Genomic DNA, 102,490 nt, shown 5'->3' on the forward strand with positions numbered 1-102,490 from the left:
TGACACATCATCAATTTCATGTATAAAAGAATATCATGTGACGTGTTCTCATCGATTGAATGTGTCACTAATCTTTCGTTAGATTTTAAATGAAAACTATAAATAAATAATAATTTATATATCAAAATGAGATAAAAATTATACGTAAGAAATTTAATTCAGAATCTAATTTATGACATGAGATAATAAAATAGTAGAAAAATAATAACAATGTCGAGGCAAATATTAACCTAAAGCTAAACCCAATCAGGTCATGCAATCCAATATGATATATTGTAGGTTGTAAATTCAAATATGAAAAGTTCACAAAATTGACATGCAATATAAATCCTTTTATGTAAATTACAATTCATGTTTAAGGTTTATGGCTATTACTTTAATAATGTTATTTTAAAAATTAAATTTATATTATTTTATTGAGAGTGTAATTTACGTTACCATTACACTTAATCACTTATTAATAAATAAGTGGATATTATTAATAAAAATATAGGATTATGTATTTTTTTCTTAACCAAAGTTATTAGAAATAAGCATCAAAATCCATATACGTAGAAAATAGGCAATCTGTTTTTGTATAAAACACCAACTTCATCTTTTCTCCAATAGCAAAAACCGGATGAAAAGAATACATATAAACAGACTTCTACTTTGAAATAATAATAAATTTGTTTTTTCATTTTTTTCAAGTATTGGGGTAGTACTAGGGTTTAGCTGTTTTGCCAAATGGGCTTTCGAACTGAACTTAACTTCGAACAAAAAATAAAGAAAAGAGAACTGAACTGAACTCACATTTTATACACGACAACGTTTTAGAATGGCTATTAGCTGCGACGTCGTTTTAGTGTGTATTAGAGTTACTTCTATCCCTTCCTCTACTTCGCATTGTATTGGCAACTTTCTTCTTTTTCTCTATTTACAGTGCAATGGCGACCGCCGTCATAGCTCCGGACCCGAAAAAGCTCCCGCGCCCCGGTCGGGGCGGGTTTCAAGCTCATGGATTAACGGAAGAAGAGGCCCGAGTTCGAGCTATCGCCGAAATTGTGAACTCCATGGTGGAACTGTCACGGAAGAACCAAACGGTGGACCTCAACGCGATCAAATCCGCCGCATGTCGAAAATATGGGCTCGCACGTGCCCCGAAGCTTGTGGAGATGATCGCGGCACTTCCTGAGTCAGACCGTGAGTCCCTGCTTCCAAAACTCCGAGCCAAACCAGTCCGAACCGCTTCCGGAATCGCAGTCGTGGCGGTTATGTCGAAGCCGCATCGGTGCCCGCATATTGCCACTACGGGTAACATTTGTGTATATTGCCCCGGTGGACCGGATTCGGATTTTGAGTATAGTACTCAGTCGTATACTGGATATGAGCCAACTAGCATGCGAGCAATTCGAGCCAGGTAACCTTTTTCCCTTGCTTTTTCCTTTTTGGATTAATTAATTAGCTTATTTTGATGTTTTGAACTCGTTGCATCTGTTTTGATACAGGAACTTTTCAAATATGACTTTTTAGTTAAATTTTGAATCTTGTGAACTCATTTTTGTTCATTGAAATCAATAGGAGCTGTCTGTTAGCCTTAGGTTGTGTTGGAATGCTGGGGGTGAATGCGGGTGTAATCGAACCGAGTTGAGATCAAGCTGTGAGAAGCTTGAAGCTTGCCTCAAGCTTGTTCAAGTTTTAGTTTTAAAGCTTGAGCTTGTTTGATTAAGCTGTTTACCTAGTAAAATGAACTCAATTCTATACTTGAATTTAAGTTTGATTGTTTGTGTTTGAGCTCTAATTGAAAATTTTCAATGCTAATTAGAAATAAGAAGCTTGATTAGGCTTGTAAATTACTTCAATCAAGCACTAAGATACTCAATTCAGCTCACTTGATAGATCGAGCTGCTTGAGCTCAACTTGATGAGGGTTGAGCCCAAGTTTGAGTTATTTTAGATCAAACCCGAATAACTTGCAATTATAAGTGTCTTGTTTACACCACTAGGGGTGAAAAAGCACTCGTTTATTTTACCTCAAATTATACTGGCATTTTGGTTGTTGCTCGAACCGGCTTTTGAGAATCCAAATGTCATGCCAAATATTGCAGTAGTTATGCTTCATGATCGTTGACAATGAGAGAGAGAGAAGAGAGTCTTGCATTTGTTCAGTTCTGCTGGATTAAGTTCTGAGGAAAACGTGATCTATAATGATTCCAGGTATAATCCATATGTCCAGGCGAGAAGCCGTATAGATCAGCTGAAGCGATTGGGTCACAGTGTCGACAAGGTTTTTATCTTCTCTATATAAAGTATTTGCTTTTGTTTTAAGGCATTGAGTTCTATCAAATAATTAGAACTTAGAAGTTGACCTTTGGTGCTCTTAACAGTAAGGTTATTCGAGTTGCAGGTTGAATTCATCTTGATGGGTGGTACTTTCATGTCACTGCCTGCAGATTACCGAGATTATTTTATTAGGAATCTTCATGATGCTTTATCCGGACACACTTCTGCCAATGTTGAAGAGGCAGTTGCCTACTCTGAACATAGTGCAGTGAAGTGCATTGGAATGACAATTGAAACGTAAGTTATCATGCAGTTGCCTACGCATGTGTTTTTCCCATGCTATTACTGGAATTAATATTTAAAGAATTGTCAGTTTTAATTTATTTTCTAGTGATTGGGACTCAAAAATGAATATAGACATTTATCAGTATCCATGCATTTATTTTCTTAAAAAAAAAAAAGAAATTAATTTCAAGAAATGGGGTTGCTGGCATCACTTGCTATGCTGTTGCATAAAACCAGGCAGGGATGAAAAAAGTCGTGTAATAATAGCATGGCTAGTTGAAAATATGCTTTTACTGCAGTTTTCTATTTCAGAAATATGTAATATAAATTTGTTTGATTTTGACTTATCTCCTTTGTCATAATACACATTTCATGATTAATTTAAGGTTGACTTCTTCAATAAAAAGAAAAAGGTTCACTTCTTCTGATTCTAATCTGCAGTAGGCCAGACTATTGTCTCGGCCCTCATTTGCGCCAAATGCTTTCTTATGGTTGTACACGATTGGAGATTGGAGTTCAAAGCACATATGAGGATGTCGCTCGTGACACTAATAGAGGACACACTGTTGCTGCAGTAGCTGATTGTTTTTGCTTGGCGAAAGATGCTGGTTTTAAGGTATCTTAAACACCAAACCCTACATACTATTCTCTTAGTTTAAGAAGACAAATACCTTTCCTCTAGTTATCTCTATATAGTACAAATGAATCCCCTTTTCTCCACTTGGTCTTCATTGTCCTCTCTCCTGTCTTTTGCCTTTCAACATGTAGTTCAGCCATTACCAAAAGATTTGTTGAATGCTGAACAGTGTTGTCTAGCACTAACCGTATGCCAAATTGACTGAAATCATTTTTCATGCAATGGATTATGCGGCTTAATTATCAGTTTTTGCATTTTATATATTTAGGTTCTTTTAATTTTATCCACTTCTTGATGAACTTTTCCATTGCTTTTCTGGAGGTTGTTGCTCATATGATGCCTGATCTTCCTAATGTTGGTGTTGAGAGAGACTTGGAAAGTTTTAAGGAGTTCTTTGAGAGCCCTTTATTTCGAGCCGATGGGCTTAAAATTTATCCCACCCTTGTAATTCGTGGAACTGGCCTCTATGAGCTCTGGAAAACTGGCAGGTATAGCTATCTGTAATTTATTGTTAGAGAATTCTATTGGCCATTATTTTTCTTTGGATATCAGGTTCCTTTTCTGGTTTAGCAGGAAGCTGTAACTGTAGTAATTTACTTTTTCAGGTATAGAAACTACCCACCTGAGCAGCTTGTTGACATTGTGGCGAGGATCTTGGCCATGGTACCTCCTTGGACACGTGTTTATAGGGTTCAGCGTGATATTCCTATGCCTCTGGTTACTTCAGGGGTTGAGAAAGGAAATCTTCGTGAACTAGCCTTAGCGCGTATGGATGACTTGGGCTTGAAGTGTCGAGATGTTCGAACACGTGAAGCTGGTATCCAGGTGAGAAGACACAATGTTGCGCCTCAGGAAACTGTTAATGCTGAAAAGCACATTAACCTTTTGAAAAATGTAATGTTTGTGTTTATATGGATACAGGACATTCACCATAAAATTAGACCTGAAAAAGTTGAGCTTGTTCGACGTGATTATACTGCAAATGAAGGTTGGGAAACATTTTTGTCGTATGAAGATACGCGCCAGGTACTGCAAGGACCCTTTCTTTGTATTGGGGTGTGGGCGGTCACTCTGTCTACAGCTGTCTGTCACATGTGAATAACCATTTCATATCCTCTTGTCACTGGCCAAATTGCAGGGTCTTTCCCTTGTTATTGTAGAAAATTTATATCATATATCTAACTTTAAACTGTCTCCATTGATCTCAATAATGCTTATGCATCTTGATACAATGTCTTGTACCATAGCTGGTTCTGTGCTAAAACCTAATATGCCTTCTTGATTTGAACACAGGATATTCTTGTTGGGTTGTTGCGGCTGCGAAAATGTGGCCGGAACACTACTTGCCCTGAACTAATGGGGAAATGTTCTATTGTCCGTGAACTTCACGTGTATGGAACTGCTGTTCCGGTTCATGGCAGGGATGCTGACAAACTCCAACACCAGGTAATGATAAAATCTTTAGTATTCAGGTCATCTTTATCCAGAAAAATGTCCAGGCTCGTCTTTATCCAGGTCATCAAGCAACCATTGGCTAACTCTGCACCCACCCCCTGCACACGTGCGTTTTTCTGTCTTTGCAGGGTTATGGTACACTCTTGATGGAAGAAGCAGAGCGGATTGCGAGCAGAGAGCATAGATCAACAAAAATAGCTGTTATATCTGGGGTAGGAACCCGGCATTACTATAGGAAGTTAGGCTATGAGCTTGAAGGGCCTTACATGGTGAAATATCTTGTTTAACGAGGCTAGTTTTGTGATTAAAGAACTAGTGTAAAATTCTTGGGACATATATAAATCATCAATTTGTTTGCCTGCAGGAAGCCATATTTGTATGCTCTATTTCAATTTTTTTTTTAAGATGTTGGAGATTTCTACAGATTTTCAAAGAATATGATATGTGGAGGGTCGTAGTATTTTCTATTGATCGGTCATGTCATATAAATTCGGTCCGAGTCGTATATCCAATTGCTTTGAAAGGAGTGTTTTTATTTTATTTTTTAAAACTTTTATTCGTGTTTATTAAATATGTTTGTGTAGTATATATTTTATATTATACAGTACATCTTGGGGAGACATACACAAATTAAGCAAACAAATCACATGGTTTGTGTGGATGGAGAGGCAAATAAACTCTCCTTCCACTTACTGCTTTATTGAGAAATTGGCAGTTAAATCCATAGCACACAACATCACAAGCAAAGCTTTCGCGGATTTAATTTATTGCCAAAATGCGGAGAATTCAAATATAAAGACATAAAAGAAAGAATTTTATAAACTTTGGCATAAAAAATGCGTGGCTTTAACTGTATCTGTCTTCAACTCACTATTGGTCTACTCTACCTTTTTTACTCAAAAGTCTATATACAAGGGTAAATTACATTCAAAGTCATTAAATTATAAGAAAGTTTACGTTTTAGTCACTCAGCTTTCAAATAGTCACTGGATTATTTGAAAATTTTCATTTAAGTCGCTGTCACTGGACTGTTAAAATTGCTGCTTTATGGCCGTATTTGTTCGCATTGCCTACACAAACCGAAAACTCTTCTTCCGCTTCTCTACAGTTTAGTTTTTTTCATGAAACAAGTTTGAATGTTATGAATCTGAGTTTTTTTTCTTCAATCTTTGACATTAATCGTCAGATCAACTTGGATCGAAGGTATGTTCTGTTAGTTGTTGACATGTATTAATCCACCATACCGATCATTGAATCTTCGTTTGGAGCTCGCTAACTGATTTTTTATTTTAAAAAATAATGAACTAGTGACTTAAATAAAAATATTTGAATAATTTAATAACTATTTTGTAACTTTTTGAAATTGAGTAACTAAAATGTAAACTTACTAGTAGTTTAGTGACATTGGATATAGTTTACCCCATATATAATTTTTTTTTTAAATTTATGGATATAAATGTACTCTCTCTATATATAGATATAGATATAGATATAGATTCATATTATAAGTTAAGGGTTGATATCGGTCTTTCCAATAGGAAGTAAATGGAGAAAGAGGTGATGAGTAGTTTGAAAATGGCAGGAAATATATTATGCAGTGCCAGCAGTTTTATCAGAAAATGCATCTTTGGTGTTCTTAGAGTTGGTCCAATCCCCAATCACATTGCTTTCATCATGGACGGAAATCGACGATATGCTAAAAAGCAGAAGCTCTCACACGATGGAGCCGCCGGGGGCGGCGGCCGTTATGATGCTGGCTTTTGGGCTCTCATGGTTATGTTATTGTACTGCCAAGAGCTTGGGGTGAAATATATCACTGCCTATGCCTTCAGCATCGACAATTTCAAGCGGAAACCAGAAGAAGTTGAATCACTTATGGCTTCCATGTTGGAGAAATTCCATCTCTTGGATATCCTCGTCAAACGTTTGGCCGTTAGGGTCCATTTCGCTGGGAATTTGGAGCTCTTGAGCAATGAGCTTAGGGCTTCCGCCATGGAACTTACGGAAGCTACGGCTGCGTATTCGAAATCGGTGCTTACGATTTGTATTGCCTACACTTCTAGAGACGAAATCTTGCATGCCGTTCGAGAATCTTGTGAGCAAAAACGCATTGATCTGGAATTCGATAACGACGACGACAATGAGATAAAGTTGATGAAGGTTGAGAAGAACATGTATATGGCGGTTGCACCGGATCCCGACATTATAATACGGACCGGAGGGGAGAACCGGCTAAGCAATTTCTTGTTGTGGCAGAGTAGTCGGAGTCATTTACATTCCATGTGGGTACTTTGGCCGGAGATTGGTGTATGGAATTTGGTGTTTGCAATCTTGAATTTTCAGAGGAATAAAACCTACCACTTGGAGATGAAGAAGAAAGAAAAAGAACTGTAATTTGGAAACAATGCGAATTAATTGTTACTATATTTCATGGTTAAACAAGTTTAATTAAAATACCATTATAATCCACCTACACCGGTGTAAAATTACTTTTTCGTATATTCTTATATGATTAATATTTTAATGATTTAATTGTTGAATTTCACATTCTATCATTCATGTTCAATTTGATGTAAAACTAAAATTTCTAACTATTTGTTTTACACAAAATTTTTAACCATTCTATAAATGTTAGTATGTAGTATTTTAGATTGATAAGATAGAGATATTGGCTCGGTTTGAAATTTTATATGCATGACAAGTACAATTATATCGTAAATCCAACAATTGAATCATTAAAATATTAATCATGTAAAATATACAAAATGTTGCAAAACTACTTTAATTTTACACCAATGTAAGTGAATCACTCCCGATATATATTTTATTTTCTTGATTTCTTATTACTTCTATATATATATATATAACCGAACACGGGTTTGAAAAACTTTTGCATCGATGTAAATACCCTTTATTTTTCATCATATTTCTAAAATGACATTTAAAAATAATTATAATATTTAATTTAGAATTATTAAATAAATTTTGTTTATGTAAAATAAAATTTGTGATCATTATTGTACATTTAAAAATGATTATATTAATTATAATTTAATTTATAATTATTAGTTAAAAATTAGTTAAAATAATTATAATCGGAGTATGAGTTGAGGTAAAAAGTTAGTAGAAGTTGAGGTAAAATATTTTTACAATTGTAACCATTGAAAAAAAGTTTTTAAGATATATATTTTTTATTTTTACTTTATATATTTTATTGCATATTAATTACATATTATTAAAATTATTATGGTCAATTTATCGACTATTAAGAAAATAAAATAAAAATTGAACAATTTTGCATGTATCAATTTTTATGATTCGTACAAATGCTTTAATAATAGTAATTTTATTAGTATTAAATAATGATTGCATGGAATAAAATTATATAGTATGTTAAAAATACAATTGTAATTTGAATTTTTTAATATTATTAAAATTTATTTATTTACAAAATATCAATATTTAAAAATTAAACACGTGTGCTAAAATGTGATGTACTCTGACATTTTATCCAATACATTAACCTAAAATTTGGCGTGTTGGAGTGTAACGTACTGACATTTTATAATCATAGAGTTAAAATATTAAATATTTCTTCCAATACATTAATCTAAATTTGGAGGCGCAGGCGATGGTTGATAATGGCAATAGCGGATGGCCTATGAAAAAGTAAATAGGGGCCAAATTGGAATAGAATGGTCTCTCCTACAAATTTATTCTCCTTTTAATTAATAATCCATGTTCCTCTGGGCAGGCTTAAGAGACGAGGGAGATGGACCTAAACATACCAACTCTCCTAGTAATTAATTCAGTCAATCCAGAACAATCTAGCACGTGTGTAATTTAGATCGGGATCGGACTATAAAAATAAATCTAAAATTGGTCAGGTCAGATCAGAATTGGATTTAGTTTATGACCAAATCAGGTCAGGTTCAAGACAGAAATAAACCAAACCCGAACTCGACGATACCTATGTAAGAAATCAACCAGACCCGAGGTGCAATATTCGAGGGGAAGAAGTACAACAACATCCCAAATTTTACTAGTATTAGTTCCTAAAATGACTTGAAACTGAGATAATTTACATATCCTGATTTCAATTTGAGCTTTGTAGCAACTGCCAAGACAACCCATATCATATATGTGATATGTATATATAATACCATCCCCTAAAAACTCTTGTGGCAATGGAACAAGTGAAGAAAAGTTGACTAGTCTTCAAGTTTAAAGAAGGAAATTTTAGAATCCTTACTGATGTGAGAGATCTAAGAGCTAGGGTGGCCTTTTTTCCTGAAAAATAATTTTACACATGCTGCTGAACTGCAGTATCGGTACCATTACTTCCGGCAATTCCGGTTTGCTCTAATGGTGCAGAATGGCTGAATGGTGGAGGCTGCTCTAGTTCAGATACAGTTGTTGAAGGAGCTGCCTGCATTGAATGGTCAAATTTACAGGCTGGCCCGAACTTGCAAATGCCGTAGCGACTGTAGTGTGAGCAGATGCTTTGATCCTGGATTTCGAAAACAAATGTCTATCATGATGATGACACAACTCCAAGAATTTAATATATTATCATCGAAAAAGAAAACCATTAACTAGAACTACATGATTAAAGAGTGAACTGTATTGTCAGGTTTAATCCAAGTCTGACGAAGAGAACAGAAACTCTGGTCTTAATCATTTGCCTAACAGAACCTAACCCAGATGCTATATTTCTATAGAAATCATTTGCCTAATAGAACCACCAGTTTTAATCGCTTCCAGTTGAATAATCAAGTACCAATCTCTAAGACATGCAATTTTCTATTGATTTTCTATAAACAAGTTTCAAGATATACGAGAAGATAAGAAGGGAGTCATTTCACTATCTAAGGTGGAAAAAAGAAATGAAGAGCAAGAACAATTGTGGACCATTTTCTTTTGCATGAATTACTTTTGTTCTCATTTTTTGTGTGCATAAGAGAACTTTAATCATCTACCAGGTTCATATATATTTGATAAAAACCATAGCCTAAAGGAGCAAAAAACTTACAGGTCTCAGTGGCAAGCCCTTGTCGCTGAGAGCACATGGGGCCGGCTTTGCAAGTCGATTTTTTGGATGATGATATTTGCAATTTGATTTAAACTTACAGTCCCCAGTTTTCAGGAAGTAACTGCACTCGGGTTGGCCAGGCCGTACTGGGAATTCATCAACTACCATCTGTGGCTGATTTTGAGTATAGACAGTGGTTTCAGTTGAGGGACTGCTCATGACATATGCTGGGGTTGGATGCAAAATCCTTTCTGGTGGGGGATAAATAGTGGCCTTGATAAGGCAAACAAGATTAAGTCATTGTGCAGAAACATATTGGTTATAATTTATCAATACACAAGCTAATTTCTGGGAGAAAATCATATGCAGAACTGGTTTTTATACCTATCAGGCATTTTAAACATGAGCTTCTTTATGATTTAATGCGGTGAAATAAATATAGGGTAAAATAGTGACCCAAGCAATAAACATGTATTGGACGGAGCATAAAAAGAAAGTATTATGTGGAAACATCTGGTTCTCCATTTTCAGGCATCTATTAACACTATAGATTGTCAGAGCAATTAGTATATCTTATCCATCTACTACCTTCCAACGCTTCTCCATGCAAAAGCAACATTAGATAAAGCCACACAAAGCAATCTATCGTCCAACATCACAATTCTACTTAGTTTTCTTTGGTGCAAGTCTCAACATTCTCGACTCAGCCAAAGAATGAACATAACAGTGTCTTTAAGGTGAATTAGCATGAGATTGGAATCTTTTTCAACTTGTGCCCATGTCATTTCTTATACATAGCTTGTATGTGACTCTGCCTACACGTTCAAGTGTTTCGGATCTAGAGACACAAATTAACCTGGCTTCATCTAGAGAAAGGTGGAAAGGCGGCATAAGTTTCAACAAAAACTTCTGAAGCCGGCCATATATAATGAGTTTAGCTAACGAGTGCTGAATGGCCACTTCTTAAAGTTAGTTAAAATACTATTTATAGTATTACTTTTGTATTTAATGCAGTACCTGACGGTTAATGTTGTGAATTCCAATGCAGTCGAAAATAAATTATTTCAAATAATAACCTTCCTAATTAGGATGCTTGTTAATAAAACCCGTAGCTTTCAAAAAAAAGTTAGTATACCAAGGAAACTAGTTTTAACCATCTGATCTTAAGAATTGAAAATATTCCATTAATGATCTGAATATGGTTGTCTTCAGTGGTATCCAGTAAGAATTGCAGATTACTATTATTGTTTCTCAACGCGATCATGACATCATAAACCAAATATCCATTTTGTTACATGCAATTAAATGTTCAAGATCCACAAGTATCTTTACATCTTAAAGAATATGTAAGTGGATATACACCCTGGAAACATCAAGGTAAGGAAAGATGAAAATTCTAGGAAAAAATTTAAAATGTAAAGTGGAGGATTGAGGAACGAGGAAGGTGAGGACCATGTAATCCTAAGATAAACTAGATAGATGCTATGCACTATAGTATCCTAAGATAAACTTAATAGATGCTATAGATTATATTAACATAAATCACATTCAAGCAATTATAGTACCTGATACCCATTCCATTCTGGATTTGGAGGTGGAACACCCGGAGTTGGTGAAAACATAATTGGCATAAAGGTAGCAGTAGCAGTCTCATTTAACGCCCTTGGCGATGACCAGGATGCGATATTCACTTGTGATGCAGCTTGTGATGAAACAGATCCACCATTACCATATGCAGCAGGTGGGTCACAAGCTCCAGTAGTTGTAGGATCAGGATGATTAAACCTGCAGTTGGCTCCATACTTGCAGGACCCATTACGCATGTAATAGGGGCACTCTTTCTCTCCCTGTAGAATTAAAACTTTGAAACTTTCCAGAATGACTACTCCAAATAATCACTGAAAAGAACTCGTAGGGTTTGGTTGAGCGTAGTACAAATGCAAATGAGCATCAGCACTCGAATTAAGGAGTCTTGCTAAACTCAATTAATACAGTTAACGAAGTGGTACCTGTCGGATGGGCAGCCCCAGAAAGTTAAGTTCTAAAATTGGATCCGTTGAAGATTTTGCCCTTGAGTGGTTGTATCTACAGGCCTTACCAAACTTACATCCACCAGTTCTTAGGTAGTACTGCAAAAATCTCGACAAAAATTGTAACACCAAAGAAACGTTACTATCAGCCCATGCACATTTCCTATAGACATAAATAGATGAAAATAGATATAGATGATTTTCAGAAGCAACTGAAAATACACTAATTGATATGTAATGGGCCATAGAAAAGTAAACCAGTCTTAAAAACAAGACGTACTAGAAGCAGCGATAAAAGATGTCAAAATATAGAACTTGAAATGCTAGAAGAATACTAAGCTTCATTGAAAGAATTATAAAATTACACAAATTCAGTCATTGAAAGAATACTGACCTTGCATTCTGTCTGGCCTGGTTTCTCTGTTGATTCATCATTTTCCTTTAAATTTTCCTGATCGCCCTTCAAACATCATAAATCCCAAATACCCAGAATTAAAGAAGTCAGCACAAAATCAATACGTACACGTCTGTAGCAAACAAGCCAATCTTAAAAAGAGTAGAAGAAATATAAATAAATAAATATATATATATATATAACAAATATCATAGTAATATAGCAACAAATATAAAAAGAAATCAACAGGAAGCCAAAAAAGCTCCTATCCAGCCAAAGGAAGAACGTTCTTAGAACATGTAAAAATAAAATGAAAAAAAATAAAATAAAATGAAAGTTATAATAAGGTAAGAAAAAAGACCTGGTTCTTCCTTCGAACAGGGTGATTGAACTTGCAATTAGATCCAAATTTGCAAAGTCCAGTTTTCATATAATAGGCGCAATTCTCAGCGTCCGGTCTCACCGGAAAATGTGACCTCACTCCTTCAAACCTCTTCCCGTTTTCACCATCATTTTCGTTCTCGTTTTTCTCCTCCTCATCTTCTTTTTCCTCGGCAGCGCCAGCATCAGCTTCATTGTAATCATTGTCGCCTTTTCTCTCCCCATCATCTTTCGTCTCAGCAGCCGCCACCGCCGCCGCAACCTCCTCCTTCAAATCGAGGTCCTGCAACTGCTGCTCGAGATTGCTTTCGTCGTGCCCGGTTCCCTCAGCCGCGCGATTAAGATCAGACGGTGTCGGTGAGGCGTCGGGATTCGGAGTCGGATCCGAATCGGGAGAGAGATGCCCTAAAGTGTTAAGGGCGGAATCGGCGAGAGCAGTCGTATCGGAGATCGGAGCTTCTTCAGATTGTGACATTGTAAATCCACATTTCAAAACCCTAATTTCAGCAGAAGAAAATGAGAAACGAAGAAAGAGAGAAAGAACGAAAAAGATCAAAGCTTTGTTATCGGGAAATGGAAGTAGAAAGAGAGTGTGAACAAAAAGGCAAAGAAGAGAAGAAAGAAAAATAAAGATATTAAAAATTAAAAATAATATTTTATTTACTCTCGTATTCGTACGTTTTTATAACATACGTAAATGACCGTCGTATGTAACGTATACTTTTTTGGCCTTTCTGTAAAAGTACTTTTAACTGTTATTCTGTCTGAAACTCGACACACTTTTTATGTTCTAGGGACTCATTTAACTTCTTCTTTTTCAATTTCTTTTAAGAAACCGTTAATATGATATGGTTTAATAAATATGCAATAAATACAATAAAACACATTTAAATATGAGTAAAAATACAAAAAGAGAGTCTATTTGTTGAACACTAAAAAACTTTTAATGGAGGTTGGTGTTATAAAAGTGAAAAGAATTTCAAATCAAAAGTAAAAACTATTAAAATTATAATAGTAGCAAAAATAATTTTAAATACTAGAAATCCTACCGTGCATGTATTTGTGTAAAATTACGGATTTAAAATATAAATATGTGTTTAAAAATAAAATATAATAAATATTAAAATATATGGTTTAAAATTAATTAATCATAATAACACATGAAGTATGTACGGTATTAAAATAAAAAATTAGATTAAATTGTGAGTAAAATGAAATTTAAACACATAAATACATCATATTAACAATACTAAATGCTTTACAATTGTTTATCATGGTGTTGTCATTAATTACGAGTTAGTGTCGAATTAATTTGTGACAAGTTTAATTAACAACATTATTAATATGTACAACTAATTGAGATGATAAAGTGTGCATATTAAAATAAAAATATATAAAAAATATTGAAATAAAACTGTAACACCCCTTACCCGTAATCGACGCCGGAATAGGGTACGAGGCATTACTAAAACACATACACTTATATATGTATTAAACCGAGTTACAAAATTTCATCCAAATTAAAACTTTTTTAAATTATTAACGTGCTTTTATAATTCTTTACAACCTATCATTGAAAAATTATATTCATAATAAATAGAGCCTATAAGACTCGATACAAACTCATTCATATACTCAATTTATCCATAAAATTATTTCAACCTTGAATAATCAATGATTAATTCACAAGCAATAATAATTCAATGTTTTGTTTCAATTCCATTCAATTCATAACTCTTCGTGTTCACAATTCAAATTAATTTCGCAATCCAATTTGCATTTCAATACCACAATAATTCTTTTAATTCAAATCATATCAATAATAATTCCCATTCAACTCACAAACAATTCAATATCGATATTTACCTTATTTTTATTACTAAGCATATTATTCAAAATTTCAGCAATTGCTATTAATAAATTCAATACCGATACGAATTTACTATTCAATTCGGCGTCCATCGATTATAAACGAGCATATGAAAAATTATACACGAATCATTCGTATATATTTTTTTCCTCCTCCTCCTCTCCATTCCACACACTTAGTGTACATAACACTCTTAGAAATAGCATTCTCTATAATTTCACTATTCATTCAACTTCAAGCAAGCTGTCTAGTCAAGTTACAGTCACTAAATTATTTTTATCCGAAGCTACAGAGCTCCAAATTAAGTTTCGTTAATTTTCCCCGGAACTAGACTCACATATCTTCTTACCATAAAATTTTCATAATTTTTGGCTTGGCCAATTAGTACAGTTTATTCATTAAAATCACCCTTGTTTCACTACTTAACATCTCTGACATCTCTTCACTAAAAATGAATTGTCTTATTGTACAAAATTCGGATGATATTTTCGTTTGTCGCATTTGAAAATAGACTCATTAAGGATTCTAAGCATATAAATTATAACTTATAATTATTTTTGTACAATTTTTAATTATTTTCTAAAGTCAGACCAGAGGATTCCGAAATCAATCAGACCCTGCCTCACTAAAATTCAAATATCTCAAAATGTATAACTATTTTGCTTGCTCTGTTTCTATTATGTAAAAATAAGCTCATTCAGCTTTCATTTCATACGTTATTCACTCTCTAATTCAATTTCCATCGTTTTTGGTAATTTTTCAAAGTTACACAACTGCTGCTGTCTAAACTGTTTTGTTGTAAAATGTATTCTTTCATAATTTCACTTTTTCACTTTCTCAATTCCATTGAATTTATCACATCTCATTCCAATAGTTCATTTCAATTCATATACAATCCATTCAATTTATCACTATATGCAAAGCAATCCAATTTCTCATTTCTAATTTCAAGTCAACCTTCAATTCAATTCCACATATACATATTCATCGTTCAATTACACCTAGTCAATTTCCCGATGAATTTATCGGAATAAAAGTAGATTTCTCGGTGGCCTACATACAGTCTGTACCACCTTTATGTAAAAACAGAATATTGGTGGCCTGCACACAGTCCGTGCCACCCTTGTATCTTATTAGAATATCGGTACGCATAGTAGCCTGTACTTAATTCGTGCCACATATGCGACCTATCAGCCTGGTACACGTAGTGGACTGCACTTAGTCCGTACCACACGTGACCCAATTACGATCATTCATATCTTTTCTATTCCGAAGTTCAATCGGGAAATTCTTACTTTTCAATATTTTACCAGTTCTTCTCTAACCAAGCTTAATTCATAATTTGTATCAAATATTTGTTCCACGTATACTACATATTTTAAATAAAATAACAAAACGCTTAAGCATTAATAAAACAATATATTATCTACATACAAACTTACTATCATATTTTCAAGATCAATTTCTAGCCTTTCACCACTTTTAACAACACATTTAACCTATTTAGCACTCATATTAATCAATTTGATCCAAAATTATACTTTAAAAATTACATTTTGCCCTTAAACTTTTGTAAAATTACAATTTTACCCTAGGCTCAGTAAAATAATTTTTATTCAATTTCCTTACCTTTTAAGCCTAGCTGAATCATTTTCATAACTACAGCAGTCCATGATTTTCATTAATTCATACACTTACATACAATTTACAACTTGTTACAAATTAATCTTGTTAAGCAATTTCACCGAAAATCACTTAATAAAAGTTGTTTCTCTAATAAAAAAACATGTATAATCTACCATTAACCATCAAAATACACAAACTTCTAACATGGGTCAAAACCTAGACCTTCATCATATCTCAAATAAATGGTAGAAATTGGTAGATCATGTTACAAGAATCTCAAAAACATGAAAATCATTAAAAACGGGGCAAGAACGACTTACAAAAAAGCTTGAAAGCTTGAACCAAACCTTAGCCATGGCTTCCATGACATATTCAGCCAGCCCATGGAGAAGATGAACCAATTTTTGGCTATTTTGGCCTTTTTTAATTCTTTTAATTACTAAATGACCAAAATGCCCTTAACTTAAAAAATTATATTTCACCTATTTCATGTCCATTTTTGTCCATAAGTTAACCAATGGTCTAATTACCATTTAAGGACCTCCAATTTAAAATTTCATAACAATTGGATACTTCTAACATGTAGAACTCAACTTTTACACTTATCACAATTTAGTTCTTTTGGCTAAATTGAGTGCCCAAACGTCGAAAATTTTGAACGAAATTTTTACAAAATTATTCCGTGAAATTGTGGACCATAAAAATATAATAAAAAATAAAATTTTTCTCGTCAGATTTGTGGTCCCGAAACCACTGCTCCGACTAGGCCCAAAATTGGGCTGTTACAAAAACTCTGTTGAGTGGTAAATTAAATATTTTACCAATCCAATTGGTGTGGGTTTAAATCTCATCATATGTATATTTTTATTGATTATTGTTAAATTAAAAAGACTAAAATATCCTAAAATAATAAAACTTATTTTAATTGTGCAAAAATATTTTCATAATTTTCTAACCGAGTTGGTGAAACTAATTCAGTTAGGAAGTTAAATAGTAGTATAGATATAAAATTATTTATTTTTGTTTTACCCGCTAAAACTAATTACATTTTGATTGAAATGATACCAAGATTACTTACTCCAAAAGTTAAACTTCCACAATCAATTCTTACCTCCAGATAAAATTTTATCACTTTTTATGCTTAAATTTTTTATTAATAACTATATCCTTAAAATAAAAAATAACTTAAAAATGTAAGCAAGTGTTAAGTGTAATGATAAAATACACTGTATCAAATAAAGAATATATGTTCAAACCTTAAATATAACATTATTGAGAAGAGCAACCATGAATTATTTTTAAATTAATAATATCAATATATATTACACTTTTATGCTCCGATGCCATAGGTTGAATTTGGTATTCAATTCAGTTAATATTTTTAGTTTTTTAAGCGGATTATAATAACTAGATTTGAGTTTCAATTTTTCAATGTTACTTTAGATTATAAATATTTTATAAATAATTAAATTTCCAATTAAATACAAAATTCATAACTAATATATACTATTTTTACAAAAAAAATTATATACAAGTTTCAAATTATCATGAAAACGACATGTAAGAATGCGGCCAAGAAACATAGAGATAAATATCTACACACGTATAGGATGATTAATGACTATCATGGGGCACATAAAAGAAAACGAGGGAAAAAAGAGTTTGTTCCTTGCTTTGTCATTAGTTCTAATTACGTTGACTGTTTTGGGTATACAATCCAATAATTGGATTAAGATTTGATTAAACCTACTGACACTGAGACACATAAATAAGACAAGCAATATAAAATTTAAATACACTTTCAAGGTATGTTGGAAGGAAATGAGTACCGGATTGTATAAAATAGAATCGTCACGTTATTATGTATTTTTATTAATTATTTAATGTTATTTCAATATTTTTTTTCATGTCATCGACACATTTTTTTAGTTTTTTTTTTAACCTGAACTTTAAACTCTAGACGCTTGTGATCTTAGATTTATGACCTAAAGTTTAAGGTTTAAGATCTAGAGTCCATATCTGGAGTTCAAGATTTAAAGTCTAAAATTTAGGGTCTAAGATTTAGAGTTAGAGTCTACAATTTAAGGTTGAGGATACAGGGTTCAAGGTTAAGCTAAAAGAACATTGAATAATCATTAAGGGATACAAGATGATGTGGTAGTTCTTTTTCATACAATTCTTTTCCACGTTACATATTAGGAAAAAGAAAACTTGAATGGAGACACAAACTTGGAATATATTCATTATTTTGGCAAAGTAAATGTTACAAATGTATGGCAGTAGCCAAAAGCACACATCAAACCAGCAATCTAAGCCTTCAACAACAAATACCAATCATAAAGTAAGTAAAATTAACCCAAAAGTAATTGTTTATTCTGATTTTCTAAGCAATTTTAATCCAACGGCTTTCATTCATCACAGCAGCGGTACATGAAATACATCTCCATGGTACGTCCACACTCAGCACACACCACTGTCTCCGCAATTCCCCCACTGATTCCCGGAAGGATAAGCCGAGTGCAGTGATGCTCGTCGGCGATCCCTTCCAAGTGCCCACGGATTGCCGAGATGAAACCCGATACTCGTGCCATGTCTTCCCATTGCTCGAAGCTTTGAATGGCGTTTAAAACTTTGTCTCCTTTGGCTCTCACCATATTGGTCCCTGAAAAAAACACTGCCCACCCTTGTTCGCTGCCGTCGTATCCAAGTAAGGTCATCACTTCTTGCTTTATAACATCGATTTCGTTGGTCTTGCCTTGTTGTGTTTTCGAGAACAACATGCTTTCCAATCGTTTCCAGAAGAACCAAACATTGGCATCTTGCCAAGCGTGACTAAGCTGCCTTTCGTTGATTAAACCCGTGATCTTTTTCACCCGTTCCTTGGCGTTGTTCTTTCCGACATAAACCATCTCTAACCCAATGCCGAGAAACTGTGCAACGTTTTTTGTTGCAGAAGTGAAGCTTTCGATCCATTCCATTTCTTCTCCACCATACAAACAAATCACTTTCTCTTGTCGTACCTGAAAAGTCAAACGAGTTCAGATTAGTCATTTATAAATATAAACTCATTTACATAATAATTATAGGTAAGGATGTGTACCCAGTTAGATAAGTTTGGTTCAAGCCCATCGACAAGCAATTCAACAGTCCAAGCCTCAGCTTTCCAGAGACTTGCTTCTCTGTCGGTGGTGAAAGGAAAGGCGGTATTTCCCCATATCCACAACATGTTGAGTGCATTGGGGCATGTCATTTTCCCTAGTGGATCCAACGTTACCACGATCGGCTTCTTCACGAAATTCCATACTTCTCTGGTGTACTTAACAACAGCCGGTTCGATAATGGAAGGATGGTTCACAGTATACCACGGCATCATCGATTGCAGACTCAAAAACTTTTGCTGATAGCTATCATTCCAAGCCGATCTGTCTACAATCGGGAGCCATACGATCTCATAGTTAACCTCAGAAGCAACTCGGTCGTATTTATAAAGGGATTCGAGAACCTGAATCTCTTCGTGGGTGATATCGAGATCAGAAATCAGCAGCAAAACATGCTTTCTTCTCAGTACCTCGATATGAACCTGTTTGATTGATACTGTTAATATAAATATCCGATTTGATGGGTGGAAAATAATGAAATGGGGGTGTCTGAAAACGAACCTTGGTCTTATCCGGACCCAAGAGAGAGTGAGGATCTTCCTTGCTGAGTGAGAAAATTTTGAGGAGAATCTTGGAGTTGTCGAGTTGAGGAGTTCCGAAACTGTGCTTTAGGCCTTCATATGCTTCTGTTTGCTTCTTCTCATCTGCAATATTAAATGATCTTTGTAAACCATTTCTCACAGTAAGTTCAGTAAGTAAAGGACTGACCAATATGCTGATGACAAAGATGCAAAATCTTTTGAAGGTGTTCATGGATGCTGCAGACTTTATGGGCCAAGCTTGATAGTTCCCATGCCTCCGACGTCGATGTAACGAACCTTAAAGTGACCGGAAAAAAATCAATTACAGGTAAGGTCATCACTTTGGGCTGATATATACATGGAGAAAACACAAGCAGATGGAGTGTAACTCACTCATATCTCATGCCAACAAGGCTCGTAATCTGCGCAGCACAAGCCACAACGCTTCGGATAGTCCAGTAAGCAGCTGTGGGGATATGAGCCACTGCGATCGACAGCGGCGGCACGTCGCTGGATATGTACTGAGAAGGTAACTCGGTGAACTCGACGATGCACTTGGTTACTTCCATCATTGCCTTGATGAGTTTGTGAAGTGCATCGAAATGGGGTTTCAGTGTGTGGGAATACTCTAAGATATCCGGTAGTTGTTTAAGTAGCGCCACGGATTTGGCGAGTGAGTTCGTAGTGCAGAGTTGAAGAACCAGCCAACATTCCCCGAAGTTCACGGCGAAAGCGGCTAACGTTAGCACCACTTTCGCGTCCCATGAATAGCTTGAAAGCGTGTTGAGAAGCACCATTGTTGTCGCATGAGCGTCGCCTCCGCCCGAGCACTTGCATGATATCTGCAAAACACATTTACAATACAATTATATAATATTATCCCTCGGTAAACATTCGACGGCATCGGGAATTTAGATGTAAAGAAAAAAGAAAGTTTTATCACCCTTGGAAAAGAAAAGAAAGTGCCATAAAAGGATACATGTCACAATCAGCGAAGGTATATGTTTATTACTGCATAAAAGGGCACTGTAATGAACATATAATAAAGGTTGATACTTTTAGAATTTAGAGTTGGCGTAATATTTTTTAAAGTTTTTTTCATATATTTAAAGTATCTTTAATGCCAAATTACCTCGCAGGAGATCTTGTGAACAAGAAAAGCCAATGCTTCAAGCATGCCATTGCTATCCATAGTTGCGGAGCTATCATCAATGGCATCCATGTGCCCTTGTCCACCCTATATATATATATATATATATATATATATATGTTAGAGATTGAAATACCAATTAAAAACTATACGTTTAATGACTTCGAATAAAAGTGGGAAAACTTGAGACTATACATTTAGGGCATGATGATCAATGGTAGGAGTGAGATGGCGCAAAACGTTGTCAATGACTTGGAGAATGGGTTTGACATCGAGAAAACGACCATCGGGCGAATGAGTGGACTGAATTTGCTTCATCATTGCACTGTCATCCGATGCTGAGAACATCCGTCGCTCACTTCTCATCAGTTGCTGTGAGTGTGAGCTTTGGGTTGCCATCTTTGGAGGGATGGTTTTTTATTTATTTTAAAAATGTGATTTTGTGGTTTGTTTAAGGAGCATTTGCTGGGGTTATATAGTGATGGGGGTAATGGAATAAAGTCCCCATTGAATTGGGGTATCTTGCTTTGCTTGCTAGACGAGTTCTAGATAAAGCTAAAGGGCTTCTGTTTTTAAAATGAAAATGTTAGCCAGTAGTAGCCATGATTGGCCCCTAACACTGCCTAAAGATTAAAGAGGCCGGCGGCAGTGGCATGGGGATCTACCCTGCTCTTTCCAGTCAGAAGGCATCAACGTTTGTGAATAATAGGGGAGTGTAATCAAATCCAGATGGGTTTGAGCTAAAACTGAAATTAGAGATTTGGAATTTATTTGAGTTCCATATGTTTATTCTATTAACAGATAGCTGGATTCAATGCTGAATTTTAAATTTAATTATTTGTTCTCAAGTATAATAAGTTGAAAGTTTTGAATATTAATTTAAAAGAAATTTTGACTACAATTAAGAGTTATTTAAATGTGGTTGGAGTGGTCGATTTAGTCTTAGCTTGATTGACATGAGGATTATTGTCAATACAAGAGGATATGTGTTCAAGTGCGTATTATCCTCCTATTTATGGGTTGAAGACTATAGATAATTTTAGACATCCTCTTAAAAAGAACATATATAATGAGAGGATAAAATAACGTTAATTCAAACTTTAGAAATCAATATTCATGAACCCTAAATATAACTAGTAAAACGAATAACATTTAATTTCCTCTCGAGTTAGATTACTTAACGATTTAATAGACTCAATTCTTATAAGTCTGTTCAAATTAAAATCAAATAATAAAAATATTTTCATTTAAATTTAATTATATAATATTTATTTTAATTTTAAACTTACATAAAGCCGAGCTACTCGTGAGCCTATGAACACCTCCACATCTATATCTTAATCCTCAAGGCTCAAACAGTTTCTTATTTCGGATTAAAGCTAAAGATAAACTTTTGTAATTTAATATAATCCCTGCAGCAAAAAGTTCATGGAGACTGGTTGATGATTTCATTAATTAATTGCATGGTGTCGTGTATTAACGACAATTCTAACACCATTTTTTTAAAGAAACTATTTGACAACTTTATTTCTTATTTTAAGTGAAAGTATTATTTATGGGAATAAATTATATTAGGTAATCCTAAAAGGATTATTTTTATACATTAATAAAATAATGTTACGTCATCAAATTTTAAAGATAACAAAGTAATGATTAATTTTTAAATTATAAACAAACACCTTTTTTTCTTTTACGAACTTTAATCATTTTGTTTTTCTTTCCATAAGTTAATATTTTTTTTATTTTTTTGCAACCAATTTTTTAAAAAATTAGTATTTTTTGTGCAATTTTTCCACACCATTGACACATAATTTTGGTAATTATTTTACCATGAACCCAGAACCCCGAGGTTCAGGGTTTGGGTTTGAGAATTAAGGTTCAATATTCAGGTTCGAGTTTGAGATTCGGGATTCACGATTCAGGTTTAGGGTTCAAGGTTACGAGTTTGGGCTTAAGGGTTTAGGGTTACAAGTTAAGGTTCATGTCTTGGTTTAGAGTTCAAGGGTTTGAGGTTACGGGTTTGGTGTTCAAGCTTAGGATTTTGGGTTTAAGGCTTTGAGTTAAGAGTTCGAGATTCTAGATTTAGAGTTCATGGTTTTGAATTTGGGGTTTAGGGTAAAAAAATTTACCAAAACTATGTGTTAATCACATGTAAAAAATCGTGAAAATGTTATTAAATAATTCGAAATGAACATGAATTATGTGTATAGGAAGGGTCCATATAAAATAAAATTTCTATGGATGAGTGTATAATAAATTTATATCTTTAAAATTTGATGATGTGATAAAATGTTATTGATTCATAAAATTTTAATTTTAATATCATCCTAAGTTATTTGATTATATATATAACAACATTAAAGCGTTTGGCATCATTAATTAATGCCATGTGATCTAAAACGGTGTTATATTGTTCAAAAGAATACCAGTAAAAAACATATATTGTCAATAGTAGTGTCCCACTATGGCATCTAATTCTGGTTTCTCTTTTAACTTTTTTTTTAAATTTTAAATTTGTGCATTCCAATTTCCGATACCATTAATAATATAAAATTTCCATATAAAATTTCAAAAATAAACTCAATCTTAAGAAGAAGAAGAAGAAAAGGTTACTAAAGAGGGGGAACAAAAGAAAACAGAGAAAAGAATCATACATCTAAGATTTGTTTGGTATTATATGTTATTACAAAATAATGTATCTTTAAATTAAATCTTGTTTGTCACGAAGGAAGTATATATAAGACTGCTAGTAGGGATCGGTTCCCAAAATCCATTTAAGTCTTTTTATAATTTATAAAATTTTAAATTAGTAATAGTAAAAGTACACTTTGATTCCTTAAAAAATAAAATTTTGATTTAATCATTTAAAATTATAAAGATATAGACTATTAAAATAATAAAATTATATTTTTACTAACGTAAAAATATATAATTTAATTCCGTCTTTAAAAAAAATTCTAATTTCGCCATTGTATATTTGTGAGATGGGGAAGAGATAATATGTTATTACAAGAAATTTAAATTATTTTGTGTTAATAAATATTGTGGAGGGGGTTTTTAGGGTTGTTAGTTTTTTGGCTTGCTATATAGTTCCAATTTTTTCTTTTGTTAATTACAAATTCAAATAACTAAAATTTTGTTTTAGGATTTTTGAATAACTTCAGTCCTGTATAGATATATTCAGGAAGGGGAAATGCTTGATGTTATTGGAAAAAGAAAAAAGGAAAGGCTCAACGCTAATGCTAGTGGCAGTAAAACTTTGGGTATTAAACGGTTGTAGCATAATAACCCAAGTTATAAACTTCGTAGGAATCGTAATCACTAATTATAGCAACCAACACAGGCGGCATGAAAATATCATGACACGAGTACTAAAGTCATAACATTGTTAAGGTTTTTATCTATCCGACAATCAATCGATTTTTTAAAAATTGGATGTATTGTAGTTCGGTAAGGTAGTTGACGATAGGCTTGGTCCACAAAGGAGCATTTAAGTTGGTGAAGATTATAAGACTTGAAAAGAAAGATATGTTAATATGGGGTGTTATAGAGCTCACGGGATTTGAAATATCAACTTGACACCTATATGCCATTTTTATCTGCAATTATGGTACCACTTGAGCTATGTGAATCAAGTTCATCGTGCAACTCACTCATAACATACAATCTCTTAACAGAGTATGGGAGACAATTCCCAAATAATACATTTGATTATTGTAAAACCAATACGAATGGCACACTTCAAAAACTTTTCTTAAAAGAGTTGAACTTCCATGATTTGAAAGAATCGAAAAATAACAAAGGATACTATAAATAAATAGGGACATTATACGAATTTGCCCAAGAACTTTTGATTGAAGGTACTCACAAATTTGGGTTATATGGACCACTCTGAAATTTGGACGTCCATCACTATTCTTGCTTAAAAAATAAAAACATGATTGTCTCAGTTCATACAACTTAAAATGTAACTGCAAGAAATTAAGGTAAAAGTATTAAAGAAGCCCCTGTATTTAAGGGTGGATTGTATTTCGATTGTCTACTGAAAATTTAGCTTTTATACATTTCAAATCGTGTAAATTAATTCCTCCATTAAATTTTATCTATTAAATGATGACATGGAATATTAATTTAAATATTTAACTACTAATTTGACCCCTATACTATAACTAAAATATCATTTTGATTTTTTTAATTCTTAACAATAATTCTAAAACACTATAAAAAATATACAAAACTATGTTAAAATATTTTATCAAACTTCTAGGTTGAAACCCAAAAACCATCATCTTTTTACAAGACATTCTTCCTATTTTGCAAAACCCAGAAAAATCAAAAGGATTTCTCGATGGAAGCCATAAATAAATAAATACTTGATTGAAGCTAAAAAATTTCAACTAAAAGTTTTAATTACTCATTTTCAAATTTCTCATACTTTTGTTAATATTTAGTTTTATTTTCGTCGTCTATGCTTTCAACTAAAAAGTACATAAAAATTTATTTAATTTTTACTTTCTTCTACTTTAGTTAGAGTTATCCATGGGTCGAGTCAGGCCAAGTAAAAAGTTTAGGTCACGGGCTGACCCAGCCCAAAAAATAGGCTTAAAATTTCGCTCAAGCTCAGCCCAACCCACCCGTAATAAAAAATTTTATATAAATTTAAAAATATATATATAATACATTAAATACTTCTCAACAAATAGAAAAAAAAATTAAAAAAATACTTAACATCCTCAAAATCCCTTTTATAGTAAATAATATGAGATAAAATATTAGCGAGAAAAAACCGAAAATTGCAACATATCAAAATAAAGTAAAACCAAGGGACTAGCTCTCTCTTGCTTCTACAATTGGGGCATAATCCCACATTGCTGGTTTCATCGGCTGACATGGTTAAAGAAATCGTCAAAAGCCATGACTTTGTTTTCTCCAACAGACCAAAGAAAACGTACGGCAGCAGATATCTTGCTTTACGGATGCAAGGATCTCGGCTTTGCACCCCACGTTGTGTACTGGAAACAAATTAAGAAAATCAGTGTTGTCGAGCTTTTGAACCATCAAAGAGTGCAATCATTCCAGTTCGTTAGAGAGGAAGAAGTTGAAGTTGTTATTGACAAAATCCGCAATGTTTGTCTTAAAGGAGAGTCCATTAATCTTACGGAGACGCTTGCGTTGGTTTCAAATAACATAATTTCTCGCTGTGTTCTTAGTCAGAAAAGTGAAGAAGACGACGACGGCCAGTGCAACAAGTTCTGGTCGTTGTCGAAAAGGTTGATGGTTATTTTCGAGGGTTTCTGCTTCGGCGAGGGTGGCTCGATATGATTACCGGATTGATTCCAAGTTTGAAAGCATTATCTAGAGAAATAGATACATTTCTTGCTAAGATAATTGAAGAGCATTGAGCTTTGAAAAGCAATAAAAAGGACATCATTTCCATTATTTTCCAACTCCAAAAGGATGGCATGCTTGACATAGACCTCACTCAAGACAACATCAAAGCCATTTTACTGGTTATGATCATCACTATTAATTTTATATTTCGATAATTTTTTTGTGCCATTAATTATAGATCTCAAGCGTTTAATTTTGAAAACCTCAGGATATGTTTCTAGCTGGAATTGATTCCTCAGCATCGACAGTAGAATGGACAATGGCTGAACTTTTAAAGCATCCAACAGCCATGAAAAAGCTTCAAGAAGAGGTGAGAAATGTGGTGGGGAATAAACCAAAGGTGGAAATGGAGGATATCAACAAAATGAGTTGCTTAAAATGTGTATTTAAAGAAACTTTAAGATTACATATCCAGTTGCTCCCCTTCTTCTTCCTCGGCACACATCTGCAACTGTTAAAGTGGGAGGCTACGATATTCCTTCCAATACTACAGTGTTGATCAATGCATGGGCAATTCAGAGACAACCCAAATGGTGGGAAAAACCAGAAGAATTCATCCCAGAGAGATTCGAGAACAACCCCATTAATTTCATTGGCGAAGATTTTCAGTTCATCCCATTCGGTGTGGGAAGAAGAAGCTGTCCTGGCTTGCAGTTCGGAGTTGCTTCAGTTGAGTATATGATTGCCAACCTTGTTTATTGCTTTGATTGGAAGTTGGCTGATGGTGCTACTGCCGACAACTTGGATATGACTGAACCGTACGTTATAGCAGTTTATAGGAAGTCCCCTCTGCATATTCGTCCTCTAGCTCGTTTCCGTACGCTCTAAATACCATTGGAAAGTATTTTGCGGATTAATCTGTTATATTATACAAAGACACTACGGTTTATAATAATACTCGTAGATTAGCACGTGACATGTATATACTATATTAATATTAAAATATGGGAAAATATTTGGAATAATTGAGCTTAAATTTCTCAATGCTATTTTTAAATTAAGTATACCATGTGTTCTTTTTCTTATAAGATCTAGCGTTAACGGAGGAGACTTTCAATTTTTCTAACAACTTATTATGTTAAATAATTAACATTAAATTAATTTTTATTAGTCTAAGTAATTATTTACTTCATCTTTAAGTTGGAATAATATTATACTTTTAATTAAAAATTAAATTTATTATCTATTATTTATATTAAATCAATTTATAAGTAAATTTTAAAATAATTAAAAGATTTCTTCACCAATGGGCTGAATTTTAAGATTAAATGAAACTCTAAATAAACCTATAAAAGAACTATTTTATTTATGTTAAATTGTAAATAAAATATGTATAGATTAATAATATGGCTATTGATTTGTCATATTTTGTTAATTGTTAAAATTAAATTTATGATAATTTAGAAAAAATTATAAAAATTGTAAAATAATTAAAATAATGCTTGTAAAATAATTATTTCTGATACATTATGTTTTACACATTGGAAAAAAAACTTAGGTACTAAATTAGGAATAAAAGTGTTGAACTTAGGTACCAAATGATATATTAAGCCATTATAAAAATATAATTTTAATTAATTACGCAAACATAAAAGTTAATGCTTGATACATTGAGAGTGTGCTTTTTTCTTATTCCATAATTGATTTTAAGAATTACGATTTTAAATATTTATATTTTTAATATTTTAGTATACTTTTGCCTTGTAGTCTAGTAAATATTTAATTATTATTTTATTATACTCCAAAAACAAATGCCATCAATCGAGACTTGTATTGGTTTTTTACCCATTGACAATGTATGTTACTATCTCTTTTTATACTATGCTTAAAATTACTTATAATTCTTCCTCGGCCTTTAAAAAATAAGATAAACGCACTTTAACGCGCTAACACCTCTTGATTCTTTGAATTACTAAAATTATTAGGTAATATATTTGTCTTTAAATTTTAATTACTAAGATAAATTATTTTAAATAATTCATTAACAGCCATAACAAATAGGTAAGGAGACAAAGGATACCCTTGCCTAACACCTCTTGCTCCTTTGAAGTAGCCTTCCAATACAGTAAGCAAAAAACCACAATGCAGCGAGTCCAAAGCCTTTTGAAGATCCACTTTTATGGCACACCTTAGTGACAAAAATTCCCTACCATAACCACAAACCACTTCTTGAGCTAAAAGAATATCGTCTGAAATGTTTCTCATTTGGACAAAAGCTGATTGATTCTTAGAAATTATAAGCGGAAGGTAACTAGTCAGCCAGTTCATTATGATCCTAGTCACGCACTTATACGCAGCAAGATATCGGCCTGTAATGCTTAACCTGATTACCATTGGAAGAAGAGCAATTGAATGCCGGCAGAAGTTTCCTTGTCTGAAAGAAATAAAGAATGGCCTTTGTCACATCTGCACCAACAATACCCCAAGCAACTTTAAAAAATGTTGAAGTGAAACCATCTGGCCCTGGAGCCTTATCCCCATTCTAAGCAAACATTGCAATTTAACCTCATTTGCTGTAATCTGCCTAGAATTAGCACTCCAAGGCAATGAGATCTGAAGCAGCTCCCTTAAAAACTCAACTGAAGGAGTCTGCACATTCTAATCCTCCCTGCATCATTAGCCAAAACCTTCATAGAATTTCGATTATTCTTCATCCTTACCACTCTATGAAAAACTTAGTGTTTGAATCCCCTTCTTTTAACCAAAGAACTCTAGATTTCTGTCTGAAATGACATTCTTCAGCTTCAAGCAAACTTCTATACTCCTTGTACAATATCCTTCTTTTTCCAAGTAATCAATATCATTAGGAGCCTTAAGAGTTTCTAGCTGAACTCTTTCAAGTTCCTCTTTTTTTACTTGGACCTTTTCGCGAGATAGCACTATAAATTCATCTTTCCAAGTACCTTCTTAACTCTTTTCAATTTCTGAAACAGAATAATCATAGGATCAACCACTACATCTTCATTCCATGAGTCCTCCACAATAGTCAAGAAGTTAGGATGTTTTGTCCAACAAATGAAAAACTTTAAAGGCTTTGGAGGTGAAAATTCAAGCCTATCTAAGTTAATCAGTATTGGACAGTGATCTGAAACATGTGGAGAGACAAACTCAACCATAGAACGTTGAAAAAACAAATGCCAAGTGCTACATACCAATGCTGGATCAAGCCTCCTTGCCAATGGATTATCCTCTTGATGATTAGACCATGTGAAAAATGAACCATTATAAGGGTGATCATGCACATCCAACTCCCCAACACAGTCTCTGAAGTCTTTAATATCATTGGATAAATTCTTATCTCCAGTAAAATCTGAACTTTCTGAAGGGTCAAACAAAACATTGAAGTCTCCTGCAAAAAGTCATGGCCCCCCAATAACAATTTTCTGAATTTCCACCAAATGCTTCCATAAATTCTTCCTTTCAGCACCATCATTTCTACCATAAACAGCAGTAAAAAAACCAGATATTCTATTAAAAACAAATTTTCAAGTAAGGCTTTGTTCTGTGTTGACAAGAGGCTCCAAAGAAACATTTTTCTTCCACAAAACCCATATCCTACCATTCACTGCATCATTGTAATTACAAGAACTATTCCATTCTTTGTAGAAATACAATCGACAGATCAATCAAGAAATCAGCAAGTAACGAGCTCGAAACAACAAATATCAAAAGAAGATGTCCAAGAAACAACAAAATACAAGAAAAATGTTGCACAAATTCCTCACAATATTATTCCATCAACATGAACAAAGCATGTTATCTCGCCTGTGCACTCCAGGCTTAAGTCAGATTCTACCACACTGCATAAAGAATTCATTAAAAGAAAAAGACAATTTGTGATTTTAAATGTTGCACAATTTCCTCTGCTGCATATCAATGTTGTTTGAATCGGATAAGATTGGTCGGTCAGACCGGCTAGGTTAGAAATTGATCGAAGTATTGGTTCGAAGAGTAATTTTGAACCAGTTAAATTGAAAATCGATATAAACCACTGGAATCAACTTATTAAAACGACTAATTTCGAAAAAAAAATAACTTTGTTAATTATCAATTATATTTAATAATATATTTTACATTAAATTAAATTTTAGATATAAAACATGAAAATATAATTAAATAAACCTATTCAACCGGTTTAAATAATTCAATCAACTGATTCCAATTCCATTCCATTCTTTTAACATTTGTCTTATGGGTAGATAAATTGCTCATATCTTTGCCTTTATTTAGGCCCAATGTTACCACTTGGTTGCATATAAATGATGGAAAAAATTGAAAAATAAATCAAATATCCAAATATTTTTGGAAATACTTTTAATTTTATAAATGAAAATATATGTTTACAAAATATAAACACAGTGGGAAGCCGGAGGTGGCAGGTGCCTCGGCCTTTTAAAATGGAAAGTGAGATTATAATTTATAAAATTTTAAATTTATAATGATAAAATTATATTTTGATTCTTAAAATGGTAAATTTTGATTTAATCATATAAAAATCATAAAGATGTAGGCTATTAAAATGGTGAAATTATATTTTTACTATCATAAAAATATATAATTTAATTTTGCCCAAAAAATTTTTCTGACTTCACCCCTATTAATATAACATTAAAAGGAAATGGACTTGACAGGTTATACGAAAAAAATGAAGTTAAACCCAATTTGCCCATGTTGAACTATCTTATTTGAGGTTTCAATAATAGAATCGGACCTGTGTTGGAATCTTACTGTACGTAACTATAATGTGTGGATCATTAGGTTATAGATAGATTCTTTCCGGTTCTTTATTCATTATACTTTATATTAGTTAAATAATGAATTTTGTTCTTTATTCATTATACTTTATATTAATTAAATAATGAATTTTTCTTTATAATTGTTTCAACTTGTGTTTATAATTATATATCTTTAAAAAATTGAAACATGTGAATTATTTTATAATTTCTCTTAGAATTTACCTCAACAAATTTAGGCACCTGGTCCAAAGGCTATTTAATAATTCAAAAATAATTTTATTTAAATTTAATTACAATATATATTAATATAAAGTATTTTTATTTCTAAAATTAAATGAGCAATAATTTGGGGTCAAGTAATTAAATAAAAAAATGAGTCTGAAAAGAAAACAAAAACAAAATAAATTACAACCCATTTCGATAATTATAATTACCAAATAAGAGTAGTATATCTAAAACAAAGATTATCTGACCCTCAAATTCTAACATTATCTCCCAAAATCCACTACTATAAATTCAAAATTTTCACTTCCATTTTAGCCTTCCCACTAGAACCCTCCTTCACCCATAGTTTCTGAAACAACCCCCACAATTGCTAAATTAACAATGGCGTCCCCTTTCATCAATATTTTCTTTTTCTCTTTCCTCATCACCCACTTTTACACTGTAATTTGTGATAATGGCTGGATTGTAGCAAAGCATGACTGTCAAACCTAGGGGTGTGCAAAATTCGGGTAAAACCGAAAAAATTCGATTAATCGATCAGTTAATCGAATTTTTTCAGTCGAGGGTCGGTTAATTTTTTTTATGATTTTTCGGTTAACGGTTAATTCGGTTCGAAACCGATCGGTTAATCGAATTTTTTCGGTTAACTGAAAAAATTAATAAATAAAATTATCCAACCCAACCCAATAAAACTAAAACTAAAGTCTATCCAATTACCCAACACAATAAAATTAAAACTAAAGTCACCCAATTACCAACCCAATAAAAATAAAACTAAAGTCTAACTCTTAAGTATCTACCCAATTACACATGTTTTTTTTTTGTAGGTTTAATACAAATGGAGATTTTTTGGAGAGAAGAAATGAATATAAATGGAGAATATTAAAGACTTACATTTCAACTATGTGTTAATTTTAAGAATTATGTAATGTTTTTAATTATGTAGTGATTCAAAGACTTATGTGATTATTTTTAATTATGTGGTGATTCAATTCGGTTAATTCGGTTAATTTTTAACCAAAAATAATAACTATACAATTTTTGGTTAATTCGGTTAACCGACCTAATTAACCGAAAAGTTTTCGGTTCGGTTAATTTTTTTTAAAAAAAATTCGATTCGGTTAACGGTTAAAAATTTTAGAATGTCGGTTAATTTGGTTATAGCTATTTTTGGTCGGTTAACCGAATGCACACCCCTAACCTCCAACAACTGGGCATCCACCAACATGTGCTTCGTTAATGACACTCTCCGTAAGTTGATCATCCATGTAGTTGTACTTTGTTTGCTTCGATTCTTCATTGTTTTCCACCAATACATATTCATATACAAGTACCGGGATATAACATGTACTTACCTGATATTCACACGATTCTCGAACTTGTGTTCATATTTTAGTTACAAGAAAGACTCGGTATTGGTGGAGTACGACAAATGCCAGACCTCACATCCTCAATTCTTCTCCAACAATGGCGACACAGTTTTTAAGTTGGATATACCCGGTTCGATTTATTTCATAAGTTGGGCAACCGGGTACTATCAGAGAGGGCAGGAAATGGTGGAGAAGATTGTCCAGGCAATAGACGAATTCGTCGTTAATTGTGATCCAGAGACAATGTATAAGTTTGCGATACTGTTGATGTTTCTAGAGATGCTTCGATTAATACTAGAGTAGCCTATGATGCTAGTACTATTGCTGTTGACTCTTCTCTTACTTCTATTGTTAATACTAGAAAATGTATACATTGTATTCAAGCGTCTACTCAAGAGTGGGCATCATAGATTAGGCCATGCTTCTGTCATTGTTTTGTCTTAAACTCGTACATGATTGTAAGCTGCCATTAAAAATAGATAAAATTACATGCCTTTATGCAAAGCCTTTCAGTTAGGAAAAAATCACAAACTTCCTTATACAAAATCTGTGTATGAATCACCTTTACTCATTGAATGTGATTTGTAGGGTTCATCCCCTTGTTGACTCAAATATGATTGATATTCCTCAAGCTGATTCAATACCTTTACAAGAACCAGCCACCACCGAGTCTTGCTCATCTTCAGCTGATTATATCCCTGACCCATCAACATATGTGCATCCCATGCTTACAAGTGGCAAAGCAGGTATTGTTATACTGATGTACTATAAACAATGTGATGAACAATGGTGCAGTTTATGAGGTTCGTTGGCTTGCTGCTGTGATTTTTTCAACTCTTACGTTGTTCTTCGTCTTAGCTTTTGGTTAGCTTTTTTTCTTTCAACATAATTCGATCTGATTATATACGTGATTTTTCTAGGATTTGTGATTTATCAGAACCTTCCTAGTTGTTGCTAGGATTTTCATTCTTCATACCAAATACACATTATGTTCAATCATATCGGGATATGAGGGTGGGATTTACGTACTTAGCCTAAAAAACATGAAAACATCATGAGAAATAAAATATACATATTCAAATAAACTATAATCATTTTTCACATAGGTAATTAATTAAATTCAAAAATTTTCACATCCTTTTAAGCCTACTCCAAGAACCCTAGTTTCTGAAACAACCCCCACATTTGCTGAATTAACAATGGCGTCCCCTTTCAGCAATGTTTTCTTTTTCTCTTTCCTCATCATCCACTTTTACACTGTAATTTGTGCTGAATATGAAGTTAATGGTGATAATGGCTGGATTGTACCAAAGCATGACAATCGAACCTACAACAACTGGGCATCCACCAACAGGTTCATCGTTAATGACACCATCCGTAAGTAATTTGATCATCAATATAGTTGCTTACTTTCTTCGATTCTTCATTGTTTTCTATCCATACATATTCGGATATAGATATTGAGATTTAACACGATAGAGTAGATGAAAAATTTTCGAAAAATTAAGCATACATATACTCGTCAAATATATATATATATATTGTATCTGATACTCACACATTTTTGAACTTATGGTTCAGAGTTTACGTACAAAAAAGAGTCGGTGTTGGTGGTGATACAGTAGGAGTATGACAAATGCCAGACCTCACATCCTCAATTCTTCTCCAACAATGGCGACACAGATTATAAGTTGGATCAACCCGGTTTGTTTTATTTCATAAGTGGGGCAACCGGGCATTGTCAGAGAGGGCAGAAAATGGTCGTCAAGGTGTTGGGGCTACAGCCGGAAATTCCAGCACAACAAGCAAGCCACGGAGAATGCGATAAACAATGGTGCAGTTTATGAGTTTCGCTGGCTTGCTGCTGTGATGTCTTCAATTCTTATGCTGTTCTTCATATCAGCTTTTGGTTAGCATTTTTTTCTAAAACATAATTCGATCTGATTATATATATGTGTGTGTGATTTTTCTAGGATTTGTGATTTGTCAGAAACCTTCCTAGTTCATCCCTTGTAGTGAACATTTTTTTCCTCCCTAAGTAGGCAGCCATGAAAATGCCATTGAGACATTATTTGTCGTGCTTTATATTCCCCCATAAATATGGATATATTTTCATATCGTCTCATCAGAATCAATTTTACCATCCCTCCAAATGAAGCTTTATTCTAAAAAAAAGGGAAAAATGATATTCTCACCAAAAAGTGAACCATTTAAACTTCAAATGAATTACAATTGTCTATATCTGTATGAACCATGAGCAAAATCCTACCGGAAAAAAACAAGCTCAACATTTTTAAATTCAATCTCGGTACTCAGAAAATGACACAACGCCTTTGTCACTAGGCTTGCTACTACTCCACCAACACTATCCAATTTCCAGTCATTTGACAAAGAGCCTTTTACCGTCACTCGGTTTGCTTGTTTTTTCTCTTCACTAAAATTGATAAATTAATTATCCAGAGTGTTTTTTCTCTTCTCTCCCTTAATTTAGTCAATCATTGTTTCCTGTATATAACATCACTCATGAGTCATGTCTCAAACCCATAAAAAAGACACTCGACCCTATATAAGTTATAGAAAACTAGCCATTTATATATATATATATATAGCTCAAATAATGGAGGAAGCTAGAAATGGAGTTGGTTATAATCTATAAAAAAACCATTAGTCCCACAGAATATGTGCGGTGGGAGGGCTCTACCTTTCAAGCTAGAAAAAAAGAAAAAAGACTGCATTAAGGGAGTATATAAATATAAATATATGTAATAATGATGTAAAAATTAACAAAGCAAAGTGGGCTAACTATTGAAGTGCAGCAGGCTGAACTTTTGAAGAATGATGAGTAGATCATCAAACAAACAAAAAACAGATCACACATCGATTTTTGTGAATATTAATTCTATGCTTTTAGGATATAAATTTGAATTTTATTTACGATTTTATATTATATTTTAAATTGTATATTATAAGGGAGTGCATCCCACTGAAACAAAGCCTCTATACGGTCCCTCGTATTTTTATCTTTTTCTTCTTTTTCTTTGCCATGAAAGGATATGAAAGCCATAAAACTAGGAAAAGGGTGACCATGGTACAGTGGGACAACGTAACCCTTTTTATAAACCACCACCACCATAACTCTAACACACATTATATATATGTATAAAGAGCTAAAAGATTCGTTTCAGTAAAGTAAAATTAATAGGCAAACATGAAAGATATGTCTTACTATATATGTTATCAATACAATAAAATTATATAAAATAACTTGAACATGCCTTGATTTTACAAAACATACATAAGTTTTCAATTTGAACAAAAAACAGGCAGGAAATCAAAAGTGAAAAGCAGTCAACACATTGTGGAAAAGGTCATTCTTCTGTCAGGAATTGGTAACTTTTTTTTTTTTATTAATTGTAAAATATTTTGCTTTTTATGACTTCTATGATTAAGGTTTTAATAAAATTCTAGGGATCAATCCCCACACAAAATTGTGCACCCAAAAGCAATGATTGGGGAATTTGGGACATCTTCCACCTTTACCATACCCCTAATTTTTTTCAATTAATAAATTTACCTTTGGCTTTAAATGTATTCATTTATAAATTATAAGCTTATGCAAATTGTCGAAGAACCCTAATTAAAGAAAGAAATGTTTTTTTTTTTCCATGTGAGAGAGCACTAATAAAAGAAAGAAAAGAAAAAGGCTTCAGCAAAACACTGAAATCTCCCATCGCCTGAAATGATTAAAGAAAGAAATGGGTTTTTATTTTATTTTAAATATACTCAAGAAAATAAATTCAATGGAGACAAGAGATAATTGGGGTTGTAGCTTGGAGGATTAGAGCATGTTCCACCACAACAAAAATTTGTGTACCAATCATTTGATCAAAGTTTTCATTAGCTACTCCACAAATTAAGCACCTAAGGAAATTTAATCAAACAACCTATATTCAACCTTTTTATCACTTAATCATATGAATTAACTTAATTATGATTTTAGCACTTTCCATTTGGAATTCTTTTCTAAAATTATGATAAATCAAAACTAAACCGATACTGAAAATTGAACGATTCTATTGCAACAAGTCCCACAAATTTCACTCTGAATAATATTTCTCATTAAGAAATTGCTTTTCTTGTTTTCGTTGTCCATTTTTCTAAAATTTGAAGGTACGGAAATATGATTAAAGGAATACTATTGTGAGTTTACTAATTATAAAAGCTAAGATCCATTCTCTTAAACCTAAAAAGTAAAAGTTTCATTCTAATATAACATTCGGATTCCAAATCTATCACTCAGTTCTTTTTATAAATATAATAAAAGTAATTAATATGATCAACTCATTACTTCAGCAAGGAAATGGATTGGATAAAAAAACAAAAGAAATTCTTGAATTAATAAATAAATAAATAAAGAATTGAATTGAATAAAAGAAATGGGGCGGTGAGTAGGGGTATTCAAACTTTGGTTAAGAATCGATCTAATTTGATTAATTGGTCGGTTAACCGATCTAGTTCAATCGGATGCCGGTTAAAGGTTTTTTAGAATTTCGGTTAACGGTCAATTCGGTTCGAAATCGGATAATTAACCGAATTTAATAAATAATATTAGGCTATTACTAATTCGGTTAATTCAGTCAAAAAAACAAAACATATAAATTTTGGTTAACCGACTGAATTAACTGAAATATTTCGGTTCAATTAATGGCTAAAAGAATAAAATGTTCCGTTAATTCTAATAATACTAGTTTGATTCAATTAATCGATCTTTGAAAACGCCAAGCCGTGGGTTTAAGAAATTAAGAGTGAGTTTAGACAGGTGCGTTTAGTTTGTTTTTTGTCTCACACTATATTATTTAATCTTACCGCCACTACTATTTGTACGTAAACACAACATCCATCTAACCCCGCTCTAAATAAAAAATGGTAAGAAGAGAATTAGGTGGAATACAAATTAGTAATAAAGTTAATGAATTAATATAAAAAAATTATAAACGTTCCTAAATCGGCTGGTGGGGCAGCTTTATGTTTCTTTTGTCAGGATTGTCATTCACTAAACCAAAGAACTAGAAACAAAGAATTTAATAGCCCCAACAATTAAATAATTAATAATAAAAGCATGAACTGTTTTTCACACTGTCTTTTATTCTTTTAAGGAGAGATAGCTACTCTTGCCCCCAGTAATCTTTGTTTTTATCTTCTCCCCTTCATATCTTAAGCCAGGTATGGCAACATCCTCTCAAGACTCTTCCTCTTCCAAGAGACACTTCCATTGGACTAACAAAGTTGCAACCGAAGATACCGAAGCCTCTTCGACAACACCTAATGAGGATGACAAGAATGGAAGATCAGGTATTAAAACCCATGTTTCTTTGTCCACACCAAGGAAGAAAAAGCTTCCGGCTGCTGCTGTTTCCATCGCAAGGCTCCGATCTGCTGTTTCATCTTTTAGGAAGAGCCGTTCGAGCCTTCCTTTTGGCCTCGGGTCACGAGTGATCGGTACTCTTTTTGGTTACAGGCGAGGACACGTTCACTTCGCCTTGCAGAAAGAAGCCGGTTCCCCACCAGCTTTCCTCGTCGAACTGACGACGCCCATAAGTGGTTTGGTTCGGGAAATGGCGTCCGGGTTGGTCAGGATTGCTCTAGAGTGCGATAAACCCAAAGCAGAAGACCATAATAAAAAGGGTACTACTGTAGTGAGATTGTTAGAAGAGTCCACTTGGAGAACTTACTGCAATGGAAAGAAATGTGGGTTTGCTACGAGGAGGGACTGTGGTGACAAAGAATGGAAGATTTTGAAAGCTGTGGAACCAATCTCCACTGGAGCAGGGGTTTTACCGGCCGGGAATGAAGTTGAAGCTGGTCCTGACGGTGGTGAACTTATGTATATGAGGGCTAAGTTCGAGAGAATTGTTGGGTCAAGAGATTCAGAAGCTTTCTATATGATGAATCCTGATAGCAATGGAACACCTGAACTTAGTATCTATTTGCTTAGAGTTTGAAAGTTACATTCCCATGGAAGATCTGAGCTTATTTTGCTTTTTTTTAAGGGGTATACATGTGATAATTCGTCTTGCTTTCATTTAGAGCCATGGAAATTGGGGGTTTAATTGTACTAGTGTTTTTCTTTGTGTTAGTTTAGGTGGGAGGGGTGAAATACATTATAACATGATGATGGTGATGATGGTAGGTGGGGGGGGGGGGTCTTAAAAGCTGTGTATATGTACAGTTTTCTTCTTCAGTCTTTGATCAAGTAAATGAGGCACTGTGCCTAGTGCATGCACTCAGTGACTATCTTTTCCCATTTTGATCAAGTAATAGGGCCATTCCACACTTATATAGATATCATCATTTAATTATAAAAAAAAATGTGTTGAATACATGATTTCATCTCATAAATTCAATCAAAATTTACAGATCTATCCAACTACCATATGGAAGTACCATTACAGAATTGGTCTAAACTCCATTCAAGTTTTTTTCTTCATAAAATCCATTTAAGTTTCAAACATTAAAATTTTAAAAATATGAAGATAACTTGGGTTTAAATATATTTAAATGTATTTTTTTCTGATTTAAGGTTTGAGAAAGGATTATAAGTATTGTATTAAAAAATTAAAAATATTTTTTAATAATTAAATTTATTATACTTAAAATCAAATCCAACCAATATAATAGCTTAAATCGACAACTAAAGATCATAAAATTCGGTTTTTGAGTTTGGGTATTTTTGTTAACATTGTGAGTGGCTCTTTGGGTGTGCATTGGCGGCAGTGGGCAAAGCCAGAATACGGCCTTCAATTGTTATAAAAGCCCAGTGTCATGTTTCGTAAAACGAGAATACGGGCTGTCCACCTGGGTATTATGTAAGGCCTCTCAGCCTAGCAATCCAAACACAATTTATAATTACAGTTCAACTTTTGAAACCCAACCAGCCATCACTACCAAAAGAATATATTTCAGTGGTTGAAATTAGTCCATAAGACTCGTCGTTATAAATGATCCAAGGATATGATGTTTACACAAAAAGGAAGCAAAAATAATCACCATAATTAACCTAACTTAAACTTTAGTATTAGTTAAGATGATGATAAAGAAATGCCCAGAAATTCCAAGGCCGACTTTGCCATTACAGAAGAAAACTCATTGAAGCTAATGACACCATCCCCATCGGCATCAGCCTCTTTTATCATATCCGTTAACTCTTTATACGTCAACGGATGACCCATTTTCGCCATGCAACCAGCCAGCTCCGCCGCCGTGATATACCCATTTCCGTCGCGGTCGAACAACCGAAAAACCTCCGTGAGTTGCTCTTGGTTCACCAGTATCTCATCTTTCATTGTAGGCAATATAGTATTGGCTAGTTCATCGAATTCCACCGCACCGTTGCCGTTGGAATCCATTTTGGCTAACAGCGCATGGATTTGATCACCCGATGGCTTCAGCCCTAGCGATCTCAATAACGCCGCCAGCTCGAGAACGGTGAGGCTTCCGTCGGAATCCATGTCGAACCTCGCGAAAATGTCCTTCAACTGCTTCAGTTGTTCAACTCGTAATGCCACCATTTTTATCCAAATATTTCCTTACAAAAAACAAGACAATATGTGTTACTGTCTTTACAATGAAACAATGATTATGACAACGTCGGTGATGGCTCCGGCCGGCAACAATGTAAGAAGAAGAACAAGGGCATAGACAAATTGTAGTAGCTAAACTATGAAAGAAAATGGTCCTTTTTTAGTATTTTTGGGAGAGAGAGTAGTTTAAATTTTACTTTTGCGGTGACATTAAAAATAGAAACCTTGTCGTCGTCGGTGGATTTATTTAATTTTTTTTCTTTAATTATACATGTTCATACGAGTTTCACGGAAACCTCGTAGTACTACTAATCTTTTTGTTTTTTGTTTTTTTGGATAAATTTATTTAAGGGATTTTATTATATTTTATTTATTTATTTCTTAAACAAAATTCTAGACTCTATGGTACCATATGTTTATAAGTTAAAAATAATACAATAAATAATCTAGTAATTTTGTTTAGAATTAAAAAAATTCAATTTAAGCGAAATTACTTAACCTAAAATTTAAATAACAATAAATATTAAATCATTTTTAAAACAGATCCTAAAAATTCCGGAAATTATTAGCTTGATTTTAGTGCTAAATTAAAGAAATTACTTAACCTAATTATGGTTATATATTTAATATTAATGAAAGTGAAGCTCAAATTTTTATATAATTCTCATGGTTATTTGCTGCACTGTCATTGTCGGTACAACATGCCATTTATTAATATATGCTATACAACTAAAACCCGTTGGTTTTGTTTCCAATCATTGATTATTGAATGTAGTCATTTGTAGGGTGCCCACAACAAAATTTAAAATAATAATGGTTTTAAATTAATTATTTCTCAAGATTTTTAAGATAAATAAAAGTAGAAAAATTTAATATTTTAATAACCTGTTAAACAAATGCTAATAGACATCAATAAGGTTGTTTTTTTTTTTGAAATATTTAATCTACAGTCACTGTTTTATATTTAATTGATTATTTTCATCAAATTAAATAAAAATAATATTGCATTAATGGTAGATTTATTTCCTTTAGAAATATCACGGCACTAATTGATATATTTTTCTTTCCTTAACTTAAGTTTAGGAGGTAAATTAATTTCTTAAAAATTAATTATGAAATTAAATCATAAATATGGTCCTATGGATGAGAAATTAAATTGATGTTGAAAATAATGTTTGAAAGATTTATATATGCAGTATGTATGAAATTAAAATAAAAATGAGTTAAAATTGTAAAAAAAAAGAAATTTTAAATAGAAAATACACTAGATTAAGAATATTAAATGTATTCCGATTATTTATTATGGTGTTGTCATTTTCTTAAGTTAATGTTGAGTTGATTTTAACACCAACTCGCTTGTCAACATTATCAATATATACAAACAACGTGAAAGAAACAATTGTAAAATATTGAACTGTATAAAGATATTAAAAGGTTTGGGGAAAGAAACCAACACACCACACTTCATGGTTAATTTTTTAAAAAATTACTTATACAAGAGTATTTTTTTTATAAAGTAATAATTATGTTTCATATTTATTTAAAATTAACCTTCTTTTGCAAATTATGCCCTTAGCTTAATTTACATTGTTGCCATAGCAGCAATTAGGAGGATGTGGGTTTGAAAGTGTTTTTCCTCTGGTTTTAGGATTAGAGAGGGATTTTGGGTAGAAGTAGGCATTATACCCTATTTGTTTTAACAATTATATCATACAAGACGTAGAAAAATACAATGGTAGCGATTTACACCGTAAGAGATGCAAAAAACTATTGGAATAGATGCAGTTCACATCATAAATGATGCAAAGAGCTACTAGAATGAAGGTTTAAAAGTGTTGAGGTCGAATTTTAGTAGTGTAAGCACTATGTTTGTTGTGTGTGTTCTAGCTCTTTTTGTCACGATCCCGAGTAAGAGTATTTATAGAATGACAAATGTCAACTAAAAGTACTGTTGCATTCAACTTGAAGGAACTAAATGAGGCATTCGTTAGGTTGGGAGTGCGACGATTGATGAGTATTGTAAAGAACATTTTCCCATATATTTTTTGTAGATTGTTTGGGTCAACTTATCATGACAGGTATATTTAAATGAGACACTCTTATAAAGAGATCACATGATTGAATTTTGTCGTATTCTTATAATATTTGTTGATAATTTGATTTTGATTCCAACTTAATATTTTTCTACTAAATAATATAAATTAAAAATACAAAAGTTTAACTAAGCTTACATATATACACTAATGCAGTTGACTACATAACTCAATCTACTCAACAATGACAGAGCCAAATTCAAATTTCCTCCACCTTAAGCTAAACAACATAAATATCTCATTTAAGACTTTAGTACCTTCAAAAGTTTTATAAAAATAATTTTGTAATTTTACAATACAATAAAGACAATTAATCATAAACACTTGTAATTTTTTTTTTCAGAAACATAATAAAAATTAATTATAAAAAACTATTTATTAGCAACAAAAAGCACAACAACCGAGCATGTAAATGAGAATTAAGAAAGCTAAGAGACAGATATTGATTAACGCCAAAGCCTTCCATTCCCTCTTTAGGTTTTCAACCACCCCAACTTTGCATGAATCGCACTCAAAGCACATCTTATCCCCATCATTGCTCCATTTCTTACAGTCCTTGTTTTTCGACGACGGTCCCGATTTCGGCACTTCCCACACTGACTTGTTCTTCTGTGTAAACCCACACACATCCGGCGGCTTACAACACGCTTCCTGCCAAAAAAGAAAAAGAAAACCCGGATTATTATAAGTTAAAGAATTTGAATCCCAAGCAAAGAAGGTATACATATGTAAAAGACCGTATTTAGAATACAGAAATGTGTTTAATAATAACATATTATAAGCAAAAAAAATTAAAATATTCTTGAATAATATAATTTATTTTAATTACAAAAGATACTTTCGTAATATTTTTAATTGAGTTGGTGCCAGTTGACTCGTGACTACAACTCGCTTAAAGGCTTAAATAGAAGTATATATAGATACACAAAAAATAGAAGTAATAAAGTGTATATAATAAAATTAAAATGTATAAATAAATTAAAGTAAAAATTTGATTGAGTGGTTAATTTAAGCTTTTACTTAATGGCATAGATTCAAATTCGTTCGTATGTATATTTTTATTTTTTAAATAAAAAATAAAATACTCTCGAATAATATATCTTATTTTAATTATTACAGAACATTTTCGTAAATTTTATAAGCTCGGCATGTCCGGAAGCATAGGAGAACATTCTTTTGCTGATATTATTACCGATATTCAATATTGGATCATTCATGGTATTACTATACCTTTCCTATTCATCCCAGGTTGGTTATTCGTCAACACAGGTTTTGCTTATAATGTTTTTGGAAGCCCTCATCTAAACGAGTATTTTACAAGAGCCGATAATGAATTTCATTAATAACTTGCCGTTTTGATTCTTTGGAACAACTTGATGAATTTAGTAGATCTTTTTAGAAAGACTCAATAATCATAGATCAAACCTATCTAATTTTTATGGTGCAATAATTAATTTGATGTCTGATTGATTCATTACACCGACTCAGTGAGGCTTAAATAATAGAATATATGTAATTATAATGTATACCTGTAATGCAGGGAGGCTCTTGTTATAAACCTCGATGTCAGGGACCTGATCCACTAACACCAAGAAGTTAAATTCAAGTTTATATTCGTCGGTGGTACAAAGCCTGGCATCAATGAGACAACTCTTGATCTTTTTCCAGTTATTCTCCTTATTGACTTTTTTTGCCAACCAATTGGAAAAATCCATGGGGTTTTTGGGTTCAATGACTTTCTCGCTATCGGCGATGGTTTTCCCGACGGCTTGGTTGGTGATCATGAAAACGAAGATGGTGAAAGCGATGACACCGAGTATCAAAAGGAACATGAGGGTCAAATAAATGTACATGCAGAAGGTGCTGCTGCATGAGGTTCCCATTATTCCTATAAGGGAAAGGATGAGCAAAAGACCACCCATCACAATTAACGGGGTGGTTAAAACTTTCTCGCAATCGCTGTTACCATTGATGTTGAGGTAAGCACCAGATATGACGAAACCTATGCCTACTGTTAGCAATACGCTGTTCAGCAACCCTACGAAGCAATTGCAGATACAACCCATATTATTTCTTATTTCTTGTGTTTTTTTTTTTTTTGCTAGAATATTAATAATAATAATAATAACATTTGTTGTTGGGTTTTCTTTTTTTTGAAAGGTTTTGAAAAGAAAAAATATGGGTTCTGAATTTGGATTTTGGGTTTAAAGATTAGATTTTCTTCTTTCTTTTTTTTTTTTTTTTTTGTGATTGCTTGGTTTGCTTATAAGAGAATTGGGTTGATGCAGCGAAGAAAAGGGAAAATCTGCGTACAGAATTTATTTTAGCAGTTTTTTCGGTTACGTGAAAAACGGATTTTTTTCTTTTATTTTCCTTTTTGTCGGGGTGGGGTTATGATGCTGCCAAGTGGCAAATTCACGGAAAATGTTCGACAGGCTAAAATTAATGATGTTTATACGTACTAAGCGTTGGAGGTGCTAACAAATTACTTTTAACATTGAAGTATTTAGGTAACGCTGTTAAAATTTCAGTTAAAATTAAATTAATTGATCAAATTGATTTAATTCGGTTGGAGGTCGGTTAATGATTTTTTTATAAATTTAGTTATTGATTAATTCGGTTGTAAAATCGGGTAATTAATTGAATTAATTAAACTTAATATTTAATAATACAAATTATATCTAATTTTAGTTCAATTAATTTGGTTAATTTAGTCTAATAAACATTATCAATTTATTTATTTTTATATATTTTAAACTTATTTTAACAAAAAAACAAAAATATATAAATTTTAGTTACTTCGATTAAATGACCGAATTAATCGAAATATTTCGTTCAGTTAATTTTTTTAAAAATTCAGTTCGATTAACCGTTAAAGAATTAAAATTCGGTTAATTTAATTAATACTAATTTGATTCAATTAAGTGTTTGATCATCTCTAATTTTTAAGATTGTGATTGTTTATAGGTCAAGATCTTGATTGTTTGTATCAAATCAGATTGATCATTGGATCAAAATTGATTAAAGTATTAAGCTATATAAAAATATTAGATCAATTGATTCAAAAATTGATACGAAACTGCCCATATTGTACTTGTACGTCTTTATAAAATGACACTTTCAAAAAAAATATAAAATCGGCTCAATTATTGTGAAGAAAAGATCAAGTTTAATATATTCGATATAAGCGTCCAACATGCATATGTTCAATTTTTTCTTTCTTTAGAAGATTTTTGAAAATTCACATTCTCGTACCCACAGCATCCAAATACGTGTTGAGCAAGGACATTGGAGATCATACAACCTACTGAAGATGTCTGATCATACAATTTTATGGTTACTCTTTTTCTTTTTCTTTTTCAATTACATGTATTGATCAAAGAGCAAAGCCATGTTTAAAGCTCATTGAAAGAGCATATTTCAGATTTGCATGTGATTGAGGCCATGACTTATCTTCTCAAAGCTTTCCCTAGATTCAGGCCAAAGAACTGAGCAGCCAACATGATATTTATATATACCAAACCCTAAACCCGAATAGATGGGCCAACATACACACCCGAACGCATATATAGGTCGTCTGGTGTTTCTATCTCTGCAAGCCATGCATACTCCTCTTCCTTTCCGTTGCTTATCTGAGCTCCATTTCCTGCAGAATCAGTGGAATGGTTCTTTAACAACTTAATTATTTCTGACTGAGAAACGGAAACTTTTACCTTGAGGAAAGTCATTCCCTTGTAACATGTATGATGACATAAGTCATATGGTTTTCCTGTTGCACAACACCGGGCGAAAAATCGAAGCACAACAAGAATGATATATTAGGAATGGAAAGATTAACTTACCAAAGGCAGAATACGGATAGTCGACATAGTAAGTGCATTTTCGACCTAGATCTTCTCTGTAAGGAGGAGCAAGTACATCAAGCACGGCACAAGGGGTGACTGCCGTAAAACAATGCAGATTGCCCCCAGTTTTCGGGTACAAAATGGAGGTTCCGCATGGTGCAGTTAAAACTTTATCAGCCGCCAATCTTGCTAACCTTACTGGCAAAAAGAAATTCTGTCATAAGTTTCTGCACTAAAAAGAAACAGAATAATTCCATGTTGACATTAATCAGTCTGAAACAAACCAAGCATTATAATCTCAACTAACTTAAAAAAGACAAACTATTTATCCCAAGAAAGAGAAAGAATCCCGAGAAAAATAGGGCTAGGTTACAAGTAGAATATCGAGAACTAAAGCCCCCAGTTCTCCCGACTCATTTTTTTCATGAAGTACTTGTGTCCAACAAATTTGACATGGTTGCAGGAATATATGACTTTCCGAGGACCCTCCAAATACACGATAGAACTTAGAAAAACCAAACATTTTGGTTTTGGACGCATACCTGAACCCAACACTCATACAACACTCATACCTGAGTAACATAGGCCCAAAAGTTCCATTCTATAGTTCATAATTACATAGTGATAACAACAGGTAGTTGAATGTAATGGCAAGAATTCGGATTAAACTAGTAAAGCTAAACCCAGTGTAGCTTTATATCTCTTCTTTATTATATCATAACTGAGCTATCCAATTGATCAAATTTTTGTATGTTCCATTTCCACTCAGTTAATGAAAGCTGGCAGTCTATATGTGAGGTTTTGACAAAATAACCAAACTAAAATCAGCTTTCATTGCCAGCATGATGTAATAATAATTGTTATGTAAAGAAAGTACATTAAAACCAAACCTTGAGGGCAACCTGGCTCCTGGCTTTCCTTAATACAAGATGGTTCAACCCAGTCATAGGCCTTCACATGCATAGACCCGTAAAGAACTTTACTGAATACGGTCATCCCAGGATGGTCATGTAATGGAATAACCGAAGAAGTAGGAAAGCAGAAGATACACATCTGCATACAACATCATTTGTTCAAAACATTAGTAAAGTACAATGATAATAGAACCTTAGGAGTAATTTTTCGGCCAGATTTTAAATGAACTCTGGTTCACAGCAGCTCAAAAACCGATAATGATGGTGTGTGGTAATACCACCAAAAGAGGCCTATGAAAACTCGGAAAAGTGGGGTAAAAAACAATTTAAAAGTTTATATCTATGTAACTAAGGAGATGTAGACAAATGAACTACAACCTCGACATGGAACACAATAGAAGGATGAATATAAGACCTGAAATGGTAAACTTGATCGTCTGAGACTCTAAAGAGAGGGGCATGAAATCAAAAGTGGAATAAGATTTATATAGTAAGCCTCACCGTAAAACTATCACATTCATGAATGTCCAAATATGTTATCGGTTGAGCCCATCGAGTTACTCTATTTAGTCCAAAAAATCCATGCCCTCGATCATCATCTGGACTTTCCTCTTTAAGTCCAACATCAGCAGGGCCAAATGTGTCTGTAAAAAATGGCATATATAAGGTTGATGTTAATCAAAATTCCATTCATAAAAAGTTGCAATTCAATCCTCTCTACGTAAGAAGCACATTAAGGCAAGACAATACTCCTTTATTAAGCAGGAGAAACATGTTAAGAATGCCTAAGATCAATCTGGATAATTTTTCCAGAAGTTAATTCCATTAATAGCATAATTCAAAAATCATACATAAAACATTTTTTTCTCAATTACCCTGTCATTGCTTTGGGTTCAAATAAGAGAAAACCTAACTTTACAAATGTAAGCTCCATAGAAAGAGTGATAAAAGAACAACCCTATACTCTAGCATCTTTGTGCAAATTGTAAGCTATACAAAGTTGAACCAATTCTCTAAGCTAGTGAACCACGAATAAATGGTTTTACCATGAACCAATCCTTAATTTTCACAGGTTAAGAATCTCTTAACGGTTACATTTCAATATTCGAATTACAGGGTAAGGTTAAAGTAATGAAACATCGTTAATCGTTATCAACAACAAACATCAAAATCTGATTTAACAATCAATGCCTTAAAGCCATCATAACATAGTAAAATGAACCTCATCTAGCGGCACTAGTCCGAAATCTGAACAGATTATCTTTCCCTCTTGAAGACCATCTTATTCACTGTCACTAAACCACATAACCAAGTTCTAACAGGGAACATAAATTGAAAGAAAAAAGAACTAAAATATTTTCACAAGATAACTTGGTTTTATCTGAAACAAAACATTAGGCCACAATCTGTCCAAAACTTATAAAATTATAGTTGATTTAGCTAAAAAAAAAACTTAAATTTTTTATTGAAAAAATAATGTAAAGAACTTTACACCAGAAACCAAGCAATAATTTCATCAATTCACATAACCTTTTTTTCAAACTCAACAATAAGCCAGTTCAACCACAAATCAAATATTCGCAAAATTAAAAAAAAATTCTAAAACCCTAATCAACCCGAACTTTTACATAAATCACCACATTATACAAAACCCAAATGCAGAATCCATCAAACTTCGACATGCAAAAGCTTTTATGAAAATAAACCCCCAAAAAGAAAAGAAGAAAAGAAATAGGTAATAATGAAAAATACCCAGAAGAGAGCAGAGTTTGTGGATTGGTTGAGGAGAAGGAGAAGAAGACAAGCCTGAAGGAGTGAAAGTGGTTTTGCAGAGATCATAAAGAAGCTGCACTTTAGGAGCAGTGGTGTTGTTCATAGCCATATGTAGCTGTTGCTTTGGAATATACAGAGCGGAAAGTGCTTTCTTCTGGAGAAATACCATTGCCTTATCGGTTACTTTTTGGATCTCTGAGAACATTTTTGGTATATTTTGCATACTTTCTTCTTTTTTTCCCTTATTTTCACAAGAATCACTGCAAATTTGGTGTCTGATTATTTGAACTGGGTTGGACCGGATTATTAACTCCATCCTAAAATTTTGTTATAGGTTAAAATATGTTATAGGCTCCGTGTATTTTTCATATATTTAAAATTTAGTTTCTATATTTTTTTTACTTAATTTAATTCTTTTACTTTTCATATTTTAAAATTCAGGTCTAATTACTATTACTATTTTTAAATAAAAAGTTATTCACTTAGTAGCAATAAAATTAAAAACATAACTACTTCTAATGAATTTAAATTTAATAAAATAATCTTAACAATGTTTAAAGTTAGACTTGAATTTTGAAATTTAAAAATAAGATTAATTTTTATAAATAGAAGTAGAAAGACTAAATTCTAAATTTATAAAAAGTACAAGAGTTTATGAAAATTTAGCCTTTTATACTATATCTTAATTCGGTATTTAAATAATAATAAATTGTTTAAAAAATATGTTAATATTAATATTATTAAATTAAACCAAACGTATACCATTCCAAAGTTAAAGTTCCAATCATTCTAAACAAAAACAAAACATTTTCTATTAAAATTTTCCAACTTAATATGTTTTTTTTTCTTGTCAATTATATGGAATTTTAAATAAAATATTTAATTTTAATTTTTAAGTAAAGATTAAATTTTGAAATTTATCGACATACAAGTATTGACAGCATAATTTAACCGAAGGATATATATCCAAACCTGAAAAAATTAAATTGAAAAACCAATCCATTCTCCACCCCATATTTTATGATAAAAAAAAAGTTGCCCAGAACTTGAAAAGGAAAGCAGGTTAAAATATTGGTCAAAATTTGGTGTTAGCCCCTGTACATTTACAGAATTTGAAAATCAATCCTTAAACTTTTAAAGTGAAAAATTAAATCTACATTCTTTTTCAGTTTAGTAATTTACGTAAAAAATTGTCAACTTCGGTTTTGTTCTCGTCAATTTTATATTTAATTATTATAGAACATGGACAAATTGTACAAAACTTCTGGTATATTTATTTACATACATTACCATCCGTTTGACAAAATGCCAACAATTTTGCCATCAGCCATTCTTCTTGAGTTGAAGCTTGCCATTTGAGATGTTAGTTAAGGTTGCTGGCTCGGAAACTGAACCACCATTGCTGGGATCCTCAAATGCACGAACTGGGTCGGCAAATGATCGAGTGCTAGGCCACCTACACAAACAATGTTAAAACGGCATGCCGGTTTCATGATTCAGCACCAGACATTCCAAAAGGAATGAAATTGTTGGAAGAAAGTTTATCCTCTACCTGCTCGACAATATAGTCTCGCTATCTATCGTTGTTTTTTCATCGAAAATGTTGCCTGAAAGAATAATGCGGTATGGACAGGATCATGTGTAAAGTTCAAAGCAGAACAAAATAGGAGGCAACAATTTATACCTCCATAAAAATTCTTCTTCGAGAAATATTTTGCCATCAACCGATAAGTGTAATCAGTCTCGTATTTCTTGTACTTCTCGATATGTTCCGGATCATCAAGAACCCTAACCAAAATGAGAGAATATCAAAATAGAATCACTCTAAGAAAATATTCGTGATGTAGCATTTAACTCGCAATGAAACAAATATTAATCCGTAAGCAACACATCATACAAGTGTGTGTGTTGAACAAGGGTTTATATCCAACATCGATATGTTTCTCTGTTTTCTTAGAGGGTTCTTAGAATGTCATTATCTCCATATTTACATCTAAAAAAGTGTCAAACACTAGTACTTCAAAAAAGTAATGAACCATAGCAACATAGTCCACAACTGCAAATCAGGTCAGGATTTACACATCCAAAAGACCATGACTCAGCAATATCATCGACCTCGAATATAAATATACCAGCAATACATTGCTTAAACAAAAGATGCTCCTATAACACTACTAATCAGTACTACATACAAATGAAAACCTTGTTTAAGCAAAATAAGAACTCATAAACAGAAACAGCGATATGACTGATATTAGAACAATACGAACTAGCATTTCCCGGAAAAGAGAACAAATGTTTTCACTCTGGAAATTTAGCTCCAATTTCAAGAATTACTAGGTAATGGTGAACTAATCCGAGGTTCGTAAAGGACGCTGTTTTACCAGTTTGTTTGTCCCCAAGAATTATCAAACCAATAGAGGCAAGTGCAAGTCTTGTTTGAAGAAGTTCATAAACAAAAAGTGTCTCAAAACAATACTTGGGGTAGGAGATTCGATTAACCGAGATTCAGAAGCTGAAATTTCACACAGACAGTCAATAGGCTTAACCAAGGCATTTATAACACGACCCAAAGAAGCCACACTCACTGGTATCTAAGTAAACCAAAACACCACCTAGGAGGCTTTTCTTTTAGTGATCATAGCAATTAATTCTACAACTTTGTTTCTCAATAATTCACTATAATTAGTTTCATTTTTACTTTTTTTTTTTTCAAATGCTCCTAATATACAGGATGCTAATCACCAATTACAGCCAAAAAGAGGTTCAAACCTGCTGCTCTTTTTTTTCCTTCGAATGTCATTCACTTAAACTGGATATTACTGTTCCAGAATCCAGAACTGAGTTCAATCAAAATTACTATGAAGGAATTTGAGCTGAATTTCTGAAGTTCATCAATGAAAAAAAAAGGAAAGGTAACAAAAAAAAAACTTCAAATGAAACAAAAATGGTGAAAGAGAAGTACAGCGATCATAAAAAGGAAGTTAAAAACGGATAAGAAAAGGCATATGAAGAAAAACCCAGAAAAAAAAAGCTTCAATTTTAGAAAAAAGATAAGAAACTAACTCACGCAAAATGATCAGGTATTTGAGGCTTTCGTCCATCGACATGGAACGTTCCATTTTCGGTGGCGGTAGCATCAAGCTGAGCTTGAGAGTGAACAAGGGCAGTGGGAACGGTGGCGGAGGACTCAGAATGGCAGGCAGAGATGGAAGGAGGTGACGATGGCAGAGGTGGAGACGATGGTAGATTCGAGCTCGCCATATTTGCTTTCCGACAGAAATTTCAGGCCTCCAGCAACTAATATTAGGGAATGGGTAGTTGAAGTTTAAGATTTAGTTGCTAATTTTAAAAATTATAAAATATTGTTGATTTATTTAAAAGTTTTAATTTAAAGTTTTAAATTAGGCGAAATTTTTTTTTGTTTAAGTCATTCGTTACTTTTAAAAACAAATTCGTTAGCAAAAGGGATGAATTTATAAATGATATAGTCGATCAATACTTATCAATAAATAAATAAAAAAAGTATATTTTAGATAGAAGTCGGGTTAACAATCAGTGTTGAAAATCGAAAAAAAGTTACTTAGGTTTTAGTTCGTAGATTCATAACGTTCAAAGTTGTTTTATTGAAATAAAAGAGAATACGAATGAGAGTTTTCAATTGATGTAAGGAGCTTGAACAAAAAATGTCATACAAAAGTGGTTTTAACACACCAATGACTTAAATGAAAATTTTTAGATAGTTCAATAACTATTTTGTAAGTTTTGAAGTTAAATGACTAAAACTTAAATCTACTAATAATTTAGTGATTTTGGTTGTAGTTCACTTGTTTAATTTTGGAATTTATTGGTCTTATTTTGCTCTTAGTCATTGTAATATGTGTAACTTATAGCACTTTAATTTAATAAATTTTAATTCTTACACTTTTTAAATTTTGAAATTTTAATATTGAGCCAAATAGTATCCATTAAATTCGTTAAAATATATTATATTATGTCCAAAATTGTATGCAATAAACATATTATTACATATATAATATCATGTAAGTTAGTTCTTTTCACATATTACTTAAAAAAATTTACATCATTTTAGTAAATGGATTTAACGACTTAAAATTTTAAAAATCAAGAAAAGTATAAAAGACTAAAATGATCAAATTAAAATTAACGATTAAAATTTCAAATGAATTATTTAATCAAACTTAAAAATGAATTAAAATCTGTTTAACATTCAAATCCCAATCCAAACTTTTATTCTTCGACTACAAGTAACTCTCATTTAATAAAGAGAAAAAATATCACAAAGCAGTTTCAAAAAAATTACAAAGCAATGAAACCCAAACAATGGTTCATTCTAGAATACAACCATACAATCATCAAAATTATACATGGGATGTAATGATAAGATAAATTATGATAATTAAACACATTATATTTTTAAGAAATCAGACTTATATTTTAAAAATATTATTAATAAAAGAAATAACCACAAACTTTTAAAAGAATTGACTAAAGACAGTGAAAATATGAAAAATAACTTTTATTATACAAAAGAAAATAGCAACACTGATGTCATGCTCGCCGACCAAAGAGGTCATATAGCTCCAAGGACCCCAATAGCAAGCTTTGATTATTACCTCCCCGAATGACGAACAATGGACAAAGGGAAAAAGTAGACCCCAGACCTCAATCATCAGGGAAAGCCCAAGAAGCAAGACCCGTGCGAGGAAAAATAAAAGACAAGACTCCATCAAAATGTGAAAGGCTCCCATGAGAGTATTCCAAATAAAAGAAGTAATAAGCCGCATTCAACCCCAAAAGCTAACACCGCCCTAAGGAGGCTAAGGTTTCAAATTAGAGGGAAGACTATTTTGATAGATAAAACAAATTAGAGGGAAGACAATTAGGTTAAGGTTTCAATCGTGTCATCCTTTACTCCACCACAATATTATAGCAATAGAAAAATGTGTCTTGATAGAGAGACAGAAGGAATTGTACTTCAAATTATATCAAAATTGCAACTTCATAAATCCAAGCACTTGGAGTAAATGCTAAGCATTCGCCCCTTTATAGTAGTTTGATTTTATAATTAAAAGAATGAAAATTTAAAATGATCAAATCGTTGTATCAAAAACTTCAAATCTAAATAAATTTTGTGGTTTTTCAGGACAAATTAAGTTTGTTTGAGTACATAAAATCAAATAATTGTTATACATGAGTAACAATAATTGATATATAAATTATACTTCAATTTTCTAAATTTTAAATTAATAAACTATAATATACATATCATTAGTTAGCAAAATTTAAATAATATGTTCAAATTCAATGAAAGTAACAAGTAAAATATCATTTATTAAAATATTTTTCTGAAATGATATCTTAATTATTGAGCAACGAAAACTTATTTATTTTTATTTCAACAAAACTAAATTTCCTAATATTCAAAATAAAAACTGATATATATAAAACTAATTTAAGAAGAAAATCTACTTCACACTTTATGACCTTATTACTGTTATAGATAAAATGTTGTTATAAAATGTTACTATTAAATCTCTCTATATATAGCTCATTCACCCACCTAAATACCAATCCCTAATAAATTTATGACTGCAATTCCTATATAATTATTAATATTGCCAGTTTCATACCCAATACATTTTATTTCTGGGTGTACCATCGCTCTTTTGAGTATTTCCGATTCAAATACTCGTTAAATTCTAATATTAGATTATCATCCATAAAAATTCTTGAATACTTGATATCTAATTTTATAATTCAAATAGCATCTTATATCTGAATCTACTATCCAAAAATGAACTATAGATTTCATAGTTAACAAGCTGCTGACATGGTGATAAACTCTTATGAAGCATTAAATCTTTTGTGAGGCATCAAGTCAAAGCTATATTTCGGGAAATTATAATAAAAATTGAATATAAGTTTTATTTTAATAAGCTGACCGGGTCTTCGTTTAGTTGATATCTGCATTGTTGCCAATGCAGGAAGACATAAGTTTAAGCACACTAAAATGCATTTATTTTCCTACTTAAAAGTTGAAGAGAGATTATGAATAATTCTAAGCATTGTATTAAAAATTTTATCTTATTAAATGTTAAATGCAATGGCCTAATTTGAATTCTCTGGGTTTTTTTTTACTATTTGAACCAATTTTAGATTGGCTCAAATGGTTTCAGTTCTTTATATAAGACCTGACCAGTCAAAGCTTCAAATTCTCTATTCAACCGGTTCAATCCATTAGTCCGATATTTTCGGACCTGAAAAAATAGAAAAGAATCTACTTGCTTAGTGCTTACAGTTACAGGGACAACACAAAGTGAGGCAAATTGTCCACAATCCAAACGGAAAGAAGCGGATGACAGAAAGAGAGGACTTAACAGTTAACTATAAAAGCAAATACAGAAACTAGCCAACAAGACAAATTACCATATACATTTATAACATCTACATCTTCTTCAGTTCCGCTAGAAATTCGTGAAGATCATCCAACTTTGCGTTCGAAAGGCCTGCATTTCAAATGAGAAGAAAAAAAAACATGAAAATTACATCACACGGTGGAGCAGGGAATATACACATAGTAACTGTGCAGGTGTACAGAAACAGCAAAATTTGTACCCTTCTTGGGGTTCACGGTGAAGTAATCGGTAAGTGAATTGTGTATCCTCTCGGCTCGTTCATGTTCCATTTTTTCCGCCTGCCTGGTCTTTAGCTTCTTCATTTTGACACGGAGTTCAGTTGCAGTTTGCATCATTTCTGCAGGAAAGAAAGATTACAGGTAAATACCATGATGAATTAACTCAAAAACTAGTGCTTTAAAAAATCTGACCAGATAGCAATTACAAGTTCAATAATTATGAAAGGCTAACTTTTACGTGTACAACGTCAAAAAGGGAATTCCATTTTTGGTGCAAGCAAAGACTATCTTGCCAGCAGCCACGTGGTGGTAGGAGATGTAGAACCGATAATTCCAGCAATTAGGATTCAATCCTTAACAGTCCCAAATACCAGAAAGCACAATCTCATGGAGTTAATGCAGTACAAGGCAACTTAAATTACCTTGAAACATGTCCTGTACAGAGGTGTCTTCATATAACTGCAATGCCTCATTAATAAGTCCAGCACAATGCCCACTAGAAGCAGACTGTCTTTCCAATTCTTTGAGTTCACTGTTGAGTTTATCAGTCTCTGCCCCAACCTATGAAGAAGTTCTCTTTTAGACAGAGATTAAATGGGGGGGGGGGGGGGGGATTAAATAAATTCAGGCAAATAAACATTCCAGCAATATAAGTACATATAACCATTACAAATTCCTTTTACCAATGTTAATTTATTCCTTAACGAGTCCAACTCCGCATCCACATCTGGATCAGCTAAAGCATCTTGAATCGTTGAAGAACTAGCAAGTAACTCATCCTAGAAAGGAAAATAAATGAAAGTTCACAATTATAACTAAAATAAAGAAATAAATTTAACAAGATAAAAAAAACTAAAGCAAATTTTGAACAAAGCTACACATGCATTTATGTAGTGTTTTCCATATATTTTCTTTTTCTAGACTTCTACATTTTGTTAACAAGCAATTTCTTTGGCATCCTTTGCGTCTGGAGAACAATAATATCAATTACTATTACTAGATCTTCATGATATGCATTTTTATCTTTGTCCCAAATTCCCAACTATAACAAATGGTTGTTGTTTAGTAGTGCCTCTTACCAATCCCAATAAAGGCCAAATTATTGAGATTTCAATTTTCTACCATTACCTTGGCTCGATTATCCCTAATTTCTAATGCTATGTTTGGAAATATGAATTTGAGAATTTGGATTTAGATTTCATTTCCTACATTAATTGTGAGAATAAATGCATCATTATGCATAAAATAATTAAAATTATGATTATGTATTTAAAGATATAAAAACATGAATATCAAAATAAGAAAGATCCATAGGAATTTCAAATTCATCACTTATACGGGCATCCCACAAATCCATAAATTTCAAAAACAGTCATGAATGTTAAACTTACAAGTTTTTTTATCACACAATTTACACCATATTGAAATTCAAATCCATCTTCTGAAACTCAGATTCCTAAGTACAACCTAAGTGAACAATTCACAGCTATCAATTATTTTATGCCTTCCATGTTATATCATGACAGACAGCTCCAGTCCATATCTCTTTTGTCAATTGTTTAGTCCCAATTTTGTCTAGCATTCAGTACCTTTTACATATAAACTCAACATGCAACAATAAAATCCACTTCTCAACATGTAAGCATTTGCAACACAAGTAACACTGAACAGATATACGCACCAAGAAATTAATGATTCCTCAAAATCATAGCAAAAACATACATTTTTGGGCAAAGAAAAACCTTCAGGAACCGTAAAACAATGGCGAAGACAGTACTTCTCCCACATAGCAAGCCGCTTATCCAAACTTGATTGAATCATATTGCGAATATAATTAACTCCCTAAAAAGAAACAAAGAGTCGAAAAGCTTAACGTGCAATTAGGAATATCACAAAATTGTTTCTTCTGCTGCATTTTCTAGTCCTCAACTATATTTTTTCAAATCAATAATGTTAAACTCTATTGATATGTTTGGAAAACATGAGCTTGACAATTTGAACTTAGATGTCATTTGTTATGTTAACTTTGAGAATGAAAATACATAAATTAGTTCATATTCATTATAATTATATATTTGAAAGATGAGTATGAATTTCAAATTCACCAATATATAAGCATCAAAAAATCCATGAATTTAAAAATAATCATAAATGCTACATCTAATGTGTTTAATTACCTAATAACTACTGTGATTAAAATCCAAATCCACCTTTTGAAATATAAATTCCAAATGCAACCTTTTTAACTTATTTTCATTCAAGAATTTGGGGAAAAGATGAACACGTGCTTGAATTCAATAAATAGTAATCAACATGAGATGCATGATTGACGAAATTAAATCATCTGAATTTTTAATTTTAGGCAAATTAATTTTCACAGCAACTATAATTAGCAAAATTTTGAAAAATATAAATCATTTTCAGCTCTAACAAATCGACATTTCTAAACTCAGAGTAATAACACTTTATTTTTACAAAATGAAAGAGAAATTCCAGGTTACCTTGGTTAGTTCTTGGGAGCAGTCGGTAACTTCGACTTTCAAAAGTTTGGAAGCTTCTCTGCACGTTTTCAACAAAATTTTACTAACCTTTCTTGAGTGAACTCGCAGAAAAAAAATTTAAAAAGATCAATAGAAACTGAGAATGGGGGAGAGAGAGATACTGGAGATAGAAATCGAAGGCATCGTTGAGGAGATCATCCACTGTGTTCAAGGTTTCATTGATGAAAAGTTGGGGATTTAGGTTCAGAGTATCGAAAATTGCTTCACTTTCGCTGCCTTCCATTTTTACAATCTCTTCGATTTTTCTTTTCGTTTTTAGGGTTCTTACTCCCTTATTTCTTTTTAATTATAGAGTTCAAAATATTTCTCACTCCAGATTTTCCCGCCAAAACTATTGTGGTGGGTACTAATATTATATTTTAGAGTAAGCTCTAGTTAATCACCTAATTTTTACGGCTTTTTATTTTAGGGATCGAAATGTTAAATTTTTAATGATGGTTAATTCTACAAGTCATATTACATTTTTTGGTCACTTAATTTATAAGTTATTTTATTTTGGTCATAAAAAATATTTTTAAATATAAATTAAGGTAAAAAATATTAACGATTAAAATAAAAAGTGATAGAAATTAAATGCATTAAAAATTATTAATTTGTTCTTATTCACTCTTTGCCAAGAGATATTTGAATTGATTTCGTTAAGATTATTTGAAAACATAAAATAAAATTATAAAATTTTTAATGATATTAAATTAATTATTTTAATATTATAGTAACAAATCGGTTAACATTTTAGGGATAAAACAATAATTATAAAAAAATATTTTTCAGAATGACCAAAATGAAAGTGATTTAGAAGTTAGGAGATCAAAATAAAAGTGTAAACATGATATTACATGTATAGCTTATCACCTTTAGAGATTTAACGTTTGGGTCATTAAAATGAAAGCACTTTAAAAGTTGGATGAAGAAATTGCAAAAACTCCATTTTCGGCGGCTAAAATAAATGACCAATTAAGTTATTAACATGTTTTATTTGTTTTTGGTTTTTTTTTTTCATTAAGATATTACATCATATATATTACAATATCACAACCTATTTTGTTTGACATATGAATTATTCATATTTTAAAATTTTGAGAATGATTATCGACAATAAATATTTTAAGCATCTATTTTTATTTTATTTTTGTCTAAGAAGTTTTGATAAATTCTTCATTTTCTTTTTTCTTGAATAAAAATTATTATGTCATTTATCTTCAATAAAAATTTAATTTAAAAATAGAGGATCTTTTTAACTTACAAATATATTAATAAAATAAAAAGATGCATACTTTTAAATATATTTTAAGGAATTAAAAAAAGAAACCACATTGTACGCCTCCTAACTTCCTTTAACTATAGCAACTATCATATTTGTTGTTCTTGGCACAAAACGAAGCTTAACATACCAATCTTTCACCATCCAATTACAGATCTCCAACCCAACCCAAGAGCTTCCCCGTCTCTCATTCCCAAGTATTAAATCCACTGTCGTTTTACTATCACTCTCAGTAACCAAACGACACACCCCTTGCTCCCATGCCAATTGGAGTCCATCCATAATCACGTGTAATTCAGCTTCTAACACTGAGTTAACTCCCAAATTTCGACCATACCCAAACATCCAATTTTTCTTATGATTCCTCACTAAACCCACGACAATGGTGATTTCAGATCTTATGTCAACTCCACAATCCGTATTAAGCTTTAACCACCCCAATGGTGGAAACTCCCACATTGAAACTGCCGAATCACACGAATCAGAACACAATCACATAACCACCCTTCCCCATGATAGACTCATTGTAACCATTACATTGGTACTTAGATTTTGCTCATTAAAAATAATCATATTTCTACCTTTCCACTGTCTGCACGGGATATTAGCAAAAATTATCTCCCAATGGATTCCTTTCACCAAATATTTCTTCTCATTCAAGACATTATGCAACAACCAGTCCTCAATTTTCATAGCAAAGAAGTCATTATGGAGATTAATAAGAACTAACCTCTTCTATACTGTTTGAGCCACCAAACACGTTCTCAAGATTAATATTTTCCACCACGTGACCACAAATAAAACACGACCCATCGTCTGTTAGGCCTCTCCTGCATCTTTCAACACTTGTTAACAACCAGCCATGCACATTCATAGGAATTGTCGAATTCTTTGCGGGACCTTAACTTTCCAAATTATTTTCCATTCAACATTCACATCATTCCACGACTCTTATTTCAAAGTTTTGTATCCCCTGGCCACTGTGTACGTCCTCGATGCGGCAGCCTTCCATACGCAACTATCATTTTCTTCATCAACTAGCTGCAATCTTGATTCTGCTGGCAAGTGAATGATCTCATGCAACAATGCACCAATAAAAGAAGAGCAATTCCAATCCCCATCTAATGATTCCGTCGCAAATATTTAACACTCTAAGTATATGTACTGATAAACATTTTCATTCAAAATATCATTATTAAAAATAATAGAAATTGAAATTAATTATAAATTAAACAAAAATAGTGCGTGATGCGAATAACACTTGTATTTAAAAAATCGATGAAATATTGCAATTCTTATCGATTTGTTTTTTATTTATTTAACTTATTGGTTTTTATTTATTTTTCAATTATTCTTAATCGCGTTACGTCACTCATTAATAAAATCGATATATTTATAACAGCTAAAAGTACACAATATGGCAGTAATAAGCTACTGGTGGAACATAATCGGAGACGGAGAAGGTTTTGGGTTTCGAAATTTTAAAAATTCCCTTATTTTCTTTTCTGAAATTTTCCTAGAATTTCTTATTGTTTTTAGAGGGAAATATTATTAATTCTTTTACTATTTTTTAATATTAATCTCATTACAGGTTCTTATCAAATATGCTTTTTTTCATATAATATCTAAAATTACTCATAATTCCTCGCAACCCTTAAATAGGAGGAAAATGCGCTTTAATGCACTCCTCTTACACTGATAATAATATCACTGTTAACCCAACTAGAACTTAATTGACATATTTTTACTATTTTAAAAGTTAAATTCTTTCGAAATAATTTGATGTCACCTTCTACCGTTAATTTATACTGCATTCGAAATTTAAATCCTACGTGCTATATTTAAATAAGTATCTTAAAACCAAATTTTATCAAAAACCGACCACCTTATCTAAAAATAATTTACTAAAAACCTGTCCATCAAAGTGGCCAATATTTTTGAAATCATTATTATAGGATCAAATTGAATCAAAACACGAGGAATGAGAAGTAATTTGTCAACTCTACCGTGATTTCAATTTGAGATGATAAAATTCAAACTTTTTTTTTATTTGAAAGGTGGGTGTGGGACGAATGGATTTTGAACAATTATGATCATTACTTGTCTTTTATTGACCCACTATATTATATAAAATTATCATTTTATTATTGTATATATAAGCTATTAAAAGAGAAAATTTTAGTAACATAATATATATAAAAATTATGTATTTTATGTCTAAATATTTTCTGAACAATTATGTTTAAATATTTATTTGATTTTAAAATATTAAAATTTAAAATAAATAGTAAAATCAAATTGAAACAAAGTAAAATAGAGCGAACATTTCGATATTTATAGAAATACTAATAATTTTCAGAATCAAATATTTATAATAGAGCGAGCCAAGTAACAAAACATAACATGCCAATTACAAATCGATAATAAATTTAATAATATTTACTCTCATTTCTCTACATAATAATAACAATAATAATAATAGATGGCAAGACATGGGAATCTGATTTTGACAGTAAAAGAATGAGACACCTGTCCTAGAATGAGTGGGGCCACGTCTCACAGGTTAAAACCAGCCAAAACAACGGGGCCACGCGAGTACATCATGTGAAATGACACGTCAGCAAAAGGAAGCCACTGTTTTGGTTAAATTAAAGGTTTAATGACAAATTTGACTTACACATATTCTTAAAATGGTCCTAACTGTATTTTTGACCTTTTTTTTTTTTTACTATCAACCTTTGTTCCTTTTTTCAAGTTACATTTTTTTAACAGATTTGATGAAAGTACCATTAAAAAAATTTAGCGGGATGATGTGGAATTTCAAACGTGAAATATTTTTAATGAGATAGAATTTATTATTTAGATAACCCAATAAGATAATTATATGTGAAAAATAATAATATAAATAAATAATACATTAAATTAAAAATAACGTTTAATTTAAAGAAAACAAACGTAATTATCTAAAAATTAACTTAGTATAAAAACTTCACAAGAAACAAACGTGTGAAAGATTGAAAACTTTTGAAAGAACAAAAAATTAAAACCTTGAATTTATTCATTAAATCATTAGAAAAACGGATTGAAAAAAATGTTGATAGGCTCAAAAATACAATTAGAGTCATTTTGACAAAACATGCAAATGTTAGTGACCAAATTTATCATTAAGTCAATTTAAGATTAAATTACAAGCAACATTTTTAGTGATATTTCATAAATGGATTTAAGATTAAATTTCAAAACAACTTTCAAGCGAGTCTAATCATCCTCAATAACCCCTTTCAATGATAAAAGAAAAAATATTTTAATTAATTATAAAATATTAAAAAGTTATTTTAAATAATAATTTAATTAATCCAGACCGATTTAAAATCTAAAAATAAAAATAAAAATAAAAAAATCTAAGAGTAATTCAAGTCTAACCGACATATGAATATTTCTGATTGCGACCTGCTAGCCTAGCATTGTTATTTATGGCGACAATTTTCTTTTTTAATGTCAAAAGTTGTGTTTTCTTTCAAACACAATTTAAACGAGTAAAAATTTGTAATTTTACCAGTTGAAATAATGATTTAGCAATCCTAATAAAAATATAATTTTTAGATAAGTCCACGTGCACTGCATTAGGCTATAATGGACTTCCATAAGAATTTTTCAAAAATTATGGGCTCCAGAGTCCAGATGCAACATCTATTATTGTTGTTGCCCTGCTGATCGATTTTTTTTTTCAAATCTATTTTTATATTGTATTTTTAAAATATTCTTACTAATTAAAATACAATATATATATATATATATTATAAATAAAGGAGATACGTTCAAAAGGAACTTGTTACAGTGTGCCTGTTAAAGGCCTATAGCATTTGACACTTGGTGTAAATCAGATGGTCCCTGACTCGTCAAGCATAATCAGGTATAACTTCAAACATTAACAATTTATTAAGCTCACTATTGGCAGCCTTAGCCATACAACCTGCCAGCCTATTATGGTCACGTGAAATATGTCGAAATTTGAGTTGTCAATTCTTTCTACATAAATCATATATCAATCGCAGCTTTGAAATGTTACTATTAGTCGCATAGCCATTTCCTATTAAAGCATTATCGCTTTCAATCACCACTTTACAAAAGCCTTTTTGCCAAGCAATGAGAAGTCCTTCATAAATCGCTTGTGCTTCTATTTGAAAATTTTCAGATGCACCGACTCTCATGGCAAAACCAAACATCCAGCCTCCGTTCAAGTCCCGAACCGCTCCTCCAACCACAATAGTGTGGTGTTTTACTGATAGTGTATCGTCCGTATTAAGCTTTTCCCATCTGTTCTCAAGTGGATACCATTTCTCTCGAAGAATAATGTTGTTGAGACTTCATGTCCAACCTCTGTATGTCAAAATGAGATTAGTACTATTACTACTTGTCTGTTGAAAAATAAAGTCATTTCGACTATTCCAGAACAGCCATGTAACGTCCCCAACCCGCATCCCTCGCCGGAACCGAGTTACAAAGCATCGCCGGAGTTTACAGATCAAACAGACTAAAATTTCAAACATTTCATATCATCAAAACAAGTCATCAAAGCATCATTTTAATCCAATTTATAAACATACCAAATCCAAGTCAATTTGCCTAATTCATGAGCACTTAAACATAGAATTAAATTCACATGCACCTATCTAGATTTAGTTCAATTTATCATGCCATAATATGGCTTAAAAAACAAACACATATTTATATGTATAAAACCAACAAAAATTAAAGTTATAACCTCATTTACAATCAAACCATAAAATAACTATTATATAGACACCTTAGGTACATGCTGACACAAAGGATAAACGTCACCACATTTGAGTTCGGGATCGTTGTTCGATGCTGAATCGGCGATCAAAAGTTAAGTACATAACCTGCGCATCGAAAACAAAACCGTACACTGAGTATAAACTCAGTGGTATTTCTATAATATGAATATTTAAATATAAGAAATTACAAATATACAATTGAAGTATAAACACATATTAATATTTAATTATTACAACAATCATATCATATTTCATTTGTTTCACAAAATATCTCAATTCTCATACTAGCTATATAAATATATTTTCAAAATTTATTTCACATTTCATTATACAATTGCAATATCCATTCCATAGTCATTTCATGAGTATATAACTCATATATTCCATATATTTACAACATATTTCACATTCTATTTTCAATTCACTATTTCACTTTCATTTCTCATACCATACCAGTTCAATATCAATTATAAAACTTTATAATTCATTTACCCCTATTAACACAACTCGGACGGATACAAGGATCAAACCAAAACACACTAATTTGGCACTCAGTGCCTCATCGGATAATTCGAAGTAATAAATTGACACCCAGTGTCTCATCGATTAAATCGAAGTAATTTGGCACCTAGTGCCTCATCGAATTAATCTGAAGTAGTAAATTGACACCCAGTGTCTCATCGACTCGAAGTCAAAGAAATCCCTGAACTCTTCAAATCCTATGGCATGCCATCTATATCCAACTCAACCCGATACAATTAATAGGGTTTAAATTCACTTTTCAAATACAACCAATGTTCATTTCAATTTAAATAATCAATATATTCAATATATATATATATATCAATTCAATCAATATCAATTCAATAAATTCATCACATACTAAATCAATCAATTTCAATTGCAAAACACAATAATTCTCACCTCAATACTTACCATATACATTAAATTGAATTATAACAATTAACAACTAAATTCAGATTATAGAAATACAAACTAGAAATTCAGAGCTATTCCTCATCGACTTTATCTTTCCTCTTTTTAGTCGAGGATTCCGATACGACATTAGCTACGGAATTAAAAAAATTAAAATTCATCGATACAATACAATACAATTCAATTTCATATTGCATATTTTTTACTCAACATTTGTCTAAATTCCAATATAGTCCTTAAACCTAGACTAATTTTATTTCTTCACAATCAATTTTATATTTTCATTAAATTTTCACTTTAAACTATATTTAACTCTCTAATTTCACTTAAATCCCTAAATTTCAAATTTTTCACAATTTAGTCCCTATTACTCAAAATTTACAGTTTATTCTATAATTCAATCCTTTTCACTTCTAACTTGAAAATATACCAATTTAATCCCTAATACTAAAATTATTCAACATTAACAACATTTAAAAACTCAATAGTTTCTAAAATTTTGACATGGGTCGGGTAGTATTTAATATCAGGATTCCAAAAACATAAAAATTAAAAGAAAAAGAGACTAAATTGACTAACCAATTGAACTATGAACAATTGAAGCCTCCAAGGTCGTGGCTGTCTCCTTCCTTTCTTTCCTTTTTCTTTTCTTTCTTTCTGTTTCGTTCCTATCTTTCTTTCTTTTTATTTATTCTTTATTTGTTTTATTATACATTATTATATTATTATTTTGTTTTATTATAATAATATATATACATATATACACTTAAATACTTAAGTAAATATATTATAATGATTTCACAAAAAATGTACCTTATGCCGCCTCATAAACAAACAATAGCATAATTACTTGTTTAGTCTTTTTAGTTTTTCTTTAATCTATAATTCAATTTTCACCCTATATGTAATTTAGTCCTTGTACCTAATTTACTTTTAATTCAAGTAAGTTCACTTAACCAAAACCTAATTAACTACACAACTAGCTTAAAAATATTTACGAGTCCAATTTACGGAATAGAGTCTCGAGAATGCACTTTTTTAATTTGGTCATTTTAATTAATTAACAATCAAACGTTAAAATTTCTTAAAAAACTTTAATACCAACTTAATGACACTCCGTAAATATTTATAAAAATATTTACGGCTCAGTTTATAAAAACAAGGTCCCGATACCTTATTTTCTAAAACTACTCGAATTTAATAAATCGCTTATATAACTTAAATTATCAAATTAAATACCTTTTTAAAAATCACATTTGACTTGTAAATATTAAATAATAATATTTACGAACTTACTCATAGGATTTGGTAGCCCCGAAACCATTATTTTCGACACCGCTGAAAAATGGGCTATTACAAGCCAACATGAAATAGTGACACATCATTTATTCATGATATTCCATTCCAGCCAAAGTTCTAACGGGTAGCTAAAGAAAAGGGTCCAAGCGTAACTTGGTATCACAACCCTCCAAACTATTGTAGCCAACTTACAGTCTCTCACAACATGAATTGTTGTTTCGACATTCTCCCCACATATAACACAATGAGCATCATCAACCATACCACGCTTCAATCTCTCCCTATTCGTAAGTAGCCGATTCTTTTAAAACAACCACTAGAATAGTCTTACTCTTTGCGGCGCATTGACTTTACAAGCCATCGAGCCATCAACAGGCGTAGACATGTTTCTTTTTCCAACAAATTGCTTGTATGTTTTAGAGGAAGAGAAAAGACCAGCAAATGACCATTGCCATATAATCCTGTCTTAGCCTACATCTTGCGAAGGCGGTAGCACCGCTACAATACAACCAAGAACTGGTCGAGGAAGAAGCGTCTCTAATTGCTGCCAATTCCAACTCTCATCAAATATGATCAAATCACAAACTCTGAGTGTTTCGTCAATACATCCTCTATTGATGTGGTGCGTTTGAAGTGGCCCAACATCCTTCACCCAAGGATCATTCCAAAAGTTTTCCGCCCATCACCAATAGACCACGTGATACCATTGATGACTTCAAGCCACAGAATAATGAGAGATCGCCAAACATATGAACAATTGCTATGAGCAAACATCATTGGAGTAACTCCCTGCACATTATATTTATTCCGTAGAATCTGAATTCAAATATCTTCTGTATTAGCAACAATGTTAAAGCCTAATTAATGGAGGAAAATTTTATTTCAGTCTTTTAGACTTCGAATACCCAATCATACTTTCTCAATGGGCTGACAATAATTATATTTTATGATAAAAAATCATAAAAACAATATAATTCAAAACCCTTGGCCCTCTTGATTTGAAAATTGCCTTTCAACTTTTTTTTTTTTACCTCTCAAACAATTTTAATTAAATTTTGGCTACCATCACAAAATATCTAGCTTCATCCTCATTTAACTCAAATTGGATAATTATAATTTTTAACTTGAGAATAAAAAATCAAATAAATTTAAGTACCTATCAATTTGAAACCAAACTGAACATAATAAACTTAAACCAAAAAATATATCATTTAAAAATAACACATACATAAATGAATAAATTAAAAAATACATTTATTTATCAATAATTATTAATCTTGTTATACCCCATTCGTATCAAGACACATGACAGGTCAAGAGGACACCTAAATAGTAAGCCAGTGGTCAATAAGTCAGGAGGTCGTCCACAAACTTCCCTTCCAAGGTGACTATTCGAGTTCTTAAGCCTTAATTGAGAACATGACGTTGCTGGTCATCAATTACCACGTGGATTCAACTGCTTCATACAATTGAGTCAAAATAAATGTCAGGATCTACCCCATCATGGATATCCTTATCCCATGAAGACATCTACCCCATGTGTTCCGCAATGATAGTTTAATAGCAAGTTCAACACGTTAACACTATTTTACACGAGACCCTCGCCTATAAATACCCTTAAGAATGATGAAGAAAAAATCGTCTTTCTAAGATACTAAGCCTACATTCTGCGAACCTACCTTTAACTCTCAATCTTTATACTTTCCTCATATTCACTTTTTATAACCTCCATTTATCTGTTCCGACCGAGTGAACTGACTTCCATAATTACTATCACTCCCTTCTCTACATCTCTCTATTATATCACTGTAACAACAAAGTAAAAATTTTAATCATCTTGTATACTTTATAAATTTATTTTTTCATAGAAAATCATAATCATCTTCCGAAATCTGAACTCTCATCTTAAAGAAATTATAATAATAATATAGAGAAATGATGAAAAAATTAAAAAAGAAAAAAGAAAAGGAAAAGACCCATAAACGACAGGTGAGTAGGGAAAGGATAGCACATGCCCCCACTAAGTGGGTATTTTATTTTATATTTTTCTTTAGGGAGGGACGTTTAGAAGTTGAAAGGCTAAAAATAGAGGGGTCTAGCTATTCCTCTCTCCCACCACCCCACGTGACACCGTCACAGAAAGATGAAAGCGAGGGAGTGAGTGACGCACACCACTTTCTCTCCACGTACCCCCTTCTTCCCCTCACTCTATAATCCACCATTCTTCCGACCCCCACCCCATGCTCCTCTTTTGCCTTTCTTTTCCCTTTTAAAATTTACAAATAAATATAATAATAGATATTGTATTTATATTTTATTCTTGTATTTTTTCTATATAAATTTAAAATTATTACCTATTTTTATTCTATTTTAGTTTTTTATTGATCCATTTAACAATAAAAGGCTAATTTAATCAGATTTCTGTAATAGAATGACCTCTCAACTGCATTTTCTTTTTTGTCCTACTATAATAAACCCTCTATTATTTTTACCTTTTAAATTTTTATAAATCAACCATAATTTACTCGTAATGGAATTTAAATCAATAATATAATGCGTATAACTTTTAAAATTTTACCCTTATAACCAACACATTATTCAGTTTTTATCTAAATTTTTAGTAATTATATTATGATTATCCATAAATGGAGTTATATTTAATTTTATATTATGTTCGTATCTTCAAACATTTTGGTAAAATTCCATGAGGAGAGTTCGCTGGCCAAAACAAAGATGTTTAACGAGTTCCTTTTATAGAATGAAGAGTAAAACTAAATTCATCCACCATAAAAGGTGGAATTCTCCTACATTTAATTTTGAAATAAATACTTAAAATATTTAAAAAATTAATAATGGTTTTTCTTCAAACCTAAAATAAAAATAATAAATTAATACAAATTTGAAAAAGAATTCAAACAATAAACACTTTTAATATTAACTATATTATCATTTTAATCCGTGATTGAATTGATGTTTTAAATTAATCAAGCATCAACTCTGTTGAAAAATTACCATAAGTTTAAAATTTTAAAACAAAATTCAAATATTAAAAGAATAAAAATGTGTAACAAATATATTCATAAAATTGATATAAAATCAAAACTAAATTTAGCTGACATAATAAAATTTGTATATTAAAGTTTAAATTTTATTGTATATAAGTTTTAAAATTTTATATAAAAAATATTTATTAATTTATAAAATAATTAATTATTTATAATTTCTTAATTGAATCGAAAATCATAAACTCTTACATAATAATATCTTTTTATCCACTATTGTCTTCCATGGTAGGCATTCAAAAAAAAAATTCATTTGATGAAAACAAAAAATCTTACTGTTACTAACGGACCAGAACGTCTCCTAACCATTAAACCATCGACGCAAAAATCTAACCGCAACTTGACGGCGTGGAAGCACGAATAGAGAAAAAAAAGTGAAAGAGAGAGGTGGGGACCCCACCGCACGCGAGGTAGGCAGATGAACGGCAGGGGATGGGCGCACGTGAGTAATTGCCGCTCACCCCCCGCCTCACGTGCTACACGTACGACACTTATTATCATTGATAAATTTGCCAATTTATAATTTTTCACAAATTTTACTCCAAAACGCATCGTATATAATTATAATTAAATCATATTATCCAATACAGTACACACCGAATTGTAGCGTAGGGAGTAGGGACCCTCTCTCTTTATTGTCTCGTTGAAGTAAAATTTTGTCAAGTGTTCTGTCATGTCACTGTAATAATACATGTAAATGTCATTAAATTATGTATCATTTTATTTTGTGAACAAAAATAATATAATTTTTATATTATGGAGGTTGATTTTACTGATTGTTTTTTAATAATGTTACATTTAAGATTCCTGGTTCTTCTTTTAAATAATTTATTTTAAATTTTAATAATTATAGTTTAACTTTGGTTGTGGTAAAGTAGATTTAATGAAATATTGCAATTTGTGATTTAATAATAGCGATAATAAATTGTTTGATTTGGATTATTTTAGCTTTAAATACAAAAATTCATGCACCATAAGCAATGGTAGACGCAATTAATAGTTGGGCCCTTTTTTTTGTCGTATTAAAAGAAAAACGAGAAAGTAATTTTAAACATGGCTCAGAGAGAGTACATTTTCTTTTATTACAAGTACAGTTATAATTATAAATTTAATAATTAATAATTATAATATAAAATTAAATTGATAACGCAAATATTCATAATAAATATGGAAGCCCCATGATAAAATGAAATATTCGTTAATAATGAAACTCGAGGTTAAAATTTTATCAACTATTTTTCGAAGAAAGTGTTACAGAGAGTAATTATTATAGGAAGGTCGATTATATCTTTTTTCATCTATACAATAATGGGAGGGAAGAAATGATGGATCATATAATTTCAACCGATGTCTTTTAAGCGTTAGATGAGAGTTTTAACCATTACTTCTAATAAGTATATAAATTTTGATATTTTCATAATTTAAATTACACATCTTAACTTTTATATTTTATCACAACCATATTATTTTTATAATATTTAGCGTTAACATTTGATACATGAGTATTAAACATAATTAATTAATAATTATAATGTGTTCTATTATTTTATATATTTTATATTTATTATATTTTTCAATTACATGTTACCTTGTGAAATTTTAAATTAAATTATAATTTTGAAATTTTTAATAGGTATAATATTTATTTTCCTCAAACTAAAAAAATCATTTTAGTTTTTTTGGCTTTTATTTAGCCTTTGAACATTTGGTTATTGTCAAATTGTCCAAAATTGGATAGAAAAGTTAAAGATTGATGATGTGGATGATTGATGTTGATATGGCATCCACATGTATGTCATATAAGTAATTAATTAAAATTTTAATTTTAAAAATATTAAAAATTCAATAATTATAAAGATTACAATTTAAAAATAAAAGGACAATTAAAAATTGTAACAATTTTTAAAAATAAAATATATATATTTAAAATTCAGGAAATAAATATAATATATATTTTTAAATTAAAAAAAAAACATGATTTTCCCCCTGCTTCTTTATCGTCACCATTTATATAGTACGCCTTTTCAATATTATGAGATATAATTGAAACCCATCTCTTGTTTATTTTATTACGAAAACCGAACATTTTTCTAAAACGAGTAGATACGTTCGGCCGGAAGGGAAAAAGAAAGATAAAGAGAAAACGGGATCGCGTAATATCGTGGGATTGGGCCCCACATTATAGCAAGAGTGAGTTGGCCACGTGATTTGGGAGGCTGAGGAAGGTGTGGTAGTAGGCAAGGCAGACATTTTTAATCACGTGATGCGATGCGGATTCCACGGGGAAACTGACATCTGTCTATTTTCGAAAACAATTCAAAAAAATAAAATAAAATAAAAAACAGAAAAGCACCTCCAATTATTAATGTCTTGATTAATTAAATAATAAAAAAGCCGTTTTACTATTTTAATTAGTAATCATAAGTAAAATGAATTATCCAAAGACAAATGTATTAAAAAAAGAAAGGTGGAGGAAAAAAAAAACATTGTTAACTGATCCCTAAACGGATTTCCTAGCAAAGGAATGTCCATGTTACAGGGAAAACTGTGTGTTATTATTAGCCTTTTCGTTAAAATATGTAATTAAAAGACAACTAAGTAGAGTAAGTGGCCAAAATAAAAATAAAAATAAAGACAACCTAAGTACTGTCCGGTTGCGATGTTTGCGCGCTTACTTTTGCTTCTACCATAACTCCTTTTTGTCCTTTAATAAGATGACTTCAAGTCAATTGATTCGGATTGTTTTTCTTTTCATAATTAGATTCCGATTTAATTTTTGATTTCTAGTTTTCTCAATTATGTATATATAGTTTATCGATGTGTATTAAAATTTTAGTATGTATATAAATAGTGGCGGAGTCAGTAATTTTTTGGGTCGAAATTAAGTTATATTTTTATAATAATAAAAATATAATTTCATCATTTTAATAGTTTATATATTTATAATTTTTAAAAGATTAAATCAAATTTTTATCATTTTTGAAAGTCAATATATAATTTTATCATTACTAATTTAAAATTTTATAAATTATAAAGGCCTAAATAAAAATTTCTTTATTTTAAGGGGGTTGAGGTGCTACCACTAGGGGTGTTCAAATTTCAGTTAAAATCGAATTAACCGACCGAATCGATCTAATTCGATCGGAGGTCGGTTAATGATTTTTTGAAAGTTCAATAATCGGTTAATTCAATTCGAAATCGGGTAGTTATCTCAACTTAATAATTAATAATACAAATTATATGTAATTGTAATTCGATTAATTCGGTCAAATGTACCTTATCAATTTATTTTTTAAAATATTTATTATACTTGTTTTAACAAAAAAACCATAAACATATAAAATTCATTTGAACATTAATATTTTTATTTATGAAAAGAAAAAATCTATAATCAATAAACTTGACAATAGTTAATCTATTAAATAGTAATTAACCGGCGGCACAAAGTTAACTAAAACAAACCTACAAACAACAGATAAGTAATAAATGACAAATCTGTTATGGATTTGAGGTTTGGCTGATCGGTTGGTTCATGCATCTATTGAAAAAGTATTGGATTGGATTATCACATTCGATATTTTTTAATATAATTGTCCGAATTAATCAATTTAATCATTTAAATAAAAATATTCGAAATTTTCACTAATCTAATTTTTTATCTGGATTTTAAATTTCGTTCCTTTTTAACTAAAAAGAAATGCACTTTTAAATTGATACCAACCAACAGCCATGTTCCGCCATTGTTACATCTAGGGTTTTTTTTTTTTTTTTCTCAATCCTTATTTAAGTAAATGAAGGATGATTAATAAAACGACGCATGAAAAAAAAGGAGCAAAAGTGTTAAGTACATGAACCTTATGTGCTGTCTCTTTGTGTTTGGGTCTTTTAATTACTTTCTTCTTTTAAAAAAGTCGTTTAATTTATGCGGTGTATTATTGGATGCCCCTTAATTTAGTAGGTTGTTGCTCCCCATTCTCATGCAATTAATATTTTATAAGATTTATCTACTAAATTAATTTTAATTTTTCCAATTTTTTTTTCTGACCTTTATTTCGTGGTTTAATTTCCTTGAATAATATAATACCAAGATTCCAGTGGTGGGATAATGGATAAGCTATAGTATATGTATGCGATTTATCTTTACACATATATATGTTTGTATAAAAGTTACTTGTAATTATTGTTATCTTCGTAGGCAATGATAAGTTTATTTATATTAGCTTTTTCTTTCTGCTGAAAATGGAAATTTTCGTTATTTTATTGTGTGCTTAGAGTGCTGGGTTTATTGTATTCATATAAATTTTGACGGATAAACAACTTGTGTTTTATTAATTTTTACAATTTTATATATCCATGTCATGTTATAATAAAGTATTGTGATGGTGTTCGTGAAATTGGATTTCGAAATGATAATGAAGATGATAGATCTCTTGAGATTTGGCTTTTTTATATCTCATTGATGCAATGGATCTCTTAAGATTTTTGTCAGTGTTTTTTTGGTCGACTGAAGTTTGTTATGCAGTTTTCGAAAGTTTGATCAATGTAATGCATCTCTGGATTGTTTTTAAATTCTTTCAATTTTTGTTGTTATTATCGGTTTATTTTTCTATTATATTGCACTTGTTTATAGATAATCGCATTTGTGCATCAATTTATAGCGTTTTATTTATCGTTTTGTACTACGTATCATATTTTTATATTTTAATTCTTATTAATCACAATACCTTCTTCAATATATATGTATATTACTCTAGAAAGTGTCACACTCATTATTCTAGTGAAAAAAAATTGATATATTGAAAAAAAATTTATATATATTTTTATAATATTCCACGGGCAATCAAGTGCATTGGCACCCTCGGTTCAAATGGGTTAATTGCCTCACTCTTTTTTTTTAAGATTTATAATTCCATTTAATGTTTTTTAATGCAAAATTCATGCTTTCGATCCTTGAAAAAAAAACATATTTTGATCCCCTTGATAGAAAATTCTACCTTCGTCCCTACATAGTTTTTATTCACCCACTACCAAAACAAAACATATAAATTTTTCTCTAATTCAAATTAATGATAGTTTTTAAAATTTTATGAAAGTATTAGCGGTAATGTAGTCAGCTTTGATTGCATCGGCACATTGTTCTAGTAACAAATTGAAACGATTATTTTTTTTATTGGTGTAAATTTCGATCTATACTAGTTACATCAGTTCGTTTCAACTAATTTCAGTTGCACCGACCGACACATGAATAATGTTAATTAAAAAGCAGATATAATTATTATTGAACCAAATTTAATCCTTTTTATTAATCAAAATTAAAATTTAAACTTTAATTAAGGTAAAAGAGCAATTTTAAAATTTAAGCAAAAATTAATGAATAATAAAAATTATATAACACACAAACTAAAAAAAAAAGGAAGACAAATTTTCTAAATGCTTCACGAACACAATATTTGATGTATATTTTGTTAAACTTTCATTTTATATATTTAGTATGAGATGATTTATTGTAGATTTTTTAAAATAATGTTGTGGATTTATCGATTTTTTTTAGTGTGGAATTTTTTTCCCTATCTATTTTAGATTTGTTAAATTTTATTTGTGAAGTTTATTGATGAATATTTTATATGGTCAATTGATATTTTTATATTTGAAATTATTCAATCTAATTTATTTGATATATTTAATAATTTATATATTAAATTTATTTTTAAAAAATAGATAAATCTTAAATGATACATTGAAACAGACCGATTTCGGTATGTGCCAATTCTAGTAGAAAAATTGTGCATCCATCAGTGTAGTATTTGATTACCTTGATTGGTAGTGTTTTCTTTAAGAGAGTAATTTTCATGTGAGATTGTTTTCCTAAACAATGATTTAAGTTATTTTATTTAATTGTATAATGTAAACAAATTTAAAAAGGAAAAATACTTTTAAAATATTTATCATTCTTAAGGAAATGAGCTTTGAATTATATTCTTTAATTTAGGTGCTGTTTGATAAATTAAAAATTAGGTATAGAATTTTATAAGTGTTAAGTTTATATTGCAAAACTATTTGTTAGGTTAATAAACATTGTGTATAGAAAAATTTATGTTGTTTGATAATAAAAATATTGATATTGAAAATTACTTATTTCATAATTTTAATCTCATTACATTTTATATTATTTTTAATGATTTTCGATTAAAATTACGTATAATAATTTCAATATATTCGTTTTAACAAAAATTAGATAAACTATTTTAAATATATTTTTAAAAATAAATTGACATAATCTTGTCAACGTTAGGTCATTAGGTGATAAGTAGCTATCTATCTACTTATTCTATTCAACACTTCTTTATTGGAAATTTTGAATTAGATGAAAATTTATTAAGACAATCAAATACATTTAAATTTTAAATGTTGATTTTTTTAATGTATTGAGAATTTTCAATTACTTATTAAATACACTTTTAATTGGTGTCGGATTAACTCGTAAACATATTAAGTGCGTGTATAACATGAATTTTTTTATTTTTTAAAAATTAACTTATTTATATAACTCAGTTAAAATGTCATTTTATTATTTAATTAATTAAATCGTTTAAATCGAGATCAAAATTATCCAAATATTTTATATTATTAGAGATCAGAGATTAGTGAAAAATAAGGCATTATCACATAAATAAGATTTTTTTTCCCCTTATAAACACATGAAATGAAACGCGGATGTGGTCGAGAAAAAATGCACGTGAGTGGAGGGGGTCAACTCACGTGGCCCACCCTATAGCATCTGTGACGACAACCATGAAAATGACCGCGCATCACTTTTTCACGTTAATTATAACCCTTCTCACGTGCATTGCTCTCCATTTAATTATTAACAGTTAAACTCACCTCACTTTACCTTATCTCTTATTTTTACCCAACTATACGTAAATTAAAGGTTAAACTCTGCTATTAGTCCCTGTACTTAGTAAAAATTGTGGATATAATCCCTATATTTTTATTTGGTCATTTTTAATCCCTATACTTTTAAAATTTTAAAATTTCAGTCCTCACCAAACAATAGTCGTTAAATTCATTAAGTAAAGTTCTGCTATTTCAAAAATCTAATGTGACAAATATATTATCGTATGTGTAATGACATTCATGCACATTTGATTCCTTTTCCATCATTAATGGCAGCCACCTAGTAATTTTTTCAAAAAAAAAATCCAATTAATGATTACCAATTGCAATTCGTGTTAAGATTGTAATTTAAAATTTTGAAAAATATAGGGACTTAAAATGATCCAATTAGAGAAAATTGATTAAATTTACAATTGTATGTATAGTATAGGACTAATAATTGAATTTAATGAAAATATTTTGACTGCTACTGTTTTGGCCGGGTTTAAAATTTCAAAATTTAAAAAGTAAAAGGACTAAAATTTATCATTTCAAAACTTATAGGGACTAAATTTGATCAAACAAAAGAATGGGGACTAAGTCCACAACTTCTGCGAAGTACAGGAACCAATAACAAAATTTAACCTTTAAATTATAAATAATTAAACCATTATAATCAACTAGTAAATACATCATCATACACTTTACAGGTGAGAAATTATTTGTTTTATTAAAAAACACATATCGATTATTTTTTTAAGAATAGGTGATGGATCTTTTTAAAATAAATAAAGGATAAACTATAAATATAGTTATATTTGTTTGTCTCGGGTTACATTTTAGTTATTGAGCCGTTAACAGTGTAACAGTAAGCTGACGTGGTACATTAAATCATAATTTTAAATAAAATTTTAGATTAAATTATATAACTGGTCCCTATATTTTTTCGTTTTGAGCAATTTAATTTTTTCTCTAATTAAGTTAGTGTTGGAATTATCGATTTTATCTTAAGCTTTATGAGTTATTTTAAAATGACCATAATATGACATAAAATATACAAAAAATATATAAATACATATTTATTTTTGATAATTGAGGTGGAGAAGAGTGTTGCTTGAAATCCAATTCAAATGATTGTACTTACAATATAATACTTTTGTTATTAAATTAGGAGATTATTGACACATGTACATGTATATTTATTTTATAGTTTCGCTTTTATTTTTTTGTCACTATTTAATTTATTTATATTATTATAAAATTAATTAATTATATGAATAATAAAGCGAATATAAAAAAAATTACAAAATGTGTAATTTGAAAATTGTTGATTCGACTTTTTTTTTTTTTTTTTGAATTGATGTTCATTCGATTAACTTAATTGGCCCAGTTTTCTCTTCAGCAATATGTGGTAATCCATCAAAATCAGTCCTGTAATGAATTGAAATTATACATTTTGAAAATGAAAAGAAAAAAAGAACCAATAAAATGGGGACGACAAATGAAAATGGTGACGACCTGCCCTAAATCTCTTTTACACCACAATTAGTGACAAGACAGCCATTAGACGTACTAACGACTCCCTAAACAACAAGTGCCTTGCATATGGCTTTTTAAAAAAATATATATTAATATAATATGTACGCTGCAAGGGTAATATACTAATACGATAAAAGTGTGTCAATTCCTGAACCACCGATGTTAAGATTTTAAATATATGTAAATAAATATTCTTATTTTTTTATAATTTGAAATTATTTGATTTACTAACCATATGTAATTATATGCACTTTTGATGCACCGAATGCGTATTTAGGGGAGGCTGAAAAGGGTTTCGACTCTTTTAAAATAGAATTTTTTATTTAAGTTTTAAGATTTTTAAAATTTAAAATTAATATAAATAAAATTACATTTTGACCTCTTAAAATAATAAAATTGATTTAATCTTTTAAGATTTTAAAAATATAAGCAATTCAAATGGTGAAATTATATTTTTTCATCGTAAAATTACAATTTAATTTTGATTTTCTTAAACAAAATTTTCCGCTTCACCCATGTATGAGATTAGATGTGTCATTCTTGAATATTGAAAACATTTTATTTTGATATATATTGGTTACACCTAAACTTGTTTCAAACTATTTCATGCAACTCCTTTGCATTTTCTTTTCTTATATGTTTTAGTTTTGTATAGACTTAATGATAATTTTGGCCACTAATGTTTGCATGTTTTGTTAAAATGATCTTAATTGTATTTTTAAGCTTTTTTTGCCATCAACCTTTATTTTTTTCAACATGTTTTTTCTAATGATTTAACGAATAAATTCAATGTTTCAATCTTCCTTTTCTTTCAAAAGGTTTCAATCATTCATATGTTTGTTTATTGAGAAGTTGTTTTACTAAGTTAATTTTTTAGATAATTATGTTTATTTTCTTTAAATTAATGATTATTTTTTAATTTAATGTATTATTTATTTATTTTATTATTTCCACATGTAATTATCTTATTGGGTTATCTAAGTAATAAATTACATCTCATCAAAAATATTCCACATATGAAATTCCATACAACCCGGTTAACTTTTTAATTATACTTTCATTAAATCTATTAGAAAAAGCATGTTGAAAAAAGAACAAAGATTGATGAAAAAAATCAAAAATACAATAAGGGCCATTTTAACAAAATATGTAAACGTTAATGATCAAATTTGTCATTAAGCCTTTTGTATAAAATTCATTTTCATAAACATAATGTTAATTTTTTTAGTATATGCAATATATGTACATTAGATCACGATACCCCACACTGGGCGAAAAATATATTAATTGAAATTTTATGTGAGAATTAAATGAAATTTTAGTTGAAACGATAAAATTAAAAATTAAAATTTTTAATATTTTAAGTTTAAATCCTATCGTATATATAAATACATAAAATGAAAATACTCACAATAGTACAATTTAAATATAATATAAATATATGCACATGATTTTGTTACATAAATCTAACATCTTATAAGAAACCGAAAATATCTCATTTAAAATAAATACTATTAATTATTAAATATTTATTATAATGATAAGATATATTGTATTTTAAATCCGAAATTTGTAAAATCGATATAAATCATAACTTCACTTAAATTCGCGAGATGGGTTAAGTTTCACTGTACCTAAGTGAAATATAAATATATTTTAAAAATTTTCCCTCAAGAAAACGGAAAAAGAGAAACTAAAATTTAAATCATCATTGCGTGATCCATAAAATGCCACACACAATTTTTTATAAAAAAGAAAGTCGAACGAAGCCATCAACCTTAGCACAAACGTCGTCAAGCCCGCCGCAACGTCGTTACTTCAACGCCGTTAACAAAACTTTATTTTTCTATTTTTTAAATAAAGGAAACACACCAAAAAAAAAAAAGGAAAGAAATTGTATAAAATGATCTTTGAAGCAAGCGGACGGCCGGATGCTTAACAAAACAAGAGAGGAAAAAAAAGAAGAGAGATTCATTTTCTCCGGCTCAAAGCCTCTCTCGCCATTCGCCGAACAACTTCTTCTTTAGAAAGTAAGATAATTTTTTTCTTCTTTTGATGGTTGAATTTCGAAGGCGACGCTTGGTAGCTGCAATTTTAGACGTTTTTACTTTACGAGTTTACCTTGAGTGTTTACAATTCAGATTTTCGGTTGGTTCAATCATTCCTTCGTTGAAATTTCACGTTAACATCGTTTGAGTTCAGATCAAAGAAGGTATGTACTCTTTTTTTCGGAAAAAGGTTTTGTTCTTGAATTGTTGTTTGAATTTTGAGTTGAATTATGCATAATTCCATTTCTTAAGCTTTGGAGGAGCTGGATTTTGTATAAGCACGTTTTTCTTTTTAAATAATTTTTTGATATTTTTTGGTGGTAGATTCTGTGACAAGAAATAAAATTCTGATTCCGTCAGTAAAACGAGTGGGAAAGATCTTCTGAGGCTGAAATTGTCGAATTTTTCTAAAGAAAAAAATTGAAGGAATTTATTTTGAAGGTTCAGAATTTCTGGAATCTGAAGTGAAAAATGAGCCTCCGATCTCAGGTGGAGGCGTACGTGAAACGGATCTGATAAAAGCAATCAAAGAGAAGGAACTTTTCAGTTTGTTTTTCGAAATTTCCTGTTCAAGCTCTTCGAATTCTTTGAATTTGTCGTAGAATTTCGAATTTCGCTCGTCATAAATCACATAAAATTTTCTGATCCAAAAACAAAAGGAATTCGTCGCCGTAGATGGAGCTCCCTCAATCCCGGCCTTTCGGAGCTGAAGGTAATATATTTTACTACGTCGTTTTTTTTCCCTCTTTCCAAAATGATTTACTTCCATTTTACAACAAGAAATTCAGAAAAAAAGAGAGATGGATTAGTGTGAAAATATTTTACTTAATTAATTGTGTTAAAATTTAAAGAATTTATGGATTAGATTTTTTTTTAATTTTGTTTTGATAAACAGGAAGAAAACCAACGCATGACTTTCTGTCACTGTACAGTCATTCAAGTGTCCAACAAGATCCAAGGCCACCTTCTCAAGGTAATTCTTTACTTTATTTTTATTTTTAAGATCCCGAAAAAAGAGATTGAAACAAACAGACAGATTCTCTACTATTTGTTTTTATCTCCTTTCCACTCCCCTTTTTTTCGTAGCTTAATTTTCCATTTGTTATACTTTTATTATTATATAAATAAATTATAATAACTAAAAATTTGGTAGAAGAAAAACTTGCACACAAATGTTATTAAATATAAGAAAACAATATTAATATATTTTAAAGAAAAATATTTCCTCTTAAATCCTCCGTTTTCATCTGTAAAATCTGACATGGCAATTTTAATCTTTTCAATTGAATTAATGTTTTTTATTTGTAATATTAATAATAAAGTATGTATATCATGAATTTTAAGTAAAATAAAACATTAAATTACGTGAAGTTGAAAGAGAAAATAAATAAATAGAATATCTTTACAGTTATGTTTAAAGTCTTTTTTGGGGCCATCTTTGGAGTTTTATCAGGGATCATGATTTGGAGTAGTGCACGTGACTGCATTGTTTTTAAGAATGAAGACTATGGGCCAATTAAAGCCTTTGATGGGCCCATTTTATAAAATTAAATTTAAGATTTAATAGGTTAATTCTATAAAATATAAAATATAAAATATAAATATAAATAGATGATTACAATATCATCTAAGAACATAATATAAAATAATTAAATAAAGATACAATTATTTATCAATAGGTTTCAACAAGATTCGAAATGAAAAAGGATTAATCTCAAATGTAATCTGAGTTTAAAATATTGAAAAAAAGATTATTTTAATTTTTATATGATTATGGATTATATTAAATATGATAATACAGCAATAAAATTATAAAAAAAAACCCCGAAAGATGATTTGACAAGTCATATAATTCACATCATCACCAACTTTTCCCTATATACTTGCACGCTCGCTGCTTTCTTCCATTTCTTCTTTCTTTCCCTTGCTTCCATCCCGTGATAGACACATCAATAAATATTTATATTTATATATAAAAACGCAGGCCAGCAAATAAAGGTTTTTTATGTGTAAAAATAATATTTTATTTATAATAATTTATTAGTGGAGAAATTGATATGAAAAATAATAATTGTCTAACGAAATTAATTAAGATGATATACCATAAATAGAAATATAATTATTATATATATTAATCGGATCTGAATAATAATTCTACACCAACCCAAACAGTTTTGATGAGAATGACTTTCACGTGAAACTGATGCAGACGGAGTGGGTCAACAATTTTAATTATTCTGTTTTTGAGCTGTAATTAGAACCTCTTATTTTCTATTCTTAAGTGTTTAATAATTATAGTAATTATTTGTTGCATGCCAAGTAACCTTTAAATTATTTTAATCCAAGAAAATTGCTAAACATAATAATAACATGTTGGGAGTATGATAGTTTTGCTGATTTGATTGTATTTCAACCTAGTTTTTCCCCCTCTAATGTATTTTCTTTTTAAAATTTAAATATGGTCACCAACCATTCGATATTGTATTGACCAATGTGTACGACTTTTAAAGAAACAGAAACGATATTGGTTCATGCCAATCAATTCGATCTAGATCGACATGTATTCATCGGTACATTGTGATACAAAATTTCAATTTCTAAAACGGTAGTAGTTTGACCACTAACCCTAGATGTCTTCATCTAAGTAGTTGTGGAAAGCAGCATATATGAAGGCTTCATAATTGATGAAAAAAAATTGAATATGTATGTCAAAATCAATTAAGGAGTCAATAAAAATTTAACTGAACTAATAAAATATTAGATTAAATGACAAAAAGATGGATTAAATTTATATATCTTCGGATTATTTCTCTTATGGTTGTTTTGAAATGGTTTATATGTTATAATATTTAGAACAATCATAAAAAAAAAGAAACAAAACAAAGGCAAAAGACCCGGATTTACTTTGTTTGATTGTGTCTAAATATGCAGGTGGGTACCTCAAGACTCGTGATTTCTTACAACTAGAACAACAAGGGAATCCAAGTGCCAAGAAGGAAATATCAGTAGAGGTAGCGACTGTTGAAATGCCAACACCGCCGTTTGTGGAACATATTCTTCCTGGCGGGATTGGAACATACAGTATAAGCCACGTTTCCTATTTTAATCCTAGGGTTCCAAAGTCTGAGGGGGCCGTATTTACTGTTGCTGAAGGAAGTAGTACAGAGAGAAATGATGAGAATTCCAACTGCAGTTCTTATACCGGAAGTGGTTTCACTCTGTGGGAAGAAACTGCGGGAAAGAAGGGAAAGACAGGGAAGGAGAATGCCGGGGAAACACCCTTTGTAAGAGGTAAAAAATTTCTTACTTCATATATGCAATACTTTTCTACTAGTAGTAATTCTTTTTGATATTGTCATGTATGAGTTAGGATCTAGTTCCTACTTGTATTATCATTGATTAGTCATTACCTGAATTCGAGTCAGTGTCAAATAAAAAGATCCTTTTCATTTAGTCATGCATGAATAACATCCCTTAAGATCTAACTCTTAATCAAAAACAATAATTTAAATTTGCATGCGCATGCATAGTCATTGATATAAATTTCAGGCTGGTACCATAAAAGCTAGCCAGATGTTCCAAAATATTAAAGAATTTATGCTTGGATTTGAAACTAGAATGACCATCATGTACATCGAGTCTGAAGATGATTAGGTAAGAATAGAGTGAGTTAGGACGTAAGTCACGCAACAGCAAAGAACCCATGCTAGTATATTTACCCTTTCCTGATAGTCAATTTTCGTATGTTTCTAGCTATTGATGAATTTTATATGACCGATTCATTTTCATTTCTTGCATGTGCCAAATAAAAATTACTACGTTTCATATTTGGTTTCGTTTTCTTTTCATTTTCAAATCATCTTAATGCATGTTTTTATCCTTTGTTATAACACTTCACTCCATTGGAACCCCAATGTAGGAATTGATTCTAATGTTAAAAGTTTTCATAAATGAGTGGCAATTTTAATAAAAATTAAAGTATAATTAAATCGTCATTATAATTGGTTAAACTGAAGAGGCTTGAAGGTCGATTTCTTGTTTTCTTGGTATATATGAAAACCGAAGGAGAGTGGATATTTGAGCCTTAAATCTTAATTTTCTAGTAGTGGCCACCATTAGACAAAGTTTTTAAGTGCATTCAATTCGGCATAAAAAGCTGTTACGCTCGTTTACTTAATATAATTTTGGCGGCTACTTCTGATAGATGCGGCGGGAAAGGTGGGACACTGGGCCACATCGTCGTTGGAAAAAGGAACGCAGTCGTCAACCAACAACCATCCAAAGAGCTACAGCTGTCTCTCTTCCTCTCAGTCAGTCACTTTTTGCTCTGGTTTCTTTTATGGCCTTTATTTTTCTTATTTATGGGTTCAAAATTAAAACAAAGGTTTCATTGTGATCTTCTTAACAGGCCATCCTCAAAGCAGCAGAAAAGGCAAAGCTTCATGGAAATGATAAAATCAGCAAAAGGTAGCTCACAAGATGATGATTTTGAAGAAGATGAAGATTTTGTTCTCAAGAAAGAGAGTTCCACTACCACCCATAATATAGGTAATGTGCTGTGCTATATTGTTACATTGCTCCAACTCTTTATTTTCAAGTATTTGTGTCTATTGTATATCTTGACATGAACATAAGATGTGAAGCCTCCAGATATATAGAATATTTTAAAAAATATTAAATATTTCAATAAAGAATACATGCATGTATTCAACATTTGCATCCATGTAATTAGACGATTACATTGTGATATTAATGTAAACGAGAGTGGACTTAGATAATACATTTTGGTTTTTTTAAAAGGTTATTTGGATATGCGGACAGTAATTTTTTAGGTTGTTTCTGTAATTATTGAAGAACGAAGATTTTATTTGTCCTAATAACTTTACTTATTTTTACAGGAGAATTGAGAGTGAAAGTGGATGGAAAGAGTGTACCTGATCAGAAGGCCAACACCCCAAGGTCAAAACATTCTGCTACTGAGCAGCGGAGGAGGAGTAAAATTAACAACAGGCAAGCATAACTCTAATCAGCTTCACATTTAATATTTATTAGCAATTTGAATGAGTTTTATTCATTTTTCGTGATCAAATATGTTCAGTTAGGTCTTTTTTTTCTCTTGATTTTTCATGTTGAATGTATCCCTTTGTTCTCACCAGAAAATCCTTTTGCTTTTATGGCGAAGAGTATTGCCCCTTTTGATTAATTCGCACCAGTGATGGAGACCTCTTGAGAAAGTCCTAAAAGTAAAGCTAACGTATACTTTTTTTTAATGCAGCGTGCACGGAAGCTCTGCTTCTAGAAAATATCTTCATTTGCTTCACATATTAGTTAGGGAAATTTCATGTGGATTTGTGTTGGATAGTTATGAACTATGATTGTCCGAATGTCTTTGTTAAAGTGAATTTAGAAATTAAATGCTGTTTAGAAACTGAAAAGTTGAAATTTTGGGATGCAAAATCACCTTGATATACTAAACTCTTGCCACTATTTTGCAGATTTCAGATGTTGAGAGATATCATTCCAAACAGTGACCAAAAAAGAGATAAAGCCTCATTCTTATTGGAGGTACGTAGATTCCTTGTAATAGTAATAGTTATTATACTTCTAACTACAGTTTTCTAAGTTCTGAACAGTGGCTGTTCAATCTTTTCATAGGTTATCGAGTACATTCAATTTCTACAGGAGAGAGTACACAAATATGAAGGAACATACCAAGGATGGAGCCATGTACCATCAAAATTGATACCATGGGTAAATTCTTTACTTGGCGTTATTAATTAAGAATTTCATATGTTCTAGATATGAAAATTTCAAACATCACACACACACAGATGTATGTATATATTGGCATTACAGTTTTTGAGTATTGGTATTTGTACAATGACTGACTGATCATAGGCCTCAACTGAAACAGAGAAGCAACCAAAGGCCTACAGAAAATTACGCTGATCAATCTCGAGCCATAAATGGTGTTTCTCCTTCGGTGGTGTTTCCTACGAAGTTGGATGACGGAAACATCAACATCACCCCAACCATTCGTGAAAGTGCAGAGAACCCTATCGAACCTAATAAGAGCAGAGCTACTACCTTCAGGGCAATGGACCTTACTCCAGGAATGATGAACAAAACAATGCCCTTTCCTGTGTCACTACAACCAAACTTCTTCAACACTGCCCAGAACACTGTTCCAGCAACTCAAATTCCACCTCGGTTGCCATCTGATGCGGAAAATAATGCATCTCAGCCTCAACCTGTACAGTGTCATACTGGATCCTGTACTGCCAATGGTGCTCTTCCTAGCGAGAAGCTAAAAGAACAAGAGCTGACAATTGAAGGTGGAAAAATTAACATCTCAAGCCTATATTCACAACGGTAAGTTTATACATTTTCGATTTTTAGTTTTGTGAAGAACAGAAATGTGTTAGCAGCTTTTCATAGTCCTTGTTTAGCGAAAACACGATTTGTTATAGTGATAAATGTGTTTTGACAGATTGTTGAATACACTAACACAAGCGCTACAAACTTCGGGATTAGATTTATCGCAAGCCAGCATCTCGGTACAAATCGAGCTCGGAAAGCAATCTAGCAATCGGCCGACGGCTCCCACATCCACACTTAAGGTTGCTTGCCATTGCTAACTACCATTTTATTTCATTTTTCACCTTGTAAAACTATAAGCAATTCAACTTAATTCTTCATTGCTGTTTAGGATACTACGGCGGCTCCCTCTACAAATCAAGGGAAGACGCGCCCTAGAGTTGGACGCGGTGAGGATTCTGATCAACCTTTAAAGAAGCTTAAAACATGAGAATTCTAGCTTGATAATTCCAGAATATTCTTTATTTTATTATTATTAAATTAATTAATTTTTTGGGGGTACCTTGCCCTTCCTTAACGGTAATGCACATACCCTAGTCAGTCACTCGGGCGACTGCTGGGTACAGATTCCAATACAAATATATCTTAAAGTTTTCTCCTTTTTTTTCTCATAATTTGGACGACATATTTAAAAACGTATCATACAGATGCCAAAAACAAATGCCGAATAGCATAAGCAAGCTTTCTGGTTTTGTTGGGGTAATATGAAGAGAATTCCCATCAAAATGTATTACTAATATATATTATATATAATTTTCGTGTAATTTTCACCATATGGATGTTGAGAAGCTGCTGCTTTTCATTGAAGGCTTCCATCATCTGAAGTTTCTTTTCCTTTTAATATTATTTATCTACTTTTTTGGTGAGATTCATCGCTCTTATTCCATACACACCAAATTACTACATTCATATACCTCAATTTTCAGTATTTGTCCCCAAATTTTATCTGGTGTATTTCTCTTCTTTTTTCAAATAATTGTTTATATTAATTGAGATACCAAGGTGTCTAAGGATGTATTTAGATTGGACCGCACTATCAATTTTATGGGATTTATTCGCCTAAGCTGCTGATGGAAAAGAAGGCTCAGTCGAGTTTTGCAGAATAAGAAACCAAAAATCTATTAACGCCACCATTCACCTATGGATTTAGGTTTCTGGATGTCCATATTTTGAATGTATAATATAAAGGCACAAAGTGTTGACATTTTATGTTTAACAGCGGGGCGTAGCATGACGGATAATAATTTTATGTACCGACAATGAAATAAATTTAATAATAAATTATATTTAGAACCCGAACCCTCATCTTTTTTCTTTTCAATTTTTATATAACTAAAGAATAAGTGATAACACTATCTTCTCATTTGTTAAAAAATATATCTCATTAGCAGTAGATAAAATAATAATTGGTCACATTAATGAAAAAAAAATGTGTAAGAAATGAGCTCAAGCTTAATTAATCCTCTCATCATCCGTCCAGAAATAATAAAATCAATCCATTCATCCCCAACTTGGTACAATTATATTGTTCTTGTTTAGTTTCTTCTTCTTCTTCTTCTTCTTTTTTAAATTTTTTATTGGTCAATTTCTGCTCAAAAGGCAAGTGCTGTACAGTGTTGATTTTTCAAAATTAAATAGAAAAAGAAAATGCAAACATGGATTCCACTATTGTTTAAGAATAGTAAAATCCCATCAAATGCGTCGAATTTTATATATATATATTAAAATTTATTCATATACCTCCTACCCCTAATTAGAGTAGAAAATATTATGTTACAACTACAATAATTGAATAATATCAATTCAACTAATATTTAAAAATATGTCGACTAATTTTAATTTGACCGCTGCCTTATTCAATTTTTATAGTATCCCTTATTAATGCTAGGCTCTTTTATTGACTTAGTTTTAATCAATATTTTGCTATGCTAGAAAAATAAACGAATCAAATTAATTAATTTTTATTATACAAGTTTGTTCGATTTCATGTATGATCTAAAAGTTATTGTAGAGGGACCAAAAATTTATTCTAGAAGAATTGATTGAATAAAATCTTGTATTAAATTGATAAAAAATTTGTCCACTTTTTCTATGTAAATAAATTGAATAAATATATCGTTAAATTAAATAAATATTTCTATCATAAACTTAGTCATGTTTTGTATTTAAACTTTTTATAATTAAATCAACCTTCAATCTGAATAGTTCAATAAGTGGACAAAAAGCTAAAAAACTTTTATAAATACAACATTGAATATAATAAAATAATTTAAACTAAAAAATACTCTGAATTTTTTACATAAGTTAATTGGGGAAATTAGGTGAGAAAGCAAGTCAATATTAGAAAACATCACAATCATCATTAGGCGAAGCCGCCCTTTGATACAAAAAAAGATTGTGTTTTGTATAATTTAATTTAGTTGGTAGTTACTTTTCATTATCATAAAAGGTGGATTTGGGAACAAAACAAGTTTTCCTGACCACGCTTTGTTTTGCTTTGGTGTACAAGCAAATTATGATTTGCTCTTCCAACTTAACTAAACCTATTATGCTATAATAATTAGGTTAAAATATGTTCTAAATCCTTGCATTATTCATACATTTTAATTTAATCCCTACTTTTATTTCTAATCTCTACTTTTGGATTTAATCCCATTAGAATTCAATTCGGAAAACAAAAAGAGAAAAAAGACCATTTTATCCAAAAGTGCAGTAAATTCTATATTCAATGCTTTCAATCATTCCTTGCATTTGATGGGGAGGGACCATACTACAAAGAAATACAATCGTCCATGTAGTGTATGTATGACAATGATAAATTCTAGAATGTGATATATATATATATAAAGCTAACAAGAAATAAAATAAAAAGAAGGGGGGGGGGGGAATTAAAGAAAAATGGAGGGTGAGAGACTAACCTTCCATGAATCCAAATCTATACTTCGCAAATACCTTTTCATCTGATATATTATCCTATTAATGGCATTCCACAGCTCTTCTTCTATACACCCTTCGGATTTTTTTCACATGCTAAAAATCTGTCCTCTCGGGGTTTCTTTGAGCTCTACTGCCTGTCCCCGATTCGCCTCCTTCAATGTAAAACCCTCTTCATTCGTGTCATTTACCTTTTGTGTTTCAGGTATGATGATGCCTACCACTAGAAAAACAAAACACCCTTCAACATACGTACATAACAAATCCTGGTGACAACGATCACGTGCTACTTAGTTGACCATCCGGTTGTTGCAAGCATTCTTCTGGGTTGGCATAGAAGTAATCCTCTTCTTTTGGCCTGTCAGGAATCACCAACCTTTTACTCGGTTGCCCCCTGCGCCTTTCATGAGTTTCCTTCACAGCGTCTGAGAACTGGATCCAACTTAGAGATCCATTATTGTACTGGTCTATTAAATCGACTAATAGCCTTCTGTCCAACAAAATTGTCTGCTTGAACCCCAGATACCTGGAGGAGCATTCATCAATAAATCATTACATTTATCACTAAATCAATTATCATCATAAAACCATCAAAGAAAAGTTTGGCTCTAATTTCGAGATACAGATCAACAAAATATTGTACCCTATAATGATAAATACAAAAATGGGGATAGTCAAATGCGGTTGAAGTCAAATTCCTAAAATTACTCATCTCATTCGATGAAAAAAGGACCAATGGATCATTACATGAATAGATTTCTGAACATATTAAGAGCAAAACCGTACCTGCGATGGCCTTGAACAACTTTAGCCATGTTCCCATCATAAGTAGGAATAAAAATATCACTCTCCAATGAAACAAGATAATCTAATGCTGCCATCTGGGATGAATGATTTTGGAAAAACCCAAGGTCAGATGGCCCCAATAGAGTCTCCTTTCTAACCTGTAACAAACAAAAGACCACTTTAAAAAACATGACAATTAAAAACAAAAAGCCTAAGCTAACCATTATTTTATCGAGTTTGCCGATTTTCTACGTACTTACCAATTTTGGATAAGCAGCAGCAAGACTGGCCATTCTCTTATCTCCACCATATATTTCACCAGCTGCGATATAGATTTGGTAATTTTTATCAATGTCCAGTGCCCTCAAAATAAGGGCAGTTTCCTCAGGCGTCAAGGGGCACAAACCATCTTTCCTTTTCAAGTCAGAATTTATTATTTTTTCTTTCCACCATGGATAAGCGTATCTGCCAAAATGGTCGTATAAGGAGAGTGAGATTAAAGTTGGAATTTAGGCCTCCAAGGCAGTAATTGTTGAGGATGCATGTTCAGCTCACCTCATTCTTGTTAACTCCTCCACCTCGTCATTGTTGCAACCTTGCGTACAGCCAGAAAATGCTAACATGTCCATTTCATATCTAAGGTGAAGTACTATGAAAGGACCATTTTGCCTCAGAAGCTTAATAACTCGTTTACCCAACTCTTCTATCTGAGGAGTGAATCTTAAAGCATTAAAATTTACACGACATCGCAGCTTCTGAACATCTAAAGACTGCCCGTTGTTGGCAAGTCGAGCGTCAGTTCTATTCAAATGTATAACTTTATACTTCTGTATCAGAGGAAGAATCTGCATAGACAGATGAGAATGCATACAACTTTAAGAAGAGTTTTTATTAGGAAGTAAAAAAACCAGAAGGGTAGAAAGAGCCAGGCTACATTATAGTGGTCTACAAAGCTCTAGCTGCATAACTAACTCGGAAATGACAAAGAATTGACCTGATTATGATAGTAGGATATATCTGACCAGCTAATTGGTGGCATTGAATACACAAACCCCATTTCCACTCTCCTCTTAAGCCTAGGAGGCAACTCCTTCAATATTCGAACCTCATCTCTCAGTGATGTAATGAAATGATTCACATCAAATATATCTTGAAATTCACTGGCATATCAATTAAAAAATATTTAGAACTTCGTAAGAACAATAACCCCAGTTCAAAATATACCAGAAATATATTTTAGACCATCCTTCTGAAAGCTATAAATCCAATAGCTTGAATGATATGAACAACGCTAAGCTAACATACCTGGGATCGGCCCAGAAGGATGTTTTATCCAGCTCCGGGACTATAAGCGTGACATTCAAATATCTTGCAATGGTAACCATGTCACAAATCTGTCGAGAAAACCCCAAAAATCAAAAGACCATGGCGTCAATATTCACATAGCGTTACACCCCAAAAACAACTGATGAACTTACATAAACTAGAAAGAAATAAGAGGAAAATCATAAATTTAGTGTTGTTGCTAGAGCACTCACTGCCGCTCGCATTTGATTGAGACCTCCATTACATGAAACCATCAAATAACCATTGTTCTTATACACTCCTGTAGCCAACAAACGAAAACATTATATCGTTTCAGGATTTAAATTCCTTAACCCAAATATAATACATCAAGTACCAAAGATCCCTAAAGCTTAAATGACAGATAAGAATGAAAGTAAAGTTGCATAAATGTAAATCCCCATATGAAAAATCAACTGAAAGCCGATATCCAATTTCAACCAGCCTTATCCAAAACAAAAAGAAGACGATATAAATGGAGAAAATTAAGATATATTATGTAAACATTAGGTAACATCAAATTTGATGCTAATTCAAACCGTATCACCATATCAAAATGAATTCAGTTCAGGAATTTGCAAATTCGTCAAACAATGGGATGGAAAATCCGTCGATTTCTTTTGCTTTTATCTTCTCAAAATGCATTCCTTATTTCCGGTAGAGATTAACTTAATTTCTTCCCTAATTTAAACCAAAAAAATTTGGATAATAACAAAAACAACGTTCAAAATTAACAGAAATTTAAATATTTTGTAAAAAGAGAGGGGGAGAAGAAATTACTTTTGGGAGGAATTACACGGGCGGGAACCGAGGGAACTTTGTCTTCAATGGCGGAAACGGAAGAATCCTGGTGAGAGAAACAGGAAGGGCAACCCTTAAGGACGCGAGGTCCCCATGTCTCTCCCAAGGTCGTTAACTGTACGATGCAAGTCCACAGCAACACCGATGTGGTGGCGCGTATGATCCAAACCTTCATTCTCGAACTCTTTTTCAACTTCTCCACTCTCTCTCCTCCGCTTGCTCCGCCTCCGCCCCCTTTTATTACCCCGATTCTCATACCTCCCTTTTTCCCTATCCCTTCAACACTGCACATTTCCAGCAAAAACCTCAATCTCCACTCTCCTCATATACCCCCTCAATACAACACCGCTTCTCTCCTTCCAAATTCCATCAATGCAGGTTGATTTGCACCGACAACAACAACTTCTTTTTCTTTTTAATGTTGCAAACAAAAAACTAACCTAACAGAATCTTCAAATTCCGATAACTTCCAAAAACAACCCCCCCCCAAAGAAATTCAATAATCAATAAAAGAAATCCAATTTTTCGCCTCTTATTCTCAAATCGAACTCATTAACTTAACCAATTTCAATTTAAAAAACAAACAAAAAAAAACTTCCTACTCCGCGGCGATCAAAACATTTCCCGGTGAAAATTTGCCGTGTAACGGCCGTTGATACCGCCGTACCGGCGTTCAAGTATAAACCGATCAAGAAAATTAGAGAGAATGAAGCAATTAGAGTTTAGAACTTTGAATATAAATCCGGCGTATGCATTAACGTTGTTGGTGAGATCATTGGAGGGATGCGAGCCGTACACCGCTGGGCGCACTTTTTTAACCATAGTTTACGAATGGTTAAATATTTATAAAGTCCTTAAATTAATTTTTTGTTTAAATAAACCTCTACACTTGTGTTTTATTCAAATAAGTCCTTCTTGATTTTATTTAATTAAGATATTGATTCATTTTAAATTCTAATTTTTAAAATTAAAACTTACAACTATAAAAAAAACAAATTTCAATCAGAATAAATCATTATTAAACTGAACAACTAAGAACAAAATCAATCATTGCAATGGACTAAGAGACTAATAACCAAAATATATACTACTGAAACCATAATAATTGTACATATTAAAATTTTAGAATTTATTTGAATATAATAAAAATATACGTATTTATTTAAAGAAAGAAAGAAGGTTCAAGGGATTCATTTTGTATTTTAGCCATTCTGAATCTAAAAGGATTTGTTGACTAGGGTTAGATGTTGAGCACAGTCCAATGGTTTAAGCCAATTTCAACCAATAAATGCCAGACAGCTTGTTTAATGTCGGACCGGGCCCAGCTTTCCGCTACGTGGCGGAGATCATGCGGTGGTTAAACCACACGCGATGCCGTCTTGGGAATCGGAAGTTCATCTGTCGCCGTCAGATTTGGGCTTGTTGATACGCCGACAATATATCGCGAGAATTTAATATCGTTTGGATTATATATTTATCATTTTAGGAAAAAGAATAATTATGTCTGAGATAGAAATTTATCCATCTTTAGAAAATTATTATCGCTAAACATTGATAATTACTTCCCATTTCAAAACAATAATAAAGCTGAAAATAATTATATTGTCCGTCGGTTAATTTTTAAAAATATCAATACAGATAAATTATCCTCTTTTTTTGGTAATTTAATTATACACTTTAAGTATCAAATATACTAAATTGCTATTTAGATTCAATTAATAACTTAATATTTTAAAAATCCATTAAATCAATTAGTTGAATGAATTATTGGAAGTTGAATTGATTAGACTTTTATATATAATAGAAGCAATTACGCTTTTTATTTTAAATCTAATTAATTTAAGTTAATCTCCTTTTATCCTCTATTAAATGAAAAATTTGTAATTTTAACTCCTTTGAAATATAAATAATTCAATTTAAATTATTTTAGTGCAAAAATTTTAAATTCTATTCTATTTTTAATCGATTTAAATCATCGTACAAAACAAATTGGGTATTTCGATTAAGAATAGTATAATCTAGTGATATAGTTATTGCTTGTTTAATTTTAAAAATAATTATTTAATTTATAAGAAACAAACTTTTGAATGATATATTTAACATTCTCTATTGCTATCTTAATTTATCACTACAACATTTAATTAATCAATATTGCTATAAGTATTATCACGTAAATTTTACTTTTAGAGTACTTAATTTCCTTCTTTTTTTAATGAAAGAGTTCGAGAAATTTTATTTATTATTTATTATTTTAATTTTAATTTTAATTTTAATTTTTCTTTCGAAAAAGCAAAATAGTTGGTAGAGTAATGCTTTTCATACTTTATAAAAGGTAACACTAAAGTAGCACAAAGGCTTGTAATTTATTAAATATTTTAAGAAAAAATGATTTTTTAAATATATGATAGTATTTAGCTATATTATCAATGTTGTAACAAATGATAAAAAAAAAACATGTGAGATGTTTTAGTTTTTGTTAATAAAATTTTTTTCCATTTATGGCTTTTATTATTATTATTTTCTTGTACAGAAGCAAGAAAATTAACGGCCAGGTAAAACTATTGAAGGCTTTAAAAGCACATGTTATTCATTGTGGCACGTCTTCAAGTGCCGTTTGAAGTTAGATTATGTATGTTATTTGCATTATGTTTATTTTAATGTTTTATATCCGATAAGACATCACTAAATTAATTAAAATTTCAAAGAGTAAATTAATATATAAGGAATAATCAGATGAAACCCATATTCCGATCACTTTCATTTTCGAGAAATACTCTTTTTGTCGTATTGTTTATAGTACATTTCTAATTATTTAATCATATTTTAATAGTTTTTTTCATATCATTAATATATAATTTTAGTAATTTTTTATTATTAATCTCAAACTCCGAGCTTTAAACTATGAACCTTAAACTCGAACTCGAATCTTAAATTTCAAATCCCAAATCTAAACTATAGGTTCAGGGTTTAGAGTTTCGATTCATGAATTAAAATTTGAGTTTAAAGTTTAGAGTTTTAACTCGAAATTCAGGGTTTGAAATTAAAATTTAAAATTTAAGATTTAAAGTTCAGAGTTTAAAATAAAAAAATTATTAAATTATGTAACAATAACATAAAATTATTAAAATATTATTAAAATTTTTAAAAAATATCACAAATAATATGATTAAATAGCCCATAAAATATTTTCTCTTTCATTTTCTTATGACTGTCCTAAATACTCCCAGCTCTCCCTATCCCTCTGCGGCAACTCGCATTCCGATCACAAATTTATTTTCTTCGCCTGATTTAATGTTACCAACTTAAACTCACTATTCATTTAATTTTATTTATTAATATTTACTTAATTCGGGAGTTCATTATAATTAATTAATAATCCCAATCCAACCGTATCAAATCGAATCGAGATAATTTTATGTGATATTCCGTCGGTCTCCGTCAGATTGTCGATTGCGCCGTTAAGACGGCGTTCGTGTGTTAGAATGGTTCACTCAATGGAAATGCTAGGTGGGAAACCCAAAAGCTCTCCCACTCCATCATATTGCTTCAAATCAGATCCACGGGCTCCATGTACAATGAAATTAAGACGGTCGTGCCCACTGCCACGGAAAAATAAGAGGTCATTTTATCACGCGCTGCAGGCAGCAAGGCGGAAACCGTGTCGTTCGGGGAGGGAAGGAAAGGAGACCGTGAAATTCACGCGGATGGATGGCGATGGTTTATTATCGTGCTTGAGGTAGTTGGGGGTTGTATACGTGGAGAGATCCTGGGGCAGTTGCATATATTACCGATTAATCTGACTATACCTAAGAATGGGCCAGGATCCTCTGCTACAGTAGTGGAGAGGATGACCTTCATTTTTCTGGAAATATCTCATATCATTTCTGAGGTTCACTTGATTTTAGGGTGGAACCCTTTAAATCTTTTTTCGATTTTTCATATATTTTTGTTGGGATTTTTCGTCCCAGCATTTTTCAAATTTTGGAAAAGTAAAACCTTAAATTCTAGTCTATTATTATTTCAATTAATTATTTTAAGAAAATTTTTTTGAAGCGCAGAGTCAAAGATGGGTAAACATGTCATAAAATTATAGTAAAATATTAAAAATATTTCCAAAGAAAGTAATACTCACCCTTTTTTTTATTTATCCATTAATAAGATTATAATTGTCTTTGTTCTAAAATTATTTAGATTTTAGATTATAAATTTTCATGCGAAATAAAATATTTAAAATAAAAAATAAGTTTTAAAAGCTTTGAATTAAACATAAAAATTTTATACAAAAATAAAAGTAGTTCGAACTTGTAACTAAATTATGTAAAAAGATAAATATCAACCCTATACATGTATAATTATAAATCACTAACAACATTATCTAAATAGCATCATTTTATGTTGATATATTGCACTTACAAACAATTATATTAATCTAATTTTAAAATAAATATATGTTTCATTTTTAAATGTGTACAGTTAAATCAAAATCAAAATTTTATACATACATATGATCCATAATTCAAGTTTTACATGTATTAAATTACACATTAAATCAAAGTTCATTTATATTTCGATATCTATCCTTTTAAAAATTCTTTTAAGATTTTAATTTAAGAGATCCATGTAAACTAAACAAATTGTAATACTCTTATAAAAAACTTTATTATTTTAATATTCTTCATTTAAATTAATATTTAGTTAATTCGTGAAATTAATTTAATTAATAATTTAAATATAATAAAAATGTAGTTTAAAAGTGAACTTATAACAATATCTTAATTCACTTGCCGTAATATCTTATAAAAATATTACTATTTTAGATAAAAGAAAATATTCGTTTAGTAGTAATGTAATAATAAATAATAATATTATTAAATATATTGATTAGAATTTATTTTTAAAAACACCAATTCAAAATCTTAATGATAAAACAAATTTTTTTTATTATTGAAATAGCACTCTTAAAAAAATTAACATCATCGTTTTGATTAAAATAATTAACAGTGTCGACTTTTTAAATTAACTAATGACATTGTATGAGTAGATGTGTCAAACATTAAATAATATAGATTAATTCTCAAGCTTGAGCATAGTTTAAGAATCAAATTTGAAAATGATCATCATTTTATAATGTCAAAGTGAAAAGTAATGTTGCAATATCTAGTACCAAGGTATTCAAATTATATATAATCACGTAATATTCTAATAAAAATATAAAATATTAATTATTTAGGTTAATTAATAATATTGTAAAATTACAAATAAATTAAAATATAAAAATTAAATTTCAAATTTAGATATAATAAAATTAAAATTTAACTATTTTTCGAAAAAAACACAAACATGTGGAGAGTATTTCGACCTTCCTTTTATATATATAGATATATATAAATACAAAATAAATTTAATTTAGAAAAACAAATTTATCTGTTCATGAATTTGTTTTGCCGACAAAATACAGAGACATCCCACCCCATTCTTGTATTATTGACACGTAACCAATCGTCGTTTCAATTAGATGGAGTATCCCACCAAATGATGAGTATGTCGGTGCGGATTGCGGCAACGGGTTAATAATTTACTCATAGGTAAACTGTTAAAATAACCACTTTATTCATCTCATATTACAGTTTAGTTATTTATTTTTAAAATATTATTTTTAATCACTTACATTATCGTTTTGTTATGAATTAACCATTTTACCGTTAAGACCCGTTATCTTCCTAACAGCAAATTACATGGCAGTCCAAATAAGTTTTAAATGTTAGCTTGAATGTCTAACTGGGATGATAATAGTTTCTTCAATCAAAATTAGAAAAAAAAACTAAAAAAAAATAGAGACGAACAATTTTTATTTTCCAGTTTAAGGTGTAGTTTAAAATTTTTAATTAATTAAAAACCTATTCTGGTCCCAGTTGGACATCAAGTTGGTATTTAAAACCTATTTGGATTGCCACATAAGATTGTCGTTAGAGAGATAACGGAGCTTAACGGCAGAGTAGCCACTTCGTAACAAAACGATAACGTGACTAAAATGTAACATTTCAAATATAAATGACTAAAATGTAATCTGAGATAAATAAAAGTGACTATTTTTATAGTTTACCTTAATTTTATTATTTTAATAATAGAACAGAAAATGGCACATTTTAAATAGTCAAATTTTTATAAATAAATAAAATATATACATGTTTATTTTGGTACTCATGTTTTTAGGTTATTAAATTATTGACTTTCTTTTATTTTTATCACTTAATTATTAAAATTTTCGATTTTGTCATTAGATTTTTCAAATTAAATATTTTACTCATCTTCTGCATAGTTGTTTTAGCTTAGTGAGGAAAAGTTAATGTGGGCTTTTGTGTTAGTCTAATAAAAATTTAACACTATAATATTTACACATTCTATAAATTCAATCATAAATATAAAAATTTAAGAAATTTAGTCTTTAATGTTTACAAAATTTGTCATTTTAGTTCAAATTTTAAAAAATTCAATAAATTCAACCCTCAACATTTACAAAATGATAAATTTTATTTTTAAAATTTTGTAAAGTTAACCCTAAAATCTGGAAAAAAAAAAGCAATATCTATTCTACTTTTTTATTTTTTTGAACAATCTCATTATAGATTCTGATCACATCTGTTTTTTTTGACATAATACCTAGAATTAACCATAGCTCTTCCTCAACTCATAGATAAGAGAATAATGCGCTTCAGCGCACTCGAATCTACGTCTTTCTGCATTAGCAATAATGCCAATTCCAATTGAGTTATATTCAAGTGATCAGCATTATTTTGCGCTATAAAATATTTTTTTTAAAGCATTGAAATTTAATAGTGATAGTTTAATATCTTTAAAAAAAAAAGTTGTAACTTGGGTATTTGGGTTTTTTTCGGAAGTATTTTTATTTTTAATTAAATTTAAATATTTTCATGAATAAAAGAATCATTAAACATTGTGGTGGATGAATTAAAGAGAAAAATACAACCATTAAAAAATATTAAAGAAAAATGCAACAAAAATGATATTAGTCTCTTTCATGTCCTTAAATACTACACAGCTTGTTTCTTGATATTGGATTTCAAATGAACTTAAAAGAATCCAAACAAAATCTTGGGGTAAGAATAAGGAAACTAAACCATAAAACAGAAAAAGACTGACTGCAACACTTGCACGGGAAGGTTACAAACTAAGGAACCCTACAACCGCTTCAAATCATTCTAAGCAAACCAGATAAAAGCCAGAGAGCGGAAGTGTCTCCATATTTAGGAATCTGCAATGGTGACCTCCACCTCCACCATTTTTTTAAAAATCAATTTTGTATACTGTGAAAGTTAAATTTATTAAATTTAAAATTAAAATGAAAATTTTATAAATATCGAGACATAAATTTGTTAAATTTTTATATCTAGGATCAAATTGATTGAATGTGTAAATATTAGAGAACTAAATTTGTTATTAAACCAATACAAATTTCACGTCAACTTTCTGTCACTCATTTAACAGTAACTAATAGGAGAGTGACTAAAATATTTAATTTTAAAAATTTAGTGGCTAAATCGAAAAAATTAATAGTTCAATGACTAAAATAGAACGGGTTCAATAGTTTAATGATCATTTTGTACTTTTCCTTTTCAAATAAATTTTATACGTATGTTTAGCTTTTGTTATGTAAAATGGTATCCGGACGAATGGTGTTAACTTTTGACTTAAATAGTAAAATAATACCTAAACTATACTATTTTCTCCAAGTTCCTAAATTTTTTCAAGTCACAAGTGCTACCTTGACAATACTCTGTTATCCAAATTACTCTAAACCGTTAAAAATTTATTAGCGAATTATTTCACGATATGTGACACTTTTAAATATAATTAAATTAAATTAAACTAAAACTTTTAAAATTATTTACACTCTCCCTCCTCTCTTTTTAATACATATTTTAATTGTTGAATAACTTTTCTTCGCAATTCGCTCACTATTTTTTTCTACATTTTCTTCTCGATATTTAGATTTTATGCTTTATCTTTTTTTTCATTGTAAAGCTTCACCCAACATTAACAATTTTATGCAATGTATATAAAAAAGAGCAAAGAAAGTTATTTTCAAATACAATATGGGTTTTTGAATAGAGGTGAGAAAAGAATAGGAGTCTAGGCTTAATATCAGAACAGAAGCTTGCTACAATTTAGTTTTGTTGTCGAAAATTAAGTTTGGATGAGTTTTTCGACGAATTTTTGAATTTTCTATCATCAAAGTTATTGGGTGAAGAACAAATGAGATGAATATATTTATAATTTTTTTAATGTAAACTATATAATTAGTCGCCCAATAATTAGCATATTTCTGGTTTGGTCATTGAAATACAAAAACTTTCAATTTCGTCACCAATATTCTCATGTGATTTTGTTTTGGTCACCCATTCGTTAAATCATCTAAAAAAATGAAGACATAGCATTTTCTAAGATTGGGCTTATAGGTTTAAAAAAACCCTTGAGAAAAAAAACAAAAAACCAATTAAGTCCCTCCACTAAATCCACACCTAATTAAGCTATTGTTGTTAACCAAAGAAATCAAGCCCATCCATTAACAATTTTTGTCTTTAACAATGTTGATAGTTAAATTCAATTGACAGACTAATTAAATGGTGACATGTGATAGTTTTTGGTTTAATATTATATTTTCTCATAAAAAATTTTAAAAATGAAAAGTATTAAAATTGATATAAACTTAAAAAAATATTAAAACTTATAATATAACATTCTAAAAAACTTGTGAAATTATAAAAAAAAATTAAACAAAATTTGGAAGTTTTTTGTTAAAAATTTAAAAGAGGGCGACCAAAACAAAACAAATGATAATGCTGGTGACGAAATTAAAAAATTTTGTAGTTCGATGACCAAAACAGAAAAACGCTAATAATTGAATGATTAATTGTAGAGTTTATTCAAATAAAACAAAATCAAAATAAAATAAAAGCCCAGAACATGATAGCAATTGACGGCCCAAAGCTAAGAATTTTGGGGCCTAAACAGATAATTTAGAAACTTGATCTATTGTTTTGGTTTTTCTTTTTTTTTCAGCTTTCGTTTTCGTAAATTGAGCTACACTATCAGTAACACACCAGAAAAAAAAATCTAAAAACCCTAAAAGAAACACAAGTTAAGATTAACTTAGAGCGCTTAAGGGAATAAACAGCTATGGCGGATATCTCCGTCCCTCTATTGTGGGCAAAGTTAAAAGCTAGCAAACACCACCTACTGCTATTCTACAAGGGAAGAACAAAGCAGGTGGTTGATGTAATTGAATTTGTAATCACGTACGCTTCAATATATATTTAACAAGAGGCTTGTTAAATTCAGCCTATTTGATGAGTCCATCGCCGTTTACATTCATATGCTGCACTGCACACTAGGCAAACGTACGTGAACCGAGCCTACCGAGGGCGTTCTTACTTGCTAACAGGCTTTTGTTTTTGTTTTGTTTTCATTCTATTACAAGAGGTACATTTAAGCTTGATGCTTGACTTTGCTGATGGATTTCATGTTCTTCCAGCTTACTATCGTGGAGCCATGGGGAGATTAATGCTGGTGTATGATGTTACTAATAAACTGAAGTTGTGTCACTGTAAACTCCACTCTTTTCTCTATAACGTCGCAGTTTTATTGGAAGATGAAGTGGCTAATGGAATTGATAATTGTTGAGTGAGTTGAAGGGGAATAGAAAGCAAATAATAAAAAAAGGAGGATTTATAAGGTAATTAGTCTTATTTAAAATTTGGTGTCGAGCGATATTCTTTCAGGTCTCTGAATATTTTAAGTTATTACATTTCAGTCTGGTGCCGCCAATATATCATACAGCAACTGATAAATAATCTTATCGATAAGCTATTTCAATTATTAATTTTATATTTTATATTATTTAAAACTAAAGTCTAAATAAATAATTACAATATGTGATTATTATAATTATATTTGACATGTTCCTAATTAAAATCACGTATCGTGATGCTAGTTAAATACGTCAAAGAAAAATGGATTGCCATACAAAGTGGAATGATGAGTACATGATTAGGTCAACCACTTTGCTTGGATCCCTTCGAGTTTAAAGAAAAAACACTACTGGCAGCCATTCATTTTAGCCCACTTTCATTGGTACCCCTTTCCTTCAACTATTTAGGGTTTCACCCCCCCTCCCCCAATGAAAAAAAATACTATTTAGAGTTTGCCAAATTTTTGGTCATCTCGTCCAGTATTTCGGCCATGGAGGTGAGCGTTAAATCGGTTGCAATCTATTTTATTTGATTTATTAAAATTTTCAACGTATCATTTGTTTATAATTTCATCTGAATGGGTAGTATCATAAAATATATAAATATTGGTATTTAAATCATTTTTTTATTTTTTAATATATATATATATATATGCACTCATTCAATGCTTAAATTAAATATAATCTTACAAATTTTAAATTTGAAGTAACT

At 30.9% G+C, this 102,490-nt stretch overlaps 13 protein-coding genes and 1 long non-coding RNA gene across 17 annotated transcripts; 5 read left to right on the forward strand and 9 right to left on the reverse strand.

The window, feature by feature from the left end:
• The first annotated feature begins 878 nt into the window (after nucleotides 1-878).
• On the forward strand, nucleotides 879-5,009 carry LOC105802095 (elongator complex protein 3). Of its 2 annotated transcripts, none has more exons than XR_008191338.1 (9): nucleotides 879-1,399; nucleotides 2,196-2,265; nucleotides 2,386-2,558; nucleotides 2,988-3,162; nucleotides 3,505-3,671; nucleotides 3,789-4,008; nucleotides 4,105-4,277; nucleotides 4,477-4,629; nucleotides 4,767-5,009. XR_008191338.1 is itself a non-coding variant. In XM_012633547.2 (9 exons), the coding sequence occupies exons 1-9, from the start codon at nucleotides 927-929 to the stop codon at nucleotides 4,923-4,925; spliced, it is 1,695 nt and encodes a 564-aa protein (XP_012489001.1). In that variant the 5' UTR covers nucleotides 882-926; the 3' UTR covers nucleotides 4,926-5,009. The 2 variants fall into 2 exon arrangements, 1 of the variants encoding a protein (XP_012489001.1); XM_012633547.2 differs by having other exon boundaries at nucleotides 882-1,399; nucleotides 4,105-4,209.
• A 1,159-nt stretch (nucleotides 5,010-6,168) lies between these two features.
• LOC105801426 (dehydrodolichyl diphosphate synthase CPT3) lies at nucleotides 6,169-7,107 on the forward strand. The gene has a single exon (XM_012632726.2). It carries the CDS (start codon nucleotides 6,184-6,186, stop codon nucleotides 7,030-7,032), a length of 849 nt encoding a protein of 282 aa, XP_012488180.1. The 5' UTR covers nucleotides 6,169-6,183; the 3' UTR covers nucleotides 7,033-7,107.
• Nucleotides 7,108-8,658: 1,551 nt separating this feature from the next.
• On the reverse strand, nucleotides 8,659-16,363 carry LOC105802094 (zinc finger CCCH domain-containing protein 67). The gene is made up of 7 exons (XM_012633546.2): nucleotides 16,292-16,363; nucleotides 12,456-12,972; nucleotides 12,095-12,160; nucleotides 11,680-11,799; nucleotides 11,236-11,517; nucleotides 9,671-9,943; nucleotides 8,659-9,148 (listed from the first exon to the last, which is right to left on the reverse strand). Exons 1-7 carry the CDS (start codon nucleotides 16,354-16,356, stop codon nucleotides 8,942-8,944), a joined length of 1,530 nt encoding a protein of 509 aa, XP_012489000.1. The 5' UTR covers nucleotides 16,357-16,363; the 3' UTR covers nucleotides 8,659-8,941.
• A 1,824-nt stretch (nucleotides 16,364-18,187) lies between these two features.
• Nucleotides 18,188-21,213, reverse strand: LOC105802093 (protein SIEVE ELEMENT OCCLUSION B). The gene is made up of 7 exons (XM_012633545.2): nucleotides 20,996-21,213; nucleotides 20,783-20,887; nucleotides 20,044-20,492; nucleotides 19,838-19,947; nucleotides 19,631-19,773; nucleotides 19,072-19,551; nucleotides 18,188-18,991 (listed from the first exon to the last, which is right to left on the reverse strand). Exons 1-7 carry the CDS (start codon nucleotides 21,197-21,199, stop codon nucleotides 18,380-18,382), a joined length of 2,103 nt encoding a protein of 700 aa, XP_012488999.1. The 5' UTR covers nucleotides 21,200-21,213; the 3' UTR covers nucleotides 18,188-18,379.
• A 4,501-nt stretch (nucleotides 21,214-25,714) lies between these two features.
• LOC105800892 (phenylacetaldehyde oxime monooxygenase CYP71AN24-like) lies at nucleotides 25,715-27,019 on the forward strand. The gene is made up of 3 exons (XM_052623716.1): nucleotides 25,715-26,077; nucleotides 26,400-26,501; nucleotides 26,594-27,019. Exons 1-3 carry the CDS (start codon nucleotides 25,715-25,717, stop codon nucleotides 27,017-27,019), a joined length of 891 nt encoding a protein of 296 aa, XP_052479676.1.
• A 10,645-nt stretch (nucleotides 27,020-37,664) lies between these two features.
• On the forward strand, nucleotides 37,665-38,904 carry LOC105802092 (protein MIZU-KUSSEI 1). Its single transcript, XM_012633544.2, has one exon. It carries the CDS (start codon nucleotides 37,748-37,750, stop codon nucleotides 38,522-38,524), a length of 777 nt encoding a protein of 258 aa, XP_012488998.1. The 5' UTR covers nucleotides 37,665-37,747; the 3' UTR covers nucleotides 38,525-38,904.
• Nucleotides 38,905-39,493: 589 nt separating this feature from the next.
• Nucleotides 39,494-40,300, reverse strand: LOC105801424 (probable calcium-binding protein CML15). Its single transcript, XM_012632725.2, has one exon. The coding sequence runs from the start codon at nucleotides 40,088-40,090 to the stop codon at nucleotides 39,602-39,604; it is 489 nt and encodes a 162-aa protein (XP_012488179.1). The 5' UTR covers nucleotides 40,091-40,300; the 3' UTR covers nucleotides 39,494-39,601.
• Nucleotides 40,301-42,573: 2,273 nt separating this feature from the next.
• LOC105801423 (tetraspanin-8) lies at nucleotides 42,574-44,261 on the reverse strand. Its single transcript, XM_012632724.2, has 2 exons — nucleotides 43,725-44,261; nucleotides 42,574-42,846 (listed from the first exon to the last, which is right to left on the reverse strand). Exons 1-2 carry the CDS (start codon nucleotides 44,259-44,261, stop codon nucleotides 42,574-42,576), a joined length of 810 nt encoding a protein of 269 aa, XP_012488178.1.
• Nucleotides 44,262-45,470: 1,209 nt separating this feature from the next.
• LOC105802091 (plant cysteine oxidase 3) lies at nucleotides 45,471-49,056 on the reverse strand. 3 transcript variants are annotated; one of them, XM_012633538.2, is made up of 6 exons: nucleotides 48,707-49,056; nucleotides 47,456-47,598; nucleotides 46,931-47,093; nucleotides 46,038-46,238; nucleotides 45,909-45,926; nucleotides 45,471-45,841 (listed from the first exon to the last, which is right to left on the reverse strand). In XM_012633538.2, the coding sequence occupies exons 1-6, from the start codon at nucleotides 49,041-49,043 to the stop codon at nucleotides 45,720-45,722; spliced, it is 984 nt and encodes a 327-aa protein (XP_012488992.2). In that variant the 5' UTR covers nucleotides 49,044-49,056; the 3' UTR covers nucleotides 45,471-45,719. The 3 variants fall into 3 exon arrangements, with proteins under 3 accessions (XP_012488992.2, XP_012488993.2, XP_012488994.2); XM_012633539.2 differs by lacking the exon at nucleotides 45,909-45,926 and having other exon boundaries at nucleotides 48,707-49,053; XM_012633540.2 differs by having other exon boundaries at nucleotides 45,710-45,841; nucleotides 45,909-46,238; nucleotides 48,707-49,055.
• Nucleotides 49,057-49,930: 874 nt separating this feature from the next.
• Nucleotides 49,931-52,063, reverse strand: LOC105802090 (uncharacterized). The gene is made up of 4 exons (XM_012633537.2): nucleotides 51,798-52,063; nucleotides 50,412-50,515; nucleotides 50,280-50,334; nucleotides 49,931-50,183 (listed from the first exon to the last, which is right to left on the reverse strand). The coding sequence occupies exons 1-4, from the start codon at nucleotides 51,989-51,991 to the stop codon at nucleotides 50,051-50,053; spliced, it is 486 nt and encodes a 161-aa protein (XP_012488991.1). The 5' UTR covers nucleotides 51,992-52,063; the 3' UTR covers nucleotides 49,931-50,050.
• A 2,900-nt stretch (nucleotides 52,064-54,963) lies between these two features.
• Nucleotides 54,964-58,216, reverse strand: LOC105802088 (protein MIS12 homolog). Its single transcript, XM_012633535.2, has 7 exons — nucleotides 58,048-58,216; nucleotides 57,887-57,944; nucleotides 57,108-57,227; nucleotides 56,069-56,164; nucleotides 55,808-55,946; nucleotides 55,367-55,504; nucleotides 54,964-55,257 (listed from the first exon to the last, which is right to left on the reverse strand). The coding sequence occupies exons 1-7, from the start codon at nucleotides 58,167-58,169 to the stop codon at nucleotides 55,196-55,198; spliced, it is 735 nt and encodes a 244-aa protein (XP_012488989.1). The 5' UTR covers nucleotides 58,170-58,216; the 3' UTR covers nucleotides 54,964-55,195.
• A 5,585-nt stretch (nucleotides 58,217-63,801) lies between these two features.
• Nucleotides 63,802-65,578, reverse strand: LOC128034847 (uncharacterized). The gene is made up of 2 exons (XR_008190891.1): nucleotides 65,522-65,578; nucleotides 63,802-64,111 (listed from the first exon to the last, which is right to left on the reverse strand). It is a non-coding gene; the product is annotated as an uncharacterized LOC128034847 (long non-coding RNA).
• A 14,062-nt stretch (nucleotides 65,579-79,640) lies between these two features.
• LOC105802087 (transcription factor BIM1) lies at nucleotides 79,641-86,743 on the forward strand. The gene is made up of 13 exons (XM_012633531.2): nucleotides 79,641-79,748; nucleotides 79,860-79,930; nucleotides 80,091-80,478; nucleotides 80,662-80,739; nucleotides 82,698-83,057; nucleotides 83,971-84,076; nucleotides 84,175-84,314; nucleotides 84,665-84,776; nucleotides 85,262-85,331; nucleotides 85,422-85,517; nucleotides 85,681-86,138; nucleotides 86,257-86,386; nucleotides 86,476-86,743. Exons 3-13 carry the CDS (start codon nucleotides 80,442-80,444, stop codon nucleotides 86,572-86,574), a joined length of 1,686 nt encoding a protein of 561 aa, XP_012488985.1. The 5' UTR covers nucleotides 79,641-79,748; nucleotides 79,860-79,930; nucleotides 80,091-80,441; the 3' UTR covers nucleotides 86,575-86,743.
• Nucleotides 86,744-88,839: 2,096 nt separating this feature from the next.
• On the reverse strand, nucleotides 88,840-92,791 carry LOC105802086 (rhamnogalacturonan I rhamnosyltransferase 1). Its single transcript, XM_012633529.2, has 8 exons — nucleotides 91,989-92,791; nucleotides 91,403-91,470; nucleotides 91,170-91,258; nucleotides 90,859-91,024; nucleotides 90,420-90,709; nucleotides 90,125-90,329; nucleotides 89,865-90,022; nucleotides 88,840-89,604 (listed from the first exon to the last, which is right to left on the reverse strand). The coding sequence occupies exons 1-8, from the start codon at nucleotides 92,299-92,301 to the stop codon at nucleotides 89,358-89,360; spliced, it is 1,536 nt and encodes a 511-aa protein (XP_012488983.1). The 5' UTR covers nucleotides 92,302-92,791; the 3' UTR covers nucleotides 88,840-89,357.
• Nucleotides 92,792-102,490: the final 9,699 nt, after the last annotated feature.

This window comes from Gossypium raimondii, chromosome 11 (genome assembly GCF_025698545.1).
Source record: "Gossypium raimondii isolate GPD5lz chromosome 11, ASM2569854v1, whole genome shotgun sequence".
In the NCBI taxonomy this organism is placed as follows: Eukaryota; Viridiplantae; Streptophyta; class Magnoliopsida; order Malvales; family Malvaceae; genus Gossypium; species Gossypium raimondii.

Coding starts and splice junctions, on each gene's coding strand:
- LOC105802095 (XM_012633547.2), top strand. CDS start 927: ATGGCGACCGCCGTCATAGCTCCGGACCCGAAAAAGCTCCCGCGCCCC. Junction 3,672..3,788: donor GAGCTCTGGAAAACTGGCAG/GTATAGCTATCT, acceptor TTACTTTTTCAG/GTATAGAAACTACCCACCTG. Junction 4,210..4,476: donor CGTATGAAGATACGCGCCAG/GTACTGCAAGGA, acceptor ATTTGAACACAG/GATATTCTTGTTGGGTTGTT.
- LOC105801426 (XM_012632726.2), top strand. CDS start 6,184: ATGGAGAAAGAGGTGATGAGTAGTTTGAAAATGGCAGGAAATATATTA.
- LOC105802094 (XM_012633546.2), bottom strand. CDS start 16,356: ATGGGCTGGCTGAATATGTCATGGAAGCCATGGCTAAGGTTTGGTTCA. Junction 11,800..12,094: donor CAGGCCAGACAGAATGCAAG/GTCAGTATTCTT, acceptor AGATTTTTGCAG/TACTACCTAAGAACTGGTGG. Junction 11,518..11,679: donor TGGGGCTGCCCATCCGACAG/GTACCACTTCGT, acceptor TTAATTCTACAG/GGAGAGAAAGAGTGCCCCTA.
- LOC105802093 (XM_012633545.2), bottom strand. CDS start 21,199: ATGGCAACCCAAAGCTCACACTCACAGCAACTGATGAGAAGTGAGCGA. Junction 20,888..20,995: donor TTGATCATCATGCCCTAAAT/GTATAGTCTCAA, acceptor ATATATATATAG/GGTGGACAAGGGCACATGGA. Junction 20,493..20,782: donor TTCACAAGATCTCCTGCGAG/GTAATTTGGCAT, acceptor TGTGTTTTGCAG/ATATCATGCAAGTGCTCGGG.
- LOC105800892 (XM_052623716.1), top strand. CDS start 25,715: ATGACTTTGTTTTCTCCAACAGACCAAAGAAAACGTACGGCAGCAGAT. Junction 26,078..26,399: donor CGTTGTCGAAAAGGTTGATG/GTTATTTTCGAG, acceptor TGAAAACCTCAG/GATATGTTTCTAGCTGGAAT. Junction 26,502..26,593: donor TGAAAAAGCTTCAAGAAGAG/GTGAGAAATGTG, acceptor AGAAACTTTAAG/ATTACATATCCAGTTGCTCC.
- LOC105802092 (XM_012633544.2), top strand. CDS start 37,748: ATGGCAACATCCTCTCAAGACTCTTCCTCTTCCAAGAGACACTTCCAT.
- LOC105801424 (XM_012632725.2), bottom strand. CDS start 40,090: ATGGTGGCATTACGAGTTGAACAACTGAAGCAGTTGAAGGACATTTTC.
- LOC105801423 (XM_012632724.2), bottom strand. CDS start 44,261: ATGGGTTGTATCTGCAATTGCTTCGTAGGGTTGCTGAACAGCGTATTG. Junction 42,847..43,724: donor AGAGCCTCCCTGCATTACAG/GTATACATTATA, acceptor CTTTTTTGGCAG/GAAGCGTGTTGTAAGCCGCC.
- LOC105802091 (XM_012633538.2), bottom strand. CDS start 49,043: ATGGAGTTAATAATCCGGTCCAACCCAGTTCAAATAATCAGACACCAA. Junction 47,094..47,455: donor ATGAATGTGATAGTTTTACG/GTGAGGCTTACT, acceptor TGTTGTATGCAG/ATGTGTATCTTCTGCTTTCC. Junction 46,239..46,930: donor GGAGCCAGGTTGCCCTCAAG/GTTTGGTTTTAA, acceptor TCTTTTTGCCAG/TAAGGTTAGCAAGATTGGCG.
- LOC105802090 (XM_012633537.2), bottom strand. CDS start 51,991: ATGGCGAGCTCGAATCTACCATCGTCTCCACCTCTGCCATCGTCACCT. Junction 50,335..50,411: donor GAAGAAGAATTTTTATGGAG/GTATAAATTGTT, acceptor TTATTCTTTCAG/GCAACATTTTCGATGAAAAA. Junction 50,184..50,279: donor GAGACTATATTGTCGAGCAG/GTAGAGGATAAA, acceptor TTGTTTGTGTAG/GTGGCCTAGCACTCGATCAT.
- LOC105802088 (XM_012633535.2), bottom strand. CDS start 58,169: ATGGAAGGCAGCGAAAGTGAAGCAATTTTCGATACTCTGAACCTAAAT. Junction 56,165..57,107: donor GTTTTTCTTTGCCCAAAAAT/GTATGTTTTTGC, acceptor TTTCCTTTCTAG/GATGAGTTACTTGCTAGTTC. Junction 55,258..55,366: donor CACCGTGAACCCCAAGAAGG/GTACAAATTTTG, acceptor TTTGAAATGCAG/GCCTTTCGAACGCAAAGTTG.
- LOC105802087 (XM_012633531.2), top strand. CDS start 80,442: ATGGAGCTCCCTCAATCCCGGCCTTTCGGAGCTGAAG. Junction 84,315..84,664: donor CACTACCACCCATAATATAG/GTAATGTGCTGT, acceptor TTATTTTTACAG/GAGAATTGAGAGTGAAAGTG. Junction 86,139..86,256: donor TCAAGCCTATATTCACAACG/GTAAGTTTATAC, acceptor GTGTTTTGACAG/ATTGTTGAATACACTAACAC.
- LOC105802086 (XM_012633529.2), bottom strand. CDS start 92,301: ATGTGCAGTGTTGAAGGGATAGGGAAAAAGGGAGGTATGAGAATCGGG. Junction 90,330..90,419: donor GAGGAGTTAACAAGAATGAG/GTGAGCTGAACA, acceptor CCATTTTGGCAG/ATACGCTTATCCATGGTGGA. Junction 89,605..89,864: donor GTTGTTCAAGGCCATCGCAG/GTACGGTTTTGC, acceptor ATGCTCCTCCAG/GTATCTGGGGTTCAAGCAGA.